At 53.4% G+C, this 116,152-nt stretch overlaps 2 protein-coding genes across 8 annotated transcripts; one reads left to right on the forward strand and one right to left on the reverse strand.

Moving 5' to 3' along the window:
* The first annotated feature begins 8,888 nt into the window (after nucleotides 1–8,888).
* Nucleotides 8,889–79,931, forward strand: EBF4 (EBF transcription factor 4). Of its 6 annotated transcripts, none has more exons than XM_089308155.1 (18): nucleotides 8,889–8,990; nucleotides 10,285–10,406; nucleotides 19,397–19,553; nucleotides 19,729–19,792; nucleotides 19,946–20,001; nucleotides 22,613–22,686; nucleotides 23,560–23,628; nucleotides 71,651–71,732; nucleotides 72,396–72,513; nucleotides 72,594–72,727; nucleotides 72,821–72,947; nucleotides 74,117–74,205; nucleotides 74,299–74,364; nucleotides 74,482–74,659; nucleotides 74,751–74,939; nucleotides 76,426–76,623; nucleotides 78,962–79,037; nucleotides 79,217–79,931. In XM_089308155.1, exons 2-17 carry the CDS (start codon nucleotides 10,363–10,365, stop codon nucleotides 79,030–79,032), a joined length of 1,716 nt encoding a protein of 571 aa, XP_089164281.1. In that variant the 5' UTR covers nucleotides 8,889–8,990; nucleotides 10,285–10,362; the 3' UTR covers nucleotides 79,033–79,037; nucleotides 79,217–79,931. The 6 variants fall into 6 exon arrangements, with proteins under 6 accessions (XP_089164281.1, XP_051701161.2, XP_051701160.2 ...); XM_051845201.3 differs by lacking the exon at nucleotides 8,889–8,990 and adding an exon at nucleotides 9,373–9,773 and having other exon boundaries at nucleotides 19,451–19,553; XM_051845200.3 differs by lacking the exon at nucleotides 8,889–8,990 and adding an exon at nucleotides 9,376–9,773.
* Nucleotides 79,932–99,974: 20,043 nt separating this feature from the next.
* CPXM1 (carboxypeptidase X, M14 family member 1) lies at nucleotides 99,975–113,093 on the reverse strand. Of its 2 annotated transcripts, none has more exons than XM_089308159.1 (14): nucleotides 112,455–113,093; nucleotides 110,907–111,068; nucleotides 110,682–110,791; nucleotides 110,417–110,556; nucleotides 110,244–110,334; nucleotides 109,615–109,765; nucleotides 109,437–109,525; nucleotides 109,003–109,126; nucleotides 108,722–108,918; nucleotides 108,451–108,630; nucleotides 108,071–108,368; nucleotides 107,775–107,914; nucleotides 107,192–107,294; nucleotides 99,975–100,132 (listed from the first exon to the last, which is right to left on the reverse strand). In XM_089308159.1, exons 1-14 carry the CDS (start codon nucleotides 112,990–112,992, stop codon nucleotides 100,095–100,097), a joined length of 2,361 nt encoding a protein of 786 aa, XP_089164285.1. In that variant the 5' UTR covers nucleotides 112,993–113,093; the 3' UTR covers nucleotides 99,975–100,094. The 2 variants fall into 2 exon arrangements, with proteins under 2 accessions (XP_089164285.1, XP_002710923.4); XM_002710877.6 differs by lacking the exon at nucleotides 99,975–100,132 and adding an exon at nucleotides 106,724–107,098 and having other exon boundaries at nucleotides 112,455–113,081.
* Nucleotides 113,094–116,152: the final 3,059 nt, after the last annotated feature.

The following is a 116,152-nucleotide window of genomic DNA, read 5'->3' on the forward strand; positions in this document are numbered from 1 at the left end:
AATAGGTGGACGGTGGGCGGGAGTGAAAGAATGAATGCTGGTAAAAGACGGAGGAATGAATGAAGGCTGGTAAAAGACGGAGGAATGAATGAACGCCGGTAACAGGCGGAGTTGTGAATGAACGCCGGTAACAGGCGGAGTTGTGAATGAACGCCGGAAACAGGCGGGAGTTATGAATGAACGCCGGTAACAGGCGGGAGCTATGAATGAATGCGAGTAGTAAGCAGGAGTGGTGAATGAAGGAGTTGTGAATGAATGAGTTGTGAATGAATGCCGGTAACAGGGCGGGCGTTCGCGACATGTAACGCGAGTCTGCTGAAAAATAAAGTGAAAGCTGAAAAGCCGATAAACGCGTCTGGTGTCTCCGAGGTCTCGCCGGCGTTAACCTATCCGGAAGGTGTACGCCTGCACCCACCTCCAAGCTGATTTTTGAGGGGCAGTATTTAGGGGCTGGAGTTGTGGTGCAATGACTTAAGCTATCACTTTTTTTTTAAGATTTATTTTATTTATTTGAAAGATAGAGTTACAGAGAGAGGTAGAGACAGAGAGAGAGGTCATCTATCTATATGCTGGTTCACTTCCCCAGATGGCTGCAATGGCCAGAGCTGAGCCGATCTGAAGCTTCTTCTGGGTCTCCCATATGGGTATAGGGGGTCCAAGAACTTGGGCCATCTTCAACTGCTTTCCCAGGCCATAGCAGAGAGCTAGATCGGAAGAGGAGCAGCCGGTACTAGAACCGGTGCCCATATGGGATGCAGGTGCTTCAGGCCAGGGCTTAAACTCACTGCATCACAGTGCTGGCCCCTTATGCTACCACTTGAAACACCAGCATCTCATATCAGAGCAGTGCCTCAAGTCCTGGAGGCTCTGTTTCCAATCCAGCTTCCTGCTAAAGGGTCTGGGAAAGCAGCAGAAGATGGCCCAAGTGGTTGGACCCCTGCCACCCACATGGGAGACCCAGATGGAGTTCCTGGCAACTGGCTTTGGCCTGACCCAGCCCCCACCATCATGACCATTTGGGGAGTGAACCAGTGGATGAAAGACCTCTTTCTCTCTGTCTCTTTCTGTCTGTCTGTCTCTCTCTCTCTTGCTCGGCCTTTCAAATAAAATAGATAAATATTTTTAAAAATACAGGCCCAACAAGACAAGTACCATGTTTTCCCCTAATCTTTGGTAACTAATAGAGTACCAAAAATGTAATGTATAGGAGTGAAATTGGCATTTTGAGCTTTGATGATTGTTTACAGTGCTGAACAATGTTTTGTTTTTTCTTCTCGTTTTTGTTGAACTCTTCACATAGTGTAGGGTTAATCTTATGAGTATAAAGTAAACTTAAAGTAGATCATTGTAAAAATTAAGAAAGGGCATAGGTGAGGAAGGAGGAGGAAGAGTTGGAGCACTGGCTGGAGGGAGGGTAGGGTGGGAAGTATCACTATGTTCCTAAATTTGTGTATATGAAATGCATGAAGTTTGTATACCTTCAATAATTTAAGTGAAAGGGAGAGAGAGAGAGAGAGAGAGAGAGAGAGAGAGAGAGAGAGAAAGAGAGAGAGAGAAAGTTCATTACTCACCATCACAGCACTGGACCCCAGCCCATCCGTGAAGTGAGTGAAGCTGGGAATAACAAGGTGGCCTGCCTGCTCGGGTCAGGTGTCCAGGCCCCAAGTCCAGGCCCCTTCTACCATGGGGCCCATTCCAAGGACCTGGCTGCAGCCGGCCCAGCAGCCATGGCAGGCTAGGGGGAGAGGGGTCTTAATGTTCTCTCCCAGGTGGGGCCTGGACAGCAGACGGCTCAGGGGGAGGTGACAGGTGGTAGAAGTGCTGAGATCGTTTCTTTGAGGCACCCTGTGGGTGTTCCTGACCTTTACCTCCTAGACAGTATTCATTCCACAAATATTTATGCTCCAGGCACTGCTCTGCAGAAGACAAGGGACAAAAATCCCATTTCTAAGAGGTACAGTGCCTTTCCTATTAAGGTTTCTTTTCTCTTATGTGACCTGTTTCTAGCAAATCCAAGTCCCACGAGAAGATATTGGTTTGGGGGTAGTAGAGCTCTTCAAGAAAAATAGCACAATTATGAATACAAAATTTTGCATGGAACCATGTGAACATGGCACAATGAACTCTCAAACTCGTGTGGATGAGACCCTGAAAATTAAAGCAAGCTTTGGGGCTGGCGCTGTGGCACAGTGGGTAAAGCCACTGTCTGCAGTGCCAGCATCCCATATGGGCGCCAGTTCAAGTCCCAGCTGCTCCACTTCCAAGCCAGCTCTCTGCTTTGGCCTGGGAAAGCAGTAGAAGATGGCCCAGGTCCTTGGGCCCCTGCACCCACATGGGAGACCTGGATGAAGCGCCTTGCTCCTGGCTTCAGATTGGCCCAGCTCCGGCCATTGCGGCCAAATTGGGGAGTGAACCAGCAGATGGAAGACCTCTCTCTCTCTGCTTCACCTTCTCTCTGTGTGCAATTCTGACTTTCAAAGAAATAAATCTTAAAAAAAGATGAAGTCTTGTGGAGAAGCAACCTCTGCTAGGTTCTCTCCCCATTCCACCTGGGACTAGGGGAGGAACGCCCCGCTCCTGCCTACGCCCTGCACTCCTCTTACCTCCTACCCCGGGGGTCATGGCTTCCTGTCCTGGAAAGGAACTCGATCTTACTCCACCAGTACATATATACATATATATCAGTTCCATTTTTTAAAGAAGTTCATTTTAAAAAAATATTTATTTATTTTGAAAGAGTTACACAGAGAGAGAAGGAGAGGCAGAGAGAGAGAGAGAGGTCTTCCATCTGCTGATTCACTCCCCAATTGGCCTCAACGGTCAGAGCTGTGCTGATCTGAAGCTAGGAGCCAGGAGCTTCCTCCTGGTTTTTCCTATGCGGGTGCAGGGGCCCAAGGACTTCGGCTATCTTCTACTGCTTTCCCAAGCCAAAACAGAGAGCTGGATTGGAAGTGGAGCGGCCGGGTCTCGAACCAGTGCCCATATGGGATGCCGGCACTGCAGGCGGTGGCCTTACCTGCTATACCACAGTGCCAGCTCCCTCTCCCCCAAAAAATTATTTATTTTAAAGGCAGAGTTACAGAGAGGGGGAGAGACAGAGAGAGATCTTTCATCCGCTGGCTCACTCCCCAGACGGCCACAACAACTGGGGCTGGGGCAGGCCAAAGCCAGGAGCCAAGGGCTTCTTCCAGGTCAGGGTGCAGAGGCCCAAGCACTTGGGCCATCCTCTGCTGCTTTCCCAGGCCATTAGCAGGGAACTGGATTGGAAGTGGAACAGCCAGGACTTGAACTGGCACCCATGACACCGGCCCCTAATTTCAATTTTTTCCCCACTGCCTGTCAGATATTAAAGAGTAGCTTTCTAAAAAACAGGGTCGGGGGCTGTTCTCACTTTAGGTAGAAGCCTGCGGGCTCTGGACCCTCTCTGAAAGATGGAGATGAACAACAGGGGGCACCCCCAGCTCTGCAGAACAGCAGGGAGTGGGCATTATCTTGCTGCACAAGGAAAACGGTCGCTTCCTTTTCCTCAGTGGGGACCGAGAGTGGCTGCCTTTGAAACTATGATTGGCAGGGAGTGGACAACAGGAATAACAAGGGCGCACACCCAGCCTTTGCTCCAGCCCAGAGACTGGAGATGGAAGCTCAATTCTCCTGCCAAAGCGTCCATCATTGAGGCTCCTATGGCTCCTATGAGCAGCTCAGCCTAGATGGGGGGAATGGGGTGGGTCCCAAGGAGAGACTAACTCTCGTGTGGGTTTTTCCCGAAGCAACTGAAGAGACATCAGGACTCAACAGGGAGGAAGGCTGGAAGCAGGAGCAAACTCGCCAGGCAAACTTCTGGCTAGCCCCTGTCTTTTTTTTTTTTAAGGTTTTATTTATTTATCTGAGAGGTAGAGTTACAGACAGTGAGAGGGAGAGACAGAGAGAAAGATCCGCTGGTTCACTCCCCAAATGGCCACAATGGCCAGAGCTGCGCAGATCCGAAGCCAGGAGCCAGGAGCTTCTTCCAGTCTCCCATGCCAGTGCAGGGGCCCAAGGACTTGAGCCATCTTCCACTGCTTTCCCAGGCCATAGCAGAGAGCTAGATTGGAAGAGGAGCAGCTGGGACTAGAACAGCACCCATATGGGATGCTGGTGCCACATGTGGAGGATTAAACTACTGCACCACAACGCCAACCCCAGCCCCTGTCTTTTTGGGCTTCTTCATGCAACGATGCCATAATAAGTGCATGCTTTTAATTTTTTAAAATGCTTGTTTGTTCATTTGAAAGGCAGAGCAAGAAAGAGAGAGAGGGAGCTAGAGAGGGATCTTCCATTCTCTGGTTAACTCCCCTAATGCCTGCAACAGCTGAGGCTAAACCAGACCAAAGCTAAGAACTCTATCCTGGCTTCCCATGTGGGTTATAGGAGCCCAAATACTTGGGTCATCATTTGCTGCCTCCCAGGCACAATCACATTTTAATTTCTGTATTCTTCCTACAGTTTCCATCTGGAGACTTGACAGGACTTGATCAGAGAGCCTGGCCTGATATTATTAATGTAGCCTCCAGGGGGTGCTATGGACCAACCCACGCTTGGACAAGTCAGCCTTTGCCTAATTCCCAGCTTTGGGTCTATTTATGTGGCTTCGGCCCAATTTGGCTGGAAAAGGAGGGGAGCGGGGCATAGAGTTCTGCTGATTTATTGTTGTTGTTGTAGTTGCTGCAGTAGTTGTTGTTGTAAGGAAATGTTTTAAGGCCCAGTCCTACAGAAAAACTTCCAGGCTCCTTGGCGAGGCGTGTCGGCACCAAGCTAACACCTGCCACCTTGCAGCAAATGCAGCAAATGCACTCCCTGGCTCTATTGGTCTTTTCTGCCATAGCCGCCCCCTCAGGCTCCTGCCCTTCTGCGCTTGTCCAGTTCTGGCCCCTGCTCCACAACAGCCCAGGACACTCTGGCCTGACGCTGAGTATGTAGGAGTCTCCCAGCCCACACACTGTGCGCTCCTTAAGGGTGCAGCCTTTGTTTTATTCTCTGCTTATTTTCTAGCACAGGGCACAGGGCACAGGGCAAAGGGCCCTTCCCTTGGACACAAGCATCAGTACCCATGAAGGGGAGGGAAGAGGTCAGCGGCTCTGGCCTGGGGGTGGGGGGAGCCTCTGCCTGGACCAGGAGCCAGTGGCACTCTCCGCCAGCTTGGACCTGGCCTCCTCGCCCTGTCACCACCACCCTCCCAGCTCTCTGTGGCCCCCAGCTCCCTTCTCGTGGATAAGCTGCTGCATTTTAAAAGGGAAAATATGCCAAAGGAACTAGATAAATAATGCAAAATAAAAACTCACACAGGGTTCCAAGAAGTGGATTTTCAATGGAATCTACAGCAGAGAAATTAAACTCTGACCCTAAAAGCTGACCCTAACTTTGTTCATTGACCTCCCACTTCTGGGCCTGAGTGGCAGCCCCACCACCAGTGCCTCTGGGTTCTGCCGCTCTGACACGGAACCCTTCTCTGGGCTGAGGCTCTAGGGACCCCCAAACACCACTGCCATGGGTTCCTTTGTATTCCATGTGGTAGGACAAGAAACCCATGAGGGGCAGAAGCCTGTCCCATCTCTGTCTGAGACTCAGCTAAAGGCCATTTTCCTGGACTGACAGATTCCTCTTCTGTTCCACATTAATTCTGAGCACTGTTCCCCAAATCTACCTTGGAGAGAACCTTCCAGAATCATGATGGCTTGCAAGCACACCTAATCACTCCAGCCATCATGAAAAGGACTGTGGACCCCGTTGCCTCTGGGCTGAAAGGCATTTCCAACGTGAAGGAGGTCCTGAGGAGGGTGCTGTGGCTTAAATAGGATGTAGCTCTGGAATCACACAGGCATTTAATCCCCAAAGTACTAAGTACTAAGTACTAAGAAGAGTGCGAACTTACCCCGGTTGTGGTATCTGAGAGGGGGGCCTGGTTGGAGAGCCTTGGGGTACTGCGGGTGTGCCTTGGCAGGTGATTCTCACCAGAGGGTTGATCTTAAAAGCCCGAGTTGGGCCCAGCCATTTTCTCCGCTTCCTGGATCACCTGTGATTGTTCCCTGAGACATGTTGGGCCGCGGCCATCCTCTGGCCGCACCAGGAAGACAAACCACTGGTCTCTACTCCATCTTGGACTGTCAAGTTCCAAAATCATAAGCCAAAACAAGCCTCCTTCCTCCATTCGTGGCCTGTGTCAGATGTTTCATTACAGTGATGGAAAGCAGATGAAGGCAAGGGGACAGCCAGACAAAGGGCATGACACTGAGACCGTGGAAGCCCTGTTGAGGGAATGATGAGAACTTCCGTGTCAGGTTAGCAAGAAACTCACACAGCAAGGCAATGGAAGGAAGTCTGGCTGGCAGGAGAAATGGGGCCATGCATCCGAGGGCCTACATGTCCCCAGACTGAGCCCCTGGATATCCATTTGGGGAGCCATGGGGGACATTAAGTTTCTACATAGGCTGTGGCCTGATTTAAGCAACACTTTCATGTGGCAGGAGAAAGGAGGGTGTTTGGAGAGGAGCAGATGGGGCGGCTGGGAGCAGAACTGGATATATTTCTCCTCCAAGCCAGGGTGCAGGCCAGTGGAGGGCAAGTGAGTTTCGTGTTAGAGATCCTCTCTCTGGGTAGACAGAACAGCAACAGAGATGACTCCTAAGCCTCAGGTCTGGCAGGCAGCAGGACAAGGTGGCTTAGACACACGCGGGGGCCAGGGGAAGCTCTGGTGTGGGGAATCGGTGAGTGGAGACCAAACAGCCCCAACCTGGCCTAGGACCCTCCTGGGGACGGGCACGCCTCTCCCCCTCCAGGGTCTGGCCCAGTGCTGTCCTTACTCATTAATGGACAGGGCTGATAGGAGTAGAGAGACAGAGCGGGCTGTGGCATAGTGGGCTAAGCCTCTGCCTGCAGCGCCGGCATCCCATATGGGTACCGGTTCGAATCCTGGCTGCTCCTCTTCCGATCCAGCTCTCTGTTTATTGCCTGGGAAAGCAGTGGAAGATGGCCCAAGCATCTCCCTGTACCCACAATGGGAGACTCGGAAGAAGCTTCTGGCTCCTGGCTTCAGATCAGCCCAGCTCCAGCTGTTGCAGCCCATTTTGGTGAGTGAACCAGCAGACAGATCTTTCTCTCTGCCTCTCACTCTGTCTGTAACTCTACCTCTCAAATAAGTAAATATTTTTTAAAATTTTAACAAGTAGACAGGCACCCACACTAGGAGCTCATTTCCTCCAAGAGGGCCTCTGAGAGTGGCAGAACATGAGTTCTGAGAGGAGAAAAGGAGAAAGTGCCAGGGTGCTCAGAGGGTGGAAGGGGAGCGTGTGCTCTGCTCGCCTGGCTGGCTTCCCCAGGTGCACGGGGAGGAGGAGGCAGTGTGGAGAGCCTGAGGCCACCGGGAGACCACGGGGTCTGAGCAGAGGCCAGCAGTGGGGGCGAGGCTGGCCAGGCATCCTTGGTTCAGGGCTCTCTGAACTTTCTCCAACATAGAAGGAACAGGAGTTGAAGAAGGAGGCAGAGGCAAGGGGGGAGTTGGTTTTTTTTTTTGTTGTTGTTGTTTTTGTTTTTTTGACAGGCAGAGTTAGACAGTGAGAGAGAGAGAGACAGAGAGAAAGGTCTTCCTTCCGTTGGTTCACCCCACAAATGGCCACTACAGCCGGCGCTGCACTGATCCAAAGCCAGGAGCCAGGCGCTTCCTCCTGGTCTCCCATGTTGGGTACAGGGCCCTAGCACTTGGGCCATCCTCCACTACCTTCCCGGGCCACAGCAGAAATCTGGACTGGAAGAGGAGCAGCCGGGACAGAATCCGGCGCCCCAACTGGGACTAGAACCCGGGGTGTCAGCGCCGCAGGTGGAGGATTAGCCAAGTGAGCCGAGGCGCCAGCCAGGGAGAGTTTTTTAAGAATGAGGAGATTTGTGCAGATGAAAGAGGGAGGATCAAGCCGTGGGCAGGTGCTCAGGTGGGGCAGCACTAGGAAGGGCAGAAGAGGGGTTGAGCAGAGATCCCGTCATCCCTCTCGGGGTGAGGGTGCAGCGAGAGGAGAAGAGACAGTGGAAGAGCAGGAACAGCCGGGGTGGGGGGCAGGTTCTGCCACGGCACCCTGAACCCTCTGCTCAGCTGGGTAGGTCTGACGGGCGGGGGAGAAGGGCCATGCCAGGTGGGAACGGCTCTGGGGAGTTCTCTGGAACACACTTCCTCGGATCTAAAGTCTGCATCTAATAAGCTCCCAGGTGATGCCCAAGCTGCTGGCCCAGGGACCCCACTGCAAGGAGTAAGGATTGAGAGAGCTGGGTAAGGAGATAGAGAAAGACACCACCATGAGAGCCCACCTTGAGGAGGGGCCCCTTGGGGCAAAAGCTGAGCCCTGGAGAAGTCTGGATGGAAGGAGCAGCCCCCCTGCAAGGGGAGGGGCGAGGACCACAAAGAGAGGGATGGCGAGGAAGGAAGAGGTCAGGAGAGGTACGGTGGTCCCCGGCCTCGCCCCCCACCCCCACCCCAAGAGGAAGGGAGCTGGTGGTGGCTGGAAGGTGACCACCGGAGGTATCAGAGTGCAAGCGGCAGCCCGAGCAGGCCACCCACGCGCTGTGCCCGGGGATGCTCTGGGCTGCCTCTGGGCTCTTTCGCAGCCTGCCCAGGACCCGCCAGGCCGGCAAAGCTCTTTCCCAGGGTCAAAGGCCAGATGAGTTCCGTGCCAGGAACTAGCCTAAAGAGGACTAAGGTCCAAGAGGCGAGGTGGCTGGCGAGCGCAGGGCTCTGAGCCCTGGCTTGCAGTCAGGAGTCAGGCGGTTTCTGCGAGGCACAGGTGAGAATGGCAAATGCTTTGGGAAGGTAGGGGGAGACACCGCAGGGCCGGGGTGGGGAGGGGGGGCTCGCTTAAAGAGATGCCCGAGTCTTCGGCGGAGGGGAAACCGAGGGCAAGTCCTCCCGGGCAAGTGCGGGGAGCACAGCTCCGGCGCGTAGGACTCCAAGAGCGCAGCTTGGAGGCGTCAAAGTGAGTGCCAGGTGCGGGAGCCGGGAGCCCGGCGTCGGCGCCGAGGGACGGCGGGCGCTGGGTAGGGAGGCGAGGCCGCGCGGCGGCGGGAGCCTCGTCCGGTGGCGACGGGGAGGCTGCGGCGGATCTCAGCGCTGCGTGGCGCGCCCCTCCAGCCTGGGGCCCGGCTCCCTCGCCGCGCAGCCTTGGGTCCCTCCAGCGGTCGCGGCCAGGCCGCAGCCCCCAGCCCTGGCGACTGACTCGCCAGGGTCCGCCCTGCCGCCGCGGCCCGAGCCCGGCCGCTCCTCCCCCGATGATGTCACGTCCCCGGCCGCCCCTCGGCCGGCCGCGCCGCCCCGCCCCCGCCTCCCCCGGCCCCCAGTCCCCTGGGCCCGCCCGCTCCCGACATCCCTCCTCCCGCCCGCACTCCCTCCCTTCGGCTCCCGCTCCCCCGGGAGCGGCGGCGGCGGCGGCGGCGGCGGGATGGCCCGGGCCCGCGGCCAGGCCCCGGGGAGCGGCGCGCGGCGGCGGCCGCGGCGGGGCGGCGCGGGAGCCGGGCCCCGGGGGGAGTCGGCCGGGCTGCTGCTGCTGCTGCTCCAGGTGCTGCCGCCCGGGGCTGCCGCAGGGCCGGGGCGCCGGGGCACGCGGGGCGCCGGCGGCGGCGTCTGCTGGCCCGGCGCTGCCCCTGTCTTTCCCCGGGACGCGCGGCTGCTGCTGCTCCTGCCGCCGCCGCCGCTGCCGCCGCTGTCGCCGCCGCCGCCGCCGCCGCCGCGCTCCGCGCCCGCAGCCTCCGCCTCCCGGATGGTAATCAGCGCCCCGCGCCGGCGCCGCGGGCGGGCGGGAGGTGGGGGCGGCGGGGGGAAAGGGCGGGAGGCCCCGCGCCCCCTCCTTGCCCGAGGCAGTTCCCGGGGCGCTCGGGCCCCCCCTCCGCCGACGACCGCGGCCCTGGGCCGCCGCCAGAGCGCGCCTCTGGGGCGCCTCCGCGCGGGCCGGGTGCGGGCTCGACTCCCCGCCCTCCCCGCCCCGCACGCCGAGCGCCCGCCAGCGCTCAGGCCGCGGGGGAATCCCTTCATCTCCCCGCCCTGCGCCCCGGGAGGGGAGGGGACAACGGTGGCGCCTGCGGACCCGCTTTCTCCGAGGGAGCGCCCCAGAGGCGAGCGCGCACTGAGCCACCCGGACTCCGCGCTGCGCTGCGCTCCTCCAGGCGTCCGGTGCCGTCGGGTCGGGCTGAGCTGCGACGCCCACAGCCTAGGCGGGACCGGATCGGGGCGGTGGGGGCGCCCACCGACTGCGCGCCCTTATGTTCCCTGCGCAGGATGCTCTGGCCCGCGGCGGGCTGAGCCTGAAGGAGGAGCCGCTGCTGCCCGCCAGCCTGGGCTCGGTGCGCTCTTGGATGCAGGGTGCGGGCATCTTGGACGCCAGCACCGCGGCGCAGAGGTAAGCGCTCGGACCGGACCCTGCGCGCTCGGGTTCGATGGCTCCGCGCCGCCTTCGCTCGGCCGGCTGAACTGCCGGAGTGCAGGGTGCAGGGAGCCCCAACTCTGGATCGTCCCGGCGACTTCTGTCCACTGGGTCCCGAGCGCCAGTACTTGCTGCAGCGGCTACCGGCCGGGCCGAGGCGGGGCTTCTGTCCGCGCACGAGGCTGTCCGGGCTCTGACTTGACTGTCGCTCGCGGACGCCGTGGCGAACGCCAGCCGGGCGTGGCAGTCCCGGGCTCTGGAGGAGGAGGCATCACCGCTGCCTGTGGTCCCAGAGCTGGGACCCGCAGCTGCCTACCGTCTGCGAACGGTCGACTCCTTCCAGGGCAGTCCAAAGCAAGTCCGCGAGTCCGCCGGCAAAGAGGAGAAACCCAGTCCCTGTCTCCTCAGAGTTGGAGGATGGGAGAGTGCGGAGCCAGGGACGGGGCTGGGGGGCAGAGTGGGGACGAGATGAGGTGGGCAGTGGGCCTGGCTGGACTGGCTGGGGTTGGGAATGGGGCAGGGCCCTGCCTCTCCATCAGGTGTTTTTCTTGTATGTCCTGCGGGAGGCAGGGAGCCGGTGGGAACCCAGCACCCACGCCTGTCTCCTCTGACTCCTTTGCAGCGGTCTGGGCTGGAGGGGAAGGGGATGGACTCAGGGTTTGGACGGGAACTTTAAAGGATTATTGACGTGCCCCCCTGCAGCACCTGGAACTCTTGCATCTGGCGCTGAGCAGGAGGGCAGTGAGGGCGCCCTGTGGACATCCCATGGGGAAGGCTGGCTCTGCAGAGTGGGTCCAGGTGGGCTTCCCGGGGGCTGAGCTGCTGCCCGCAGCCTGAAGGGATTCTGGTAGGGAGTTGCTAGGGCAGATCAGACCCGAAAGCACTGACACTCACGTCCCCAGCCCTGCCCCGAGGCCGTCGCAGGTAGTCCACCCCGGAGCAGATGCCACTGTTTCGGTTTTGAGGGGCAGTGAGGGAAGGTCAGAAAGCGCCCATCTGCTGGTTCACTCTCCAGATGCCCCCGATGGCTTGGGTGGGAGTGGCCAACCTGGAAGGGAGGAACTCAGTCCCAGTGTCCTAAGTGAGTAGCAAGGTCCCAATCACTTGAGCTGCCTCCCAGGGAGCTGGAATCGGGGCTGGAGCCAGGATCAAACTCAGGCAACCCTCTGTGGGTTGTGGGCATTCTCTACTGGGCCAGACACCCACCCTGGCACATGGTGGTTTTCAGGTGAAAACTGAAGCCTTGGTTCTGCATGCCTGTGCTTGTACTGAGGTCGGGAGCGAGCACCCGGGGCTCTGTCTGGAGCTCAGCTCTTCAGGGCGAGAAGGCGTCTTGCACATAAATTCACTTCTCTAAGTTTTGCCAGAAGAAAACCTGGAAAACATAAGAACACATTCTGCATCTAACTCGGCTACTGTGCACACTGTGGTGTGGTTGCTTCCCGTCTTTCTTTGCTGTGCCCACAGTTTGGTGCCCTGCCAGTTTTCCTGTTGGTTCTGGCTTTTTAACTTGAGATGGTCAATTTCTTAATGTGGACCCGCCTTCCTCCGCTCCTCCATGGGCTGTAAGAGTGGTAAGGAGCGAAGTGTGGGGGATGAGACGCTCCCTCAAGGGCTGGCTGCAAGCAGTGTTGTCTGGGGCGGGTCCCCAGGGCCCCATTGCTGAGACTCAAAGCCCCCTCCCCATTGTCAGGGGCATTCTTTAGCCCTGGGCTGCTTGTCCCCAAGTCTGGAGACTTCTCTGTCTTGGGCTCCAGACTGGGAGCCCCATATGTGTGGCTGACTCTCTCCTTGCTTCCAGAGGGGGCAGGTTGATCCTTTCTCATTCTTCCCCAGGTTTTCTATCCTCGCCCCCATTTCTGTCTCACTCCTTGGTCCTCTGTTCAGGCCTTAACATCCTAAAACAGCCTTGTCCTGGCCGTAAGCTCTCTGTTCTCTTGAAACTGTCCCCTTGTCCTAAGTACCCACACACCCACTGAGTAAAGTCTCAGCAGCCTCAGGACCCCACCCCAACCCCAGCACTTGCTCCATCTGTGCCCTCCCACCCTGCCCAAGGGAGCAGTTCTGGGTGCTGCCTAGGGATGCTTACCATAGGCCAGACTTGGCTGTCCTGTGCCAGCCCCAAACTTCCTTGGTCTGCAGGCTGGGGCCCTCCGGTGTTCTGCAAGGTTGGTGGCCGTTCATCCATCTGCCTGTAGTGCCCACAGGGGGACGGTGAGCATCTGCTGAAGAAAGCAGAAGGGGATCCAGGTGGCTCCCAGACCCCTCTTTGCTGCATCCCCTGCTCCACCTTGGAGAGCTCCGGGCACTGGGTCCTGGAGCAGCTGTGGCTCCCCAGTTCTATAACTTGGCATTTACAAACAATGCTAAGCTGTTGCAAAAGGTGGGTGAGCAGAAGGCTTGCCAAGAGCGAGGTGGGGGGGGGGATGGGGGGGAGGTGGGCTCTCCTGGTAGGAAGGAGGGGCCTGGGCAAAAGCAGGGTAGGAGAGAAGAGGGGCTGCATACGCTTCAACTCCAAGCGCCCAGGAAGGGAAGCACGGGGAAGAGAGGCAGTGGAGAGAGCCTCCTTGTTGCTGTGACTGCCCTGCCTGAACCAGTGGGACTTCATCTCTGAGACCCAGAGCCCCAGCCCAGCTTCCCCGTGCGGGAGGCTCTCCCTCTTCTGGCGAGCTTCCCAGGATGGGGAGACCCCTGGAGGAGACCCCTGGGAGACCCTCCTGAGCTGATCCCAGCCCACTAGCAGGGCCCCCAAGAGAAGCCAGCTGGGGCTGCCTTTCCTGGAAGCAGCTGCAGGCTAACCTCCGTGCTAGGAAATGCTTTTGTTTGCTTTAATAATTAATAGCCACTCCTCAGCCTGGGACCTGGCAGGCAGGCCTGAGGGTGGGCAGAAGAGAAGAGGGGTGGGCAGTCTTTAGGTAGACGCGAGGGCCGGAGGAAGGGCAGCAGAGCGAGCCAGTGAGGGGCTTTTCTCCCTCCCTCCACCGTCTCCTTCCCTCCCCGCCTCTTTCAAGGATCTGAGTCACTGAGCCAATTTCTTGGGGCAGGTGTGCAGAGCAGCGGCTTAGGGCCGTGGGAAGGCGCGGTCTGGAGCCGCCACAGCTCTCAACCTCCTCTCCAGCAGGAACATCAGGACACAGGTTCTGGGCAGCTCCCTTTAGCCCCCCCATGACCTCCCTCTCCTGCGTGGTGAGGTGGGTGTGTTCCTGTGATCCGCTGCTTTCATGTCCCCAGTCTACAGCACAGCCAGCCTCTGGGCGTGCCAGGTCGATAGATCATCTTGCTGGGGGCAGGAGTGCCAGGCCCCGGAGCCCCAGAGATGCCTGCAGGGGAGAGTGGTGGCCAGCGGGGTGCTCAGAGGAAGGAGGCTGTGGAGGGAAGGGACGGGGTTCCTGCCATGGCCGTGCCCCATGCCGGGATGGGGAGAGGCAGGGCTGGACACAGCAGAGGGAAAGCCACCTGCTGGGCGGGGGAACACCAGCAGAGCCTCCTCCATGCTATGACAGCGGTACTGGAGCCCCCTTTTCCCAGCATCCCAGACCCAAAGAGCAAACAGGCTGCCACAGAGGCGCCACTCAGGACCTCGGCCTGTCAAGGAAGGAAAGGCAGAAGGGCTGGGGGTACTCCTGGGGGAGGTGTCCCTGGGGGCTTGCTGTCAACTCGCTGGTATTTGGGGTAAGCACACAGTCCGGGATATAAAGAGCCATGAGCAGCCTTGTGAATGGAGGGCAGAGATAGCAAGGCGGCTCTGTGTGTAGCACAGCTGGGGCTGGGTCCCGCCAGCAGCTGATACAGGAGGGCCTGGCCAAGTCCCTGTGGTATCCCCTGGTGCTGGGGAGCACAGGCCACCTGAATGGCCCAGGTGGGACCTTCAGGTTGTCCTTGGTGTCAGCTTGAGCCTGAACTCCCAACACTGCCCAGGAAGCCGATGCTTGCCACAAAGCAGGTTTGCTCCCACTGAAAAGTAGCTGTGCAAACTGAAGCTCTCCTGGCCTTCAGCTGCTCTCCTTGAACTTGGGGTTGATTTCAGTATGGGGGAAGGGGGGGAGGCAGAAATGTGAACAGGAATGCTTTGTCCTCCCAAATCTGGGTTCCTTAATTGGGCAAATGCCCCACTGCCTGGGCACAGTCTGGGGCCCAAGGGAGAGCGTTTTGAATATTTTGTTTCAAACAGCCTATTTAAGAAAGCAAGGAAATAACTAATTCCTCTTGGAGTCCTCCAAAAGTGGTTAATGTGGCTGTTTTCGTCACTCTGCCGCGTTTATCTGGAAAAGGTGCTTATGTGGTGTGCTTTGTTCGCTAATGATGCTAAGTGCACGCAATGTTTCTAAATTATGGGCTCGGCAATACACGTGCAAGGTGAGGCAGTTCTTGTAGTTGGCATGAACCGTTCTCTTCCCGGCTGCCCCAGGGCCCTCGGGCTGCGGCTTTGCTGCCTTCCATCAGACCTCCTGTGGCTCTCTGGATGGCTGGTGGTTGGTAGCCCTCCCATACCTCCCCAAGGCCCTGGGTCTGCTTCTCCTGCTGGCTTCCCTTGGCTTGAGGACGTGTGCGGGCTGCCAGGGCCTGCTCTGCCCACCTGCATGGCAGCCAGAGACACCGGAGAAAGCAGAGCTCTAGCAGCCCTCAGTGACTGGTTGGAGCTGGTAGATAAATACCCCAGCTCCCTCGCCTATCCCCCTGGGATGACTCCGAGGAGGCATGTGTTCTGTGCTGTTTGCAGAGTTTCCTGTGGGACGCAGCTGCACTGCCCGCAGGGGTGACGGGGAAATGCACCCTTTGTGGGCTGCCTCCATGTAGACTGTGGGTGTTTGGCTCCCTGTCTGGGAGTCTGCTTCTAGGGTAACCTAGCAAAAACACTTACCTGCCTGGCCCCAGCAGCTCTATCCTCCCTTCCTTCTTTTAGAGGCAGGATCCCCATGAGTAGACGTCTCCGTCTCTCCCCCCTCCCAGTGGGTGTCTTGGGCGCCGTGCTCTGCAGATCAGGGGTCAGATATTGCCTTTGTGCCCATCTCTGATGGAGCTTTCCTAAGAGCAGCCAGGGGCCCCCACCTCCCACCTGCATCCCACTCGTCTGCACCCAGGACACAGCTCTCAGGGCACTCAGACCACTTGGCACCTGGGAGTTGTTTGCATCTCTTGTTTCTTTCTGTTCTTTAATCTTGGTTTGTTGTTCTCATTAGGAGAGCATCGGCTATTCCCAGGGGGAGAAGAGCAAACCCTTTGAGGCTTGCAGTTCCATTCAGAGGTGCTGATTGGTCACCTGGTACAGCGTGGGGTGGAGGGGCCGTGGGGGCCGTCTGGGGGAAGGCACAGTCCTCACCTGTCTGTCTTCTCCCCCTTTCTATGCCCCCCCCCCCAATGTCACCCTCTGTCTCTTGTTCATAGGAAAGACACAAGTGTCTTTAGAACAAAACCTTCTTCTCATTTTGCCTTGACCTCCTCACAAATACAGCTGCCTCGTGGCTGGGTGCGAGCCTTGAAGGATGATTGTGCCTTAACCCCCCCTCCCCCAGCCGTGGTGGGAAAGGGCAGGGTGACACTGGGGACTGTCGCAGGGGAAGGGGAGCTGGGCCGATCCTACGTGGGGCTGGGCACAGTCTCAGGTGGTGCAGCCTCTCCATGCCCTCAACCCGGCAGCACTGAATACCCCGCCCCCCGCCCTCTCTCCTCTCCCCTCTCCCCAATAATCCCCTCCTGCCGACAGGGCAGGCCCCTGGAAGAAAGCATGTCTTGGGGCTTAGACTTCCGCGGAGGCTGGCAGGAGACCGGCTGATATTTGCCAGTGGTTGGGAGAGGACACTTCAGCCAGCATCGCCGATGTGCTGTGTACCAGTTTGGGATTTGGCCTGGGCAGTGCAGGGCTGTGTGTGTAGAAAGAGGCTGTGGGGTGCTCTAGGGGATTCTGTTGTTTCTCAGAATCCACCCTTTCTCTCCGCCAAGGCCTCTTGCTTTCTCTGCCCCCTCCCCCCCCGCTGCTTTCCGAGCGCCTCCCAGGTGAGGGGGCAGAAAAAAAGGGCCTCAGTGATCTGAGACCACTCCACAAGCCTCTGACCTCCTCTCCCACTAGGTGGTCCTGGGAGCTGTCCCTGGTGGAGTTTCAGCTGAGCTGGTCCTGAGAGCGGGAGGGAGGAGCCCAGGGCTGCGTCTCATTAGCATATTCATCAGCTGTAATCAGGGACCTGCTGTGATCCAAAGCCCTCTTTGGGCTTCCCTGCCTGGGGCTGGCTGGGCTGGGGATGGTCAAGGTCCCGACTTCCAGGACTACAGGCTGAGGGCGAGAGGAGGAGAAGGAGGATGGAACACCTGTGGCAGGAAGAGGTGTGGGTGACCCCCACCCCATCACTTCTGCCTTCTGAGTCACCTTTCACCAAGGCCACTGTGGCAAGCCCCTCCTTCCGCGACATCTCAGATACCAAGGCTTAGCATGAAGCCGAGGAAGACAGAAGTTGAGTTTAAATGACAAGTGATGCAGAGGGCAGCTGTTGTCACAGTGCACGTCCACGACGGGTGCTGGGGAGGGCAGTCGCAAGTGCCCTCGGGACAGTTCCACCACCCCCATCCCCCGCCCCACATCCCTGGGGAACACAGCCACCAACCCAGTCACCCCTTCGATGACCACAGCCCCAGCTGTCATGGTGACTGCAGCCCGCGGGGTCCCAAGCCACGCCTTGCCGGGTCCTCCCTGCCAGTTTCTGGAACCCTGCCCGGCTGCAGAACTTCCCAGTGCGTTTCCCCAACCACGTCCCTCCACAAAAGTGCCCTCAGGCAAGTCTGCATGGTGTGCGGGGTGCCTTGAAGAGCTTGTGGAACACGGAGCTAAAAGGTAAACTTACTTTGGTGCAAAACATTTTTGAAATCCATGCACATGAAGGGCCATCAGAAAGTCAATGAAAAATACCTATTATGAAAAACTATGCATGGATTCTAAAGTCTCATTGCACTCAAATAATCTTACCTCTTAGTTCCATTTTCCATGAACTTTTTGAAGTACCTTCATGTTTAGTTATCTTTTGCTGCATTAAAAAAGAAAATTGCACGGCAGGTATTTAGCCTAGTAGTTGACACACGAGTTGGGGTGTCTGCATCTCATATCTGAGTGCCAGGGTTCGGTTCCAGCTCCAGCTCCTGTTTCCAGCTTCCTGACAAAGCAGACCCTTGGAGGTAGCAGGTGATGGCTCAAGTAGTTGAATCTGTGCCACCCAGATGGGAGCTTTGGACTGAGTTCCCAGTTCCCAGCTTCAGCCCAGCCCAGTCCTGGTGGATCGGCAGATGGGAGGTCTCTCGTGTGTCTGTCTGTCTCTGTGCATCTCTCTCTCTGCGTCTCAGAAAGAAAAATTGGTCCAAAACTCAGTAGCTTAAAACAATTATTGCACCCATTTCTGAGGGTTGGAACTCAGGGAGCAGCTTAGCTGGTTGGTGGCTGTGACTCAGGGTGGCTCCTGACCCTGCGGGTTGCAGTCACTGAAGTGTTGACTGGGTTGGTGGCCATGCTTCCCAGGTAGTTCTCGCAGGTGCCTTTAGTGCTGGCATTGTAGGAGGTCCCCATTCTTCTCCATGGGGACCTTTCCAAGGGGCTGCTTGAGTGTCCCCTCAACGTGGCAGTTGGCTTCCCCCCAAGTGACTGATCCAAGAAAGCACAAGGCAGAAGCTACCATGCTTTTGCGTTCTGACCTTGGAAGCTTCATGCTGTCGCTTCTGCTATGTTGTGTTGGCCTCACAACCTAATCCTGACCAGGTGTGAGCCCCCCCACCCCGAGGGCATGATTGGCAGGGAACCAGGGCACTGGGAACCATCTTGAAGGCTGGCTCCCGCACAGGGCAGGGCAGCCTGAGCCAGCTGCTGCAGGGCCGTTCCTGGAGGGCATCCCAGGACCCCCACGTGCACTGCGAAGCTGCATTTCCTAACACTTGTGGCCCCAGCACGCTTTGCTAAAGGGAGGGTTTGGGCCACGCAGCGTCTAAGGAGTGTGCTTCGGAGGACCCTGGCCAGAGAGGAAAGGCCAAACTGCTTCCCCGGTGTTTGTGCCCCTGTATGGAATGGTAAGGACTTCTGGTACAAGCTATTCTCTCCCCACTTCACTTCCTAAAACCGTGGCCAGCGTGACACCCTCCAAGGGCAGCGTTTCTTAAGCTGCTTTATCTGCCCTTCGCCTCCTCCACCTGTTGAGCTCCTATTGTTGCTGCAAGGGCCGGGGGAAAGTCTTGCCCTCATCTGTCACAAACAATTGGTCGTTTTCTTCCTTTGCTCCCCTAGTTTTTCACGTGGTGACGTCCTCCCCCCGGCCCTGTGTGCCAGCTCTCTGTGCCTGTCTTCCCTCCCCTTCCAGGCCCCTAACTCCAGCCCTACTTGTGACATTGTCTGGTGTGCAGCGCATCACTGGGGTTCAGGAAAAAAATGCTTGGTGACCGAGACCTTGTTATTCTCTTCCTCTCACCCTGAACTTGCTACTGGGAATGGTCTCTGATGGGCCAGGAGAGCCCTTGGCAAGGCCAGTTGAGAAGCTCCCCACGCCCAAGGAGCCCATGGTTGTCATTTATGAACCTTAAGGCAGGTCCCTCTGTTTCTAGGGAGGGCGTTGTCCATCTTCAGTCTGATGTCTATGGCCATCTGATTTCCCAGGCCCATGGAATCCTCAGCTGTGGGCTGGGGCTCCGTGGGATGTTTGTTCCACAACCTCCCACATGCCCCTTGATGCCCTAAAGGACAGTCTAGGGTCCATATAGTCGGTAAGGTGGATTGGTCTTCACCTTAGATTTGGAGATCAGCCTTGCAAAATGTGGAGCCCAGGGAGAAGCCCAAGAGGGAGTCGGACAGGGCTGCCTCGGTCACAGAAGCCGCTGTGCCCCTTGTCCCAAGAGAGCAGGCTACGGCGGCTTCCATCTGGAACAGAGCTGACCCTGGCCGGAGGCGCGGGGCCGCTCTCACTGGGGGGTCGGGTGGTTTTCCAGCTGCTTTCCTCCCGCAGTGGCGTGGGCCTGGCACGAGCCCATTTTGAGAAGCAGCCTCCCTCCAACCTCAGGAAATCCAACTTCTTCCACTTCGTGCTGGCCATGTACGACCGGCAGGGGCAGCCCGTGGAAGTGGAACGCACAGCCTTCGTCGACTTTGTGGAAAAGGAGCGAGTGAGAGGCTCGTGGGCTTGGCTAGGAGGGACCCCTGGGGCAGACGGATGGGTGGTGGGTGTGGGGGTGGGTGGAGAGGGAGGGAGGCCGGCGGGTGTTGGGGCGTAAGGGAGGCGGGCTGGGAGGCGGGGGCATCCCTAACCCCCTGAACATTCTCCCCATCTCATCCCTGCAGGAGCCTGGAGCCGAAAAGACCAATAACGGGATCCATTACCGCCTCCGGCTGGTGTACAACAATGGTGAGCCAGGGGACGGCCCTGCACAGCCCTCACCTGGAAGAAGCCTGGGAACTGGGTGGCCCTCCCCTGGGTGGGGAGGGTGTGGGTGTAATCCGGTCGGCACAGGCTCCAGAGGCTCCTCCCCCTATAGCAGGTGCTCTCCTTCCCCCGCAGGACTTCGGACGGAGCAGGACCTCTACGTGCGTCTCATCGACTCCATGTCCAAGCAGGTGAGCCAGCCCAGGAGAGGCCGACCCGTCCTCACCCCAGATCCTCTCTGCCCCTTGGTCCGAGTGAGCACCTATCCTCGCCCAACCTGTGCCCTTCAGCCCACCCAGCTCCCCGGATCCCACCCAGGCCACAGCAGGAGGATGCCACTGTAGCCCACTGATCTGGAAAAGCCTTGGCTTGGGTCATGTTCCTCAGCGGTGTTGCCCGAGACGGGCGTTTGGGTGCTTTGTTACAGCGCGGGGAGTGAGAGGGGCTCTCAGGAGAAGGAGTTAGACAGGAGGACGTGGTTTTAGTTGGAGTCTGGGCTCAGCCTGATCCAGGGGAACTCCAGAGAGTTCCAGTTTGAAGCAAGGAGGCCAGCGTTTCGTCCCCTGCAGAGGTCAGTCATGGTAACCTTCCAGACATCCTCAGATGGGTCAGCTCCTGCCCCCCTGGGAGCTCTTCTCAAGACAGAGCCCCAGGCAGCCAGTACTGCTGGACACTGGGAGCATGTGGGCTGGTCCAGCAAAGGGGATGTGGCTGTGGGCCCAGGGGCTTCCCCTGCACACTCTCAGCTCCTTGCTGGGCACAGGAAGGGGGCTCAGGGCCCAGCGTGAGGAGCTCTGGATGATCAAGGTGATCCTGCCAGGCCAGGACCCATGTGCCCGGGTGTCTTGTGCTGGTCAGGAGCGGGTCGAGTAAGGAATGGGCCAGCTGTGGGCCCAGACTTTAAGGAGGAGATCTGAGCTTTCCCACCCAGCTGGGCCTTGAGGTAGCCTTCATCCAACAACAGGGCAGAGGAAGAAATGGTTTGCTTCTTGAAGGTCATGGTCACTGTGGAGGGGGACGTGGGCCAGGCAGTAACAACAGGTGGGATTGAGTGGGGGATGAGTGTGGAAGGGGTCCAAGGAAGTCTAAAGAGAAAGAGACCCCCCAAATGGGAAGTGTCGCTCCCCCTCTTCGTGGAGGAGCGACACTAAACCCTGCACTGTTCTTTCATCTGCTCGGCCCTCCCCGGGTTTGCTGCTGGTTCTTCCCGGGTTGGCTACTGTCCCTTCCACCTCCGTGGAAGGGCGGTTCCCCCTGGCCACATTCCCCACTTCCGCAGGGGAGCGGCACTCCGCCGGCCGGCTCTCTCGGGGGCTGCACAGGTGTTCCCCTTAGATGTTCCTGGTGCATGCCGTCTCTCTCCTCCTTTATAGTCCTCCTCTGCCAATCCCAACTCGGCTGCCCACACGCCGAGTACGCTGCTCTCCTCCAATCAGGAGCAAGTCCTACAGTTTATTGGTTGAACTGGAGGCAGCTGTGTAGAAGCTGTTTTCTTCTCTCCCAGCGCCATATTGTGGGAGAGCAGGTGCATAGAGTAAGTCTTAATTCCAGTAACAGTCTAGTCCGAGCTGCTCCCCACAGGAAGGCTGGGAGGCCCAGGGGTTATAAACTGGGGAGTGCTGTGCTGAAGGCAGAGGGACTCTGGGAGATTGGGGAGGAGCTGGTCCGGCTGCCCACAGGGGAGATGCCGGCCTGGGGGGGTGTCGGGGGGGAGTGGGGGAGGGGAAGGAGCAGCAGCCAGCCCAGAGGCTGAGAGGTCCGAGGCTCCCAAGCAGAGGCAGGGGTCCACGGAGGATGTGGGAAGACTTTGCATGCTGGGGTGAGGGGAACAAGGTGCAGAGCGGCGCTCAGGGTGTATCGGCCCCATCAGCAGCCCAGTGGTGGTCCTGGCCTCTGGGGACCCCTGGTCCAAAGCAGAACAAAGCTGTGAAAGGGCTGCCTGTGGACAAACACACTATAGGCCAGGCCAGTGCTGTGGTACAGTGGGTTAAAGTCCTGGCCTGCAGTGCCTGCATCCCATATGGGCACCAATTAAAGTCCTGGCTGCTCCACTTCCCATCCAGCTCCCCACTAAGGGCCTGGGAAAGCAGCAGAGGATGGCCCGAGGGTGAGAACAGGAGGAAGCTCCTGGCTCCTGGTTTTGGCCTGGCCCAGCCCCAGCTGTTGCAGCCATTTGGGGAGTGAACCAGTGGATGGAAGGACCCCCTCACCTACTCCATCTCTACCTCTGTCTCTAACTCTGCCTTTCAAATAAATAAAATGAATCAAAAAAATAAAAGAGGTCAGCGCCATGGCTCAATAGACTAATCCTCCGCCTAGCGGCGCCGGCACACCGAGTTCTAGTCCCGGTCGGGGCGCCGGATTCTGTCCCGGTTGCCCTTCTTCCAGGCCAGCTCTCTGCTATGGCCCAGGAGTGCAGTGGAGGATGGCCCAAGTGCTTGGGCCCTGCACCTGCATGAGAGACCAGGAGAAGCACCTGGCTCCTGGCTTCGGATCAGTGCGGTGTGCCGGCCGCAGCGCGCTGGCCGTGGCGGCATTGGAGGGTGAACCAACGGCAAAAAGGAAGACCTTTCTCTCTGTCTCTCTCTCTCTCACTGTCCCCTCTGCCTGTCAAAATAAATAAATAAATAAATAAATAAAATAAAATAAAGAATCTGCAGGCCTTGTGGGGGTGGGGGCAGGGGAGGTGTCCTCCACGTGGCTAGCCGCCCCTCCCCTCCTCTGCCCGGGCTCCCCTAAGGCAGGATGACGGCCTGACCCCCCTGCCTCCTCCACCACAGTCTGGCTCTTCCCCTCCCCCAGGCCATCATCTACGAGGGGCAGGACAAGAACCCTGAAATGTGCCGGGTGCTGCTCACCCACGAGATCATGTGCAGGTGAGCTGGCCCTTTGCCAACATGTAGCCAAGGCCTCCTCCCAGGCCCTGCTCCCTGGGGGAAGGCTGAGGGGGGAGTGAGGCCCCTGGGCGCAGGGCTGACTGAGGAGAAGGTCCTTGAGGCCCCATTAGCCCGGCCTGTTTATGTGGCTTCCAAGTGTTTTTGTAAGTGCAGCCTCCTGCGGCTCCTGGAAGCTTCACTAATAAAGCTGGGGGGGGGGGGGGAGCGGGCAGGGAGCTCACTGGGGAGTGGGGGGTGGCGGCCAGGCAATCCCAGGCCTCTGGGGTTGGTTTGGGGGTGAAGCTTTGCTGTCTCCCACCTCAAGGCAGCTCCCTGATAGCGGGGGTCAGGGTGAGGGACACAGCTCCCAGCTGCCTCTTCTCCAGCATCCCTGAACTTGACATTTCAAGCAAGGTCTCCCTGGTAGAGAAGCCTGCAGGGTCAGGCACTCCCTGATGCGTGGGAAAGACAGCAGTGTTCAAAACCCTGTGGTTGGGGAGACAGCGGCCACGCTGGGGAGGGGAGTGGCAGGGAGGGGCTGCAGGAGGCGTGTCTTGGTCCTGGGCAGGCACCAGGTGACCGTTCCCGAGCTGCGTGCTCACAGCCCCAGCTCCTGTCTGTGGTTTGTGCGTGCAGGACAGTGGCAGAGACACACAGCCTGCCCTTGGCGCAGGCTTCCCAGAGCTTCCAACGTTTGGGCCCAGAGGTTCTGGCTCCTGAGGACTTTACTGGGTCCGTCCCTGCCTTTCTCCCCGGGTCCTTGGGGAATCCCACACCCAGAGAAGGGGTGCAAGCCCCTCCCCCTGGAGCTGCCCCCACCCCGCTGTCCCCCTCCTCCCCTCACTGCTCCCTTCCTCTCCGTCTCTCCCGCAGCCGGTGCTGTGACCGGAAGAGCTGTGGCAACCGGAACGAGACCCCCTCGGACCCCGTCATCATTGACAGGTACCGGCAGGCAGATGCGGCCGGGAAGCTGCAGGGCCAAGGGTGCTTCTCTCAGCCACAGGGCTCTAAGCAGGGTGCTCTGAGCAGAGAGAGAAGCTGCCAGGGCCCCGGGGAGCACCAGCCACGGCCCTGGGGTGAAGCCCCTGGTGGCACTTTTTCTGGAGCTGCATTCCCTGAGCCCTGAAGGAAGGTGCTGAAGAGGCAGGCGGGTTGTCATGGGGGCTTGCGAGGGACAGGGGTAGGAGAGGTGAACCAGCGCCCAGGGACGTGGGGCTGCATGGGCGTCAGCAAGGCCTGCTCCCAGGTCCACCTCCACCTCCACAGCGTGCGGCTTCTCCCAGCATCCTTCACTGTGAGATCGGGGAACGACTGGGGACGTCAAAGTCGTGCTCGTGAAAGTGCGCGCTCCTGATCTGATTTCGGTTTTTACAATTATTGCATTCAAATAGGAAATGCACAGAGAAGGTGCAAAATGCAGTCTCCCTCCTAGCGCTGTGGTCAGCACACAGCACACCGCCTCCTCACCTTCCTTTCCCCACGCTCTGGCCAGTCAAGTGTTTTATTTGTCCAGTAGATAACGTAGGAGTGTCACCTCTGTGCCAGGCTCCCCTCTGTGTGGTGTGAAACAGTGACCAAGATAGACAACAAGCCTTGCGTTTGTGGGCCTGCAGTCCGGTCCGGGAGATAGACATGAACCGAGTCAATGAATGAAACGTACGGCGTGTTGATGGCGGCAATGGCTGCGGAGAGAAATCAATCCTCCAAGGAAGACCAGGGAGTGCCTGGGGAGGGGGCATTGTGATGGTAGCGTCTGCCAGGCCGCACTGAGAAGCTGGCGCTGGAGCCAAGTCCTGGAGGAAGTACGGGGTGGGATGTGTGCTGTGTCTGGGGGAAGAGGAGCAGGAGCTAGGCTGGTGTGTCTCAGGAACAGTGAGGAGACCCAGGCAGGTGCAGGGGTGCAGACAGGTGACAGAGATGACGTTAAAGGGAGTGGGCGAGTCAGGAGGAAGACAAGTCGTGCAGGCTGCTGTGGGCTGCACGTGGGGTGTGCCATGGGCTGCATGTGGGGTATGCTGTGGGTTGCACGTGTGGTGTGCTGTGGACCACGTTAGGACTTTGGCTTTTACTCATGTTCTGGACTTGGAAGCAGGTGAGAAGAAAACGACTGACCTCTGTTTTGGCAAGGTCACTCCAGCTGCTGTGTTGATGAGGATCTGTAGGAGGCCGGGAGATGAGTTAAGGAGCCATCACGGTGATCCAGGTCCGAGACGATGGGGACTGAACCCAGGGATGTTATAGCTGAGGTTGTAAGAAGTGGTTGGTTCTGGACACATTCCATTTCACAGAACTGATGGCACCTGTTTTGGGAGGAAGGGAGGCAGGGAGAAGAGAGAAAAAAGGAGAGGTGGAGAGAGAGAGATGACGCCAAGGTGTCTAATCTGATCAATTTAGGATGGAGAAGGGAGAGGTTTCAGGAGCCAGAGGGTGAGGAGCAAGGCTTAGCCCTGTTGTATTTAAAACGCCAGCCCCCAGGTGGGGATGTTGAGAAACTAACTGAAAACGGGAGTGCAGATCTCAGAGGAGAGGTTCTGGCTGCAGATGAGAAATTTGAATGAAACATCACCCAGGGAATGAATGTTGTCAGAGAGTAGGGAAGGTCTGGGGAGTGACTTCCGGGCTGGCCAGCAGTTAGAGGTCTCGGAGCTATGGAACCAGCAAAGGGGACAGGGACAAAGCAACCAGCGAGGTCAGAGGGAGCTCGAGGGAGGGTCGTGTTCTGAGCCTGGAAGAGAAAATGCTCCCAGGAGGAGGCAGTGAGCACCTGCCTCCAATTCTCAAGGAAATGAGAAGCAGATGAAGAGCTGGCCACTGGAGGTAGCAGCGTGGAGGACTTGGGTTTCCTCCGCGGGAGCCGTGTCAGGGGCACGGATAGGATCACAGGTAGGGAGCAATGGTTGCGGGGGGGGCAGGGTGGGGGTGGCGGGGGATTGCAGGCAGCAGACAGAGGAGCTCCTCAAGTTTGGTCTTAAGGGATCAAAGAAATAGTGGTGGTGGGAGCCCCATGTAAGACCAAGAAAACAAAGAAAGCACGCTAGCTGGGTGCTGTGCTGACGAGAAGCAGCGAGTAGGGACGGGGGAAGCCAGGGTGCAGAAGAGGAGGAGAATTGCTGAAACTCTGTCCTTTGGTTGGCAGAGGGGAACTAGTCCAGGGACTGCTTTGAGCTGGCAGTGTAGACTGTTCATCCGTAAGATAGCAGGGGCCACGGAGAACATGGCCACAGAAGTGGGTCCATGGGTCTGCTCAGCATGAGCACGTGTCGGCACCCTCTGATTGTTTTCTCGGTGAAATAGCAGTAAGATTAACAGCTGTGGATGAGGATGGCAGGGCAGGGGGTGGGGGAGGAGGGCTGAGCTATTTTAGATGGCATGAAGTGCTCAGGAGAGTGAAGGGACCGGGGAAACACCACATGATCGCCAAGCAGCACCAAGGGCCCGCCTGAGGTTTGTGGGCATCCGTGTAGTGAGAACGTTGTCTGGCCACGTTGAACTGCACAGGTGCTAGTGCAGAGTAGGTGAGTGGTTGCATGGAACCAGCGTTAGGGGGTTGCCAGTTGAGTGTAGTGAAACCTGAGATGACAAGAGTGAAAGGCACTTAACACAAAGGAGAGGCGTGTGGGAAGGGAGCGTGGGTTCTAATGGAGTTGGGGGAGATGAGGCGCTGCCCGGGGGTTGAGCTGCAGGCTGCAGAGTGGGTTGGCCGGGTAGCTGGGATTCTGTAGGGTGCATTAATTAGTAGCAGGCGGCCGAGAGATGGTGGAGGCCAGGGCAAGGCAGAAAAGGAACTCTGGGAACAGCGAGGAGTGTGGTGGAAGTCGCCTCCCTGTGTAGACACTGAGCCACCAAGGGTCACCACACAGGGTAGGGGCGCACATGATGACCCGGGAGTGGAGGCGCCGGCGTTCAGAGGGGACTGCAGCAAGCAGAGCGCACCACAAGTCTCCGACCTCCTCCGTCAGACAGCCGAGCGGTGAGTGCCGTTTTTCTTGCGCTGGGTGACTCTGGGCACAGGGTCGCCTGTGCATGAAGGCTGTTCTCGTTTCCTTTTCTGCGGTCCTCTCTTATGCCGGCTTTTCCTGTAGATTGGCTTTTCTTACTGATGTGCAACATTGTATGTTGCAACACTTTTTGTCTGAGTTGTACACTTTTTTTCTAGTTGGCTGTCTTTTAACCCTGCATATGCAGAAATTTGCTGAAACCTTCAGTGCCTTAAATACTTAAATGTCTGGATTTTGTTACATCTAGAAAGGCCTTTATAAATACAAGAATATTTTTTAAGATTTTTCCTGTGGTTTCTTCAAGTGCTTTGATGGCTTTATTACTTAAATGTTGATCTATCTGAAAAAAAAATTTAAGTTACTATGTCATATCATATATGCAAAAGAAAAATATAACAAAATAGAAATACAGAAGCATAATAATCTACATATACAAATGTAAAATGGAAACATTAAAAATTCCACTGAAGCCAGTTCTCCCAGTTCCATACCATTGTCAACCCTCTCCCTGCTTGCCTTTTTTTTTTTTTTTTTAAGATTTATTTTGTTCATTTGAAAGAGTTACAGAGCAAGGTAGAGATAGAGAGAGGTCTTCTATCTGCTGGTTCACTCCCCAGATGGCCGCAACGTCAGGAGCTGGGCCGATCCAAAGCCAGGAGCTTCCTCTGGGTCTCCCATGTGGGTGCAGGGGCCCAAGGCCTTGGGCCATCTTCCACTGCTTTCCCAGGTGCATTAGCAGGGAGCTGGGTCGGGAGTGGAGCAGACAGGTCTTGAATCGGCGCCCTTATGGGATGCTGGTGCTGCAGGCTGGGGCTTAATTTCTCACAGATTGGATAAACCTAGAGAATGTGTTATTCACTCATGCTTGTGTTTTTATAAAATGCTATCGTTGTGGCAGGCATCTGCAGTCATCTTTTTTCTTTGCAATTTCTTAAAATTCAGTGTTATATTTCCAGGATTTATGTGCATTGCTGCATTTACCTGTATTATGTCATATTTAATTTTTCTATCATTAAGCAGAGCTGCTGTGAGCATTCTTGTTTGTGTCTCATTTGAATAGATACAAGGGTTTGTTCAGGATCTAAAGCAGGACTGGAACTGCTAGGTCAGGAGGGATGTCCACGGTCAACTTAACGAGTTCAGGTCCAGCTGTTTTCCAGCTATGGTGGCGGTACTGCGTGACACTCCCATGACCGAGCTCCTGTGCTGCACACCTGAGACTGTCACACTTCCCGCTGTCAGCCCATCTCGCCGGGGTATGGGGCGATAGTGGTGGACTGCACTTGCACTTTCCTGAGTGCTACAGGGATGGATGGAGCTTCTTCCTATTTGCTCACTTACTGCCTTCTGTTGAGTGTGTGCCAAAAATCTTGTGCCCATTTTTCTTTTTTTGAGTTATTTGGGTTTTTTTTGTATTGATTTTTTAATGTATTGTAGCTACTGGTTCTTTCTCAGAGTAGTATATTACAAATATAAATAAAATATAATAAATACATTATTATTCATAATATATTTATACATATGTAATTTTGATTTTTAAAAATATTTATTTATTTATTTATTTGAAAGGCAGAGTTAGAGGAAAAAACATACAGAAAGAGATCTTCCATGCACTGGTTTCACTCCCCAGGGCTCGACATGGGTGACAGGGGCCCAAGCACGTGGGTCATCTTCTACTGCCTTCCCAGGCACATTAGCAAGGAGCTGGATTGAAAGTGGAGCAGCCAGGACTCAAACCAGTGCTTGTGTGGGATGCTGACATCACAGGATGTTGCTCAACCTGCTGTGCCACAGTGCCCACCCCAGTGTAGTTGAATTTATCAGTATTTTCCTTGTGAGTTTACTCTGTGCTTTACTAAAGAAATCTTTGCGCTAAGGCCAGGTGCCTGAAACTCTATTCTGGTCTCCTATGTGGGTGGCAGGGACCCAAGGACCTGGGCCATCATCTACTACCTTTCCAGACTCAGTAGCAGGAAGCTGGGTTGGAAGTGAAATAGCCAGGATTTGACCCATCCCATAGCATAATATACGAATACATGAATAATAATCCCATATTCATCCGATATGAATGGGGGTGATGCAAACAGCAGCTTAACCTGCTGCACCACAACACCTGCCCCTAATTTTCTTATAATGTCCTTGTGTGATTTTGAAAAGCAGTGGCTTGGCAGACTGAGAGAATCAGATGGGGCATATTCTCTGTTTGCTGAGCGAAGTTTTTATCAGTTCGGAATGACTCACTCCTTAACAATTTGTAAGAATTTTATGCACCTTTGTAAGGTTAAATTTTCAACTATTGATTCCATTTTTTTAATGTTCTTAATATTTAGGCCTTTTATTTCTTTTTTGGCAAGCTGTAATTTTAAAGGAATTTGTACATTAACCCTAAGTTTTCAAACTCATTTCCATAAAGTTGTTCATAATAATGTTGTCTTATCTTTTTTTCTCTGCTGTATCTTTAGCTGTGAACCATTGCCCTTCCTGATAGTGTTTGCATCATACCTTTGTCCTTGATAAGTTTTGCTAACAGTTTGTCACTATTTTCTAAAAACTTATTTTTCTTAAGATTTTTTTTTTGCAAAGATATTTATTTGAAAGGTAGAGTGATGGGGTGGGGAGAGAGGGAGACACACACACACACAGAGAGAGAGACAGAGACAGAGAGAGAAAGAGATCTTCCATCCACTGGTTTTCTACCCACATGGCCATAACTGGGCTGGGCTGGATCCAGGAACCTCATCCCCATCTCCTGTGTGGGTGGCAGGATGCTGGATCGGAAGTGGAGCAATTGATCACTCTGCAAAGGGATTGCAGCACTGCAAGCAGCTTAACCAGCTGAGCCACGCCAGCCTCTGAAGCCTAAATTTTAGCTTTGTCGATCTTTTTCTAATGTGTATTTGTCTTGCATTCTGTTAATTTCTCCATTTATCTCCCTTTCTCTTTCATTGTGTTTGTTTTCTCATTCCTTCCTAATTCCTTAAGTTAGATGCTTAGCTCATTAATTTTTTACCTTCTTCTTTACTAGTCACTTAAGGCCATGACATTTCCTCTTTTTAAATATTTATTTATTTGAAAGGAACCAGAGAGGCAGAGAGAGAGAAAGTGTTCCATCTTCACACCCCAGTTCACTCACTGGTTTGAGTCCCGGCTGCTCTACTTCCAGTCCAGTTCTATGCTATGGCCTGGGAAAGCAGTGGAAGATGGCCCAAGCACTTGGGCTACTGCCACCCATGTGGGAGACCAGGGTGGAGTTCTTGGCGCCTGGATTCGGCCTGGCCTAGCTCTGGCTGTTGCAGCCATTTGGAGAGTGAACCAGCAGATGGAAGGTTCATATTTCTCTGTGTGTGTGTGTCTCTCCCTTTCTCTCTGTCACTATTTCAAAAAAAAAAAACAAAAACAAAAACAAAAACCTGGTTTCCAAAGTGGTTGTACAATAGGATGTTCCTACCTGCAGTGTATGAGAGTTCATGTCTCTGCATTCTCGCCAACACTTGAAATGGTCTCTTTTTAATTTTAGCCATTCTCACAGGTGTGTAGTAGTAAATCAGTGGACTTCATTGTGTGTCCTTAATAACTAAATATTTCGAATGTCTTTTCATGCATTTAGTTGCCATCCCTGTATTTTCTTTAGTGAAATATCTGTTCAAATCTTCCACACTACTCCTTTGTAAAAATTGACCTGTTTCCTTTCTTCATATCGAGTTGTGGTCATTCTTTATATCCTGCAGACAAAATCCTCTATCAGATATATGCTTTGCAAAAATTTTCTTCCAGCCAATGGCCTTTCATTCCCATAGCAATGTCTTTTTTTTTTTTTTTTTTTTTGGATAGGCAGAGTGGACAGTGAGAGACAGAGAGAAAGGTCTTCCTTTTCCTTTGGTTCACACCCCAGTGGCTGCCGCGGACGGCGTGCTACGGCCAGCGCACTGCACTGATCTGAAGCCAGGAGCCAGGTGCTTCCTCCTGGTCTCCCATGCAGGTGCAGGGCCCAAGGACTTGGGCCATCCTCCACTTCCACTGCCCTCCCTGGCCACAGCAGAGAGCTGGCCTGGAAGAGGGGCAACCAGGACAGAATCTGGCGCCCCGACCGGGACTAGAACCCGGTGTGCCGGCGCCGCAGTTGGAGGCTTAGCCTATTGAGCCACGGTGCCAGCCTAACAATGTCTTTTTAAGAGAACAAGTTTCAATTTTTTATTAAGTCCAATTTATAGATTATTTTTCCTTTTGTGAACTGTTTTCTGGCATCATAGCTAAGAAATCATTCAAGATCAGGCAAATTTCCCTCTTCCATCTAGAAGTTTTGTGGTTATATTTATTTTTATTTTGTTTCAAAGGCAGAGAGAGAGAGAGAAAGAGAGACAGAAACACCTTCCATCTGCTGGTTCACTCCCCAGATGGCCACAATAGCCAGGACTGGGCAAGGCTGAAGCCAGGGCCCCAAACTTAGTCCAGATCCCCCACATGTGGCAGGGATCCACGTGCTTGAGCCATCACCTGGCCTCCCAGGATGCACATTAGCAGGAGCAGAAGCCGAGGGGCCAAGACTCTAACCAGGCACTTCGGGGGTGCAGACAGCCCACCTGGTGACTTTACTGCTGTACCAAATGCCCACCCCAAGTTACATAGTTTTAAACTTTCTATTCATATCTATGATTCACTTTAAATTAGTTTTTGTAGATGATGAGAAGTATAATTTCAAGGCTTTTTTTTGTTAGTGGATTGGTTGATTGAATTTGGGTTTTGTGTTTTGTAATAGGTATTCCGTTGTTCCTGCATGATTTCTTAAAGATTTGTTTGAAAGTCAGAGTTACAGAGAGAGAACATCTTCTGTCCATTGGTTCACTCCCCAGATGGCCACAATGGCCTGGAGCCAGGAACCAGAAGCTTCTTCTGGGTCTTCCATGTGGGTGCAAGGGCCCAGGCACTGGGCCATCTGCTGCGGCTTTCCCCAGGCCATTAGCAAGGAGTTGGATTGGAAGTAGAGCAGTGGGACTTGAACCAGCGCCCATGATGGGATACAGTTTCACAAGATGCAGTTTAACCCACTGTGCCATGGCGCCCTGCCCCCGCTACACGGTTTCTTTTGAAAAGCTGTCCTTTTTCTCATTACATCCCCTTTACTCCTTTGTCAAAAGGAATTGTTTGTGTGGGGGTTTATTTCTGGACTCTTTATTCTGTTCCATGGATACATTAGTTTGCCCTTTATGCCAGTGTCACACTGTTTTGACTACTGTTGCTTTGTAATAGTTCTTGAAATCAGGCCATGTAAGTCTTACAACTTGGTTCTTTATTTTCAGATTTGTTTGGCTATTCTCATGCATTTCCTTATGAACTTTGGGATCAGCTTGCCAATTTCTATTTTTAAAAAATCACTAGGGGTTTGATTGGTATTAAATTAAACTTCTAGATCAACTTGGGGAAATTGATTTTTTTAAAAGATTTATTTATTTATTTGAAAGGCAGAGTTACAGAGAGGCAGAGGCCGAGAGAGAGGTCTTCCATCCACTCGTTCATTCCTCAAATGGCCACAAGGGCCGGAGCTGGGCTGATCCGAAGCCAGGAGCTTCTTCCGGGTCTCCCACATGGGTATAGGGGGCCAAGAACTTGGAGCGTTTTCCACTGCTTTCCCAGGTGCATTAGCAGGGAGCTAGATTGGAAGTGGATCAGCTGAGACTTGAACCAACGTCCATATGGGTTGCTGATGCTGCAGGCTGAGAATTTAACCCACTGTACCACAGCGCCAGCCCGGCAAAGTTGGTATCTTAACCATACTGAGTCTTTCAACCTATGAACAAAGTCTTCTCTCCTTTTATGTAGAATTCTTACCATCTCAGATCAATATTTTGTAGGTTTCAGTGCACAAATATTTCACATTCTTTGTCAGATTCATCCCTAAGTATTTCATTGTGTATATGCTATCATAAATGTTATTTTAAATTTCAATTTCCTTTTTTTTTAAGATTTATTTATTTGAAAAGCAGAGTTAGAGAGAGAGGGAGAGATCTTCCATTTGGTTCACTCCCCAAATGGGTACAATGGCTGGGACTGGGCCAGCCCGAAGCCAGGAGCCTCCTCCTGGTCTCCCATGTGGGTGCAGGGCCCAAGCACTTGGGCCGTCATCCACTGCTTTTCCCAGGCACATTAGCTGGAATGGAAGTGGAGCAGCTGGGACGTGAACCAGCACCCATATAGAGTGCCAGCATTGCAGCCGGCAGTTTTACCCACTACACCACAGCGCCAGGCTCCATTTGTTTGTTTCTGAATATAAATGGCCGGGGCAGGCATTTGGTGCAGTTGTTGTCATCACTTGAGACGCCCACATATCACGTCAGAGCTCCTGATTGGAGCTTCCCATGCAGCTTTCTGCCAATGTATACCTGAGAGAGCAGATGATGGCTCGGGTAAGTACATGGTCCCTGCCACTCATCGGGGAGACCTGGACTGAGTTCCAGGCCTATGGCTTCCGCCTGACCCACCCCTGACTATTGTGGGCAGTTGAGTGAGCCAGCAGGTTGAAGCTCTCCCTCTGTCTCTCTACTTTGGAAATAAAATGAAAATAAATAAATACAAATCATAAATTTAAATAAATACGAATGGCTTTTGCGTATGTTGATCTTGCAGTCTGTTGCCTCACTAAACTCATTACTTCTAAAAGATTAACATTTTTTTTTTTAATTTGAGAGGCAGCATGATATAGAGAAGGAGTTAGAGGACTCCCATTTGCTGGTTCACTCCCCAATGCCTGCAGTGTCCAGGAACGGCCTGGAGCCAACTAGGAGCCAAAAACCCAGTCCAGGTCTCCCGTGTGGGTGGCAGAAACCGAATACTTGATCCGTCCTCACTGTCTCCCAAGGTCTACGTTAGCAGGAAGCTGGAGTCAGGAGCAGGAGCCAGGTAGCAGACCCAGGCCTGCTGCTGGGGGCTGCGGGTGCTTTAACCACTAGGCTAAACACCCACCCTTCTAGTAGGTTGTAAATACTCCATTAGATTTTCTACATAGGCAGCCTTGTTGTCTGCAAATAAAGATACTTTTATTTTTTTCCTTTTCAATCTGGTCACTTTTTCTTTTTCTTGCCCAATTGTGCCATTGAGACTTTCCCTTACAGTGTGGAATAGTGATCCTGATCTTGGATGCAAAGCAGTCTGTCATTCAGCATTGTGAATGATGTTAGCTGTAGGTTTCTCATAGATGCCCTTTATAAGACTGACGAAGTTCCCTACTATTTTTAGCTACTAGCAATTTTTTCTTTGGAAAGGCAGGAAGACAGACCAAGGTCTTCCATCCACTGGTCCATTCCTCAAACGCCCACCACAGCCGGGTTGGGTCGGGCCAAAACCAGGAGCCCAAAGCTCCTACTGGGTCTCCCCCACAGATGGTTGAGCCAACACAGCGGCAGGAAGCTGGAACTGGGAGCAGAGCCAGACACTGAACCCAGGCACTGTAATACGGGGTGTGGGTATCCCAAGCATTGTCTTAGCTGCTATGCCAAATACCCACCCCTTAGTTACTGATAGTTTTTGTCAGGAATGATGGTGATCATATCAAATGCTTCTTCTGCGTTTATTGAGGTGATAATATTTTTTAAGTTTAATATAATGAACTATATTGATATGTTCTAATATTAAACCAATCATACATTCCCACTTGGTAATGGTATGTTATCTTTTAAAGATATTGTTGGATTTAATTTAACAACAATTGTATTTAGAGTATATTTTTTAAAAAAGATTTATCAATTTATTTGAAAGGCAGAGTTACAGAGAGGCAGAGGCAGAAAGAGAGAGAGAGATCCTAATCTGCTGGTTCACTCCCTGGATGGCCACATCAGCCAGAGCTGCAATGATCTGAAGGCAGGAACCAGGAGCTTCTTCCGGGTCTCCCATGCGGGTGCAGGGGCCCAAGCACTTGGGCCATCTTCTACTGCTATCCTGGGCCATAGCAGAGAGCTGGATTGGAAGTGGAGCAGCCGGGACTCAAACCAGTGCCCTTATGGGATGCTGGTGCTACAGGTGGCAGCTTTACCCACTACACCACAGCACAAGCCCCAACAATTGTATTTAGATTTTTTGCATCTATCATGGTGACTATTTTTCCATATTTTTTTTTAAGATTTATTTTATTTATTTGAAGGAGGTACAGAGGTAGAGACAGAGAAAGAGAGATGTCTTCCATCCTCTGGTTCATTCCTCAAATGGCTGCAACAGCTGGAGCTGTGCTGATGCAAAGCCAGGAGCTTCTTCCAGGTCTCCCATGTGGGTGCAGGGGCCCAAGCACTTGGGCTATCTTCTGCTGCTTTCCCAGGCCACAGCAGAGAGCTGGATGGGAAGTGGAGCAGCACCAGCACCCATGTGGCATGCAGGCACTGTATGCCGGGGTTTTCACCCACTGCGCCACAGCTCTGGCTGTTTTCTGTGGTTTTCTTGCAGTGTCTTTGGTTTTGCTCTCAGGATCCACTGGCCTTAGTTGAGTTAGATGGGAAGGATTTCCTCCTCTTTAACTTTGAAAGAGTTTGTGCAGAATTGGTATTACTTCTTCCTTCAGTGTTTGGTAGAATTTCCCAGTAACGCCTGCTGGGCCTAGAGTTTTCTTTGTGAGAAGGATTTTGAGTATAATCTCAACATCTATAACGTATGTAGGAGGTTATCTTTCTTTATTAATGAGATTTAGTACGTTCAAGCTTTTTCCCTTTCTTCTAAATTATTAAATCTCTAACGTATGTAGGAGGTTATCTTTCTTTATGAATGAGATTTAGTACGTTCAAGCTTTTGCCCATTTCTTCTAAATTATTAAATCTGTTGGCATAAAATTCCTGATAGTGTTCACTTAATGTTCCTTTAATATCTGTAGGTCTTATAGTTCATTCCTGATATTAGCAGGTTGTGTCTTCTCTTTTTCTCCAGTACATCAGTCTGGCTACGGGTTGGTTCATTTTCTTGATCTTCTAAACCAATCCATCTTTTGGTTTCATTGATTTTCCCCATTGTTTCCAATTTCATTGATTTCCGTTTTGATATTCATACCTTTCTTCTGTTTACTTTTGGTTTAATGTCTTCACCTTTTTCTGTTTCTTAGAGCAGAAGCTCAGTCATTGATTTAAAACATTTCATTCTGTCGCTAATAGACTAATAGGTTCTTATATGTTCTATTTCCATTGTCATGCTGTTTAAAATTTTAATTTCCTTCCTTTTTAAAAAGATTTATGTATTTCTCTTGAAAGAGTTACAAAGAGAAAGGGGGAGAGAGAGAGATCTTCCATCCTCTGGTTCACTCCACAGATGGCTGCAACAGCCAGCGCTAGGCTAGAGTGAAGACAGGAGCCAGAGTTTCATCTGGATCTCCCATGTGGGGAGGGGAGTCCAGACACGTGGGCCATCTGCTGCTGCTTTTCCCAGGCCGTTAGGGAGCTGGTTTGGAAGTGGAGCAGCCAGGACATGAACTGGTACCCTATGGGATGCTGGTATTGCATCTGATGGTTTTACCTGCTATACCACAACACCACCCCCTTAATTTCCTTTCTGAGGTCTTCTTTGACCCATGTGTTACTTAATTTCCAAAATTTAGAGATTCCCCTAAGATATTTCCACCATTAATTTATAATTTATAAATTAAGTCTATCGTTTTCAGAAAATATGTATTTTGTATGACAAATCCTTTTGAACTTATTGAGACATGTTTTATAGCCTATATTTTGTGTGTACTTGTAAAGAATGTTTATTTTGTAGTTGGATGAAATTTTCTATGAACATCAAATAAGTCTAGTTAGTTGGTTGCATTGTTCAAATCTGGTATATCCTGTATGACTTTCTATTTATCTATTATTGAGAGAAAGGCATTAAAATCACTGACTATAATTGTGTATTTGTCTATTTATCCTTGAAGTTCTATAAGTTTTGCTTTATGGGATTTGAAATTTTGTTATTAGGTGCATAGATGTTTAGGGTTATTATGTCCTCTTATTTAATTGACTCCTTTATCATAAAATTCATGAAGTCTGCTTTAATAGTACATGGTCACACCAGTTTTATTCTAATATTAACATGATAAATCTTTTTCTATCTACTTACTTTTAATCTATTTGCATCTTTATATTTGAATATTGCCTTCAGACAGCATATAGATGGGTTGTTTTTTATCCAGTATGATAGTCTGGTTTTTAATTGGGATATTGAGACCACTTACATTTAATGTGATGGTTGACATGGTTAGATTTGAGTTTACCATTGTATATTTGCTTCCCAGTTGTTCTATTTCTTTGTTTTCTTCTTTTAGATTATTTGAATTTTTTTAAATTCCATTTGACCTCCTTTGTTAACTTACTAGGAAAATCTCATTTTGTTATTTTAATTAATTATTTAGCACTTACAGTATACATTTATAATTTATTGCATCTGACCATCAATTATACCATTTCTTAGATAGTATGCTATTTCTGCCATGAATTTTATTTTCATATGCATTATAAAATATACAAATATTATTTTGCTTAAATGGTCAATTTTTAGAGATTTGAGCCATAAAAATATATATTTATCCATTTAGTTATCATCTCCAGCACTTCCTCATTCCTTACCTAGATTTCCATATTATATCATTCGTCTTATGCCTGCAGAGATCCTTTAATATATCTTTGTTTTTCAATTGAATCTTTGAATTGTTTTTGAAAGATATTTTTATTGAGGATAGAACCTTAGTTTGAAAGGTTGTTTTATATTGTAAGATATTGCTCCACTGTCATCTTTCTTGCATTTATGGTGTGAAATCTAATGTCATCCTTATCTTTTTTGTTTCGTATACAATATGGCTTATTTCTTGCTACTTTTAGTTGTTCCTTTTTAATCATTCGTTTTGAGCAACTTGGTTACAATGTATGCTAGTGGAGTTTTCATGTTTCTTGTTCTTGGGATGCATCAGTCTTTCTGGAGCCATGATTTGTAATTTTCAATACATTGGGAAGTTTTTGAACCTTATTTACCCAAATATTTTTCTGCCCCCTGCTTTAAAAAAATCAAATTACTCATTTTTAAAAAAATATTTACTCCATTTATTTGACAGGCAGTTAGAAAGGTAGACAGAGAAAGAGAGGTCTTCCATCCACTGGTTCAATTGCCAGATGGCCACAATGGCTGTAGCTGAGCCAATCTGAAGCCAGGAGCCAGGAGCTTCTTCCAAGTCTCCCACATGGGTACAGGGGCCCAAGGACTTGGGCCATCTTCTACTGCTTTCCCCAGCACATTAGCAGAGAGCTGGATCGGAAGTGGAGCAGCTGGGACTCGAACTGATGCCCATATGGGATGCTGGCACTGCAAGCTGGAGCCTCAACCCCCTGTGCCACAGCGCTGGCCCCAATTCTTCATCATTAGGCTGCTTGAAGTTTTCCTGCAGCTCACTGATTCTCTTCATTTTTTAGATTATTTTTTTCTCTGTTCATTTTGAAGATATTCTAGTGCAGTGCCTTCAAGTTCACTAATGTTTGCTTCTACAGTTTATCTGCTGTCCATCCCATCCCCTGTGTTTTCATCTGAGATGTTGTTTTCACCTCTACAAGTTTGATTTGCATCCTTTATATTTCCATGCTTCTACTTAAACTTTTGAAAATATAAAATACTGCTATAATAATAAATCTTATAATGCCTTTCTTTTTTAAAATTATTTATTTGAAAGGCAGAGTTACAGAGAGGCAGAGAGAGAGAGAGAGAGAGAGGTCTTCCATCTGCTGATTTATCCCCCAGATGGCTGCAATGGCTGGAGCTGCACCGATCCAAAGCCAGGGACCAGGAGCTTCTTCTGGGTCTCCATGTGGGTGCAGGGGCCCAAGGACTTGGGCCATCCTCTACTGCTTTCCCAGGCCGTAGCAGAGAGCTGGATCGGAAGTGGAGAAGCCAGGACTCAAACCAGCACCCATATGGGATGCCGGCACTGCAGGTGGTGCCTTTACCTGCTACGCCACAGCACAGGCTCCTGTAATTCCTTTCTTTGTTGACTCTTAAATCTGTATCTGTTCGGGGTCACTTTAAATTGATTGATATGAATCTTTTTAAGATTCTCTTCTTCCTCTTCCTTTTCTTCCTCCTCTTCTTCCTCCTCCCCCCCTCTCCTCCCCTCTCCTCTCTCCTCTGCCTCCCCCATCCCCTTCCCCTCCCCCCTTCTTCTTCAACATCTTGGATGCCTATCTCTAACTAGATGTCAGATATGGCGAATTTTTCTTTGTTGAGTGGTAGATATTTTTGTATTTCTATAAATCTTTTAAAATTATTTTTTATTTATGTTCATCTACTTGAATGAAAGAGCAACATAGGAGAGAGAAAGAATGCTTCCATTTACTAATTCACTCCCCAAATGCCCACAACAGCCAAGGCTGGGCCAGGCCAGAGCCAAGAGCCAGGAGCTGCACTCGGTCCTCCCATGCAAGTGACGGAGGCCCAAGAGCTGGAGCCACCGTCTGCTGCCTCCCCTGTGCATCAGTAGGAAGCTGCATGGGAAGCAGAGCAGCCAGGACTCAACCCACACTCAGAAATGGCATCAGCTGTTGCAAGCGGTAGCTCAACTTGCTGCACCATAACACCCGCCGCATAAACCTAGAGCTGGATTCCAGGATGCAGATGAGTGGCTTGGACACAGTTTTGTCCCTTTAAGCTCGCTTTTATGATTTATTAGGTGAGCAGTACTCAGGCTGGGGCTAATTGTTCCTCACTGCTAAAGTGGTACCTTGCTGAGTGCTCTACCCCGTGTCCCACGAATTGTGAATTTTTCCAGGGTAGCCGCCAGGAAGGCACACAGTTCCCAGCCCGACTGGAGCACCGGGACTGCTCCCCTGAGGGGTTCTTCCCCCGGCCCCACCTGCCCGCACTGCCAAGTCCCCTCCTAAACCCTGCGGGCCTCCAGAAGTTGGGATCTTCCTGGGTGCATCCTCTCCTCTCCGGCACCCTGTCCTGGCCACGTTGGTGCTCTGGCCCCGTTGGTGCTCTGGCCCCCTTCGCCATCTCAGTCCCCTCCCCGCGCCGCATCCTGGAAACTGAGGCAGCGTGCTGCTGTACATGCAGGGTTCACCCTGCTCAGCCCCGATCTCCCGGGACCACTGCTCAGGGCTGTCTGATATTTATGGTCTTGAAAAGTAGTTTTGTGCGCCTTCTCTGGTCTGTCCTCTTGTCTCATTTTTAGGCTGCAGATCTCTGCTTTTCCATCTTGGCTAGAAGCACACTATGTTTCTTAATTTCCAAAGGCATGTTTTTTTTTTTTTCTATTTATCTTTTGTTACTAATTTCTAACCTAATTGTATGTCTAATTGATCCAGTGTTTTACATATGTCCATTAAATCAGGGTAGTTAATCGTATTGTTCAGATCTATTTTTATGCACCATTATCTACTTGACTCATTAAAAAAACTGAGAGATGAGGTTATAGTCACCCATGGGATGTTTCAGCTTTTCCTTGTTCCATCAATTTTTGGTATAGATATATCATTGACCATATTAAATGTGGACAAGTTTTTATTCTTTATTTTTTAAAAGACTTATTTATTTGAAAGGCAGAGTTATTGAGAGGCAGTGAGAGAGAGAGAGAGAGAGAGGTCTTCCATCTGCTGGTTTACTCCCCAGATGGCTGCAACGGCCGGAGCTGTGCTGATCCAAAACCAGGAGCTAGGAGCTTCTTCCGGGTGTTCCACCAGGGTCCCAAGGACTTGGGCCATCTTCTACTGCTTTCCCAGGCCATAGCAGAGAGCTGGATCGGAAGTGGAGCAGCCGGGACTCAAACTGGTGCCCATGTCGGGATGCTGGCACTATAGCTGGCTGCTTTACCCGCTATGACATAGCATTGGCCCTGTGGACAGGTTTTTAAAAACTGCATAGCTTCCTTCTGAATTGACCATTATTATCAATATTCATTGATGATTTACTTCTAGTATAATCTTTTTCTTCAAAGTCTATTTTATCTGATATTATCCACAACTACCTCCACTTTCTTTTTTTAAAGATTTATTTATTGGGGCTGGTTCTGTGGCATAGTGGGTGAAGCCACCGCCTGTAGTGCTGGCATTCCATGTAGGTGCCTGTTTGAGTCTTGGCTGCCCCATTTCTGATCCAGCTCCCTGCTAATGCACCTGGGAAAGCCGCAGAAGATGGTCCAAGTCCTTGGGCCCCTGCACCTATGTGGGTGACTTGGAGGAGGCTCCTGGCTCCTGGCTTCGGATCAGCTCAGCTCCAGCCACTGCAGACATTTGGGGAGTGAACCAGTGGATGGAAGACCTCTCTCTCTCTCTCTACCTCTCTCTGTTACTGTCCTTCAAATAGATAAAATAAATCTTTTAAAAAGGAATCATTTATTTATTTGAGAGGCAGAGTTACAGAAGGTGAGGGGGAGAAATAGAGATCTTTCATCCACTGGTTCATTCTCTAAATGGCAACAATGGCAGGGCCGGGCCAGGCTGAAGCCAGGAGCTTCTTCTGGGTCTCCCATGTGGGTGCAGGAGTCCAAGCCCTCGGACCATCTGCTGCTGCTTTCCCAGGTGCATTAGCAGGGAGCTGGATCAGAAATGGAGCCGCCAGGATTCGAACTGGCACCTATGTGAGATGCCGGTGCTGCAGGTGGCAGCTTTACCCACTATGCCACAATACCAGTCTTCATCCATTTACTTTATTTAGTTTTTTTCCTTAGCTTTTTTGGGGGCATAAATGACAGATAAAAATTGCACTTACTTGAGGCTGATATTGTGGTGCAGGTTAAGCCACCACCTACAACACTGGCATCTCATATGAGCAGCTTTGTTTCCAATCTGGCTCCCTGTTAATGCCCTGGGAAAGCAGTAGAGGATGTTAATGCCTGGGAAAGCCGTAGAGGATGGCCCAACTACTTGGGCCCCTGCCACCCACACTGGAGACCCAGGTGGAATTCCCAGCTCCTGGTTTTGGCCTGGCCCAGACCTGGGTGTTACAGCCATTTGGGGAGTGAGCCAGTGAGTGGGAGATCTCACTCTCGCTCTGGCTCTCCCTCTCCATAACTCTGCCTTTCAAATGAATTTTTTTTAAAAAATTGTACATATTGAATATATGCAGTGTATGTTAGCTGTTGGCTATCACGTTCCTTTGTGCTTTCTGTTTGTGGCACTCCTATCTTTGTATTTCTTACTTTTTAAAAAGTTTGAGTATTTTTGTTTGAAGTGTTGAGTGTTTCTTGTATTCCACTCTTCCTCTTTGCTGGTCTGGAAGTTTATTTACTTCATTTCCATTCTTTTAGGTACTGCCCTTGAAATTTACTATATAATCTTTAAAAAGTCATCTTGCTTTCCTAATTGATATTAGTCATACTAATATTAGTCATTAATATTAGTCATACTAATAACTAAGTTTGTAATATTAATGACCCTGGGGGTGATTTGCTGGAAGTGGCTCAGACTGGCTCACAGAATCCAAGTGTTAGCCCCTCTTCTCAACCTCATCTCCAGGGCATCACACTGGTAGCTTGAAATCAGCCTTGGAGGGACCATGAGAGGGGTCCTTAAGATGTTCATGGGAAAGTGGAACTCAGATGATGCAGGGGTCGACACTTGACCCAGCAGCTGAGACACTGGTTCTGTTGCCCGTGTCCCGTGTCTGAGCGCCTCACATCAACCCTGGGATCTGGCTCTCAATTCCAGCTTCCTGCTAGTGTGCACCCTGGAGGCAGCAGATGATGGCTCAGCGTAGTTGGGTCCCTGTCACCCATGTGATAGATCTGGACTGAGCTCCTGGCTCCCAGCGTGGGCCTGAGCCGGTCGGGGCCAGTGTGGGCAGTTGAGAAGTAAGCTGGCAGGTGGGAGTCTGTCTCTCCGTCTCTGCCTCTTGAATTAAAACCCCTCTCAAATGTTGAAAAAAGGTAATACAAACTTTTCATTAATATATTGAAGCCTCCTCGTATGGCCAAGGAAACCCACCACTCTATAAACCAGGGTTTTCCAGCCTCTGGAAGTGGTCGCTAAACCCTGCCCAGCACACCCCTGATCCTAGGGATTCTGTAGCCCCTGCCTCATGTTTAACTCTATCTTTCATTGTTTATGAGTCATTTTTTTCTTTAGATTTGCCAACTTCTGTGTCCATCTTTTTTTTTCTTGCATCTCCCAGCTTCCTTTAGGGCCGTTTTCTCTCTGAATTTCCTTTAGTGAGCCATCTGCAGGTGGTAGATGGTATCTCGCTCTTGCTTTACTATCATGTCTTGCTGTCACTCTGGAAAGACCATGTTTCTGAGAATGCAATTCTAGATTGACAGGTATCTTTCACCTAGCACTTTGAAGACGTTTAGTTTTACTGTAAAGGTCCAGTGTGATTGTCTTTCTTTTGTAGGTAAGCTTACTTTCCTATCCAACAATACATAGAGCTTCTCTTCTTTAAAGTTCCTTAGTTTCACTCTGATGTGGGTGGCAGGGATCCAGGTACTTGTGTGTATCTAGCTGGGGTTGGTTTTTAAATTCTGCCTAGGATTTGTTGGCCTGGGGTAAGCATTGTGGGACAGCAAATTCAGCCACTACTTAGGACACGATTGTCCAGTATCGGAGTGCCTAGGATCAAGTCCCACCTCTGCTTCCAATCCAGCTTCTTGTTGCGTGGGAAGTAACAGGTGATGGCCCAAGCCCTTGGACCCCTGCCATCCCCATGAGAAACCCAGAGGAAGTTCTTGGCTCCTGGCTCCTAGCTTTAGCCTGGCCTAGCCCCAGCTTTTGCAGGCATAAGGAGAGTGAACCAACTGATGGAAGATCTTTCTCTCTCCTCTCATTTCAAATAAAAAAAAAATGAACAAACATTTTTACAATGTGAATTTGTGGCCCTACTTCTGTCTGTGAATGTAGAAGCATGCGTCATAAAGCTCATGTAAGGGGTGGGTGTCTGGCCCAGCACTTAAGTGGCTGCTTGGGACTCCACATTCCATATTGGAGCACCTGTTTTAAGCTCCAGTTCCTCCACTTCTGGTACAGCTTCCTGCTAATGCACACCCTGATGCTCCAGTAGTTGAGTCCTGGCTACTCACATGGGGTGCCTGGGTGAAGTTCTGAGCTCCTGGCTTCAGCCTGGCCCAGCACTGACTGTTGCAGGCATTTGGGGAGTGGAAAAGCAGATAAAAGATGAAAGATCTGTCTGCTCTCTGCCTTTCAAATAAAAAAGTGAAAATAAATAGAATTTAAAAGTTCATGGATGTGGAATTAAAAGCTAAGTTTATTTGGGTGCAAATAATTTTTGAAATCTAGTTTTTTCACAATATCCATTTCCATGAACTTTTTTAAAGAAGTTATTTATTTGACAGAGTTACAGAGAGGGAGGGGGAGGAGAGAGAGAATATGAATGTGAATATTTTCCATCTGCTGGTTCACTCCCCAGACGGCTGCAACAGCCAGGGCTGGGCCAGGCTGAAACCAGGAAGCAGGAGTGTCTTCCAGGTCTCCCACATGGGTGCATTAGCAGGGAGCTGGGTTGGAAGAGGAGCATCCAGGACTCAAACCAGCACTCTGCCGGTGCTGCAGGCAGCAGCTTTACCCGCTACGCCACGACACCAGCCCCTTCCATGAACTTTTAAAAGACACCTGTGGGCCGGCACCATGGCTCACTTGGTTAATCCTCTGCCTGCGACACCAGCATCCCATATGGGTTCCGGGTTCTAGTCTCAGTTGCTCCTCTTCCAGTCCAGCTCTCCGCTGTGGCCCGGGAAGGCAGTGGAGGATGGCCCAAGTGCTTGGGCCCTGTACCTGCATGGGAGACCAGGAGGAAGCACCTGGCTCCTGGATTTGGGTCAGCGTAGCTCCGGCCGTAGCGGCCATTTGGGGGGTGAACCAACGGAAGGAAGACCTTTCTCTCTGTCTCTTTCTCTCTCACTGTCTAACTCTGCCTGTCAAATAAATAAATAAATAAGAGAGTAAGCATAAAAAAAAAGACACCTGTATATCTTTCAATACTTCTGGAACTTTTATAGACTCTCTCTCCTCATGTTACACCTCATTTTCTCTCTCCTCTCCTCTGGCACACCAAAGAACACTTCTGTTTAGACCTTTCATTCCATCTGCCATGTACCCTAAACAGTTATATTTCCCCCTATTTTTCTGCATTCTGAGATATTGTGGTTCTAAATTTTAGTGATTTGATTTGAGAGGAAGAGAAAGAGAAAGTTCCCATCTGCTGGTTCATTCCCCAAACGCCCATGAACATCCCTAGGCCAATGTCTGAGGCTATCTAGTTATCCCAAGTGGTCAACAAAGACCCAGACACTTAAGCACTCACCTGCCGACTGCCAGAGTACACATTAGCGGGAGGCTGGAATTGGAGGCAGAGCCTGGACTCAAACCCAGCCATCTGAATATGGGATGCAGGTGTCCTGACCCAAATGCCCACCGATGAATAACTATAACATTTATTTATTTACTTGAAAGGCAGAATTACAGAGAGAAGTAGAGACAGCTAAAGGTATCTTCTAACTACTGGTTTATTTCATAAATGGCTGCAACAGCCAGGGCTGCACCACAACACCAGCCCTGGGTAACTGTTTTTATTCATCTTCCAGTTAATTAATTCTCTCTTTAGCTGTATCTGATCTATTGTTTAATGTATTCCATGGCCTTTTAAATTTTTTTAAAGATTTATTTATTTGAAAGGCAGAGCCTCAGAGAAGCAGAGGCAGAGAAAGATAGTTTCCATCCACTGGTTCACTGCCCAGATAGCTGCAATGGCCAGAGCCGGGCCGATCCGAAGCCAGGAGCCTCCTCTGGATCTTCCACATGGGTGCAGGGGTCCAAGGCCTTGGACCATCTTCCATTGCTTTCCCAGGTCATAGCAGAGAGCTGGATCGGAAGTGGAGCAGCTGGGACTCGAACTGGTGCCCATATGGGATGCCAGCACTGTAGGCAGTGGCTTTACCCACTACGCCACAGCACCGACCCTAGCCTTTTAACTTTAATGGTTATATTTTTCTTTTCTGGAAGTTTCATTTAAATATTTTAAAAATATGTCTAGTTATTTGCATGGTTTCTTACCTTCTTAAAAATATTTTATTTATTTATTTTGAGAGAATTACAGAGAGAGGGAGAGACAAAGAGGTCTTCCATCTGCAGGTTCAGTCCTTAAATGGCTGCAGCGGTTGGAGCTGGGCCGATTCTAAGCCAGAAGCTTCTTCCAGTCTCCCATGTGAGTACAGGGGCTCAAGCATTTGGACCATCTTCTACTGCTTTCTCAGGTCATAGCAGAGAGCTGGATCAGAAGAGGAGTAGCCAGGACTCAAACTGGCACCCACATGGGATGCTGGCACCGCAGGCAGAGGCTTTAGCCCACTATGCCACAGTGCCATTCCCTTCTTATCTTTTAAATGAATTTTTTAAACCTTCAAAATCTCTGGAGTTCTGTACATTTTGTATTTGGTAATTCCAGCACCTGAAGTTCTCGGGGCTGTAAATCTGTCTGTCATTCATTGTCTCTGCTGACTGTCCCTCATGGCGGTGTGTCCGTCTGTGTTGTTGTTGCAGTGGTATTTTTAGCACATCTTGGTGGAACCACATCTGAGTCAAAACTGGGCATGTTTTCTTGTGAAGGAATTTGCTTGATCTGCTAGGTACAAGGGTGCCACCAACCTGGGACCTTTCTAGACTCCTCAGAGGAGCCAGGGCCTTCTCGGGGGCTCCTGCTCCCCATCTCAATGTTTATTTTGGCATTTGCCACAGGTACAACTTTGATATTTGTGTTAGCTCGAAACTCATGGCTCCCACTCCGTTTCCAACTCACTTACTTTTGTTTTGTCATGTCCTTGGATTTCCCATACCTCTCTGATGAAAGCCTAGGATCCTGTGTTGCCATAACCCTGGAGGAGGAAGTCGTCCATTTAGAAGTAACCGTGGAGGAGGGACTTGGAAGTTTGGCGTAGCTAGCAGTTAAGACACCAGTCTAGAGCCAGCACAAATGTCACATTGAGACTGCTTCTAATTACCTTGCACATACACCCAGCAGTGGGATTTCTGGATCACAGGGTAGTCTATTTTTAAGTTTTTGAGAAACCATGATACAGTTTTCTGTATAGGTTACATCATTTTATAATTTGGCAGTCGCACTAATAGTGGGTAAATATTTCCACTTCTCCACGTGCTTTGCCGATGCTTGCTGTTATCTTGTTTTCAGTAGTAGTCGTCCTAATGTGTGCGAGGTGATGTGTGCTTGTAGTTTTGATTTTTGTTTCTCTATTGATGTTAAGTGTTTGTGTACATAGCCACTGAAGTTCTTTTGTGCATTTTATTTTTATTTTTTTGACAGGCAGAGTGGACAGTGAGAGAGAGAGACAGAGAGAAAGGTCTTCCTTTTGCCGTTGGTTCACTCTCCAATGGCCACCGTGGCTGGCGCACAGCGGCCGGCGCACCGCACTGATCCGATGGCAGGAGCCAGGTACTTCTGGTCTCCCATGGGGTGCAGGGCCCAAGTACTTGGGCCATCCTCCACTGCACTCCTGGGACACAGCAGAGAGCTGGCCTGGAAGAGGGGCAACCGGGACAGAATCCAGTGCCCCGACCGGGACTAGAACCCGGTGTGCCGGCGCCGCAAGGCGGAGGATTAGCCTAGTGAGCCGCGGCGCTGGCCCTCTTTTGTGCATTTTCAAGTCAAGTTACCTGGGGCTTTGTTGCTGATGTCGTGTTGCAGGAGTTCTTTATCTAGTCTAGACTGTAGCAGCATATCAGCTCTATGACTTGCAGCTGTTTTTTTCTATCCTACAGGTTCTTTTCCCTCTATTAATTGTGTCATTTTTATTGATGTTTAATTCAGATTAACCTAGGGGAAAATAAAATCTTTTTTTTTCGCCCCGCCCCGAAAATAAAATCTTTTGTAAAGTGAAAGTGCTTTGTAGACTGCACCTCATTTGTTGTGTAAGCTGCACCAGCAGGAACACAACCAAAGGCAGCTTTACCCTTTCTAACTGCCTGTAAACCTGTTCTTCCAGGGGCCGGCGCCGTGGCTCACTTGGTTAACTTGCCCGGGAGTGCAGTGGAGGATGGCCCAAGTGCTTGGGCCCTGCACCCCATGGGAGACCAGGAAGAAGCTCCTGGCTCCTGGCTTTGGATCGGCGTAGCTCCAGCTGTAGCGGCCATTTGGGGGGTGAACCAATGGAAGGAAGACCTTTCTCTGTCTCTCCCTCTCACTGTCTGTAGTTCTACCTGTCAAATAAAAAAAAAAAAAAATGCTCTCTCAGATCCCTCCTGTCTGTCCTGGATGGAATCATAGACTAATCCCTTAGCTTTTCCCATCACTCTCATAAAATTAAAAAAAAAAAAAAAAAAAAACCACCAACACCCTCTGGTCACTTTTAGGTACCCAGAGGGTCTAATGCTAACACATCCTCCCTCCTGGCTTGGTCCTGCCTTGGGTCTGCTCATGGGGAGGAGCTGGGAGAAGGGTCTCCCCCTTTCTCCACTCACCTTCACCCCCACTCTGACCTGTGGCTTTTTTTTTTTAAGATTTATTTATTTATTTGAAAGTCAGAGTTACACACAGAGAGAAGGAGAGGCAGAGCGAGAGAGAGAGATAGAGAGGTCTTCCATCCACTGGTATACTCCCCAATTGGCAACAACGGCTGGAACTATGCCGATCCAAAGCCAGGAGCTTCTTCTGAGTCTCCCACACAGGTTCAGAGTCCCAAGGACCTGGGCCATCTTCTACTGCTTTCCCAGGCCATAGCAGAGAGCTGGGTCAGAAGTGGAGCAGCCGGGTCTTGAACCAGCACCCATATGGGATGTCGGCACTGCAGGTGGCAGCTTTACCCACTACGCCTCAGTGCTGGCCCCTGACCTGTGGTCTTGAGTCACCTCCATGGTTGAGGTGGGGGAAGGGAGGAGAGGTTCAAGGCAGGAAAGATGCCCCCGGCACCACACAGGGTGGTCTGGGACCCGTGTCTCCTGCTGGGTGACTGGCCTTCTCTCTGGGTGCGTGTCTGTAGGTCTTTCAGGTTCTTCCTCTGCACACGCCTTTACCATCTCTGCAGCTTCTACACTTAATTCTTCATTCACATCAAGAATTCTATAGGCCAGCGCTGTGGCACAGCGGGTTAATGCCCTGGCCTGAAGCGCTGGCATCCCATATGGGCACCAGTTCTAGTCCCTGCTGCTGCTCTTCCGATCCAGCTCTCTGCTATGGCCTGGGAAAGCAGTAGAAGATGGCCCAAGTCCTTGGGCCCCTGTACCCACATGGGAGACCTGGAGCAAGCTCCTGGCTCCTGGCTTTGGATCGGCGCAGCTCCAGCTGTTGCGGCCAATTGGGGAGTGAACCATCGGATGGAAGACCTCTCTCTCTCTCTCTCTCTGCCTTTCCTCTCTTTGTGTGTATTTATGACTTTCAAATAAATAAATAAATCTTAAAAAAAAAAAAAGAATTCCATAGATAGAAGTCTGGGGGCCTAGCCGGCGCCATGGCTCCCTTGGCTAATCCTCCGCCTACGGCGCCAGCACCCCGGGTTCTAGTCCCAGTTGGGGCGCCGGATTCTGTCCCGGTTGCTCCTCTTCCAGGCCAGCTCTCTGCTGTGGCCCAGGAAGGCAGTGGAGGATTGTCCAAGTGCTTGGGCCCTGCACCCACATGGGAGACCAGGAGGAAGCACCTGGCTCCTGGCTTCGGATCGGCGCAGCGCACCAGCCGTAGTGGCCATTTGGGGGGTGAACCAATGGAAAAGGAAGTCCTTTGTCTCTGTCTCTAGCTCTGTCTAACTTTGCCTGTCAAAAAAATTAAAAAAAAAAAAAAAGTAGTAGTCTGGGGGCCTGTGAATTTGGGTAGAAAGAGTTCCATCTCTGTAAAGGTTTATTTATTTGAAAGGCAGAGTGATGGGGGGGAGGGAGACAGAGAGAGAGTTAAAGAGATCTTCCATTCATTGGTTTACTCCCCGAATGGCTACAGCGGCTGGAGATGAGCCAGGCTGAAACCAGGAGCCTGGAACTCCATCCAGGTCTTCCACAGGGGTGAAGGGGCCCAAATACTTGGGCTGGCTCCCCTGCTTTCCCAGGTGCATTAGCAGCAAGCCGAGTTGGAAAAAAAGCAGCTGGGATTTGAACTGGCGCTCAGTCTGGGATGCCAGCGTCACAGGTGGTAGCTTAGCCCACTGCACCACAGTGCCGGCCCCTTACATAACTTCTAGCTCAGGAGGACGTTAGCTGACCCTCCCTCAGCGTTTTCTTCACTGCTGGGAACTGGCAGCAGACCCTCGCCACAGCATCACTGCGCGTATTGCCACCAGAATAATTTCCATATCATAGTGGAGCTACGGCTAATATTCTGGAATCTCATTGTAGTGAAAACTGACTATAGTTGTTAGAACTACTGCTAGACTTTATTATTTAATAAATGAATAAAGGATCTGGATGACTGTTTTATAATTTGAAATATATTTTGATAACTGCATTTCAATATCATTGCTTTCTTTGTTATCCTTTTTCATTTTGCACATATGGAAATGTTATTCCCACAGTGGGCAAGTGGGTCCCAGGACCTCTGAATGAGAGTCCCCCCACTCCCCGGTCAGTGCCTTTTCATGACAGTCACAGCTATCCCCCAAAGCTCAAATCTGGCTGCCTAGAACGAGGCGTGACCTTTGCCCCCATCGGCTCTGGAACAGTACCTGGTTCCTACGGCTGCTCCCACCAACACCCGGTCCTGTTCAGCTGCCCAGGATGAGCTCACCTCCCCCAGCCTCCTGCTGCTGACCTCACGGGTCTGAGCACCACATGTTCTTGTTCTGGGGGATTCTGTTTTTTTCTGTTTAAGGCAGAGTTAGAATTCTTTTATGCACTGGTTCACTCCCCAAATGGCCACAACAGTCAAGGCTGGGCCAGGCCAAAGCCAGGAACTTCTTTTTTTTTTTTTTTTTTTTTTTTTTATTTTTTTTTTTATTTTTTTTTGACAGGCAGAGTGGACAGTGAGAGAGAGAGACAGAGAGAAAGGTCTTCCTTTGCCGTTGGTTCACCCTCCAATGGCCGCCGCGGCCGGCGCGCTGCGGCCGGCGCACCGCGCTGATCCGATGGCAGGAGCCAGGAGCCAGGTGCTTTTCCTGGTCTCCCATGGGGTGCAGGGCCCAAGCACCTGGGCCATCCTCCACTGCACTCCCGGGCCACAGCAGAGGGCTGGCCTGGAAGAGGGGCAACCGGGACAGAATCCGGCGCCCCGACCGGGACTAGAACCCGGTGTGCCGGCGCCGCTAGGCGGAGGATTAGCCTAGTGAGCCGCGGCGCCGGCCAGGAGCTTCTTTCAGGTCTTCTACATAGGTTCAAGGGACTCAAGCACTTGGGCCATCTTCTGCTGCTTTCCCAGGCTCATTAACAGGGAGCTGGATCGGAAGTGGAGCAGCCGGGACTTGAACCTGCACCCATATAGGATGCCAGCATTGCAGGGGGTGGCTTTATCTGCTATACCACAGCACCAGCCCTCAAGGAGACTCTTGTCAACTGTTCCAGACAGTTCTTTTGACCCTCCCCAACTAGTCAGAAGCACCCCACACATCCCCCATTGAGAAAGGGGAGCTACCAGACCCTGAGAACACTACCCAGTCCTGAGCCTGCTTGTTACCCCATGACAAGAGAGAGCTGCAGGTCACAGACCCACCCCAGAGTGAGTCACCAGGTGGCCTTGGTGGTCTGGCAGCTACTCTGTCCCACCCAACCTGGAGCCACAGCCCAGACAGCATGGATCCATTTTCACGTCCTATTCCAGAAAGGTGAGTAGTGGTCAGCACTGTTTATAAACCAGCAGTCTCCGGGAAGCGGAGCTGAGACGGAGGCTCTTGTGCCAAGGATTGGCGGAGGGGGAAGCACACTCCAGAGAAGGCGAGAGAGGGAAGCAGGCGCTGAGCCAGAAACAGGGTCGAGCTGGAGTCTGGACAGCTCTGGAGCCTGCGTCCCGCCCAGTTGGCAAGGGGCTGACCTCCTGCGCCTCTTTGAGATGCTGCAGGTGAGCATCCCTGCCTGCAGAGGGCAGTGTGGTCCAGTGGGCTGCATGGTTGGAGTGAATGCAGTGACCGAGTGGACGTAGCTTGGGGGCTGAAAATGCAGATTTATTCCCTCACAGTTCTGGATGGTAGAAATCCAAAATCAGGGTGCTGGCAGGAAGAAGTTCCACCTGGAAGCTCTGGGCGAGAATCCTCCCGTGCGTGGCTTCCATGGCTGCCGTCACACCCTGCACGGTGTCACTCCAACCTCTGCCTTTGGCGTCTCAGGGCCACCCCCATCCCTGCTTCTGTCTAGTCTCCCTCTGCCTTGTTGTTGCAAGGACACTTGTCACTGAATTTACAGCCCATTCAGATAATCCAGCTTGATACCATCTCTTGATCTTTACCTTGATTTACATCTGCAAAGCTCCGTGTGCAAATCGGGTCACACTCTCAGGTTCTGGGACAGGGACAGGCCCTTGTCCATTGGATGGAAGGGGGCCATGGTTCAGTCCACTACCCCCAGTGAAGAGGATGGAGGTCAGGCACAGGTAATCCTCCAGCCTGTGAACACCTGATCCATGTCCCCTTGGCTGTCGGAGAGAAGCGCCGTGCTGTGTGGGCGCCAAGGCTGGTCTGGTCACTAGGGGCTTGCAGGGGCTCGTGGCGCATTCAGCTCTCCCGTACACCCACCGCCTTATACACCGTCCTCCGAGCCAGGGCTCCAGTCTTCCTGTCCATTTCCTCTTCCTCTACCCAGCCCTGCCACTTGGTGGCACTGTCAGAGCTCAGGCAATCAGTATAACAGGCCCTCAAATTCAGGGGCGCAAGAATATCCTTACTTCTCTCTCACAAAGCACTGCTGGTGGCTCCTCTTCCTCACAAAGTCTCCCAGACCCAGCTGTCCCATCTGCCGCTGTCCCCCAAGGGCACGCCGTCATCAGCACAGCACAAGCAGGTTCACAGACACCAGAGATGGAGAGAAGTCTTGGGCAGCTTCCTTATAAAGACATCCTCAAGGTCACACGTCGCTTCTGCTTGTGACGTGGGCCAGGATGTAGTCACAGGGCCATACCTTGCTGCAAGGGAGCCTGGCAAAGGCAGGCTCTACCTGGGCATCCCTGAACCCCGGCAAAACTCGGATATTCTGCCAGGAAAAGGAAGGAAGGAAGTTAGGCAAGGGGGACAGTGAGTGCTCTCTGCCACAGAAACCCACTGTCTGGCCCCTCTCACTGTCTTTTGGTGAACAAAGCAAGTTTTCCTTTATCCGTGGCTGCTGGAGGCCACTTCCTCTTGACCAAGGCTCTCTAACCCGTGGGACCCCCCTTAGACGTGGGAGCTGGAGTTCAGCATTATGGCCCGATGGGTAAGCTAGTTGCAGTCCTGGCTGCTCCGCTTCTGACCCAGCTTCCTGCCAATACTCCTGGAAGGCAGCAAAGACGGCCCAAGCACCTCCCATGTGGGAGACCTGGCTGGAGCTCCTGGCTGTTGCCGCTACTTGGGGAGTGAACCAGCGGATGAAGATTGAGCTCTCTCTTCTACCTGGCCTCTGTCACTCTGCCTTTCAAATGAATAAATAATTTTTTTAATAGAAGAGAGAGGTGGAGAAGAAGCCGGGCCTCCATCTGCCTGTGACTCGAGGGGCCTGTGTTTCTGGGGATGTGAAGGTGGCTACAGGAACGAAGCGAGGGCCAGGAGGCAGCCGTCCGGCAGCTTTGCACCACCTCCCACCAGCTGCTGCGCCCTGCGCAGGGCTTCAGCACACGGAGTGCGCAGTTCTCTGCTAATGGCCTCATCAGAACTGGAGTCCGCTTATATACCAAGTTTCTCCACGGCCATCAGCCTGGAAGCATCTGTCTGTGCTACTAAGGTGGAATTTTTTATGACAGATATTTTTAGATATTATTGACATACCCCCAGATTCATTCTTTAAAGGTGTATGATTAGGTGGGCTTTAATATATTCATAAAATTGTGCAACATCAGCTCTGTTTAACTGTAGGATAATTCAGCACCCCCAAAAGAAACTCCATATCCACTAACATTACTCCTCATCCTCCTCTCTAGCCCCCAGTAACCACTGATCTACTTTATGTCTGTATGGATTTATTTATTCTGCACATTTTGTATAAATGGAATCATTCATGGTCTTTCATTTCTTAAAGATTTTATTTATTTATTTCAGATGTAGAGTTACAAAGAGAGGTAGAGACAGAGAGAGAGGTCTTCCATCTGCTGGTTCACTCCCCAGATGGATGCAACAGCTGGAGCTGCGCCAATCTGAAGGCAGGAGCCAGGCGCTTCTTCCGGGTCTCCCACGTGGGTGCAGGGGCCCAAGGACTTGGGCCATCTTCCACTGCTTTCCCAGGCCATAGCAAAGAGCTGGATTGGAAGAGGAACAGCCGGGACACGAACCAGCACCCATATGGAATGCCGGTGCCTCAGGTGGAGGCTTAGCCTACTATGCTACAGTGCCAGCCCCTAGTACATGGTCTTTTTTTTTTTTTAACATGGTCTTTCTTTCTTTATTTCTTTTTCTTTTTTTTTTTTTAACTTTATTTTTATTTATTTGAAAGAGTTACAGAGAGAGGTAGAGACAGAGAGAGAGGTCTTCCATCCGATGGTTCACTCCCCAATTGGCCGCAACAGCTGGAGCTGCGCCAATCCAAAGCCAGGAGCCAGGAGCTTCTTCCAGGTCTCCCACATGGGTGCAGGGGCCCAAGGACTTGGGCCATCTTCTACTGCTTCCCCAGGCCACAGCAGAGAGCTGGATTGGAAGATGAGCAGCTGGGACTTGAATTGGGGCCCATATGGGATGCCGGCGCTTCAGGCCAGGGCTTTAACCTGCTGCACCACAGCACCGGCCCCAACATGGTCTTTCTAATTGGCTTCTTTCAGTGTAATGTTTTCAAGGGTCATACATGTTATGTATGCCAATTTTTCATTCCATTTATTGCCAATTCATTGTGAGGAGATAAACTGTTTCTTATCCATTCATCAGTTGTGTATATGTGGGTTTTTTCTACTTTTTTACTATAACAAATAATGTTGCTGGGAATATTCATGTACACAGCTCTGTGCAGACAAGTAGTTTTCCCTCTCTTGGGTGTACACCTGTAAGGTGACTTGCTGCATTACGTGGTAACAGTGGTTCATTATTTTGTGGCAATGTCAAACTGATGACAAATGATGTTGTACGTCTTTTCACGTGCTTATCTGCCTTGTGTATGTGTTCTCTGGAGAATGTTCAAATCCTTTACCTATTTTCTTTTTTATTTTTTAAAGATTGATTTATGTATTTGAAAGTCAGAGTTACACACAGAAAAAAGGAGAGGCAAAGATAGACAGAGGTCTTCCATCTGCTGGTTCCTCTGGGTCTTCCCACGCGGGTGCAGGGGCCCAAGGACTTGGGCCATCTTCTACTGCTTTCCCAGTCCATAGCAGAGAGCTGGATGGGAAGTGGAGCAGCTGGGACTTGAACTGGCACCTATATGGGATGCCAGCATTGCAGGCATATTTCACAGCATGGGCTCCTCTATCCACTATTGAAAGTAGGGTATTGAAGTTGCCAACTATTATTGCTGAATTATCTGTTTCTTCCTTCAGTTCTGTAAGTTTTTACTTAATGTATTTGGGGTATATTGGAGCTTTCTTATTAGGTGCATGTGTTTATTATTTCTTTCTGATGATTTTTTCATTTTAAAATGCCCTCCTTTGTGTCTCTTAACAATGTGTTTCACAGCATATTTTATTTGATGTTAGTATAGCCACTCCAACTCCCTTTTGATTAGAGTTTTATGATACATATTTTGCCATTCTTTAATTTTTAACCTATTTGTACCTAAAATGTCTCAAATAGTATTGCTTTGGAGGCTGGGTCATGTTTTTTTTTTTTTTTTCTGTTATTCTTTGTATTTATTCATTTATTTTATTTGAAAGGCAGGGAAAGTGGCAGACAGAGATTCAGACAGACATATCTGCCATCTTCTGATTCACCCCTCTTCCACCCTGTGCCCACAGCAGCTAGAGCTGGGCCAGACTAGAGCCAGGATCTCAAAACTCAGTCTGGGTCTTCCATCCGGGTGGCAGGGACCCAACTCCTTGAGCCATCTCCTGTTGCCTCCTAGGGAGCCCATTAAAAGGAATCTAGAGTCGGGAGCAGAAGCAGACAGTAAGCCTAAACCCTTCTGTATGGGATGCGGCATCACAGGTGGGACCTTCACCACTATGCCACGTGCCCACCCCCATGCTGTCTTCTTTAATCCATTCTGCTAATCTCTGACTTTTAATTGGAAATTTAATCCATTTATATTTAATGTAATTAATAAAGCAGGACTATGTCTGCTTTTTCATGTGTTTTCTTTTTTGCTGTTCCTCCAGTTCTTCATTAATGCCTTTTTTGTGTTAAGTGGATATTTTCCAGTGTGTTATTTTAATTCCATTGTTGCTATGGATTTTTCAGTTATTTTCTTGGTGGCTGCCCCAAGGGTTATAATTAACATTTAGTTTAAAACAATCTAAGGCCGGCGCCGCGGCTCAATAGGCTAATCCTCTGCCTAGCGGCGCCGGCACACCAAGTTCTAGTCCCGGTTGGGGCGCCGGATTCTGTCCCGGTTGCCCCTCTTCCAGGCCAGCTCTCTGCTGTGACCCGGGAGTGCAGTGGAGGATGGCCCAGGTGCTTGGGCCCTGCACCCCATGGGAGACCAGGATAAGCACCTGGCTCCTGCCATCGGATCAGCGCGGTGTGCCGGCCGCAGTGCGCTGGCCGCGGCGGCCATTGGAGGGTGAACCAACGGCAAAGAAAGACCTTTCTCTCTGTCTCTCTCTCTCACTGTCCACTCTGCCTGTCAAAAAAAAAAAAAAAAAAAATCTAATTGAGATCAGCATGAAGTTAATGTCATAGTATACAAAAACAGTGCTCCAGTATACCTCCAGGCCCTCTCTCCCCCATCAGTCACTCGTTGTCAATCATATTATGTCTTTACACGTGATCACCATAAATGCAGTTTTATAATTATTGCTTCATCCAGTTGCCTTTTCTTTATAAACCTTAATTTTAGAGAGGTTTTAGTTTTAAAGCAAAATTGAGTGGGAAATACACAGTTCTCCTATATCCCTTGGCCCAGTTATCTTTAAAATTAGATAAATAAACAAAATAATTACAAAAATGCATTTATACTTTTCTTTCTATTTACCAGTATGGCGTTCCCAGTGCTCTTACTTCTTTGTGTGAATTCACTGTCCTCTCTTTCATGCTGAAGGACGACCTTTAGTGGTTTTTTGTTGGACAGATCTGTTAGTGATGAATCCTCTCAGTTTTGTTTATCTGAAAATGTCTCAACATCTTTGTGGGTTTTTATGTATTTTTTAAAGATTTATTTATTTATTTAAAAGGCAGAGTTACAGAGAGGCACAGAGAGAGAGAGAGACAGAGAGACAGAGAGATCTTCCATCCACTGGTTCACTCCCCAGTTAGCTGCACTGATCTGAAGCTAGGAGCCAGTAGCTGCTTCTGGGTCTCCCAGACAGGTACAGGGGCCCAAGGACTTGGGCCATCTTCTGCTATCCCAGGCCATAGCAGAGAGCTGGATCGGAAGTGGAGCAGCCAGAACTCAAACTGGCACCCATGTGGGATGCTGACACTGCAGCTGGCAGCTTTACCTGCTATGCCACAGCACCGGCCCCTTGTTTTTTTATTTTTTAATAATATTTTTATTTGTTTGTTTGAAAGGGAGAGTTACAGAGAAGCAGAGGGAAGGGGAGGGATGGAGAGAAGGAGAGAGAGAGAGAGGGAGAGAGAGAGATCAGTGTTCCATCCACTGGTTCACTCCCCAAATGGCCGCAACTGCCAGAGCTGAGCTGATCAGGAGCCAGGAGCTTCATCTGGGTCTCCCACATGGGTGCAGGGTTCCAAGGACTTGGCCATCTTCTGCTGCTTTCCCAGGCCATAGCAGAGGTGGATCGAAGGTAGAGCAGCCAGGACTCCAACTGGCACCCATATGGGCTGCCGGTGCTGTAGGTGGTGGCCTAACTTGCTTTGCTACAACAGTGGCCCCATGGGCTCCATTTTCTGATGAAAAATGAAGTAAGATGTTAATCTTATTAGAGATCTCTTATTTGTGGTGAGTTACTTCTCTCATTGCATTGCAGATTCTTTGTCTTTGAATTCTGACAGTTTGAGTATGATGTGTCTTTGCGTGGATCTTTTTAAAACAAGCTTTCTTTATTTGTTTATTTATTTAGTTTGAAAAAGAGTTAGAAAAGAGAGAGAAAGAGAGGGATCTTCATCAGCTGACTCACTCCCCAGATGGCTCCAACAGCCAGCATCGGGCCAAGCCAAAGCCAGGAGCCAGGAGCTCCATCCGGGTCTCCCACCTGGGCCATCCTCCACTGCTTTTCCTAGGCCATTAGCAGGGAACCGGATTGGAAGCAGAGCAGCAGGACATGAACCAGCACTCACGTGGGACCCAGTACACAGCACCAGCCCCAGCCATTATTTCTTTAAACACCCTTTCTGCCCCTTTCCCTTTCTCCTGTCCTCCTCAGATTCCCGTTACGCATAGACTGGGCTTGGTGCTGTCCCACAGGCCTCTTGGGCTCTGCTGCTTTTTCATTGTTTTTCTTCCTGTTCCTGAACTAGATGATCTCAGGGGGCCTGTATGCAAGATCACTGATTTATTTTTATTTTCTCCTTCCAGTTGAGACATGCCATTGAGTTCCCCTAGGAATTTTTTGTTTCAGTTAATGTCCTTTTCAACTCCACAGTTTCTATTGTTTTTACAGTCTGTGCCTCTTTAGTGGTGTTCCCTGTTTTGGTGAGATAATTTCATATTTGTCTTGAGTGCTTTATTTTCCATTTCTGCGAATGCATGTGTAATAGCTGACTGTCGTCTAGAATGTCTAACATCCGGGCTTCCTCAGGGCCGCTTCCCTTTGATGGTTTATTTCCTAAGTGTGGACCTTACTTTCCTCTTACTTTGCATCTATCATAACTATTTGCCGAAAACTGGATATTTTGAAACTATAACGCAGTACCTCTAGGAGTCCTACGTCAGATCCTCCCTCCTAATGGCGGTAGTGGTTGCCGTTGTTTGTTTAGTGACTTTCCTGGACTAACCCTTAACAGCAGGCATTTCCTGGCCTTTCCTTCAGTGCTTTGTACCTGTGAGTCTTCCTTGCTTTGCTGAAAGGCTTAGCAAAAAAAAAAATTAATAAAGATTTATTTATTTATTTGAAAGGCAGAGATGAGAGAGAGAGAGAAAGGTCTTCTATCTGCTGGCTCACTCCCCAGATGGCTGCAATGGCTTGAGCTGCACCAATCCAAAGCCAGGAGCTTCTTCCAGGTCTCCCACACGGGTGCAGGGGACCAAGCACTTGGGCCATCTTCTCCTGCCTTCCCAGGCCATGGCAGAGAGCTGGATTGGAAGTGGAGCAGCCGGGACTTGAACCGGCGCTGCAGGTGGCAGCTTTACCTGCTACACCACAGCACCAGCCCTCTGCATGTGTTTTGGGACAAGTTCTCAGTGCTTTATTTATTCTATTTTTTGTGTCTAATATATTTATACTTATGTTTTTCAGATCAGTTCACAAGAAAATCAATTCATATCAGAGAATATAGACCAAATTATAAGAAAATATGGTAGACAGGATTAAAAAATAATAAAGTGTTGTAATAAATGTGCCAACAATGCAGTACCTCCATTTGTATTTGTATGGGTGACATAACTTATTCAGCTATGACAGGGATTGAAACTCGCGGCCAAAGTAAAACATAAAAAGATGAAGGAAACTTCCTTTACTTAATAAAGGGCATCTACATGCCGGCGCCACGGCTCACTAGGCTAATCCTCCACCTGCGGCGCCAGCACCCCAGGTTCTAGTCTCGGTTGGGGTGCCGGATTCTGTCCCGGTTGCCCCTCTTCCAGGCCAGCTCTCTGCTGTGGCCCGGGAGTGCAGTGGAGGATGGCCCAAGTGCTTGGGCCCTGCACTCACATGGGAGACCAGGAGAAGCACCTGGCTCCTGGCTTCGGATCACGCAGTGCGCCGGCCATAGCACACCAGCTGTGGTGGCCATTTTGGGAGTGAACCAACAGAAGGAAGACCTTTCTCTCTCTCTCTCTCTCTCACTGTCTAACTCTGCCTGTCAAAAAAATAAATTAAAAAAGGGGCATCTACAAAAAGCCTGTATCTAATTTCTTCCTTAATAGCAATCGTCTGCATGATTTCCCAGTGTAATCAGAACTAAGGCTGTGATAGCTGCTTTCTGTAGTACTATTCAAACACTATAAACTAACCCTCAAAACTATCCATAATAGAAAACAGAAGTTTGATAAATAGGCATTACAAATTTTAAAACTTCTGATATAAAAGAGTTAGAAATGAGCTGATTGGTACAAGATGCCATTGAGAACATGAAACACTGTTCCCACACTCGTACTGCAAGCACAGGTTTCTGACCAAGACCCATCTGGCAACTGCCCTGGAGGGCCCAGCGCCTCCCTGCTGGGTCAGTGCTGAGGTGGAGCCAGGGTCTGCCCTTAGCCCCACACTTGTGCCCACCCCCTTGCCACAGCTGGGAGCATTTGCGGGAGGGAGAAGCAAAGGGGGTTCAAGAGCGATTGCCCCATCTGTCCTGGTGGCCACATGGCCTGAGATGCCAGTCATAAAGATAGGGGTTCCCAAGGACCCCTAATGTACAGCAAGGACTTCTGGGAAGACCCCTGGACAGCTGAACCCAAGCTTGGGACAGAAGTGCTCCCTGCCACGCACTTGAGCCCAGGGTGGAGCAGCGGGCAATGGCCCAGAGGAAACTGGAGGAGGAGAGAGGGAGTGTGGCCATGAGGAGGCCTCGGGACCCTGTTGGGTGGAGTGATGGGGGCTGTGAATGCACCGTCTGCAGCTTGAGTGAGGGGTTGTCCCAGGCCGGGGGCTCCAGCCAACCTGGGACACGAGATCCTGGGTTTGCAAATTCGTGAAATGGAGCCGACAACACCCCTGTTTGGGATGAGGGGAGGGAAGGGCGTGTGGGGTAAAGCGTGCACAGTGCCCAGGGCGACGTCCGCTGCAGTGTTCTTTCCTCTCCCTGTCACTTCACCCCTGGTGATGAGCTCAGAAGCCCAGTGCACCTGAGCCTAGACAGCCGTGAGAAAGTTCCGTCAAAGCCCAGGGACGACTTCCTGCCTGACCGCGTGCAAGGCGAGCTTCTGCCCGAGCCCTGGGGTGTCCGAGCTGGGACTGGGCCTCTCTCGATAGGAAGAGGCCGTGCTCGGCCTTCTGTCTGCCCTTCTCTTGCCAAAATGCCAGGCCTTGCACATCTCCCCTACCCGCTTCTCCCGTGACCGATAAATAGGCGCCAGTGTCTCTGACCTGGAAGATCGGCTAATACCCCTCTTCCAAGACCTAAAGAGCCCCAGCTTCTTCTTTCCTTCTGTCTTGGGGCCTCCCCCTTGCCCTTTATTTGCCCATGATACTCAGGCGCTCGCCCTCCGCCTCTGAGCTTTCCGTCTGCCTGTCCATCTCCCACCTCCTACCCCACCCCCACCCCTCCCGGTCCCTCCCACTCTGTCTCCCTCCTCTTCCTCTTCCCTGGGGGTCCAATTGCATTTGCAGAAGACTCCCTGGGGCCAAGCAGGGGATGTGTGTCCACGCCCAGGCCACCCCCTGAACCTGTGCTCCAGCCCATCCCTGCCCCTCTGGACCTAGTGCCCAGAGACCTCCTGTTGGCAGCCTCTCTGCCTCAGGCCCACCTGGGGGGTATGGAGTCACCTCCACTCTTCCTGGTCATGTGGGGGCCCCTTCGCAGTCTCTCCACCCCCTCTCCCCTTCTGCTCAGGCCCCATGCCCGGCCCTGAGGCTTGGAGAGCCTAGTAAGTGCCCTATCAACATGTTAATCAAATTACTTAGGAGCTAAAATTGACGCTGTTCATTAATTATACAAGATTATGCTAATTGTGCATGCAAATGCATGCAGGGGAACAGAAGGTGTTCAGGCGCATGGTGGGCCATTAGCATAGAGGATGGGGTGCGGGTGCATTGGCATGCTAATGTATGCGCCCCGGCTATTTATAGTACCCCAGCCCATCTGCACTGCAGCCACCTCTACCCTGGATGGGGGTCCTGTGGGGAGGGCAGGTCCAGGCCTGGCAGGTGGTTGTGGCCCTGGGGACACTTGTCTTGGCTGCTACTGCAAACCAGGACCAGGAAGCAGCCTGGGTCACCTCCACATGGGCCTGATCTTTGTCAGCAACCTCCCATTCACCTCCTCTTCTCCAGCCTTGACCCTTAGGTACCTGCTTCTTCCCGGAGGCAAAATGACTTTTCCAAATGATGCAGTTAGTGAGCTCCCCCCCCCACACACACACACTGGACTCCCCATCACCCTCAGGCTCCAAACCCAGCATGACTTAGCGCCAGCCACCAGTCTTGCCACCCTGGGGGAGTGTGTCGTTGGTGCCACCGGCCCTTGGCACAGCTCCTCTTCCCTTTGCCTCCTGCTTCTCTGTGAGGCCCTTCGAGACCCAGTGCCCAAGGTCAAGTGTGATCTCTAGGACCCCTCCCACCTCTCCCGGGCAGAAGAAGTGGCTGCTGCAGATGACACTTGGCACATTACCCTGCCACGCCCACCACTCTGCCTTGCTGGGCGGAGTCCGTGTCTTCTGCCCTAGTGGGTGGCAGTTTCCAGATCTGGTTTGCATCTAGAGACGCAGTGCCTGGCACATGGGAGGAATTGACCCATCTCTTTAAGTGGGGGTGTGGGCTGACGGAGGGAGTGGACGGCCCAGCCGTCTGGGTCCCCTCTGTCCCTGAAGAGGGGCAGACGGACACTCTAGAGAGCCAGTCTGCCCCAGGAGATGTCCTGTGTCTTCTGAGGCTCATGGCCTCAAGGGAAAGTCCTTTAGGATAAAAAGCAGTGGAGGAACCCCTCTTCCTATTTCCTCATCCCAGGCCACAGCGCCCACTGTGGACTTGGAACTACACATCCAGTTGTAGTCCACCCTTGGCTTCCAGTGAGCTTCCTCTCCCAAGGCTTTCCCAGAATCCTCTGTGGTTGTGAGTACCCTGCCCTAACTCCTGTGTCTGCCCACTGTACTTCTTTGTAGATCCCTACTGTCCATTGCAACAACCAAGAGCCCTGTATGACAATTTGTAACTAAACAGAAACAAAATTTAAAATCCAGTTCCTCGGTCACCCTAACCGCATTGCAAGTGCTCAGTAGCCACATGTGGCCAGCAGCTAGCGTTCCAAGGAAAGTTCTACCAAACAGCACTGAAATCATATTCAGTCCTTGCCGTGGCCCTCCTGTAGTTGCCAGTGCACTTGTGGGCTCAGTCCAGCTCTTTCTGGTACTGACAGCTTCCTCTTTGGAGGTGGGCACAGGATTTCAGTTCTAAGTAAGTGTCCAGGGAAATGCAGGGAGGGACACAGCCGTGAAAAACCTGGGCTCTCAGGCTGGGATTCCTGGGAGCAGAGCCTGAGATGAGCAGCCTGTGAAAGTGGTTATTGGAGGAGAGCTCTCAGGAGAAAGGGAACGAGGGGGTGGGGCAGGGCAGGGCAGGACAGGAGGGGGCGCTTAGCAAGGTGGTGTCTGAGGCTGCGTCCAGCACCAGCCTGACCCCGCAGGGTGGTCCCGAGTGTGAACGGCTCCAGGAGTTGGTCCTCCTTGCAGGGTCAGTCTGTCTCTGGCTGTGGGCTGCTGGACAGGAGGACAGGTCCTGGGGGCAGCTGAGAACCCATTCACAGCCACACTGCCAGCAGCTGGGGGGTGTGGCACGCTGGCAGGCCCCACCCCGCTACATAACACCCGGCCATTGACTTGAAAGCAACTCCATCCCGCCCTGCTCTCCACCCCCTGGGCACCCAGGGTGTAACGGTGGGTTCCACTCCGTCACCTCCGGTGTCTCTTCTGAGCAGAGCGCTGTGTGCCGTGGGGTCATCCGGAGAGCTTGCGTGCTTGCACTTGCATCGCGCCCGGCCCAGCCTTTGCTCCTGTGATTGGGAGTGTTCCATTGACCCGGGAAGGTTTGTTTCATTTCGTCTTAAGAAGTTTTTACAGCCAGCGCCGCGGTTCACTTGGCTCATCCTCTGCCTGTGGTGCCAGCACCCCGGGTTCTATTCCCGGTTGGGGTGCCAGATTCTGTCCCGGTCACTCCTCTTCCTGTCCAGCTCTGCTGTGGCCTGGGAGTGCAGTGGAGGATGGCCCAAGTGCTTGGGCCCTGCACCCCATGGGAGACCAGGAGAAGCACCTGGCTCCTGGCTTCAGATTGGTGCCATGCCGGCCGTAGCGACCATTTAGGGGATGAACCAACGGAAGGAAGACCTTTCTCTCTGTCTCTCCCTCTCTCACTATCTAACTCTGCCTGTCAAAAAAAAAAAAAAAAAAAAGTTTTTACTTCTCAATCAATAAAAAGCATCAATAGCGATGTGAACTTCAGGCCGTGGGAAGGCAGGTGTGTGGACGAACTACTCGTACCTCTCATTTGAATCATCGGCCTCAGGTTCGTGACGCACAACTGCCACCCTCTAAGTGCTTTATTAGCTGGGTGACCACTGTTCATAGTTCTCCATCTGGCCTTGGATTGAAGTTCTCTGTTACGTGGTGTACTTAGCGTGTAGGCAGAATATGCTGTTGGGAGGTCTGCCTGATGCCACCATGCCAGGGGCGCCACTTAGGATGAACTGATGAACCCACAATGACCTTCACCAGTGACCAACGCTTGCCCCCTCTTGCTCAACCATTCCTTAACCCTGAAGGCCTCCTGAGAACAGCAGTGGCAGCAGCCACGTGTCCAAAACCAGGAGCAATGCTGAGCCGCTCCTCTGCAGCCCTGATGGATTTGTAACCTTGAGGAAATCCCCATGAATTAATTCTAAGGTCCCCAGGCGGCTTTCCAAGGAGGGCTCGCTGTGCAGTCCCGCAGTGCCAGCTTGCGGCTGGGTGGGGCTGGGCTCTGACAGCCCCACTTGGAAGGATGTTTCCATGACTCTTGTCAGCGTCGGTGGTTCACAAAAAACCAAGTTCATGTCCCAGCTTTAGCACTTATTTACTGTGACTGTAGGTTACTCTCACTTAAACTCAGTTTTTTTAAAAAATGATTCATTTTTGCATTTGAAAGGCAGAGTTGGGGTTAGGGGGGGCAAGATCTTCCATCCACAGGTGCACTCTCCAAATGGCCCACAATAGCTGGGACTGGGTTAGGTGGAAGCCAGGAGCCAGGAGCTTCATCCAGAACTCCCACATGGGTGGCAGGGGCCCAAGCACTCAAGCCATCTTCTACTTTCCCAGGCGCATTAGCAGGAGCTGGATCGGAAGTAGAGCAGCAGAGGGGCCAGCGCTGTGGTGTAGCCAGTAAAGCCACCGCCTGCACCACCGCCTGCAGTGCCGGCATCCCATATGGGCACTAGTTCGAGTCCCAGCTGCTCCACTTCCGATCCAGCTCTCTGCTATGGCCTGGGGAAGCAATGAAAGATGGACGGAGTCCTTGGACCCCTGCACCCACGTGGGACACCCAGAAGAAGCTCCTGGCTTCGGATCAGCTCAGCTCCGGCCGTGGCGGCCAGTTGGGGAGTGGGCCAGTAGATTGAAGACCTTTATCTCCCTGCCTCTCCTTCTCTTTCTGTGTAACTCTTTCAAGTAAATAAATAAATGTTTTCTTTAAAAAAAAATGTAGAGTAGCAGAAACTCATTGCTACCGCAGGATGCCAGAATCCCGAGCAGCAGTTTAATTCGCTGTGCCACAGAGCCAGCCCCAACCTCAGTTTTCTCACCTGCAAAATAGGAATGTACCACCTCCTGGATTAAACAAGATAGGGCCAGGTGAGCAACTCAGCAGGTGCTTGATCCAGTAGGCCTGGCTGATTCGGGGCTGGGGTTGCTGTGTTTTGTGTTAACCTCCCTAAAGCGTTCTTTTGGACATTCACCCTTGTATTGATGGCGTTTTCTTCTGCTAATTCTCATGGGACGTGACCTCTCTCACCACCCTTTCTGTGAGGTCCAGGTGAGACCGTGCACACAGAGGGCCTCATGGCCACAGTGGGGGAAGGTGCTGCACACGGTTCTTCCTCCGTGGGGACACTTGGGCTGACCAGGGCCATGAGCTTGGCCTTGCTATCCTCTGCTTTTGGCCCACCCCAGCCAGAAGAAAAATAGGCTTCCCTGGATTCCTTCCAGTGCACAGGGCCGGGCTTGGAGAGGGCTGCTCAGAGAACGCTTCTGGGTTTGTTTGAGCTTTGGGGGTAGAGTTCTTTCCTGTTGTTGGCCTTCAGCTAAATGTACATCCCTTCCTGCCCCGGATCCCCCCATAGGGAGTCCCAGGCCCCAGCACTTGTCATCATGAACCCAGACCCTGCCCAGGCTCTCTTCCCTAAGTGGGGCACAGTCCCTCGGTCCCCATGTCCACGTGTGTTTTTGGTCTTCCGGCTCCTGCACACCAGGCTCCCCGATCCTCCCCTGGTTCCCAGCCCAACACCAGGCCTCTGTGTAGCTGTGGCTTGGGGGAGCTTCCAGCCCCTCTCTCCTCTCCTGATACTCTCCTCATCCTCTCCCAACTGCTCTGGCACCAGCCTGTGTCCTCACCTTGGCCTCTCCAGCTCCCAGGGATGGGGAAAGAGAAGTTCAGGCAGGTCCCAAGTGCACTTGGGGCTAAGGTAGCAGGTGCTCCAGGGACAGAGCAGAGGTGGGGGCACCACTCCCAGTCTTCCGAGACCCGAGCTCCAGGCCTGCCCTTGGAAGGCAGGTGCCTTGGGGCCATTCACCTTTGCCAAAGCATAACCTTCCAAAATGCAAAGGCATGATTCCCGTACGAGTCACTACTGCTGGAGCTTTCTAGAACTGCAGATGAGGGAAGGATGGGAGGTCAAAGGTCATTCGAAGGAGTGAGAGAAACTGAACCACACACAGGTTTGTGGAAAATGCACATGGTCTTTTAACCCCATCTTCCAGGAACTTTGTGAAGTACTTTCATATAGGTATAGATGTAGGTATGGAGAGAGGGAATGGGGGCGGGGAGAGACAAGTAAAGGGGAGAGAGGAGGTGAGGAGGTTTGTGAAAACCATCGGAAGAAGATTGCCAAGTTATGGAGCCGGCATTGAGGCACAGTGGGTTAAACTGCCGCTTGGAACACTGGCATACCATATCAGAGTGTCAGTCGGAGTCCCCGCTGCTCCGCTTCCAATCCAGCTCCCTGCTAATGCACCTGGGAAAGCAGCAGCAGATGGCCTGCGAGCTCAGGCCCCTGCCGCCTGCATGGGAGACTCAGATGGAGGTCCAGGCTTCCGGCTTCAGCCTGGCTCAGCTATGACCATTGGTGCCATGTGCAGAGTGAACATGGGTGGAAGATAACTTTCTCTTGCGCACTCTCTTATTGCTCTGCCTTTCAAATAAATCTTTTAAAACTCTTAGGTTCTTTTTTTAAAGGTCTACAGGGGTAATTTTTTAAAAGATTTACTTATTTTGAAAGGCAGAGTTAGAAAGAGACTCTTCCACCCACTGGTTCATTCCCCAAATGGCCACATGGCCAGACCAAAGCAAGGAGCACCTTCTGAGTCTCCCACATGGGTGGCAGGGGTCTAAGCACTTGGGCCACCCTTTGCTGCTTCCCAGGTCATTAGCAGGGAGCTGGATCAGAAGGGGAGCAGCAGGGACTTGAACCAGCACACATAAGGGATCCAGGTGCTGCAGGTGGCAGCTTTACCTGCTACATGACAGTGCCAGCCCCAAGCCCCTATATTCTTTAAAAAAAAAAAATTGCCAAGTTAAACATATAGGTGGTTAATGTCCAAAGGACAATAAAATTGTAACCTTTAACCCTAATTTCTCTACCAAAATAAATCTGTTATTCTCTCTACAAATATCAGTTGCATCTTACCAGTTTTCTACAAATGAGCCCTAACTACAGAGTCTGAGTCTGATCAATAGTAAATGCAAGTCAGTTACTTCCCCAGACAATGGGATGCCTCCAGGGTGGCGTGGTTAGCTTAATGTCCCAGAGCAGCGTCATCCACCACCAACAGACCACAAGCCTCATATGCAATGTGGAACTTTCTAGTAGCCATGTTTTTTGTTTGTTTGTTTGTTTGTTTTAAGTCAAAGTCAATTTATTGTCAAAGTCATGCCAAAAATGCTTAGCGGGTGCCGATGGTCACCTGCCACACTCGCACCAGGTTGTCTGTGTAGCCAGCAAACAGGGTCTGGCCATCAGCAGACCAGGCCAAAGATGTACACTGGGGTGGCTCTGCCTTGCTGCTGGTACTAATAACTTCTTGCTTCAGTTCATCTACAATGATCTTGCCTTCTAAGTCTCAGATCTTGATGCTAGGGCCTGTGGCAGCACAGAGCCAGTAGCGGTTGGGGCTAAAGCACAGAGCATTGATGATGTCTCCTCCATCCAAAGTATAAAGGTGTTTGCCTTCATTGAGATCTCATAGCATGGCCTGCAGTAGCCACGTTTTAAAAACCAAAAATAGTTAAAATTGTGATAATGTCGTATTTAACCCAATCTATATAAAATATTATTTCAACATGTAATCAATAGCAAAAAAGTTGTTTCATATCTTTGTGTTTTGCAGTCTTTGGACCCCAACGTGTGTTTTATGCTTACAGCACACTCAGAGTCACAGTGCAAAGGTTCAAGGTCACATGGGCCCAGTGCCCATTGGCTAGCACGGCTCCAGGTCAGCATTCTCAAACCACAGACACCTTAGAATCAGCTGGAGGGCTGATGAAAACACAGTGCCTGGCCCCACCCTAGAGTCTCTGATTCAGCAAGTCTAGGGCATGGGGGTGGGGGGAGAATGAAAGTCTGCATTTCTAGCAAGTGCCTGGGGGAGGCTGATGCTGCTGGCATAGTCCCCATACTTTGAAACCCACTGTTCCAGGATAATTTGTTTTGGGGAAAGTGGGAAACAGGCAGAAAGAAAGAAAAAGAGAGCTCCCATCTCATTAGTTCACTCCCCGAATGCCTCCAACTGCTGATGCTGGGCGGAGGCCACAGCCAGGAGCCAGGAACTCGATCCAGGTCTCCCATGTGGGTGGCAGGGAACCAACTGCTTGAGCTATCACCTGCTGCCCCCCAGAGTCTGCATTAGCAGGAAGCTAGAATCAAGCCAAGCACTGTGATGCACGATGCAGGCCTCTGAGTCCACGCCTTTAACTGCCAGGCCAAACGCCCACCCCAACCAGGGTCACGGTTTCCTTCCCAGCCCTCTGGCTGGCAGCTGGGTGTAGCAGCAGGATCTCGGGTGAGTGCTGGCCTTGCTGTGACTGGGAGCAGCCTCGAGGGGCCCCAGCAGGAAGTGGGGGTGACTGCAGCAGCTCCATGCGTGGCCTTGACTATGTGCTGGCGGAGCTGAGGCTCAGAGGGAAGAGAAGGGGGCTGACCCTGCACACCCAGGCCTTGCGCTGCTTTCTCCTTATTCATCATGTTCTGCAGATAATGGCAGTCAGCCTCAAAACCTGCAATGTTCTGGAGCAGGTCCACATCATCAGAGGTGCTGGCAGGGCCCTGGGGCTCCTGTGGAGGAAAGCCTCGAAGCCTCACATGGCCAGAGGAGGCCAGACAGGAGCATGGGAACTGGTGGGGCCCAAAGGACAGCCGGCTGGAGCCTGTACTAGAAAGGGAGAGTGTGGCAAGGCAGGACACTGCAAAGACAGGGGCCGCGGGGGTCGGATGTCCCAGGGCCAGGGCTGGAAGGCAGGCAGCCTTCAGGTGTGGATGGATTTACCCCAGGTCACACGCTGAGTCGTGTCTGGGTCGCGGCTCCCATCTCAGCCCCATCCTTCCAGGGATCCTTCCTCTTGATTCTCTAGATGCTGTAGGGAATGGAGTGGGGTGCAGGGGCACATGTGCGGATGTGGGGAAGTACAGGCATGTCATCTTTGGGGGTCCCTCCGTGCTTGTCCCGTCACGGTGTACCCAAGGATTGGCACGAGTGCCCTGAGCACGGGTCTGCAACCCATCATGGTGGATTTCCCGCCCTCCAGCACCTGGTGCGGGACCAAGTGTGTCATTACAGAATTTAAAGGCTCTGGTCTGCCCTGTGTATGTGGTTAGGGACATGCCCGGTCACATGCGGATGTGGAACGTGTATAAGGTGACTACTGGGGGTGTGCAGGTATCTGTACCTTGGAGTATCTTAAGGTGACAGAGAGTGATGGCTCTGGCCTTTAACATGAGATAGACAGAGTGTGTCTGCTGTACAGGGATGCTATTTGGGCACCAGGGAGGTGTCTGCACCTGGGGTGGCCAATGGGGCATATGTGGCGTCCACCTTTGGTGACTACTCTGTTGGGTGCATAGCGGCGAGCTGCACTGCCGGCTGTCCTGGGGGCGAATGGGGTGTCCACGCTGTGACCGTGCACTGTGTGGGATGCTCTGGGGTAGATGGGTGGTCCGCGCCGTGTGAAAGCACTGTCAGGGAGTGTCCACTGTGGGCGGGACTGCAGCCGACGCTGCATCTGTGCAAGGGCAGTCAAGCGAGGGGTCGTGACAGGTGCTGTGGACAGAGGCAGGGCTCCAGGGATGCACATCCCTGGGAAAGACTGTCACCAGCTCCCCGTGAGAGGCTGCCCCAAGGCCCCCTTCCCCATTCCAGGGCCCACTGGAGTTGTCATTTTGGGGGGAGTAAGCTTTGGGGCCTTGTACCAAATCGTCCTCTGAACACGAATTTCATGTTTGCAGACTTGGGAAGCAGGTTCGGTGAATTCGGGGGTGGTTCAAATCTGTTGCCGGTACATCACTACTGTGTGTAGTAGTGAAGGGGTCCTCCCTGGCCTGGGCCCCTACATGGTAATAGTGTACTAAACATGGCTCCCAAATGGGTAAAGGCAAAATAAACTGAGAGAGGCGCTCACACAGTGGCTCAAGGGGTGGTGCCCTATGCCAGGACCCCCGGCAGGCTTTAGCCCTGGACTCCACGGTACCTCCCTGGGTGCTCAGAGTCCCACTGGGGCTGAGGCAGATGGTGACCACGTTCTGGGTTGACTATGAGTGCAAGGGCCAGCATATTGCCCATGGCCACCTTCCTGGTGAGTGGCAGGGCCCAGGACTCGTCCTCAACCCCCTGCCTGCAAGGACTGGCAGACCAAGCACTCAGTGTTTGTCTAAAGCCCAGCCTCATCGCTGCCTGGGCTGCACTTTTCCCTTTACTACCTGTGAAAAGGAAGATATTCGTCGTGTGAGGCACCATGTGTGAGTGGTGGGTACTTTCCCTGTGTGGTTAGGTTCGTGCAGTATAGCAGATGCACAGTGTGGAGCCACGGAATGTGTTGTACAAGATGGCCATACGGTGTTTGCTATAACTTTGAGTAATCACATACAACATAAAATGGTGTATTAACATGTATTCTCTATGTGTTCTGTGTTGTTTCCATGCATATACCATGTACGATGCTAGTATGCTGTGCTTCATGGGTGTAGCTTGTGTGTGATGAGTATGCCACGTGTGTGCAATGTGTGTACCTCACATGGAGCTCACTGTATAAGCTTGTGTGATGGTTATACCCTAAGCGTGTGCCATGACTGTGCTTTGTAACAGAACATAAGACAGATACTGTGTGTGTAAGGGACCCACTGTGGTACATGCATTGTGTGGCCCTTGGGCATACTGGGGGGGGGCGGGGAACATGTAGGATGCTATGTCCTGGCTGCTATGCCACACATGTGATGGGCATATGACAGACACACAGTGCATGGTTGGGTGTGAGTACCTGCTGCACGTGGAGGATACAGCCTGTGGATGATGGGGATACAATGTATGGGCTATAACTTGTAATTATATAGTGTAGACAAAGCAGCCATACTCTTCATGATGACCGCACACTGTATGGGTGCGAGATATATTTTGTGGGGCTAATTAGCACGGTGTGCTCTGGACGCTGTGTGTGTGTTGGGGGGAGAATCAGGTGTACTATGGAAGTCATTGCAATGGGTCAATTATACCTGTACATATGATGGGTGTGCACCTGTGAGCACAAGACCCAGGTACATCACTCTCTGGGGAGGGGGCATGGACGGGAGCAGCCGGACCCTCATCTGTTTCCAGAACCCCAGACCTTTGAGCCCACCGACCACACCGTTTCAGGTTCTTCCTGAAGTTCTTCCTCAAATGCAACCAGAACTGCCTGAAGAATGCGGGGAACCCCCGGGATATGCGCCGCTTCCAGGTGGGTTTGGGGAGAGAGGGGGTGTCCCACTCCCCGCCCCCCCAGCAAACCCATGCCTTCCTGGGAGTGGTGGGGAGGCCAGGACCCTGCCCGGACACATCTCTGCCGGGGCCTGGTGCCAGCTGGGGGCGGGGCAGCTCCATCTCAACTTACGCTGGCTGCCAAGGGAGGCTTCATTAGAGTCCCACTTAAGGAGATGCTAATTGTGACATTTTTACATGATTAACGACCCAGGTAATTTGCATAGTGTGAAGCCGAGAGCAGCTGCCCTTAGCGCATCTCCAGCCTGCACACCCTCCCGGTGCAGCGGTAGTGGGAGAAGGCAGCCCCTGTTTCCTGCCAGGATAGGGCGGGGGGCTCCTGCTGACAGTTCTCCAACTGATCCTGAGCCTTCGACTCCACTCGGGTGGGTACAGGCTGGTGTTGGCTGTGTGAAGAAGCAGTCCCCACTCTGCCCGAGCAGCCCAGGTTTTCCATGGCTTGATTGCTCTAGCTCCTAGGGGTGGCACCTGATGCACCTGCCCCCCTTCTACCAGCTCAGCCCCCACAGACCCTGAACCTCAGCATCTGGCCACGGGACTCGAGTTGCAAGTTCTATAGTACAGCCCCTCCCGGGAACGCCCCCAGAAACCCCAGTCAGGCTGGCCTTGGCTGTCCCCGCAGGTGGTGGTGTCCACGACCGTGAGCGTGGACGGACACGTCCTGGCCGTGTCCGACAACATGTTTGTGCACAACAACTCGAAGCACGGCCGCAGGGCCCGCCGCCTGGACCCTTCTGAAGGTCAGGACCCTCAGCCCAGACAGCCCCCCGGCCCCCTCCTCACTGCAGTCCCCTGACCTGGGTCCTCTCCTGCCTCCCAGCTGCCACCCCTTGCATCAAGGCCATCAGCCCCGGGGAGGGCTGGACCACAGGCGGTGCCACCGTCATCGTCATCGGCGACAACTTCTTCGACGGGTTGCAGGTCGTTTTCGGAAACGTGCTCGTATGGAGCGAGGTGGGCTCTCCCCTTCAGTCTCCCTGCAGGCCTCTGGGCTGGGCTCTGCCCTCGCTGGGACAGGACCTGCAGGCCTCCCCTCTCCCCTTGCAGCTCATCACACCCCACGCCATCCGGGTGCAGACACCCCCACGACACATCCCCGGAGTGGTGGAGGTGACCCTCTCCTACAAGTCAAAGCAGTTTTGCAAGGGAGCCCCCGGCCGGTTTGTGTACACAGGTAAGGAGGCAGGTAATGGGTACTGCGGGAATGGCCACACCCCTAGGCAGCTGCTCCACACCTGCACCACACCCCACCTCCGCATTCCTCCTGACCACTGCTGACATGGGACCTTCTGTCCCTCTCGGGCCTCTGCGGGTCGGGGAGTCTCTGCCCTCCAGCTTATTCTCCTACCTTGGGCATTCTCACTAGAGTCTCCACACGCCCCATCCCTCTGTCCAGGCAGAAGGGGGGTGTTTATTTCAAAGATGCCTCAAATGCCCTCCATGCTGCCCCCCGCCCCGATCGTTCTGGGCCAGGCCTCAGGCTATAGGCACAATGCCAGGGTGAGCAGTGGAACGGCGGGTGGAATCCCCCCAACTCTGGCCACTGGCCCAGATCATCACCTCCACTCTGGGTCCCACCCCTTCTCCCCATCCCTTCTCCCCACCCCCAACTGATACCGAGCCTTGGCCGTGACCCTGCTTACCCTCAGGGTGTGCCAGTCTAACCCCAGGAAGCTGAGCCGCATCCACATAGTGGGGGGCAGAGTGGAGAGTCCCAAGGAGCTTGAACAGGGAGGGATGAGCAGGGAGGCGGGGGTGGGGGGGGGTGGGAGGAGGAAGAGCCTCACAGGAGAAGGAATAGCAGGTGTACAAGGCCCGGAAGTGAGGACGTCACTCAGTCTGGAGTTGGAGGTGGGAAACGCTGGGTTTTGAGTCTGCTGCCCTAGTTCACTGCCAGGCTACCTAAAGGAGTGGGGGGGGGGGAATGGCATTGGGCCCCGCAGAGTGCCCTGGTGCATGCCACACCCCTCCCTGGTGTGCGCGCAAGCTCTGCTCCGACGGAGTCCATCTGAGCCATGATAAGTGGATTTTTACTTTGTATAATAAGCTGCCGCTGTGACCACATGCAAACAGAAGCCTCTTCCCCGGGTCCTGCCCCCAGGAGCACAGACGCCCAATTTCCTTTGTGCTTTTTCTGTCTGCAAATGGGATCCCGTAGTGTCTGTGCGCTGACGCCTAGCGCCTGGCGCCGTAAATATTTGTTGAAGGCGCCGAGGAAACTTTCCCGCTCCTCGCTGGTCCGTGCGCAGGGTGATTTCCCTGGCCTTGAGCTGGGCTTGGTGAAGGGGGTGTGCGGCCAGGCTCCAAGCCGGGGCGCCCTCCAACACCGCCCCCTCTCCCCAGCCCTGAACGAGCCCACCATCGACTACGGATTCCAGAGGCTGCAGAAGGTCATCCCCAGACACCCCGGAGACCCCGAGAGACTGCCCAAGGTACTCAGAGGGGGCGGGGTGGGGAGGAGGATCCTGCAGCGAGGGAGTGAGGTGGGGCTCCCCCTCCGTCCCGCTGTCTCCTCCCCTCCCTAGGAAGTGCTTTTGAAGCGGGCGGCCGACCTAGCTGAGGCTCTGTACGGAGTGCCCAGCAGTAACCAGGTAGGGCGCCGCCGCCTCGCCTCCCAGCCCAGACCGACCTGGCCCCCCAGCCTGACCCGGCCCGGCCTGGGGCTCCTCCCAACCCGGCCCTGCCCTCCTCTCCTTTCCTCTCCGCAGGAGCTCCTCCTGAAGCGCGCAGCCGACGTGGCCGAAGCCCTGTACAGCGCCCCCCGCGCGCCCGCGCCTCTCAGCTCCCTGGCCCCAAGCCACCCGCACCCCGCCGTCGTGGGCATCAACGCTTTCAGCAGCCCGCTGGCCATCGCCGTGGGGGACGCCACGCCGGGAGCCGAGGCGGGTGCGTCCTGCCGCCCCCGCGCACCATCTCTGGGCACGCCGACCGTGCGTGCCCCGCCTGCGCTGTGGCGCTGACCGCGGATCTCTCGCAGGCTACGCGCGCAGCTGCAGCAGTGCGTCGCCGCGCGGGTTCGCGCCCAGCCCCGGCTCGCAACAGAGCAGCTACGGCAGTGGCCTTGGAACTGGCCTTGGCGGCTACGGCGCGCCAGGCATGGCTAGCCTCGGTGTGCCCGGGTCCCCCAGCTTCCTCAACGGCTCCACGGCCACGTCGCCCTTCGCCAGTGAGTGTCCCCCGCCCGCGGTGGGGAGAGACCCAGGGCTCAGTCCAGCCCCGGGGGAGGGCTCCCAGCGCCTGCCCCGTAAGGTCGATGGTAACTTTGCCATGGGGAGCACACCCTGTTCTCCCTGCGTGTGACTCCCTCCCCAGGGCCAGAGTGCTTGCACCTTTAGCTCTTTGGGCTGACGCTAGTTGGACATAGCGCCTCCAGCGCCCCGGTCCCCCCTGACACCGGCATTAACGGCGAGAAGATTGGACCTGGTGTTTCACCACCTTTGCAGCTTCCACCAGAACTTCGGGTGGAGGCTAGCGCCCCCTGCCGGAGGGCTCAGGAGAGGCGGCTTCTAGCCGGTCCCTCGCCCACCTGTATTTGTCCGAGAGGTCTGACTGGCAGGCACCGGATGGGACTCCCTGCCACAGGGTGGGGCAGGCCAGCCGGCAAACCGGGCGCGGCCCCAGCTGCATTCAGAGTTTGAGTGTCCAAATTAGGAACCGTGAGACATTCAGCAAGTGGCTAGACTTCGCTGAACGCATTACCTGTCTGTAAAGTGGGATCAGTGCCTTCCCCTGCCTCAGGTTGGCTGCAGTTACGAGTGAGCTCCTGTGGGTGCAGAGCCAGACAAACTTGGGGAAGAGCACGTGGTTTCACAGCCCCAGTCCTGCACATGGGTGCTGTGGGTTCAGGGCCAGCAGTGGGCCTGGTTATACAGGAGAGAAGATGTCAAAGGCATCATCCCATCCCCTTGCTTGTGGCTTGGACGGCACCCACATCACAGCCTCCGTGGACTTTAGGCGAGGCAGGCAGGGTGTAGAAAGGTGGGCGCCCCGAGGCGAGGGCTGAAGGAAGAAGTCCTTTTTGCTGGAGGCTTGACAATTGGGAGAGCGAGATCCCTGCACTTTACTCTCAAATGTGACCCGGGGAAGACAAATGCAGGAGGCGTCCAGGGCCCAGGCTGAGATGACTGGGACCTGTGTTCAGCTGAAAGGGGAGGGGGTGGGAGAAGGGCCAGGCAGAAGAAGTTAGGGTGCTTGTGGGCACTGTGATCCCAGACACAGGAGCCTTGTGTACCCCCAGACTGCTCCAGCTCCTCTAGCACCCCCAGGTCCACCCGTGTGTCTTGGCACCTTTCAGTCCCCGGGGGTTTGCCGCGGGAATACTGACCCTCCCCCCAGCTCATCTCTCGCCACTGTTTGGTTTTGCTGGAGGTTCTGCTTTGCTTTGGTTTTTATCTGGTCTGGTCCTGTCTTCTCCTGTGCCCTGGAAAAGAGTCCCCCAAGAAGGCAAGGGCTGGCCCAGGACCCCTCAAGGCTCCAGGACACCCCCAGACCCTGCCCTGTGCCCTCCTCTAGCAGGGTCAGGGCCTGGTGCCTGGTCAGCTGCCCGGCCCTATGCCGGGGCCCCAACCAGCTGCTCACTCTGGTGCTGTCTCCCTGTTGTGTCTCCCACTGCCTTCCCTGCTGCGCCTGCCCCTCCCCGCCCCGCCCCGGAGTCATGCCCTCTAGCCCCCCGCTGGCGGCTGCCTCCTCCATGTCCCTCCCGGCCGCTGCCCCCACCACCAGCGTCTTCTCCTTCTCGCCTGTCAACATGATCTCCGCCGTCAAACAGAGGAGCGCCTTCGCCCCCGTGCTGCGCCCACCCAGCTCCCCACCCCAGGCCTGCCCCAGAGCCCACGGAGAGGGGCTTCCAGGTGAGGAAGGGCCCGGGGATAGAGCTGCTGGGCTTGGGGCCCACCCCTGCGGCTCACACTGGTCGACCAGTTCTCCCTGGAGGCTACAGAGCAGGGCAGGAAGTTCTGCAGGGGTCCAAGGAGGCCTGGGTGGACTCCACTTCCCTGAGCCTCACCCCGGGGGGTGGTCACCGCTCTGGACGCTCTCGGCTGCCACTTGGCCAGCTTAGATCCCAGTTAGACAAGGTCTGGAAACCACTCTGGCACCCTACTCTCATGGGGAACTGGAGGAATCCATACGCCTGCACCCTGTACCTCCCTGTGTCCACCAGAGGGAAGCACACACCACCAGAGAGGCTGGGTCCCTGCAGGAAGAGACTGGCCTGAGATCCGGTTTAGCCCAGCCCCTGCTCCCGCATTTCCCAGATTAGGAACTGGGACCAGCTCACCCCACCGACCTCCCAGTAACGAAACAGTGGTTTTCTCACTTTGCACATATGCAGCAAAGCCTCTCTGCCATTGCGACTTGCCCATGCAAGTGGTCATGGGAAACTCACCCACAGGCAGAGGGAGCAGAGCAGGTCTCAGCTGATGGGTGATTGACAGCCGAGTGGAAGGAGGGGTCTGCCCCTCAGGGCTCACAGGTGTTTCTATAGATGGCCAGCAGCTGTCTCCAGGGGAGCTCCTAGGACTCAGCCCAGCGATTAGCACCTGGCTCAGTGCCTGGCGTACAGTAGCGGCCCAAGAAATGGTCAGCGAGAAATGGTGATCGATTCCATTTTCCACAAAAAAAAAAAAAAAAAGAGGCCGGCGCCGCGGCTCACTAGGCTAATCCTCCGCCTTGCGGCGCTGGCACACCGGGTTCTAGTCCCAGTCGGGGCGCCGGATTCTGTCCTGGTTGCCCCTCTTCCAGGCCAGCTCTCTGCTGTGGCCAGGGAGTGCAGTGGAGGATGGCCCAGGTGCTTGGGCCCTGCACCCCATGGGAGACCAGGAGAAGCACCTGGCTCCTGCCTTAGGATCAGCGCGGTGCGCCGGCCGCGGCGGCCATTGGAGGGTGAACCAATGGCAAAGGAAGACCTTTCTCTCTGTCTCTCTCTCTCACTGTCCACTCTGCCTGTCAAAAAAAAAAAAAAAAAAAAAAGAGAGAGAGAGAGAGAGTATCCACCCACTGGTTCACTCCCCAGATGTCCACAACAGCCCCTAGCCAGGCTGGGGAACAAAACCAGGAGCCAGAAGTTCAACCCGGGTCTCCCGCATGGATGACGGGAGCCCAGTCCCTGGTGCCAGCGCTGCTGCCTGTCGGGGTGCACGTTAGCAGGAAGCTAGAGTCAGGAGCCGGGTATCAAACCCCGACACTCCAGTACAGTCCTGGGGCATCTTACCTGGCCCCTTTAACCCTTAGGCAATGCCTACCCTGGCTGAGTTAATGAATAAATGGGCCAAGGGCTGCCGTTCAGTTTGCGGCGCTCTGAGCTGCAAGAGGCCAGGACAGAGTGTGTCCTATGGGACATCCCCCCAGCAGCAATGGGTGTCCTTTAAAAAAAAAAAGCAATCAAGGTGGGTAGAAGGGCAGGCATCAGAGCACAGTGAGTGCAGCTGTTGCTTGGGCACCAGCATCCCGTGTCGGAGTGCTGCTCCCAGGCCCAGCGACTCCATTTCTGGTCCAGCGTCCTGCTGATGCGCACCCTTGGAGGTAACACATGATGGCTCAAGTGCATGCATCCCTCCCTCCCATGTGGGAGACCCCGGTGGAGTTAGGAGTTCGTGATTTCAGCCTGACCCTGCTCTGGCGACCGGATATTTGGGGAGTGAATGAGAGGATGGAAGATCTCTGTCTCCCCCCTGTCACTCTGCCTTTCAAATTAAAAAAAAAAAAAAAAGGAAAAAGAAAAACATTGATGTTCAGGTGAAGTAAATGAGTTTGTTGAAGACAACAGAGCCCGGGCCCCCTAAGCAGCAGAGCAGATCTGAGAAGGCCCCAGAATAGGATGACTGTTTCGTCACATGTATAGTTATTTTATTATGCACCCTGTTTCCAGGTTGTAGATTCACTTGTCTTCACCCGGTTGTGTTTGGAGCTTAAGATAGGAGGGAGAGGGGGCAGAGGACCACCCCACCCCCACCTCTCCACCTGCACAGAGGGGTGTGGGAGGGGTAGGCTGGTGTGGAAGTTGGCAGGATGTGGCTACTGCCTGCACCTAGAGGTGCTCCTGGACCCTGGCCGCCACCTTGAGATGGGCCCTTGAAAAGAGGTGGGGGAGGCCTCGTTGTCCCATGGGGTTGGGGTAGCAGCCGCCAGCAGGTGGCGGGACCCCAGGCTGCAGGGGCCTTACAGCTCCTTTCTCCTTGCTGACCGCAGACCAGTCTTTTGAGGATTCTGACAAGTTCCACTCTCCAGCCCGGGGGCTCCAGGGCCTGGCGTACTCCTAACTACGGTAGGTCTTACCGGGTCTCGCTCATACCACAAGTCATCGGCGGAGCTGGGGAGCTGGGTCCCAGGTCTCCCTCCGCAGGGCCTGCCTGTACAGGCTGTGGGATGCACACAGCCCATGCCAGCCAGGCCAAGAGAAGGGTCTTGCTGTGACCTTCTCCCCTCTTCCTATCTGCCCACCAGGTATGCAGGTGTTGCCCCCCCGGAGCCCAGACTGGACGACCCTCAGATTCACACCCATGCTGTGGACGGCAGCGCAGATACAGGGCCATGGCTGCAGCAGACCTCAACCCACGGGGTGAAGGGGAAGCGGGGAACCCTTCCTCCCTGCCCTCAAGGCCCCCGTGACCCCACAGGCGGCTCTCGCCTCCCTTTCTCGGGGCTGGTCAGAAGCCCCAGCACTGTGCCGATGCTCTGGACGGGAGAGCACCTGGGGAGGCGCTGGGCTGTGAGTCCGCGGGCGCTGGGTCGGCTCCAGCCCCCATGAGATGGCTCGTGTACAGACCAGGGATGTCAGCGAGGGGGGCACAGGATGGGGACAGCTCAGGGAGAGGCGACCTGGAAGGGTCCTGTTTGCATCTGACCCATCTCCACTGGCCAAGCATCCTGACTGCCCTCTGGCGGGAAGACTCGGTGCCCAGGCTCCCATGGAGCTTCTGACGGCCACTTGGGTCCCGTGGCTGTCCCTACTTCCCTCATGTCCTGCACATTCACGCTCGCCATGTCATGCCTCCCTGGGGGCTTTGGGCATGGAGGATGCAGAAGAGGGGGTGTCAGCCCTACTGGATTTGGGATCTCATGGACTCTGGCTGGCACCGTGGACTGGGCCCAGCTGCCCCCCAGGCGGCCTCACACTCTGCTAAGTTTGGGGAAAACAACAATAAAGCAGCTGCAGGCAGCCCCCAGCCTCACTCGCCTGCTTTCTTGCTGTGGCTCTGTTTCTCCAAGCAGCTCGAGTGAGGCCCTGCAGACCATGTCCCCAGGCACCTTGCACCAAGGGCTTCTGAAACAGCCATGGAGTCCAGCTGACCATGTATGTCCTGCCCATGTCTGCTCTCGGGCCCTGTGTGGGAGACAGGCTCTGTCCCTCCCCCTGCTGTGATCAAGGACCCAACCTGTCCACTGAGGACTTGGTCCCCCAGCCTGGAAGACACAGCTGAGAACCAGGACAGACTTGCCCAGAAGCGAAATGCGGCCCTGCAAACAGGCTGCAGGCCACGCCTCCCCCTACCCCTGGGATGGGCAGAGTGGATCTGGGCTCCCAGGGCTGCCTCCGAGCCTCACCCCAGCCCCCAAGCCTCCCCCTCCTGGGTCGTCTGCCTCAGAAAGAGGGGAGGGTCTGAGACCCATTCACCGCCCATCTGCCCTGCCCCCAGCATGGGTCCCAGCCATCCCCCCAGAGACCCTTGAACCAGGGTCTGGCTGACCCTGAAAGCCCCTTTTCTGACCTCCTCCCCAGTGAGCCCAGGGTCACACCTGGACTTCCAGTTTTCCTCCTTCTCCCCCTGACTCTGGCCTTTGGAAACCCTGTCATTCTCAACCCCATGTCCCATGCACGCAGCCTACTGGAAGAACACTTGCCACAACGGATGCCCTGGCTGTCAGAGACCTCGGGGACCTAGGGCCCAGGGCCGTCCTGCCCAATTCCCAGCCCTTGTCTCGTCTCCCCTCAGCCCCTACGTTCAACCTGTGTTAGAGCCTTGCTACATTCAGCTTCCAGCAACTGCCACGGCCCGGAGCCCTCCCTGGAGAGCTCTAATCTGCACTGGACACGGGCAGCAGCTGGACAGTGGCCACACCCCAGTTCCCAGGATGGGATAGGTGCCATGATCAATACCAGTGAGGCATCATATCTGTCCTCAGCGATCCCACAACGCCACCCACTTGGGTCAACACTGCCCCCTCTGTCCATACACAAAACCAATTCCAGGTGGATTGTGGATCACAATGAGACACCTAAGACAATAAAACATTAAGCTCTTAAAGACAGACAAGAAGCCTTTGCCAGAGTGACCGCCGAAGTCTATATCCCCACCTGCATGGCCAGCCTTGCAGTGAAGCAAGCACTGGACGTGTTTGCGGTGGTTCGCATGGGCCCGAGTCTCTTCTCCAGGGTAACTTCCAACAAGGAGAAGTGGCACAGGTTCCAACATCTTTCTTCCCCAGGAGAGACAGGCTCTGCAGTCGGTGATTTTCTGAAACACAGTGCTCTTAGCCTGAGATGGCTGCCATCTCCCATCCCACCCACACCTGTGCACGAAGACCCTTGCGCTTCCTTCCTCAGCTGTGACCTCAGTGTCAGCAGCAACACCCACTGATGGTGGCGGGGAGTGAGCCACCAGCCTGGAGCCTGATGTGTCCAAGTGTGCACCTCAGATCCTCCTGTCTCTTTGTTCATATTCCTCCCTCTTCATTCTCATTATGAGTTGCTCAATGACTACAACTTTTTTTTAAAGGATTTATTTATTTATTTGAAAGGCAGTTACAGAGAGGCGGGGAGGAGGGGTCCTTCCATCCGCTGGTTCATTCCCCAAATGGCCGGAGCTGCGCTGATCCAGAGCCAGGAGCCTCCTCCTGGTCTCCCATGTGGATGCAGGGGCCCAAGGACTTGGGCCATCTTCCACTGCTTTCTCAGGCCATAGCAGAGAGCTGGATTGGAAGTGGAGCACCAGGACTCAAACCAGCACCCATATGGGATGCCAGCACTGCAGGCAGTGGCTTTACCTGCTTTGCCACAGTGCCAGGCCCCTGCAACTTCTTAACTGAAAGTAGTCTAGGGGCCGGCACTATGGTGTAGTGGGTAGAGCCACCGCCTGCAGTGCCGGCATCCCATATGGGCCCTGGTTTGAAACCTGGCTGCTCCACTTCCAATCCAGTTCTCTGCTATGGCTTGGAAAAGCAGTGGAAGATGGCCCAAGTGGTTGGCCCCTGCACCCACATGGGATTCCTGGAGGAAGCTCCTGGCTCCTGGTTTGGGATCGGTGCAGCTCTGGCATTGTGGCCATCCGGGGGAGTGAACCAGCGGATGGAAGAACCCTCCTTCCCTCCCTCCCTCCCACTCTTCTCTCTGTATAATTCTGACTTTGAAATAAATAAAAAGTAGTCTAAGCTATCAGTCTTTCCTGTACAGGGAGTGCTTTATATTTAGATCCACAATCCAACTAGAATCTATGGTTTGAGCCAGGCATCAAGTTTAACCTTTCTTTCATGTGGATAGCTAATTCGCCAGCACTATTAAATGACCATCTTCGGGGCCGGCACCACGGCGTAGTGGGCTAAGCCTCCGCCTGTGGCGCCAGATTCCCATATGGGTGCCAGTTCGAGTCTCAGCTGCTCCACTTCCGATTCAGCTCTCTACTATGGCCTGAGAAAACAGTGGAAGATGGCCTAAGTGCTTGGACATCTGCACCTATGTGGGAGACCAGGAATAAGCTCCTGGCTTTGGATTGGCTCAGTTCCAGCCATTTGGGGAGTGAACCAGCTGATGGAAGACCTCTCTCTTCTCTCCGTCTGTGACTCTGCCTCTCAAATAAATCATTTAAAAAATAAATGAATGACCATCTTTCCCCCATTGCACTGCAGTAGAAACCTGTGTCTGTATGTTCTGGATCCTTAATTCTGATCCATTGACCTGTTTAGCCTATGCTCACACCAATGCCACACTAATTACTTTAATGTGTTTTTTGGGCCTGGCATTGTGCAGTGGTGAAGCCATTGCCTGCAACACTGGAATCCCATATTGGAGCACTGATTTGAGACCTGGCTGCTCTGCTTCCAACACAGCTCTCTGCTAATGCTCCTGGGAAAGCAGCAAATGATGGACCAAGTACTTGGGTTCCTGCCACCCACATGGGAGACTCGGATGGAGTTCCAGGCTTTTGGTTTTGGCCTGGAGCAATTGAGACCATTTGGGGAGTGAACCAGCAGATAGAAGATTCCTATTGCTTGCTCGCTCGCTCTCCTTCTTCCTCCCCCTCTCCATCACTGCCTTTCAAATAAATCTTTAATAAAGCATATTTTGATATCTAGAACAAGTCGTCCAATTTAGTTCTTATTATCTTAGCTATACTTGATTCTTTTTCCATACAAGTTTTATAATCAGCTTATTTCTATTTTTTAAAAATACAGCAGGGGGCTGGTGCAGTGGTATAGCAGGTAAAGCTGCCACCACGAGGGCCAGCACTGTGGCACGGTGGGTTAAGGCCCCAGCCTGCACCACCAGTATCCCATATGGGTGCCAGTTCGAGTCCCAGCTTCTCCATTTCTGATCCTGCTCCCTGCTGATGTGCCTGGGAAAGCAGTAGAAGATGGCCTGGGTCCTTGGACCCCTACACCCACGTGGGAGACCCAGAAGAGGCTACTGGCTTTGGATAGGTTCAGCTCCAGCCATTGTGGCCATTGGGGGAGTGAACCAGTGGATGGAAGACCTTTCTCTCTGTCTCTCTGTAACTTTCAAATAAAGCAATCTTTAAAAAAAAAAAAAAAGCTTCCACCTTTGGTGTCAGCATCCCATGTGGGCACCCATTTGAGACTGGCTACTCCACTTCTGATCCTGCCCCATGCTTATGTGCCAGGGAAAGCAGTGGAAGATGGCCCAAGTCCTTGGGCCCCTGTAGCCATGTGTAAGACCTGGAAGAAGCTCCTGGCTCCTGATCAGCTCAGCTCTGGTGTGGGGAGCAACTCGGACTAGACTAAGTTACTGGAATTAAGACTTATTCTATGCATCTGCTCTCCCACAAAATGGCGCTGGGAGAGGAGTAAACAACTTCTATGCAGCTGCCTCTTGCCAATTTGATGAGCTGCAGGAGCTGATCTTGCTCCTGTTTGGAGGAGAGCAGCGTCCTCGGCGTGTGGGTAGCAGAGTTGGGATTGGTGGAAGAGGACTATAAAGGAGGAGAGAGACAACATGCACCAGGAACATCCGGATAACATCTGAGCAGCCCCCGAGAGAGCCGGCTGGCGGTGTGCCGCTCCCCCGCGGAAGTGGGGAAAGTGGCAGGGGGAGCTGCCCCTCCACGGAGGTGGAGGGGTCAGCAGCCAACCCGGGAAGGACCAGCAGCAAACCCGGGGAGGGCCGAGCAGACAAAAGAACAGCGCAGGGTCCTGTGTCGTTCCTCCGCGAATCGGGGAGCGACACTCTGGCCATTGCAGCCATTGGTGGAGTGAACCAGTGGATGGAAAACCTCTATCTATGCTTCTCTCTGTAATTCTGTCTTTCAAATAAATCTTAAAAAAAAATGCTGTCACTTGTGGCGTCAGCATCCCATGAGGGCACCATTTTGAGACCGGCTACTCCACTTCAGATCCCATCCTTACTAATGTGCCTGGAAAGCCGTGGAAGGTGTCCTAAGTGCTTGAAGTACTTGGGCCCCTACACTCACAAAGGAAGCTCATGGCTTCAGACCAGCCCAGTTCTGGCCATTGCAGCCATCTGGGGAGTGAACCAGCAAATGGAAGATTTCTCTGTCTCTCCCTCCAACTCTTTCAAATAAATCTTTTAAAAGAGCTGGATTTTCATTGGGATTATATTAAGTTTATAGATTAATGGGGAACTGATAAGTTTAAAATTTTGAATATTTCATTCACCATTTATTTAGGTGTTTCAAAGCTTAATACTTTATAGGTCTGTGTGAAAGACTTACACATCTTCATTAATTCTTAAATATTTGATTTTATGATCTACAAATAACACTTTCTTAATTTTATTTGTTGCAAATATTTAGAAACAATTTAAAAATAGAAACAATTGATTTTTGTATGGTAACACTTATGCAGCAGCTTACTTATAGGAATACTTTATCCTGAGAATTTGGATTTTCTGAAGTACATGATTATGTCAACTGCAAACAAGGGCAATTTTATTTCTTCACTTGCAATCCTTGTTCCTTTTATTTTTCTTGCCTAAGTGCACCAGCTGAAACTTCCAATATGATATTGAATAGAAATACTGCAGTGACAATGGACATCTTTTTTAGTTCCTGACCCTTAATGGCAAACTTTTAGCATTCCACCATGAACTATTCCATTTGTAGATCAGCTTCTACTCCTAATTTTCTATAGCCTTTGTTGTGAAAAATGCCAATTTATGATATGCTTTTCTGCATTAAAACATGACTTTCCCTATTATTTGGTTGGTGTATGAAATTCCATTAATTATATCTAATTTAAAATTTACTTATGGAGCCAGCATTGTGGCACAGCAGGTTAAGACCACCTGCAACACCGGCATCCCATATGAGGCTCAAGGAGTCCTGGCTGCTCTAATTCCTATTCAGCACCCTGCTAATACACAAGGGAAAGAAGATGCCCCTCCCACTCATGGGGGAGACCAGGACAGAGTTCCAGGCTCCTGGCTTCAGCCTGGGCCAGCCCCAGTTTTTGCAGCCACTGGGGAGCAAACCAGCAAATAGAAGATATCTTTCCCTTTGCCTCTGTTTTTCAAGTAAATAAATCTTTAAATAAATAATATTTATTTTGACAGGCAGAGTTTAGACAGTGAACAGCAAGAGAGAGAGACAGAGAGAAAGGTCTTCCTTTTACCATTGATTCACCCCCCAAATGACTGCTATGGCCAGTGCTGCACCAATCCAAAGCCAGGAGCCAGGTGCTTCCTCCTGGTCTCCCATGCGGGTATAGGGCCCAAGTACTTGGGCCATCCTCCACTGCACTCCCGGGCCACAGCAGAGAGCTGGACCAGAAGAGGAGCAACTGGGAGAGAATCCGGTGCCCCAACCGGGACTAGAACCCGGGGTGCCGGTGCCACAGGCAGAGGATTAGCCAAGTGAGCCGCGGCACCGACCAATAAAACTTATTTTAAAGGCAGAGCAACAGAGAGCTCTCAACCACTCGCCACTCCCCAAATGCCCACAATAGCCAGAGTGGTCCAGGCCAAAGCCAGGAGTCAAAACCTCAATCCAGGTCACCCACGGCTCAGTCAACACCTCCTCTGCCATCTGCACAGCCCAGCAGTGTGTCGTTGCACTGCCATGAGACCCACAGTTCTAGGCGGCAGGAACCCAAGTATCTGAGCCCTCACCTGCTGCTCCCAAGGGTGTGCATTAGCAGGAAGCTGGAATCTGAAGTGGAGCCAAGACCAGGACCCAGGATTTCCAGTATGATACTCAACTCTCCCAAGCAGTGTCTCCACCACTATGCCAAATACCTGCCTACATGTCTAATTTTAAACCATAACATTAACTGTCTGATTACATATGTATATATTTAAGATTTTATTTATTTGAGAGGTAGAGTTACAGACAGTGAGAAGGAGAAACAGAGAGAAAGGTCTTCCATCCGCTGGTTTACTCCCCAAATGGCTGCAATGGCCAGAGCTGCGCCAATTCAAAGCCAGGAACCAGATACTTCTTCCTGGTCTTCCATGTGGGTGCCAGGGCCATCTTCTACTGCTTCCCCAGGCCACAGCAGAGAGCTGGACTGGAAGAGGAGCAGCCAGGACTAGAACCAGCAGCCATATGGGATGCCGGCGCCACAGAGGATTAACATACTGCACCATGGCGCCAGCCCCTGATTACATAAATTGCTAGATATTATTCACCCAGGGTCCAACAGTTAACAAATGGCCTCATTCATTCTCTCTCCACCCACCTGCCTCACACTTTTAAGATTTATTTATTTGAAAGGCAGAGTTATGCAAAGGCAGAGAGAGAGGGGGGAAGGGAGGGAGGGGTCCCCCATCTGCTGGTTCACTCCCCAAATGGCCTCAATAGCCAGGATCCTCTTCCAGGTCTCTCGTATGAGTGCAGGGGCCCAAGGACTTGGGCCATCTTCCACTGCTTTCCCAGGCCATAGCAGAGAGCTGGATCAGAAATGGAGCAGCCAGGACTCAAACCAGCACCCATATGGGATGCCAGCACTGCAGGTGGCAGCTTTACCAGCTACACCACAGCGCAGGCTCCACACCCTCTCTCTTCCTCCTGAGGAAGCTAAGTTTCTAGAAAGCAAAGCACAGAGATCTACAGACCACCTCGGTGCTGCAGCCCACCGTGCCGGCATCTGCTACGGTCTAGGAACAGGGGAAAGCACCACGCGAACCTCTCACCAAATCACTTAGGTTGTCCCCAGCCCCCTTCCACCATTCCATCTCAATCATTACCACGGCCACGCAGCTAAACTCTAGCTCAGGGCTGCCTCTGGAGAACAAGAGGCACTCTTGTGAGTCATCTGTCCAGCAGCCCCCGCCTGCACTCACTTCCCAAAGGTGGAAGCGTGCGGCCTTGCTGGGGCGTGCAGGGCTGGCGGGCTCCGGGTTGGAGCTGCAGAATAGAAGTGACTTTGTGACTCTAAAGAGGCAGCAGGGGCTTCCCAGCAGGGCAGGAGTAGAAACCCAGACCATTTCTACACACTCCTTTTTGTGCTGTTTTATTTCTTGAGAGAGAAGGAGCCAAGCACTGTAAGAAAGGACGAGGAGAAGCACTGCCAAGGGCAGGCCTGTGGGCCCTCGGGGCCCAGCTTCCTAGCATCTTGCTTCTCCAAATCCTTTCCCGGTCCTCCCCTGCCAGCTGGACAGGGGAAGCTGCCCCCGATTCACCCTTGGCTGGGGTGGGGACCAGGCCTCAGGTGAGGCTGCCAGGCCCCGGGCAGTGCTCCCAAGTCCAGTTCCTGAAGGGCTGCCTCTGGGTCTGCGCCGAGCAGGAAAGCCCTCCGGCCAGGCTCCCCCAAACCTGAGCTTCCTCCTCCCCACCCAGTGCACCCACCTGCTCACCCAGAACTCAGTCCACCTTCCAGTGGGTGGGGGAGGCTCCAGCCACTGGCAGGCTGGCACTGACCCAGGCCCAGCCAGTTCTGGCTTCTGTGGTAAAAGCTGGTTTGTCTGGGCAGTTCCCCAGGCCCGTCTTCTCGCCAAGACAAACTGCGGCTGCCCGTGGAATGTGCCGGATGGCTCCTAAGCAGGCTCCAACCTGGCAGGCCTGCCCTGGTGCCCTGGCCGGCTCCACAGGGCCGAGCCCTGCAGGTCCCCAAGGTCAGGGCAGGTCAGGAGCAGGTGCCAAGAGTCTACCAAGCATCTCTCCACACCAGGTCAGGGGAGGCAAGGACATCCCCGCTCTTGGTTTCATGCAAAACCAAGAAGCCCATCGTCAAGCCTCCAGGTTGACAGAATTTCTCCAAAGCCGCTTCCCCTTGGCAGCAAAAGGTGTTAGGGAGAGGAGGCCGGGAGGTGCGTGAGCCCGCATGGGTGTGGATTCGCAGAAGGAGCTGCCAGAGCAGGACAGAGAGCTCCTGCCAGGCCTCCTCTGCCTTCCACGCAGCCCATTGTGCTGGCGCTGCCTTGCCTCTGGACGCACAGCCCTTCAGCACTTACCTGAGCCTGATACGGGGATTGGGGTGCACATGAAAGTGCTCTCTGGGGCCGGCGCCCCGGCTCAACAGGCTAATCCTCCGCCTAGCGGCGCCGGCACACGGGGTTCTAGTCCCAGTTGCCCCTCTTCCAGGCCAGCTCTCTGCTATGGCCAGGGAGTGCAGTGGAGGATGGCCCAGGTGCTTGGGCCCTGCACCCCATGGGAGACCAGGAGAAGCACCTGGTCAGTGCGGTGCACCGGCCGCGGCGGCCATTGGAGGGTGAACCAACGGCAAAGGAAGACCTTTCTCTCTGTCTCTCTCTCACTGTCCACTCTGCCTGTCAAAAAAAAAAAAAAAAAAAAAAAAAGTGCTCTCTGGAGGAGAAGGGTGATGGAAGCGGGACAGGGCAAGGAGGTGGCCCTTGGGGCTCTGCAGCCTGACGGGCAAGGATTCGTTCTTTGTGGACCCTTTCTGTGGCAAGAATGTGGCTTCCCCGCCCCTGGGCCAGTCGGTCATCGGCTGCAGGTGCCAGAGTCGGGTGGAGAAGGCGACTTCCCGGGTGAAACAAGCAGCTCCCAGTTGGCCAAGGGCGGTACAGAGAAGTGGGCAACTGTGCGCTGTTAGCAGCCAGCGCTCCCCACGGCTGGGGACGGGGACACTGGCTGGGACACCAAGAGCCCCCACTGTGCCATCTGCTCACCGCCGCCAAGAACAGCAGCGAGGCTTCCTGTACGGCACCTCGGCTTCTTGGCGGCAAGGACTCTCGTTCTGCTTCCAGTGGGCCTCACAGGGAGTGTCCCGGGCCACCGACCAAGGGCAGGGGTGCCCTCCGGGAGGCCAGACAAGGCTCAGCAGAGCTCTGGGGTGGAGGTGGACACAGACAGCGAGCAGGCCCCCGACTCAGGGTGGTCCCTCGCTGGGAGGGCGGTGGGTGGCGTCCACGTTGGCTCTGCTGACCCCTAACTCCCCATCCATTGCCACAGACACCTCTAGAAGCTGACCCGCACTCCTGTGCCCATCTTTCTCCCACATACCCCACACCCAAGCTGGACGTCCTCTAACCCCCAGATCAGTGACCAGGCCGGATGAGGGGTGGCTTTCTGTCCTCTAGTCTCTTCCTAGGACATCAGCTTGGCATCAACTCCTGCTCCCCTGGGGCCTCCCTTTTGATATGCAAGAGTCTGTTACGGGCGGGGTCGGCACTGTGGCTTAGCAGGTGAAGCTGCCTGTGATGCTGGCATCCCATATGGGCACCAGTTCGATTCCCAGCTGCTCCACTTCCGATTCAGCTCCCTGATAATGGTCTGGGAAAAGCAGCAGAAGATGCTTGGGCTCCTGCCACCCACGTGGGAGACCAGACGAAGCTCCTGGCTTTGGCCTGGGCCAGCCCCAGCATTCTCTCTCTCTCTCTCGGACAGTAGGGAGCGAGCTCTGAGAAAGGAATGGGAAAGCTGAGGCGGGGGTGAGAGCAGTAGGTGAAAATAAAAGACATGAGGAAAATACCACATGCACCAGAAAACCAGCAAGTAAACAAACAAAAAAAGGGCAGGAGAGACCTCCAGGAATACAGACTGAGAGAGTTTTCCTTATTCCTTCTGACAAGCGGAACTTAAAACTCCAGACATTGCAGCTACAACACACACAGGAGGACTGAATGATGGTGCTGGCGGGTTAAGCCACTCCACCTGCGACATTGAATCCCATATGAGCTCAGGTTCCAGTCCCAGCTCTCTGCTTCCAGTCCAGCTCCCTGCCAATGCTCCTGAGAAAGCAGCGGAGGATGGCCCAAGTCCTTGGGCCCTTGCAACCACAGGGGAGACCACAAAGAAGCTCCTGGCTCCTGACTTTGGCCTGGTCCAGCCCCAGCCATTGTGGCCAGTTAGGCGGTGAATCAGCAGGTGGAAGCTCTCTTTCCCATGTCACTCTGCCTTTCAAAACTGTCTTTAATTAAACAAAGATTGAATGGCTGGGGCCTGTGCTGTGGCATCGCGGGTAAAGCCACTGCCTACAGTGCCATCATCCCATCTGGGCCCCGGTTCAAGTCCTGGCTGCTCCATTTTCCATCCAACTCTCTGCTCTCTGGGAAAGCAGAAGATGGGCCAAGTCCTTGGGCCCCTGCACCCACATGGGATAACTGGTGGAAGCTCCTGGCTCCTGGCTTCAGATCGGCACAGCATCTCTGGCTAGTACAGCCAGCTGGGGAGTGAACCAGCAGATGGAAGACCTCTCCCTCTCTCTCTCTCTCTCTGCCTCTCCTTCTCTGTGTAACTCTTTCAATAAATAAATAAATCTTAAAAAAAAAAAAAAGAGAGAGACTGGTAGGGAGAAGGAAGCAGATGGTCCAGGAACCTGAGACAGATATGGCAGTGCCTTCCTTGGGTTTTCCTCCTGCTCCATGGTCCTGGGTTCGAACTTCAGCAGCCAGCAACCTAGATATGCTAACAAGCACCAAAGAGGCCGCCACAGAAACCTGGTCTCAGCTTAGCCAAAGGATCAAGCTCAGGGCTAGCGCCGCAGCTTACTAGGCTAATCCTCCGCCTTGCGGTGCCGGCACACCGGGTTCTAGTGCCGGTCGGGGCGCCGGATTCTGTCCCGGTTGCCCCTCTTCCAGGCCAGCTCTCTGCTGTGGCCAGGGAGTGCAGTGGAGGACGGCCCAAGTGATTGGGCCCTGCACCCCATGGGAGACCAGGAGAAGCACCTGGCTCCTGCCATCGGATCAGTGCAGTGCACCGGCCACGGAGGCCATTGGAGGGTGAACCAACAGCAAAGGAAGACCTTTCTCTCTGTCTCTCTCTCTCACTGTCCACTCTGCCTGTCAAAAAAAAAAAAAAAAAAAAAAAAAAAAAAAAAAAAAGGACCAAGCTCAGAACAACCAGCGCGACAGAAACAGGGAGACAAGAACAGCTCCCGCGCAGCCAAACACCGCAGACCAACGGCGCAGCAGAAGCAACGGCAGCCAACAAGAGCCTGAACGTCCATCCTCCCAGTGAGGCCACTGGAGTGGTGTCACGGAGACCAAGCAGAGAGCTGAGACACCCGTGGGCGCCAGCCACTGAGAAGGCCTCCTCCTACCTGCGTGGGTCTCGCTGAAAACCATGTGAGGAATGTGGATTTGGACCTCTGCTCGCAGTAACCAAGTCCCCTCACCCTTCCTGCCAGGAAACCCCGGGGCAGCCTCGGACTGTGCACCAGGGCCCTGAGGGAACAAGGTTATCCACTCCCCCCACAACCATGGTGGAGCGCCCACGAGCTCCCACGAGGAGTCCGCCCTCCCTGACCCTTGTCCACCAATAAAAAAGGAGTGCCGCCCTCCTACAGGTGTCCACAGAGGTCAGGTGTGGACCCTGGCTTTACTAGCTCCTCCTGGCAGGGCAGCCACCCCCACCCAGCCTTGTCCTGATTGGTGTCAGAAAAAAGCCAACTTAAAAAGCTCACATAAGATCCAGAGTCTTAAAACAATACAAGCACGTTGCAAACCAAGATCACCTGTTGTGCCAAGAACCAGGAAAAGCTCAAACTGGACCAAACAGACAGACCGTCTACTGGCCAAGGTGCCAGATGCTAGAATCCACCAGCACAGACTGGAAAGCACTCTGGCTCATGCTTCAACCAACGATTGAGAATGTGCTCAGGGCAAACGAAAAAAAAAAAAAATACAGCCTCAGCAGAAAAACAGAAATCTTCTGTGGAAAAAAAAAAATAGAAAATAGAAGAACCAGATGGAAACACTGGGACTGAAAAATGCAATGACAAATAAAAAAAAAAAAACCTGAATGGATGGCCTGACCAGTCAAATAGAGGGTACACCAAACTCAGAGACAGAATAACAGAATAACATTCAATGACCAGATCTCTACGGAGAGAACGCAGATGGAAAAATAAATAAATAAAAAGAGCCTTGTGGCAGGTGTTCGCTCTAGCCATTAAGACTCCAGTCGGGACACCTACCTCTCATATCAGAGTCCCTGGGTTCCAGTTCTGGTTCCTAATTCCAGCCTCCTACTAATCCACACCCAGGGAGGGAGCAGGTGATGGCTCAAGTAGGTGGGTCCCTGCCACCCACATGGGAGTCCTGCATTAAGTTCCTATCTCCCAGCTGGCACCTGGCTCAGCCCTGGCCATGGTGGACTTAGGGAGGGGGTGAATCCGTGGATGGGAGCTCTCCTGCTCCCTTTCTCTTCCTGCCTCTCCAGCTCTCAAATAAATAAGTTTTTCTTTTTTAAAGGCAGTTACATGGAAAGAGGGAGAGACTGAGATATCTTCCATTCGCTAGTTCACTCCTCAAGTGGCCACAGCGGCTGGGGCTGGGCCAGGCTGAAGCCAGGAGCCTCACATGGATCTCCCACATGGGTGGCAGGAGTCCAAGCACTCGGGCCATCTTCTGCTGCTTTTCCAGGAGCATTAGCAGGGAGCTGGATAGGAAGTGGAGCAGCCAGGGCCTGAACCTATGTGACGCCGGCCCCTAAATAAAAATCTTTTAAAAGTGTTTGAGAAAAGAGAGCCTGGAGACCTGTGGGAGCTGAGGGTAGGGTCGTCGGAGTTTCGAAGGAGAGGGGAAAGAGGGCAGAGCAGAAAAAGCATCTGAAAACACAGGGGCTCCAAACCTCCCATCCGCCGCTTGTGTAGTTAGGGCCCCCAACCCCGGAACACCGCAGAGGCCTCCGCCGAGCCCCTCACCTAACTCCTTGCGGGTCTGTTTCCTGGGAAGCTGTCATGAAAAGAAGGCCTGAGTTCAGCGCAGCGGAAGCCAGGGGCGTGGGCTCCCCCAGTCCTTGCTGCTCGTGGCTTTTCGGAAGAGATAGCTTTCCATGGAAGCTTTTTTTATTGTAAAAATTTATATATTTATTTGAAAGTCAGAGTTACACAGAGAAGGAGAGGCAGAGAGAGAGAGAGAGTCTTCCATCTGCTGGTTCACTCCCCAGATGGCCACAACAGGTAGAGCTTTGCCAATCTGAAGCCAGGAGCCAGGGGCTTCTTCCAGATCTCCCACGCGAGTGCAAGGGCCCAAGGAGTTGGTACATCTTCCACTGCTTTCCCAGGCCATAGCAGAGAGCTGGATGGGAAGTAGAGCAGCCAGGATGAGAACTGGTGCCCATATGGGATACCGAGGCTTCAGGCCAGGGCGTTAACCTGCTGCGCCACAGCGCCATGGAAGCTTCCCTCCATGGAAGCTTCAGCCTCTGATCTTCATTTCCACCTGCTTCCTTCACACATTTGGGGCATTTAGCCTGAGATGATGTCTCACAAACTAAAAGCCACTTTGGCGTCCTCCCCACAGACACCAAATCAAGTCGGTTTCTTTTCAACATAGTGTGTATGATATCTTTGTGCCAGTTGGAAAAAGGTATCCCTTCCTCAATTTTTTAAAGAATTATGTCAATATTTACTTCTTAGCAATAATTGAGAAGCACTTATAGAAGCTCCTGCCCCACCTGCAAGCTGGCAGCCTATGCATCACCTGATTTATGGCTAAAGCAGTGCTGTCAGTGTCCATGGAGAATTGGTTCCAAGACCCCAGCAGGTACCCAAACCAAGTAGGCTCAGGTTCTTTATGTAAAATACACAGAGGGGTCGGCACTGTGGCATAGTGGGTAAAGCAGTGCTGGCAGCCTGTATGGGCACCAGTTCAAGTCCCGACTGCTCCACTTCCCATCCAGCTCTCTTCTATGGCCTGAGAAAGCAGTAGAAGATGACCCAAGTCCTTGGGCCCCTGCACCCATGTGGGAGACCTAGAGGAAGCTCCTGGCTCCTGGCTTTGGATCAGCTCTGCTCTGGCCATTGCAGTCATCTGGGGAGTGACCCAGCAGATGGAAAACCTTTCTGTCTCTCCCTCTCTGTGTCTGTAACTCTCTCTCTCTCAAATAAATAAATAAAATCTTAAAAAAAAATAAATTTAAGCCATCATCCATTGTTTCGCAGGCACATTAGGAAGGAGCCAAGGCCGGCACCGTGGCTCACTAGGCTAATCCTCTGCCTTGCGGCGCCGGCACACCGGGTTCTAGTCCCAGTCGGGCGCCGGATTCTGTCCTGGTTGCCCCTCTTCCAGGCCAGCTCTCTGCTGTGGCCAGGGAGTACAGTGGAGGATGGCCCAAGTGCTTGGGCCCTGCACCCCATGGGAGACCAGGATAAGTACCTGGCTCCTGCCATCGGATCAGCGCGGTGCGCTGGCCGCAGCACACCGGCCACGGTGGCCATTGGAGGGTGAACCAACGGCAAAGGAAGACCTTTCTCTCTGTCTCTCTCTCTCACTGTCCACTCTGCCTGTCAAAAAAAAAAAAAAATGACATGAAGGTAATTCAATGAAGAAAAAACAGCACTGAGGGCCAGCGCCATGGCTCACTTGGCTAATCCTCCACCTTCGGTGCCAGAATCCCATATGGACACCGATTTCTAGTCCCGGTTGCTTCTCTTGCAGTCCAGCTCTCTGCTGTGGCCCGGGAAGGCAGTGGAGGATGGCCCAAGTGCTTGGGCACCTGCACCCATGTGGGAGATCAGGAAGAAGCACCTGGCTCCTGGCTTCGGATCTGCATAGCTCCAGCCGTAGCAGCCATTTGCGGGGTGAACCAACAGAAGGAAGGCCTTTCTCTCTGTCTCTCCCTCTCACTGTCTGTAACTCTACCTTCAAATAAATAAATAAAAATCTTAGAAAAAGAAAAAACAGCAGTGAAACATCTGGATTCTGTATGCAAAAACAGAAACCTTGGCCTACTTTTCACATATATAAAAAGTAATAACTCAGGCTGGCACTGTGGCGCAGCAGGGTAAGCCACCGCCTGTAGTGCTGGCAGCTCATATGAGCACCAGTTCAAGTCCCAGCTGCCCCACTTCCTATCCACCTCCCTGCTAATGTACCTAGGAGAGCAACAGAGGACGGCCAGGTCCCTGGGCCCCTGCACTCGTGTGAGAGACCCAGATGAAGCTCCTGGCTCCTGTCTTCGGCCTGGCACAGCCCTGGTGGTTGTGGCCACTGCGGGAGTGAACCAAAAGATGGAAGACCTCTCCCTGTCTCTCCTTCTCTTTCTGCAACTCTGCCTTTCAAATAAATAAATCTTCAAAAAAAACTAACTCAAAGGGGAATAAAAACCTACATATAATACATAAAAATATAAAACTTAGAGGGGCCGGCGCTATAGCATAGCAGGTAAAGCCGCCACCTGAAGTGTCAGCATCCCATATGGGCGCTGGTTCAAGTCCCAGCTGCTCCACTTCTGATCCAGCTCTCTGCTATCACCTGGGAAAGCAGAAGAAGGCCCAAGTCCTTGGGCCCCTGCACCCGTGTGGGAGACCTGGAGGAAGCTCCTGGCTCCTGGCTTCAAATCGGCCCAGCTCTGGCAGTTGTAGCCATCTGGGGAGTGAACCAGTGTATGGAAGACCGATCTCTCTGCCTCTGTGTAACTCAGCCTTTCAAATAAAAAATAAATCTAAACACACACACACACACACAAAGAAAGCAAGCCTTCACGATGTTTGGTTAGTCAAAGAGCTATCTCTCACAAAGAACATAAAAAGCACCATCTATAAAATTTAAAGTTGACAAATTTATCAAAATGTACAACTTCAACTCTGCAAAGGACCCTGTTAGGAGAACAAAAAGAGCTCTTTCCTCTCACCGCGGCAGCAGCGGCTGGATGTGCAGGCTCCAGGAGAGGTTTGCCTTCAGGGAACTCTGTCAGCGAAAATAAGGTCTGGCCGGACCCCAGTGAGACCAGTGAAGTGGCCAGTGCCGACTTCCACCAGCAGGCATGGAAGCTGACCAAAGGTGGGCTGACGGCCCATCAGCCTCACGCCCTGCCCTGCCCTGGGCTCAAGGCAAGGAACACAGCTCAGTGGGAGACTGCTCGTGGCCTGGTGTAAGCTGGGCCAGGACAAGAGTCCTGCCCCTGCTGCTCAGGTGTTGCGACCCTGAGAGGGAGCACCACACGTGTCACAGCCTGTATCTGAAGGTGAAGGAGACGGGCTCAAAAACAAGCAGGTTCTTCCGGACACGTCCACAGCTGAAGGCACACACAGCCTGCAAGCAGCTCCTGACTGACCGGGGCCAGGCCCTCAGGGGTTAGACCAGACAGCGGTCCACTGCAAGGCCGGTGAAGAGCACCTGCAGACAGGATGGCTCAGCAAGACGGTCCAAGGAAGAAGCCACCAAGAAACAAAGCCCCCAGCTCTTGCCTGTGAGCAGTGGCCTGGCGATTACACTCATCAATCATTCAGATTTTAAGTTCTTAGTGTCGGGGCCAGCACTGTGGCACAGCAGGTAAAGCCACCGCCTGCAGTGCCACCATCCCATATGACACCAGTTCGAGTCTCAGCTGCTCCACTTCCAATCCAGCTCCCTGCTAATGTGCCTGGGAAAGCAGTGGATGGAAGACCTCTCCCTCTATGCCTCTGTCTCTCTGCCTTTCAAATAAATAAATAAATTGTTTTTAAAAAATTCTCTTAGTGTCTTTTTTAAAAAGAGAATGAGAAAGAGATTAAAAAACAAACCAGATGGAGAGATGATACAGTTTTTGCAAAAAACTTGTATCCAACTCTTAAAACTCAAAATTAATAAACAAGTCAAGTTTTTAAATGGGGAAAAAACTCTCAAAACTTAGCAGTTTAAGAAATACAAACAATCCAACTATAAATTGGGGGGGGGGGGAGGATAACCATGAACAGATATTTCAGAAAGGAGCCACAGATGGCAAATAAGCATATGAAAAGATGTCCAACGCCACCAGTTCCTGGGGAAATGCAAGGGCAATCCATGACAGAACAGCTAAAATCACACCCAGTGGTAACAGCAAGTGGGGGTGACTGCAGAGAAGCAGCCTGAACAGAACGGCTGCTGGAAAGAATCTGTCAGTTTCTGAGGAAACTAAGTTACTGCACCACCCAGCCCTTGCCCTCAGGAGCCTGCATCCCAGAGCAATAAAAACTGGCCAGACAAAAGCCTGTCCCGGAACGTCCTATTAGGTCTGTTTATAATAATAAAATATTAGAAAGAACTCAATGTCCTTGAGTGAGGGGGTGGTTGGGCGAACTCTAGAACATGTACTGCAATCTTCGCTAGGGATCCAGGTAACAGCCTTGCTAAACGCCCGAGCATGGTGCTTAGTGGGAACAAGTTGCGCGCTGCCTTCTTCCATTCATACAACAGAGTCTAAGCACAAAACTATCAAAGGGGAGAACAAATTAGTAGCTGCCAAAGGACAGAAACGAGGGGGCGTAGGTGTGGCGAGCAAATACAGAAAGGTAAAAGAGGGGTTGTGCAGCAGCCCTGAAGCTTCATGGTGGGGGCTGCACGGGCGCAATGGCGTAGAGCCATACACAAGGCACTCACAAATACCTGCATTTAACAGCGGCAACAGCGGATCAAGCTCTGTTGTGGGTTAGCTGCAATGGGCCAGCGTGGGTTTTGTAGTTTTGATGTTTGCCATTAGTTTCCTGAGGCCGCCAGATGAGAGAGCGCAGGCTGCGTGGCTTCAACAACACAGTTACTTTCTCAGATGCAGATCCTGTTTCTCTGAGGCCTCTTGCCTTGTCTGATGGCTGCTTCCTCTCTGTCTCGCTTCTGTGTGTGTCTGCGTTGCTTACAGGGACACCCATCACATTGGATTGAAGTCCACTTGTGTGCCCTCCTTTGACCTCAATGACCTCTTCAAAGGTCCTCTCACCAAGCACAGCCACCGCACAGCCACAGCAGGAGGACCGGGTGGGGGTGTGCACCGCAATCTGTGAATTCAGAGAGGAGGCAACCTGGCGCAGGCACGTTGTACTCCAGCCTAAGTCACCACCACAGGAGGAAGCACACAGGCATCTCTCTGTGCTCTGCTGGCAACTTCCTGCGAGGCTGCAACTGTTTTGTTTTCTTTTTAGTCAAGACCCTCAGCCATAAAAATAAAGGCCTTTTGTTTGGCTGTTCTGTGACATTGCAAGCACATCTGGACAACCCTCTTGAACCAACAGACTTGTGGCCACACCCACTTCTGCTGCAGGGAGCTATAAATCTTTTTTTAGTTCTTCTAAGTCTATTTGAAAGAGAGAGAGAGAGAGAGGGAGGGAGGGAGGGAGGGAGAGGGAGAGGGAGAGGGAGGCAGGGAGGGAGGGAGGGAGGGAGAGAGAGAGGGGAAGAGGGAGAGGAAGGGAGAGAGACCCTGTTAGCTGGCCCATTCCTCAAAGGCCCACAAGGTCCAGGAGCTGAGAACTCAGTTCATGTCTCCGATTTGGACGGCTGGAACCACCGACGGTGCCTCCCAGGGTCTGTTTCAGCAGTAATCTGGAGTCAGGAGCTGGAGCTGGGCATTGAACCCAGGCACTCCGATGTCCTAACTGGCATCCTAACTGGACAAATGACCATCCCAACAGTTATTTTTAAAGTAGAAAGTTAAATAATAGTTATTATAGTTATAGGGTTTGAAAAGACTTCACCAGAAACATACATGAATGATAATAAGTATATGAAAAGATGTTCAACATAATTAGCCATTAAGAGAAATGCAAATGGGGGCCCGGCACTGTGGCGTAGTGGGCTAAGCTTCCGCCCGTGGAGTCAGCATCCCGTATGGGCGCCCATTCGAGTCCCAGCTGCTCCACTTCCAATCCGGCTCTCTGCTATGGCTCGGGAAAGCAGTAAAGATGGCCCAAGTCCTTGGGCCCCTGCACCTACTTGGGAGACCAGGAAGAAGTACCTGGCTCCTGGCTTCAGATCAGCTCAGCTCAGGCTGTTGCAGCTATGGGGAGTGAACCAGTAGATGGAAGACCTCTCTGTCTCTCCCTCTGTCTGTAACTCTGCCTTTCAGATAGATAGATAGATCTTTAAAAAAAGAAATGTAAGTGAAAAAACAGAAATCATTGTCTCCCTATTTTGATAACTAAAATAAAAATACTGTTACTATCCTGTGCTGGTGAGGATGCAGAGCAATAGAACTGCTCCTAATTCAAAACAGTACAGCCATTCTGGAAAACTTCTTTTTTTTTTTTTTTTTTTTTTTGACAGGCAGAGTGGATAGTGAGAGAGAGAGAGAGACAGAGAGAAAGGTCTTCCTTTTTGCCGTATGGTTCACCCTCCAATGGCCGCCACGGCTGGCGCGCTGTGGCCGGCGCACTGCATTGATCCAAAGGCAGGAGCCAGGTGCTTCTCCTGGTCTCCCATGGGGTGCAGGGCCCAAGCACTTGGGCCATCCTCCACTGCCTTCCCAGGCCACAGCAGAGAGCTGGCCTGGAAGAGGGGCAACCGGGACAGAATCCGGCGCCCCAACCGGGACTAGAACCTGGTGTGCCAGTGCCGCTAGGTGGAGGATTAGCCTAGTGAGCTGCAGCGCCGGCCACATGGTGTTATCTTTTCCATCCTACCTTCCACCTACTTGTGTCTTTGTACCTAAGGTGTATTTTTGTTAAATAGCAGATAGTTTAATCATTTTAAAATAAATTTATCTTTTAATTATTTATACTTATAATTTTTAAATTTTACTTATTTGAGAAGCAGAGAGACAGCAGAGGTGGGGGAGTGTGGAAGGCAGGAGAGGGGTGCATGCCCGAACACTCCCATCCCCTGGTTCACCTCCCCAATGCCCACAACAGCCTCGGCTGGGCCAACGCCAAAGCCAGGAGCCAGGAGCTCAGTCCAGGTTTCTCACAGGGGTGGCAAGAACCCAGTTACTTGAGCCATTACCACTGCCTTCCAGGGTCAATGTTAGTAGGAAGCTTGAGGGTGCTGGCGCTGTGGTGCAGCAGGTTAAAGCCCAGCCTGCAGTGTCGGCATCCCATATTGGCACCAGTTTGAGTCTCAGTTGCTCCTCTTCCAATCCAGCTCTCTGCTGTGGCCTGGGAAAGCAGTAAAAAAGATGGCTCAAATCCTTGGGCCCCTGTACCCACGTAGGAGACCTGCAGGAAGCTCCTGGCTCCTGGCTTTGGATCAGCACAGCTCCAGCTGTTGCAGCATTTGGGGAAAGAACAGTGGATGGAAGACCTTTCTGTCTCTCCCTCTCACTGTCTGTAACTCTACCTCTCAAATAAATAAAATCTTAAAAAATTATATATATAGGAAGCTGGAGTGAGGAGCCAGAGCTGGGGATTAGGCATTTCAATGGGGAATGTGGGCATCTTAGCCCAGCATCTTTTTTTTTTTTAATATTTATTATTTGAAAGACAGAGTTACAGTGAGAGGTAGAGACAGAGAAAGAGGTCTTCCATCCGCTGGTTCACTCCCCAGATGGCCACAATGGCCAGAGCTGCGCCGATCCAAAGCCAGGAGCTTCTTCTGGGTCTCCCATGGGGGTGCAGGGGCTCAAGCACTTGGGCCATCCTCTACTGCTTTCCCATAGCAGAGAGCTGGATTTGAAGAGGAGAAACTGGGACTTGAACCGGCACCCATATGGGATGCCAGTGCTTCCGGCCAGGGCTTTAACCCCCTGTGCCACAGCGCTGGCCCCCTGCCCAGAATCTTAACCACTAACCTAAACACACACCCCATTTTTTTTTTTATTTTTTTGACAGGCAGAGTGGACAGTGAGAGAGAGAGAGACAGAGAGAAAGGTCTTCCTTTGCCATTGGTTCACCCTCCAATGGCCGCCGTGGCCGGCGCGCTGCGGCCGGCGCACCGCGCTGATCCGATGGCAGGAGCCAGGAGCCAGGTGCTTTTCCTGGTCTCCCATGGGGTGCAGGGCCCAAGCACCTGGGCCATCCTCCACTGCACTCCCTGGCCACAGCAGAGAGCTGGCCTGGAAGAGGGGCAACCGGGACAGGATCCGGCACCCCGACCGGGACTAGAACCCGGTGTGCCGGCGCCGCTAGGCGGAGGATTAGCCTAGTGAGCCGCGGACCCCATTTTTTTTAAATGCTTTGTCATCTGTGTTGCATGAGTAGTTACATTTAAACTGATCAGATAAGGTTTACATCTGCCATTTTGCTAATTTTTAAGTACTTTTATTCTTCCTCCATTGCTGCCTTTTTATATTAAATATTTTCTATTTTACCATTTCGATTCTCCTTTTATTTTACTAAATTTTTGAGTTATTTTCTTAGTGGTTGCCGTAGGGGTTAAAAAAGCATTTTAATTGTTTTTTTTTGTTGTTGTTGTTTTTTCATTTTATTTGAAAGGTAGAGAGACAGAAACAGAGATCTTCCATTCACTCATTCACTATTCCAATGCCCCAGTAATCAAGGCTGTGCCAGCAGCCCAGATTCAATCCAGGTCTCCCATGTGGGTGGCAGGGATTCAAGTACTTGAGCCATCACCTGCTGCCCCCCAGGGTGCACGTTAGCAGGCAGCTGGATAGGAAGTGGAGGCAGAACTCCCTGGACCTGCAAGTTGCGTGGTGGCACTCCATGCAGCGTTTTAACAGCTGCACTGCTTGCCCACCCCAACATCTTAACTTTTCACAACCAGTTTGGATTGGGACCAGCTTAACTTAGTAACATATGAGCTCCGTTCTCTCTGTAGCCCTTTGTGCTATTACTGTCAGACAAGCTATGTTTGTATACATGTATACCCATCAATTCAGACTTTTTGTAATAGCTTTGAGATAAAACTCACAGATATACAGCTCATGCATTTGCAATGTATAAGTCATGAAAATCCAGGGGCTGGTGCTGTGGCGCAGCAGGTTAACGCCCTGGCCTGAAGTGCCAGCATCCCATATGGGCGCCAGTTCTAGTCCTGGCTACTCCATTTCCGATCCAGCTCTCTGCTATGGCCTGGGAAAGCAGTAGAAGATGACCCAAGTCCTTGGGCCCCTGCACCCACGGGGCTCCTGGCTTTGGATTGGTGCAGTTCTGGCCATTGCAGCCAATTGGGGATTGAACCATCAGATGGAAGACCTCTCTCTCTCTCTCTCTCTCTACCTCTCCTCTCTCTGTGTAACTCTGATTCTCAAGTAAAAAAAAATAAATAAATCTTTTAAAAACATTTCATGAAAATCCAAAGAAACAGCTGGGGGAGGGAGAGAAGAAGGGAGGGGCAGAGTCTGAGCACCGGCCCATGCTGTTCTGGACCCTTTCCCTGCCTCTGGGTAGCTAAGTGGGGTGGGGGAGACAACACAAAATCATCATCCACAGCAACACCCCCCCTCCCCCCTCCCCACCCCGGGAACCACCACTCCGCCTTCTGTCATTTGACTATTCTAGAAGCCGCATAGAAGTGGAAGCCTACAGCGTCTGTCTTCTTGTGATTGGCTACTGTCACTTTGCACAATGTCTTCCAGGTTCATCCAAGGTGCAGCACGTGTCAGCATTCCCTTCCTCTTCATGGGTGAACACTACCTCATTTTATACTACCGCATGTTTTCTCACCAGTCATGTCAGCGGGCAGCGGGGCTGCTCTTGGCGCTTGGCTACTGTGGATGCTGCTGTTATGAACAGGAGTGTACCCGGATCTCGGGAAGACTCTGCTTCCGGGATGGGTGTTTGGTGCGGCAGTTAAGATGCTGCTTGGGATGCCCACATCCCGTACCAGAGTGCTTGGTTCAAGTCCTGGCAACCTGCTTCTGATTCCAGCTTCCTGCTAATGTGCACCCCAGGAGGCAGCCTCAGAGGACTCAATGCTTGGGTCTCTGTCGACTACACGGGAGACCTGGATTGAGATCTGACTCCTGGCCTCAGCCTGACCCAGCCCAGGCTATCGTGGGCATTTAGGGAGGGAACCAGAAGATGGACGATCTCTCTCTCTCTCTTCTCCTCCCTCCCTCCGCTGCCCTTTGTCTCTCTTTCAAATGAAATGAAATACATTTAAAAATTGTCTGAAAGACTCTGCTTTCAATTATTTGGGGTATGGGTCCAGAAGTGAAATTCCTGGATCATGCATTACTTTTGCGCTTAATTTCTTGTAGAACTGTCATACTGTTTTCCAAGTGACTGCACTACTTTATATTCATTTGCACAAGTTTCCAATTTTAAGCATTTTTGTCCACACTTGTTATTGTGTTTTCTGGTAGCAGCCATCCTAATGGGTGTGAGATAGTACTTCACTGTGGTTTTGATTTGCACTTCCCTAATGACTGGGGACATTGAGCATTTTCACACACCTGTCGTCCATGTCCATGTGTATATCCTTTTTGAAAAATGTCTACTCAAAGCCTTTGTCCATTTTTTAATTGGTTGCCTGCTTTTTACCCTTGCGTTTCAGGAGTTCTCCATATATTTGGTTATTAATCTTATTAGACATGTGATTTGCAAATGTCTTCTCCCATCCCATGTGTTGCTTTGTGTATCAATCAGTTCTCTGTTGCTACTACAAATCGAACACCAAAGGCGGGGTACCTCGGGTGGCCTCATCCCTGCTGGGTCTCTGGTGAGGGCCCCCTTGACGGTGTCACAGCACAATAGGTGACATCGTAACAGCAGCACGTGCGAGGTGGACAGCTCACATGGAGGGCCAGGAAGCCCCGGCGATTTGAGGGTTATACTTGCTCTTATTATAACTCTCACTCACGGAAACTACTTAGGGTTCTAAGAACTACAATGATCCCTTCTGAGTATCACCCCAATGATCGCATTACTTTGGACTCAGCCCCATCCCTTAAAGGGCCCACCAGCTCTCAACAGCATCATACTGAGAACCAAGCTCAGCACAGGAGCCTCAGAAGAGCAGCCTACACCTAACCCCTAGCACCCTCCTGCTCCTATGATGACGTTTCCTGATGCACTCAAGTGTTTAATTTTCATTTAAAATTGTCTAATTTGTCTATTTTTTTCTTGTTGTTTGTGCCTTTGGCATATTGAAAAAGAAATCATTGCCAAATCCAATGTCATGAAGCTTTTGACCTATATTTCTTCCAAGAATTTTATAATTTCATCTTCTACATTTAGTTCTTCAATCCTTTTTAAAAATATTTATTTATTTGGGGCCTGGCGTTACGGCACAGCGGGTTAAAGCCTGCAGCACCAGCATCCCATATGGGCACCTCTTTCTGTAACTCTTTCAAATGAATAAAATAAATCTTTTTTTAAAAAATGATTTATTTATTTGAAAGAGCAACAGAGAAAGGAGAGAGGGGGGAAGGGGAGAGGGAGAGGTGGAGAGAGGAAAAGGGACGGGGGAGGGGGAGGGGGGAAGGGGGAGGAGAGGGAGAGGGAGATGGGGAGAGAGAGAGGGAGGGAGGGAGAGAATCTTCCATTTGCTGGTGCACTCCCCAAATGGCTGCAACAAGCAGGGCTTGGCCAGGCCAAAGCCGAACCAACTCCACCCTGATCTCCTACATGGCTAGCAGGAGCTCAAGTGCCTTGGCTATCCTCTGCTGTGTCCCAGGCACATTAGCTGGGAATTGGATCAGAAGTGGAGCAGTCGGGATTCCAACTGACTCTCTGATACGGGATACTGGCATCACACGCAGCAGCTCAGCTGTTGTTGTTCAAGAAGGAGAAAAAGAGAGAGAGAAAGAGAGAGACAGAGAGAGAGAGAAATGCTCCCATCTTCCGGCTCATTCCCTAAATGTCCACAATGGCTGAGGTTGCAACAGGGCAGGACCTGGAACCAGGAACTTAACCCAGGTCTCCTGCATGTGTGACAGAGCCCCAGTTACTTGAACCATCACCTATCGCCTCAATAGGTGTGCAATGGCAGGAAGCTGGAGTCAGGTGCCAGAGTCAGGTATTGAACCAAAGCACTCCAATACGGCACACAAGTATCTTAACCACTACACCAGATATCAGCCTCCTCCTTTCTAAGTCAATCTGCCTTAGGTACTTCTTCATAGTAATGAGAAGGTGACTAACAGAGTAATTAAAATTGAAAACATGACACCAAGACTGAGACACCTTGGGGATGGCATTGTACAGTGGGTTAAGCTGCTGCCTGCAGTGCCGGCTTCCCATTTGGGTGCCCATTCAAATCCCAGCTGTTCCATTTTTTATCCAGCTTCCTGCTAATGTGCCTGGGAAGGCAGTGGAAGATGGCCCAAGTGCTTGGGCCCCTGCATCCACATGGAGACACAGAGGAAGCTCCTGGCTTCAGATTGACACAGCTCCGGCCATTGCGGCCACTTGGGGAGTGAACCAGCAGATGGAAAAACGCTCATGCTTGCTCTCACTCTTCCTCCTTCCGGCACCCCCCCTCCCCCCGTAACTCTGCCTTTCAAATAAATCTTAAAGAAGGAGAGAAATACCTCAAGAAACAGAAAGTAGGGGCTGGGGTTGTGGCACAGCAGGTTAAGCCTGCAACACCACCATCCCATAGGAGTGCCAGAGTGAGTCCTGACTGCTCCACCTTTTTTTTTTTTTTTTTGGGACAGGTAGAGTTATAGACAGTGAGAGTGAGAGTGACTGAGTGAGTGAGTGAGAGAGAGAAAGGTCCTTCCTCCGTTGGTTCACTCCCCAAATAGCAGCCACGGTTGGCACTGTGCCGATCCGAAGCCAGGAGCCAGGTGTCCCTTTCTGGTCTCCCATGCGGGTGCAGGGGCCCAAGCACTTGGGCCATCCTCCACTGCCCTCCCAGGCCACAGCAGAGAGCTGGACTGGAAGAGGAGCAACTGGGACTAGAACCCGGTGCCCATACGGGATGCCGGTGCCGCAGGCGGAGGATTAACCTACTGCACCACGGTGCCGGCCCCTGGCTGCTCCACTTTCAAACCAGCTCCTTGTTAATATGCCTAGGAAGGTAAGAGATGGCCCAAGCACTTGAGACCCCCCAAATGTAGTTCCAGCCTCCTGGCTTCTGCCTGGCCCAGCCCCGGCCATTTAGGGAGTAAACCAGCAGAATGAATCTCAATCTCTCTCTCTCTGTCTCTAACTCTTTCAAATAAACAAACATTTCATTACAACAAAGAGTAAGCAAATTTCCCTCTGCTAGAAATACCTACAACAGTTGTTTTCCTGGCAAGGCAGACTGACACAGAACTCCCCCTTCAATCCGAAGCAGACTACTCAGTCTCACTTCTCAACACTGACAATGACCCATGAAGCAAACTCAAGCCCTCTCAGCTGGTCATTTTTAGTTCCTTCCTTGGAGCTGGCCCTGTCCTAGCCCCACAACTGCCTGCCCCCTCCCCCGGACCTTTTGGAACCATGCTCTGTTTTGGAATCACCACCCTGGCTATCCCATGCACCGGCAGTGCCCTAATCTGCATGTGTGTGATTCCCCGTCTATGCTCCCGAGCAACCGAGCAACCGCCTCCACCTCGCACTTCTCACAATGTTCCCACCCGCTGCGTTGCAGCCTCGCCGCCTGAATGCCGGGCACTGCGCAGGCGCCTGCTCACAGACTGTTCCACAGCTCTGTAGCGGCACCTACAACCGCCGAGGGCCAGAAACGAGTGGCTCAGCCAAACCCGGGGTTCCTGAGCTCAGGTGGGATCCTCTCTCCACCCAACATGGCCGGAAGTCAACTGAGAGCTGGCAAGGAGTGCTCAGAACGAGGACCGAGAGGTGCGACGAGGCTACCCCAGGGGCGGAGCCAGGGACACAGTCAACAGGAAAAGCAGCTCAGGTGCCAGGTAGCTTTAATGAGCCTGAGCACCTCGCCCTCCAATCTGCCCCGCCCTGCTTCTCCCCTCTTTTCCCGTTCAGTTCTGGACAGGTCCAGCCTGCCCGAGGCCCCTGGGCTCTTTAGCTGGAGGTGTTAATTCTGGCCCCTCAGCCGCTCCAGTCGCCTTCGAAGGTCTGGGGGCAGCTTGGCCCCTGCCGCCAGCAGCTCTCGCAGTCTCTGTTTGGGGGTCTTGGTGAGCAGGAAATTGCAGGGGACAGGGCCCTCTTCAAAGGTGACCCGGCAGCTGCGTGTCACCTTGTGGTAGCCCTCGGCACTGGCAGTCACCATATAGTCCCCTGGGGTCAGCAGGCGCCAGTAATCCCCACCCCACGCTGAAGAGAGTGAAGGGCAAGGTCAGAGCCCAGTGACCCCCAGCCCTGTGTGCCAGCCTCACCCCCGACTCCTCCCGCCTCCCCCCTACACACCCGTGGTGACGTCGTGGTTGATCCCATCCACCGCAATGACAGCATCGGCGATCCCGAGCTCCGTGTCCTTGTCCCGCACGACCCCTGCGATGCCCATGCGCACCTGTGCGGGGAGAGGCCCTCAGATCCCCTCCCTCCCACCTGAGAACCTCCCTCACTTAACCTGGCTCTGCTCACCTGCAACCTGAGGAAGGGGCAAGTCTGCCACCTTCGCAGGTGAGAACAGTTCCGGTGAATCCCACCCTGACTGCTAACCCACACCTGGAGTGACAGGACGGCCTGTCTCCGGGCTCCCCCGGGTTCCAGGACCCTTGGCCATTCCAAGGAGTACAGACTTCTGTGGAACAGCAGCCTCTGCACAGGGCAGTGGCCACTCCTGGCTGGTATCATCTCTGATAGCAACATCTCGCCGTGGGGGCCACACACGCCCCCCACCCAATTCTGACGCTGCCCTGCTGGCAATCTGACCCTCCCAGGGCCACTGGAAGCCAAGCGTGGCCCATGGCATCCTGGGAGCCACATCCAAAGAGCCCCTGGCAGGAGCTGCTGCCTGGCAGGCCGGGGCAGGAGACTCGGACCCGACCTGCTCCAGGTAGGTGAGGAGGGCTTCTTTGTTGTTCTCCCACTCCTGCGGCAGCTCGTTCTCATGGGGGAACTTGTCACAGGACAGCTCCACCGTGACCTCGAAGCAGTTGGTGTGGAGGTAGCTGAAGTCATTCATGCCTGCAGGGCCACAGACACTGGAACCTAGGGGGTCTGGGGAGGGCGAGGGTCCCACGGGCATCCCACCCTCCTGCGGGAGACTTCAGGGTGGGAAGAGCAGACTGTGTGAGGGGCAGGGCCACGGACGCAGGGTCAGCTGCACCCTCGGGCACATACTCCCAGGCACCGTGTGCCAGTCGGCGCCGTTGATGACGTTGCCGTGCAGGGTGAAGTCCTGGCTGTGGCAGGGCCGGCGGTCGGTGTCCTGCATGGCCCGGTTGGTGCCGGCATAGACGGTGCTGAGCCAGCGAAAGACGGCATCGTCTGCCGTGGGCGTGAGTTCGCGGGCAGCCCACGGGGTCCGGGTCATGTCGAATGGGTAGGACACCACCAGCTCACCCCCGTGCAGGTTGGCGCTGAGCACAAACGGGATCCTCTTCATCCAGTCAATCACTGCCCGTGTCTCAGGAGCCACCTGCACGGGGGCAGGTCAGGAGGGCCAGGAGAGCAACAGGGGCCCCTGCACCGGCCTCCGCCTCTGCTCCCCAAACACTCACAGTGGCATTGGGTAGGGTGTAGTAAGTGGGCAGTGGCAGGTGGTGGTTGGGGACTGTGTGGGGCACCAGCCCATCGTCCTCGGCTTCCCACAGGGGTGTGTTGAGGTCAGCGAAGTTGTGATTGAGGTCGATGCCCTGGTAGTTCCAGCGGCCCTCTGCCCAGCCCACCAGCTCAGAGCCCTGCCAGGGAAGGGGCTTGTTGGAGCCAAGCAGGCTCCGGGCACCAGAGCAGAGTGGGCAGGGCGGTCCCCGGGCCAGACGCACGGCCTACCCGGCGGTAGGCGGTCTCATAGCCATCAGGGTTCATGGAGGGCAGCAGGTGAATGCGCATCTCGGTGAGCAGTCGGGTCACGCGGGGGTCCCCTCGCAGGTACTCGCGGCACAGAAACTGCATGAGCAGCAGCAGCAGCTCCCGCCCCAGGGCCTCATTCCCGTGCATGCCGGCCACGTAGCGGACCTCAGGCTCTCCTGGGGACACACAGGGGCTCACAGCCGGCTCCACCCAGGGCCCTGCCCTGCGCCCGCCTCTCCCCAGCCCTCCCCTGCCAGTACCCAGCTCATGTTCCCCGGGCTGGTCTGACATTTCCATCACGTACAGCTTCAAGCCCTGGTGGCTCTTTCCGATGCTGTAGATGCGCGTGATGTTGGGGCACTGCTCGTTCACCTCTTTCATGAGCTGGGGGGTGGAGGATGGAGTGACCATAGGCAGAGACGCCCCTCTGGGGCCATGGAAGGACTTAGAAATGTCCGAGGTGGCCCACACACGTGGAGACACCATTGCACGGTGTGGGGAGGGGTGAAGAGGCAGGACAGGGTAAGGGTAGTCAGAGAAAGGGTACTGGGGGGCAGAGCTTAGGGGTCAACAGGAGAGGAAGGGGAGCCAGTGGGGAGGGCAGGAAGCAGTCCCAGCAGCTTATGCCCTGGCGGGAAGGAGGGGCCGGAGACAGGCAGGGCCTCCTTCCTGGGTCGAAGGAGCCCCCTCTGACCTTCCTCATGGCCTTGTAATTGTGATGCCGAAAGTCCAGCGGGTCGGCGGATCCCAGTGCAGGGCCCTCGGGGAGCAGGTTGTTAGGATCTGGTGGAGGGAGAGTCCAGGTTAACCTTGGAGGGGTGGTGTCCCTGCAGGGATACACCTGCCCACGCAGCCTTTGCCCGCCTGCTCACCTGACACCGGGCAGGCCAGGATCTCTGCCCGGAGGCAAGGTGAGCCTTCCTGGAGCCAGGTCTGCGGTAGCAGGCGAATGTATCGTGCCACCTGGGGCTCTGGCAGGAGGTTCAGCACTGGGGTTTCTGGGTCTGAATTGGCAGGAAATACCTGGGGGCAGCAAGTCCAAGGAAGCTCAGGTCTCCAAGCATACGGTCTAACCTCTGTGGTGCATCTGGCTAGGAATCTGTACTCTGCCAACGGGCAGCCCCAGGCAGCTGTTTTCTGGGTTGGTCACACTCATTAGACACCAGACCACGTGACACAGGAGCTGGCCAGGACCCCTATTGTAGCCTAACACAGGGAGGCGAGCAGCCCCGCAGGCAGCACAGACACCCGCGGCCAGAGGGGCGCTCCAGGAGGAGGCTGTGGCCTGAAGTGGCCGCTGGAGTTCTCTGGAAAGGATGCGGACGTGTCCCAAAGCAGCCCGGCTCCTGAGGCTGCCTGCTGCCACCCATCCCAACAACGACCCCACCCTTCTCCTGGGACACCCAAATGGGCTTCTCTTCCTTGTCCTCGGAGGAGCCACCACCCAGCCAAGCACTCAACTGCCAGCACAGAGGGTCCCAGCCAACGTGAGCCCACTCACCGCGTCCATCCCATTGCTGCGGTTCCTGCTCGCCCACCAAGTGCGACTGTCATTGCTGAACTGGACTTTGTATGACGTGACCCAGTCATACCTTGCAGGAGAGATCATTGGTGCCTCCGAGACTCTTCCCGCCTCCCAGCCCTCCCTTGTCCATCAGGGACCTCCTGCCTCACCTCCACACGGAGTTCCTGCCCTGTGTGACAATGCCTGAGAAACGGCTGGGGGTCCTGGCATCCACTTGAAGCCACGGCTCGGTGTCCTGCTGCTCAGCACACCAGGCCCCATCATACAGGTCACCGTCCTCCAGGCCTGACTGTGGCACAGGGCACGGCGATCAGGCCCAGGCTGGGTGCCTCCAGGATAGGAAGGGGGCAGGGAAGAGGGTCCCAAGGGCTTCCTCGCCCACCCCTGAGACCCAACTCAGCCAGGCCTGCTGACCTGGATGTTGAGCCGTCCTCGGTGTGGTCCGAGACCAAAGGACTGGCTGCTGGATGCCTCAAGCTGGCTGTCGGAAACACGCAGGGACTCCAGGCCTAACGGCGGACAGCCTGGGCCAGGGCCAGGGCAGATAGGAAACTCAGCTTCTGTGCCCCCGAGGGGCAGAGCCAGGTGGCTAAGCGCCCTGGGAACCGCAGGGCCAGGCAGGACCTGGAGAGCCAGTACCTGGTTCCTGTTTCTCAGGAGGGGCGAGGGTCCCTGCCGGGCTGGTGGTCACCAGAGGCCTGGCCGTCACCGGGCGCCTGGGACGAGTTAGCTTCTTTCGCTTCTTCACAACGACCTTTTTCTTCTTGATGACTCGAATACGGACGTGCTGTTCTAAGGTCCCTGGGGAGGCAAGGCACGGACGGAGGCAAGAGTCGTTTGGAACCCGGATGGAAAGTTCCGCCCGCCCGAGAAGGCAGGCGAGCCGCCCTCAGCAGGCCCCCGGCACGGCACTCTGGGGGCCTTCGTGTGGCAGTCGAGGCCGGCAGTCCGACCCCAAGCTGCCCGTCCCGCCGCATCCCTGGCTCCTCGTCCTCCTCCTTGACGCTTCTGCGTGCCAGGCCAGCGTCACTTCTGACCCTCTGTGCTCAAGGAGAGCTGCATGCAGACACCAGGAACGATTCCACTTCTGTGGCTGATGGTTGTTCCCCTCCGGGCCTTTACCCTTGCTGTCCCCTCCCCACCATACCACCCACCACCTCTGGGTGTTTTGTTTTTTGTAACGTCCTTGGCTGCAGTCTAGGTCCTGTGCACCAAGGCCCCAATGCCATCGCCACTGCTGCATCTGCCCCCCGCCCCCGGGGCTGAGATGCTCTGCTTCAAGACATTGTTTGCAGGGGTGGGGGGCACAGGGTCTTGCATAAAGCAGGAGCTGCCATTTGCCCACCAGCTCCCCCGGCGGCTCCCGACCACACTGCTGCCCCTTTTCTTGTCTGGTGTCCCTGAGCCTCTGCACATGCTGCTCTCTGTGCCCGCTCTCTCCCTTCCACTCTTCCTGCCCAGAGCCTCTGGAGCCGGCTGCTCTCGCCTCCCTAGAAGCCCTGGCTGCCACTGCCTGCCTTCCTCCTCTCCCACATGGAGAGGGGCAGCCTCCCAACCACGGCCCTGGCCCTCCAACGCTCTCCTACCCAGCCCTGCTCTGCACCTCCATCTCCCTTCTTCCCGGCTCTGGCCTCAGTTTCTTCATCAGTGAAAAGGGGACATTTGGGGCTGGAAGAGCAGCATCCGCTGCCGCTGTCCCGGGACTGCTGACTAAGTCTGGCCTGGATGGGGCTGCTGAGTCAGTAGCCTCTGGGCTCTGGAGGGAGTGTAGGAGTGTAAGAGTGTGTGTGTGTGTGTGTGTGTGTGCGCGCGCGCACTGGGGAGGGGACAGGGAGAGAGAAAGACACAGAGAAAGGTGTGTGTGCTGGGGAGGAGGAGCTGCGTTGGACCAGGGAATGGGGCCACTGAGTGTGTGTATGTGTATGTGTGTGTGTTGGGGAGGGGGCAGAGAGAGAGACCGTGAAAGAGACAGAAAGGTGTGTGTGCTGGGGAGGGGGCGCCACATTGGACCAGGGAATGGAGCCAGTGGGTGTGTGTATCTGTGTGTTGGGGAGGGGACAGTGTGAGAGAGAGAATGTGTGTGTGTGTGTGTGTGTGTTGGGGAGGGGGCAGCGAGCGTGCGCACGCGCTGGGGAGGGGGCGCGCCAAGGGGACGGGGCAGTGGGCGGCTGAGGCTCTGCGGCTCACCATTGGCCTTGTCCGTCGGTTGCTGTGTCAGGTTGCTCCGCGGGGCAGGGGTCGAGCCCGCGGCCTCGGTGGTCGCAGACGGTGCCAGGCCCAGCCCGGGAGCTCCGGACGCCCCCAGCCCCAGGCCAACGGCGGGCGCGCAGGCGGCCAAGGCGAGCAAGAGGCCCCACATGGCGGGCGTCGGGGCGGCGGCGGGCGGCGGGCGGTGGGTCGCCTCTTCCTGCCGGCGCTGCGCAGCCCCCTCCCCTTCCTGCAGCCTCCGCCCGCCCACAGCCCGCGGGCCGGCCTCAGATAGGGGAGTAGGGGGCGGGCCGGGCAGCGCGAGGGGGCGGACCCCGGGGGCCGTGACCGAGGCCGGCGCAAGCCCGCAGGACACCCCCTTCCCCGCCAGGCGCCCCTGCTGCTCCTTCTTGGGTCGGGGCTGCCGGCCTGCCCCCCGGCGCGCTGCCCTTGGCCGTCTGCGAAGCCGCTCGCATCTGTCCGTCCTGTGTGCGAGATGCCTGTCCCGCCGCCGGCACCCACCGCGTGCCAAGCTCATGCCAGGCGCTGTACACGACTCTTCCCATCGGACGGGTAAACAGGCTCACAGAGGCCCTTGACTTGGCCAAGGTGGCCAAGCTGTGGTGGGGGGACCACAACCGAAGAGGGAAATCCGTCCAGGGCTGGAGCACACCCAGGGACGGGTGGGACGGAGCGGACAGCGAGTGAGGAGGGGAAACCGAGGCGGCGGGAGGACGGGTGTGCCAGGAGCCCTGAGGGACAACCCCGGGGGCGCAACCAAAGGCGGCAGCGTTCCCTCCACCCCTACCCCCCACCCGCAGCCCCGCCTCCCGCCGGCAGCTCTGCTCGCCCGACTGCCACGTTCCGGGCTTACATAACCCGGGGAGCGAAGCCAGAGCCATACCCAGCGGGCTGGGCCGGGAGGTGGAGGGCCCGGGGCTGACCGTGGGCCCTGTCCCCATGGCTGCCGGCTGCCGGCCTCCAGCCCTCACTGCCCTCGGGGAGCCGGCGGCCCTGGGGCTCCGTTCTCCCAGATGGCCCCAGCTGCAGGGACCCCAGACCCTTCTCATGCTCCCGGCAAAGGCCCTTTGGGTGGGCTACCCAGAAGGAAGACAGCGAGTCGCCTGTGTGCCTGTGGCCAGTGCCTTGCCTTTGCTGCCATCCCCACGTTGGCAATTCCCAGAGGTGGACCCCGCGTGAATATATTTTTTGCAGAGTACTGCCTAATAAAAACAATTCGGATCAGCCCTGGTGAGCATGCCAGCATCACTTTAGTGGCCCAGGCTCACAGAATCTCTAGAAAGAAATGTCACGTCGGGTCAGGATAAGGCCTGCCAATCGCAGCGACGGCCCCACAATTCCAGAGTTCCGGGGAAGGGGGGCTCCTGGGGCACCCTAGGTGCACCACGTGGGAAAAGGAGTAATGGCGTGGGGTCCACGTGCCAACACTCCCTGGAGTGTCAATTCCAAAGCACAGGAGAGCAACACACCCCAAAGCGGAGACTCCCTGGGCGTGGTGGAGGATTGCACTGAAGCCCCCCTAAAGCCCAGTCTGGCCACATCCTTGTCTCTATCCCTCCAGGTGTGAAAGGGGGGAAGGGGCACAGGAATAGCACTTCTCAGCCTTCTCAGGCCCTCGCACCCCCAGCTGCTCCCCACACAGCAGCCAGGGTGTGTCCAGTTCCTGGTCACCTGCCTGTGCCTTCATGACCAAGTTCTCTTACCCCAGGTCCCTTTGCGACTCTCCGGCAAGCATGCCTCAGTCACACGGCGTTCTGGCTCTTCCTGCAATGCAACAGCCCCATCTTGCCTCCGGGCCCTTGTTCGGTCTAAAGCAAGCTCCAGCACGCCGCACTGTCTGCTCACCCTCTCTCAGTGGTGGCTTCAAGGCGCTGGGTGCTGTCTGACATGATCTTGTTCCCACCAGGAGGTGGAACCCCTCCAACAGAGGCTCTGCCCCCAGATGTCCACAGCTGCATCTCAGGGCCTGCGACAGCACCTGGTACCTAGTGAGGGTGCAGAAAGTCTGTGTATGCAGCCGGGGCTAGCAGGGAGCCTGAGAGTCCCAGGTTTTGCAGGAGAGGAGATGCCAGGCTAAGAACTGAATGACCTGCTCCCAGAGGGACTGGCATGGGGCAGCTGGCTCCCTCCTGCCAACTGCCTATGGGCCAGATCACAGGTCGCTGGCACCTCTTGTGTCCCCTGCATCCCCTCATCCCCCTTCTCGCCACCTGTGCCCCTTGCCTCTCTGCCCTGTTGTAACCCGTGGTCTCTGTGCCCTGAGCCCCTCAGTGCCCCTATGCTTCTCTGTGCTCCTAGCTTGGCTGCAGCCCATGGCCCTTGCCACCAGGTACCTGGAATTGCACAGGTGCAAAGCCCCAAAGTGGGCTCTGGAGGTGGTGGCTCCAGGGTGACAGCGGCAGGTTCGTACCCAGGCACCTGCACAGTAGGATCTTTATTGCAATGAGCCAAGTGGAGGATTTTTCGTGGTCTCACTAGGATGAGAATGTATTGTAAAACACAACTGAGCAGGCCGGCGCCACGGCTCACTAGGCTACTCCTCTGCCTTGCAGCACCAGCACACCGGGTTCTAGTCCCGGTCAGGGCGCTGGATTCTGTCCCAGTTGCCCCTCTTCCAGGCCAGCTCTCTGCTGTGGCCAGGGAGTGCAGTGGAGGATGGCCCAAGTGCTTAGGCCCTGCACCCCATGGGAGACCAGGATAAGTACCTGGCTCCTGCCATCGGATCAGCATGGTGCGCGGGCCGCAGCGCGCTGGCCGTGGCGGCCATTGGAGGGTGAACCAATGGCAAAAGGAAGACCTTTGTCTCTGTCTCTCTCTCTCACTGTCCACTCTGCCTGTCAAAAAAAAAAAAAATGAGCAGACTGGGTAGTGGCACCTGCCCAAAACAGGGTTTGCTTAAGAGTTGGGGAACTTGCTGCCACCTCCCTGATATGGTCAGGTCCCTGCCGATGGGGTGGACTTTGTTGCCACTCAGGTTTAATTTCAGTCCCTCTCTGGATCTTTGGACAGTAGTTTGCCTCTCGGAGACTCAGTTTCCTCGTCTGTAAAATGGGAATTGTATCTTCCTCCCATGGTTGCTGTGATGTTGAAGTGAGACAGTATGTGGTCCCACAGGGTCTCCGGATGAATCAGAGGAATTAAAGGTGGAGAAAATAGTTTAATACACCATCTTGCTCACACATTCAGAAATGGAATAAAATGATAGGGGCCGTGTGCCAGCACAAACGACGGCGTGTAAGCTACTGCGTGCCCCTGGTGCTTGGGCAGCCTGCACTCCTGCCAGTGCTGACCCTGGGATGATGGGGGCTCCCGGGCGTCTCCCCACGTGCCGTCCACCCTCCCCTACCCTCACACTGTATCCCTTTTGTTCATCCGTGCCTTCGAGAGCCATGCACTTACTTCCAAGTGTGGCTGAGGACTGGCAGCCCTGGCGTCCCATGGGACTTTGCTAGACATGCAGAACTTCTGCCCCACACCCCCTGGGTCAGAATCTGCACTTTAGCAGACTCCCAGAGTCACACACACGCTGCAAACTGAGAAGTCACAAGTGGGGTTTAGAGCACCTCCATCTGAAACACATGAGACTCACAACATTCTGAGTTGATGGTGGTAGGTGCTGTCATTGGAAATGTGTCCCTTTTTTTTGAATATTAAAAAATTATTTGAAAGGCAGAGTT

Source organism: Oryctolagus cuniculus, chromosome 11 (assembly GCF_051225735.1).
Source record: "Oryctolagus cuniculus isolate XC-2025 breed Fujian yellow rabbit chromosome 11, ASM5122573v1, whole genome shotgun sequence".
Classification (NCBI taxonomy): domain Eukaryota; kingdom Metazoa; phylum Chordata; class Mammalia; order Lagomorpha; family Leporidae; genus Oryctolagus; species Oryctolagus cuniculus.

Bases quoted from the DNA above. Each gene is read 5' to 3' on its own strand.
- EBF4 (XM_051845200.3), top strand. From the start codon at position 9,453: ATGGCCCGGGCCCGCGGCCAGGCCCCGGGGAGCGGCGCGCGGCGGCGG. The intron at 72,948-74,116 runs GTAAGGAGGCAG...CCCTCTCCCCAG, and splicing joins CGGCCGGTTTGTGTACACAG to CCCTGAACGAGCCCACCATC. The intron at 74,940-76,425 runs GTGAGTGTCCCC...CCCGCCCCGGAG, and splicing joins GGCCACGTCGCCCTTCGCCA to TCATGCCCTCTAGCCCCCCG.
- CPXM1 (XM_002710877.6), bottom strand. From the start codon at position 112,992: ATGAGCTTGGCACGCGGTGGGTGCCGGCGGCGGGACAGGCATCTCGCA. The intron at 110,557-110,681 runs GTCAGCAGGCCT...CCTGTGCCACAG, and splicing joins GAGGACGGCTCAACATCCAG to TCAGGCCTGGAGGACGGTGA. The intron at 107,915-108,070 runs GTATGTGCCCGA...GTGGCCCTGCAG, and splicing joins CTGGCACACGGTGCCTGGGA to GCATGAATGACTTCAGCTAC.